General features: G+C 42.1%; 3 protein-coding genes and 2 long non-coding RNA genes across 7 annotated transcripts; 3 read left to right on the top strand and 2 right to left on the bottom strand.

The window, feature by feature from the left end:
- Positions 1-25,924: 25,924 nt before the first annotated feature.
- ZSCAN10 (zinc finger and SCAN domain containing 10) lies at positions 25,925-41,501 on the bottom strand. 2 transcript variants are annotated; one of them, XM_036739474.1, is made up of 6 exons: positions 40,088-41,501; positions 33,560-34,072; positions 31,100-31,295; positions 30,762-30,835; positions 30,094-30,151; positions 25,925-28,353 (listed from the first exon to the last, which is right to left on the bottom strand). In XM_036739474.1, exons 2-6 carry the CDS (start codon positions 33,965-33,967, stop codon positions 26,756-26,758), a joined length of 2,334 nt encoding a protein of 777 aa, XP_036595369.1. In that variant the 5' UTR covers positions 33,968-34,072; positions 40,088-41,501; the 3' UTR covers positions 25,925-26,755. The 2 variants fall into 2 exon arrangements, with proteins under 2 accessions (XP_036595369.1, XP_036595370.1); XM_036739475.1 differs by having other exon boundaries at positions 33,560-34,112.
- Positions 41,502-42,185: 684 nt separating this feature from the next.
- LOC118831108 lies at positions 42,186-44,558 on the top strand. The gene is made up of 3 exons (XR_005009124.1): positions 42,186-42,604; positions 44,153-44,329; positions 44,527-44,558. It is a non-coding gene; the product is annotated as an uncharacterized LOC118831108 (long non-coding RNA).
- A 20,054-nt stretch (positions 44,559-64,612) lies between these two features.
- Positions 64,613-82,103, top strand: LOC118831107. Its single transcript, XR_005009123.1, has 5 exons — positions 64,613-64,691; positions 71,356-71,463; positions 78,891-78,988; positions 80,418-80,596; positions 81,898-82,103. It is a non-coding gene; the product is annotated as an uncharacterized LOC118831107 (long non-coding RNA).
- On the bottom strand, positions 78,989-84,302 carry LOC118831106 (zinc finger protein 660-like). Of its 2 annotated transcripts, none has more exons than XM_036738265.1 (2): positions 83,618-84,302; positions 78,989-81,652 (listed from the first exon to the last, which is right to left on the bottom strand). In XM_036738265.1, the coding sequence occupies exons 1-2, from the start codon at positions 83,700-83,702 to the stop codon at positions 80,424-80,426; spliced, it is 1,314 nt and encodes a 437-aa protein (XP_036594160.1). In that variant the 5' UTR covers positions 83,703-84,302; the 3' UTR covers positions 78,989-80,423. The 2 variants fall into 2 exon arrangements, with proteins under 2 accessions (XP_036594160.1, XP_036594161.1); XM_036738266.1 differs by lacking the exon at positions 83,618-84,302 and adding an exon at positions 82,711-83,491 and having other exon boundaries at positions 78,989-81,697.
- Positions 84,303-98,466: 14,164 nt separating this feature from the next.
- On the top strand, positions 98,467-99,463 carry ZNF205 (zinc finger protein 205). Its single transcript, XM_036738264.1, is given in 2 exon segments — positions 98,467-99,156; positions 99,159-99,463. Coding segments are annotated over 2 exon segments (984 nt in total). The 5' UTR covers positions 98,467-98,477.
- The last annotated feature ends 35,614 nt before the right edge of the window (positions 99,464-135,077 follow it).

The following is a 135,077-nucleotide window of genomic DNA, read 5'->3' on the forward strand; positions in this document are numbered from 1 at the left end:
GGCTTTGAGGTGGGATAAACAATACTTACAAATCACATTTCCTCTCAACTAGAAGAAAATGAAAGAACTAAGGTTCAGCCCCCAAAACAGTCACTCAAGCTACTCCCTGTTCAGTCGTGTTGGTTTCTTTATGTCCCAATTTGGAGTTTTCTAGGCAAAGATAGTGGAGCGGTTTGCTGTTTCCTACCTAAGTTAATTTTACAGATGAGGAAACTGAGGCTAACAGGGTTAAGTGCTTTGCCCAGGGTCACACAGCTACTAAGTGTCTGGACCAGATTTGGGCTCAGGAAGATGAGTCTTCCTGACTCCAACCCAGCACTCTATTCACTGTGCCACCTGGCTGCCTCATCCTGTCTTTCTGCAGAAGAGGAAAACAAAGTTACAAAAGAGAAATGTCTTGTTCCAAGTCACATAGTTAGAAACGTTGGTATGTTAAAAGAAATCTTCTGTTCCTCACCCTGATCAGTGAGGCAAACTCAAGAAAATAAAGGATTTTATTTAGCACACTGAGGCAAGAGGGCAGTTGGGAGCTGCCAGTCCCCCCCTCCACCTTTCAAATTCCCATGCTGCTTTTCATAGACAAGTAAACAACTTCCACCTAAGGGAAAAAGTATTTGGATTGATAGGTCATTACGGGGAGAAGGGATTAGTGCTGTCTCAGCACCTCTGCTCCTCTCTCTTAGTGCCCATGTACACCCCCATCTCATGCAGGCTAGCGGCTTCCTGCCCAGAGTCTAAAGGTCATGAGCTGGAGAAGGGAATGGCAAACCACTCCAGTATCTTACCACGAAAACCCCAAATATTGGGGTCGTGAAGAGTCAGACACAACTGAAATGAATGAACAACAACCAGAAGAAAGACACAATGTCCCCAGGTTGATGAGCCAAGATGAATCCTATATAGCACAGCCCGGCTTGACTGAGCAAGGCCATGCAATGAATATGAGAGAGTGTCATAGCCAAGAAATAGAATGGATCTCCAATCTACTAAATATAATTCTACTACTGGAGGTTTTATCATCTACCCTTGCACGTGTTTGTATTATGGAACGTTACAGACAATGTGTTGTTCTCCACAAGAAGAAAATGCTCAGTTCTGCATCCTGTGAAAACATTTTCTCTCTTATCTCCCAGACAACTATTTGGCCACTTCTATTGGCCTCTGAACTGGGCCAAATGATAACTACAAATCACGTGCTTTCTTCTCAACAGCAGGAAAATGAAAGGATATATCAAGTTCAATTCCTCAGTCTCCCTCCTCCCCCAGCCTGGATAAGAAAGTATTTGGTGCCCTGACCAAAAGCTTAGTAAGTCCATCAGAAGAGGAAAGGAGTTTAAACTACTTTGACCCACTCTTGATTAGATTAATCAGTGTTAGTCTTCGAGATCACCAGATCCTTTCCCAGATATTCACCAATAATCATCGCATTTTAAAAGACATTCTTTAATTTTTCCATGTATCAAAGCCGGCCTCTCTGGTCAATAGTTTGTATGTCCCCACTTTTGCCTTTAAAAAAAACATTAGAAGAGCATATTTCAGTCCTGTGGTCCCTCTGCCATTCTCTGAGATCTCTCAAAGATCACTGGTAAGTTCTGAATGTATTCCTAGGTCCCCCACCACCATCGCTAAGGTCTAGAATCAGCCCGAAGTGAAAGGCTAAGGTAAGCACCCCTGAACTTCAGAGAAAGTGAAATGGGACGAAAGGTAAATTTCAGGATTTTAGAACCTCAGGGTTGAGAGTGTGGATCCAGAGCTACTCCCTTTTGAGAATCCCTCGGCTTTGTTCACTCATCTCTATCTGTGCTCTCCCATTATATGCAAGGCGAGTGACCCAAAATAGACATGCCACAGTATCCTGTTGTGCATCCTGTTCAGAGAAAGAGCTTCGCCCCACCCTTCCCATCATGTTGTACAGAAACCCCTTAACCCTAATCAGATCTGTCTCTAGACCCAGCAATAGGAAACTTGACTAATTAACTTTTGTCCTGTCCACTAACTCTGTTTCTCACTTTCTAAAACCTATACAAACATTGCGCGCTGTTCATCTTTGTCTCTTCAGTGGAGACTCCCTTGCAGGTGAACTCAGTAAACCCTAGTTGGTCCAGATTATGTTTCTTGGCCACTGTATTGTTCCCATTCCTATCACCAACAACACAGTAGAATAGAGAAAGATTGTACATGAAACTGCATGTCTCTATTATTTTTCTTTTTTATAATATACTAAGGTCAATCTGCAATTTTAAAAGTTGTCTGGCTTGTCTGGGGTTTTGTTTTTTTCTGGCCTTCCCTCTGTTCTGTTCTCTGCATGGTTGAAGATACTGAAATGACCCTCCTTTCTTTCTTTTCTTTTTGCTCTCCTATATTATTCTTCCTTACCCTTCCATCCCTCCCCTACTGGAAAAAAATATAAAGAAATATAATAGAGCTTCCCCTTTGCACAGGGGAATCAGACAATGGAGTAGCACAACAACTAACTAATCAGGAGGACTTCTGATGCCCAGGGCCACTTGACATACCAGTGATCCTTTGCAAAGTAAACTTTAGGTGAACTCAGAGATGCCTGCAATGCTGAAACCAGGCTTGACCAGCTCAGAGAAAAAAGGAAATATCTTGGTTCTTGACTTATCTAAATGGAAGCAGACATCTTGGTTCCTGACTTAAGCTAAACAGCAGCCATCTTCCTGCTTTCTGATTTATTGTACTTACAGATATCTTCTCCCTGGATCTCTACTTCCCACCTGAATTATGTATCAACTTCTCAGCCTTTCCCACTCCTCTTTGAGCACATGTGAATATTGTCTCCCTGCTCCAGCTTGCAAGCTTCTTCTCAGGCAATAAATGCAGTTATAATCTTTGTAAACTGTGATCAGACTCAGCCTCGTTCCAGGTCCCCCTTCAGGACCTGGGGTTTCTTCTGCTTTAGCACTATGCAGAGGTTTTTATTTTAACACTTATGTTGGGAGAGCTCCTTCACTCTGTATTGTCTGGCATATATTCTCCTATGTATATCTTCTCTGGTTTTTGTTTTGCTATTGATTTTGGATAAATGAGTTTTCTTGGCTATGTGTTATGTATGTTCATTGTGGTAGGAGAGGGGTCAAGCTTTGGATATGATAAAGTTTGGGGTATTGCTTCCTCCCAATAATGAACAGTGATCAGAAGTAAGCTTGAACCTAAAAATTTCATCTTTTAGACTAATAATATTTAAGGGAGCAGACTGATATAGTTCTAGTCCAGTACCTCCTCTCTCTGAGGAGAGTGGAGTGGACAAGGGGCCTCTGGCCCTACCTTTCTGCTTCCCTTTCCCGCAGAAATTAAAATCTCCTTTGGAAAAGGGTTTGAGGAGAAGAGCCTAGAGATGTCTCTTCTGCCATCCTTCAAGTCACATAAAACACTCCCATGCTACAGGTCAAGGACAGTCCTCACAATACATGGAACCTCTCTATAATGGTCTTGATCCATTAGCCAGGGGTGGTCAAGACAGAGAAAGAAACTATAGACCAATATCTTTAATAAACATTTAGCAAAAACTCTAAGTAAAATATTAACAAAGAGTCTCTAATGGAGATTATATACACTGTGGCCAGATTAGAGTTATACAAACTTATTCCATAATATGTGAGATACATTATCCTCTCCCTCCTTGTACCACACCTCAGTCTCTGAGGAAGGAAAGGGCATTAGTCTTTTGGCGGTTTTTAAGACCCTGCCTCTCCCATTATACAACCAATCAAAAGTGGTTACCCACCCCGGTGATAGGGGTGCAGAGTGCCTCCATTTTAGGAGATATGGACACGGTCAGACAAGCCCCCTTGGAAGTCCCTCCATGTTAGGTGATCTTGGTCTACTTCAAAGACAAGCCTCATTAACACCTGTATAAAAGAAGCCTTCTAGGAAAATCTAATTGAGTTGTATTCAGATATATTTGTCTGTGTCCATCTCCTCTGCTTTGCAAAGTCAAAAAAATCTGTTCACTAGAAACTCTGAGTTTTCTTTTTCAGCTGCTATAATATACCTATGACAGATCAAGAGAAATCCCTCTCCTTATCCCCCAAATCCTCCAAATTCTTCCCAAACACCCTGTGTTTTCCCTCACACATCTCAGTCCTTTATACTGAGGCCCACCATGTTGCTATTTGAAGGCAAGCCAGGGTACTCATCTAGAGTGGGAAAGGCTGAAAGTGAGGGCAGGAGGGAGGGCTCATCTTTGGAATCCCCATGGCTGTGAGAAGGGCCTGTTGTATATTCCTCACACCGTCCCTCCCTCCCCTCAAAGGATCACCAATCCCTGCCCCTGCCCTATCATTTGGGGTTCTAAGAGGAAAGTTCAGACTGAAAACCAAAGGAGAAAGGAGGTATTTCATGAATATTTATTGAATAAAATAAATATTAATCATGTTACAATTTTTAATTTGTCTTTCTCATACATAATCTGATCAAGATAGTGCCTATGAAACATGAAATCACCAGACAAGTATCAGCTTCTATTATTGTTGCAAAGAATAAAAATTATTATAACGAGAGCCACCTCTCTTCTTGAAGCATTGTAAGAGTTGCCATTTGTGGTTCTGGGTCTGGGAGAGACCATGTAGACCCTTTAGGGTGGGCCTGTTTTGGGCCATGTGTGTTCTTATCTCAAAGTGCAAGCCTCTTTGTGTGTGAGTGACACACCTGTGGATACAGGACCCACACCCCCACCCTTATTTCCATGTGTGGACCAAGAGGGCAACTTTGTGCATGCTGCTGGAGTGGGGTGGGGAGTAGTTTATGGTGGCTGGGAACGGAGGGAATGTTTATTTAATATTTTTGGTGCTGAGATGAAATCAGGTGGGTCCCAATAGCTCTAGTAATTCCTTCTTCTGCCCTCTCTACCTGCCTCAGCATCATTGTCATACCCCTTCCCTACTCTAGCCTTTCACCCACTTGCTTCCATACTATTATTCTCCCTGTGTTATTTACCCTGGCCTCTGTTGTCTCCTTGCCCTCTGAGCCCTGTTGCCTACCCCAAGGGTAGTATATAGGATGAAATCCACATGTCTGAGAGAGAGGACTTGAAGGGAAAAGTCAATGAAAGGAAGGGTAAAGAAGAAAGAAAGCCCTGGCCTAAGAATGAGAGAAGTGGTTGGATATTGGGGGACAGAGAACATTCTGTATCTGTGACCCAGCCTTGAGGCTGTTAAGCTGAGTTTTCTTTGCTTCCCCCTTGGGCCCATGGTGAGAATTCCACCTCTAGGGAGCTAGACTTGCAGTCCAAAATAAAGAACTCTAGATAGTACTCCAATTTTCTTGATTCCCAACCAAAAACTGATAGAATATTGGAAATGGCCTTGACTCCCTAACTAGGATTTACTTCTGAGAGTAAGAGATTGTGGCAAAAGCTGGTGACCTGGTGTAATGTTAATATAATAGGAAGATCTTGTCTGTCCATTAATCAGCCTATGTGACCACATGTGTCCAATCAGAGCTGGGATACATTCTGAGTCACATAGAGGCCATTGGGAGAGGAACTTACTTAAAGGGGAAGCTTGCTTATGGGGAGGATTGCTTATAGGAAGGCTTTAACACCTTTTGGTACTAAGCTATTTAGGCACTGATTTGGGAGGGTTGTGATGCCTTCTGGCTCTGAGCTTATTAGCCAAAAGTGTACATATATCCTGAGGTGAGATTTTGCTTTGGAGGTTTGCTTATGAGAAGAACCTTTTGATTCCGTGGATGGGACTCTGTGTGGCTGCTTGTTCAGAGCCCCCAGACTACTCAGATGTATCTGTGCTCCCCCAATCTGGTGGTGTATGTAGGTGGTTGTATTACATTGTTCAGACAGCTGGAGCCCTGTCTGTTGGTCTTTGTGCTAATTTCTCTGCTTATATTTTCTCCACGTTCAGGGTGCTGACCTTTCCCCTGAACTAGTGAATGTAATTAAAGCAAGATTGTTGACCCCATTAAAAAGCTATCTTTCCTTTAAAAGCAGATCAAAGAACATGTGCTAGCAGGCCATCCTGGATGTGTCAGGGTCACTTGTTACAGTTGGAAAGTCCAGGGGCATGTCAGGAATTTGGGGTCCCGAGCACCCCTAAACCTTAACATATGTGTGTATATATGTGTGTTCATAGATATGTATGTGTATGTGTGTGTGTGTATCTCCACTTAACTGTAGCCTTCTTTAGGGCAGGGGAGGAGGGGGAGGAAGGGTAAAAATAAAGTAAAAAGTGCACAGCAGAGAACAAAAGAAAACCAACAAGGAAGCAAAGAAAGGCTGGACAGTTTTGAAAACAATATGTAGTTTATGTTTTCTTGAAATGGAAATATATTGCTTTATATTGAATCTTCTCATGTTCTGCTGTTCACATGGCAATGTTTATTTTTTTCTTTTCTTGTTTTGTATTTAAGTTTAAATTAAATTTAAAAATTAAAAAAATTAATCAATAAGCATTTATTAAGTTCTTACTATGTATCAGGTACTAGGTGCTGGTGATATCAGTGCAAAGCCTGAAATAATCCTTACCCTCAAGAAACCTTCATTCCATCAGGGAAGACAGCATATACATATATAAGAACATGCAGAATAAATAAAAATAAACAAAAGATTGCTAAATAAAAGGTAGTTTGAGGAAGTCAGAAAGGGAGGAAACTAACATCTGGGGATCTCAGTTGCTGGAGGCATAGTTTTCACTGCTGAAATCTCAAATTCTTTGCACACAGTTGTTTTTGTGGTTGCTGGTAACAAAGCAGCTGTAGTAAATGAGATCCAAAGCCCACTTGCATGAGAAGTGCTATTCCTGAGAAATCTCTTGTCTCCAGATCTATTGCTGTGTTGGGTGTGCCCTGCAGTATCTCAGGATCTCCACATCCATTTCTTTGACTTCCTGGACCATTACGTTCTTCTTTGGCCTTCATTTCCATACATGTGTGGTTTCCAGAAATTTTCACTTACCCTGGCTTTCTGACAGGTTGTATTGGTTCTTCCCCTAGCCTTCTGACTGCCCCTTCTTTTTCTACCTTACAGGAATCCTCCTAAACCCTAGCTAGTGCCATTCTAAGAATCAATGGATTTGATTTTCCCCAAGTTTCAATATCTCACACAGTCTCGAACCAGACTTTCCTGTATGAATTCCAGTACTGTACCCCATAATCCCTGGTCCAGCTCTCATCAAAGGTAAACGATAGTGAAGTCTCTTGTCACTGGATATGTCCAAGCAGAGGCTGGATCACCCCTTATTAGGGATATTGAAGAAGAAGAAATTTTGGCTTCAGGCAAATGCTAAGACTAGATGACCTCTGAGCTTCTTTCCAAATCTCGGAAGCCATGATTTAACCATACTTATTTGTGATGGGATCATTATCTGCTAGCACTGCCACCCCTCATTTAGCATCCATTCCTAGTTCCCTCCCCCCTTTTCCCCCACCCCCACCCTGCCCCGCCACTGCCAAAGGCCAGGAAGCTGTCCCCAGGACCTGACTGATCAGAGGGATAAAGCTTAAATCATACTGTGGCTTGGCCATGTGGACATGACTTTCTTGTCTCCTAATGGCAAGGGGACAAGGTAGAGTTGGGAGTCTTTCAGACTGGGAGGATGTCCCAGGAGGGACTGAACTAAGCACTTTCATTTTCTTCCTGTTGAGAAGAAATCATGTGATTTATAAGTATTGCTTGACTCACTCCAGAGCCTATTACATAAGTGAGCGGCCAGGGACATAAGATAATGATTGATTACAGAGTCTACAGAACTTAGGGATATCATTGACCTTCTGTTAAGAACAACATTAGACAGAAGATGAGGATAGTGATCACATTTACATGTAGATAATAATAGTAATATTAATGAAGATGATGGACTTAGAGCCAAGACGGCAGAGTACAGGTTGCAACCCAGCTGAGTTCTCCCAACATTCCCCTCCAAACAACTTTAAAATAACCCCTCAAATCAAACTTTGGAGAGGCAGGGCCAACCAAAGGTCAGCATGAGATATTTTTCCCAGCCTAAGATAATTTAGGAAGTTGGCAGGAGAGGTCCGTGACACTGGGTTGAGAGTCAGAGCACAGAGCAGCAGCACCACCAGCTGTGGTGTTGTGGGCCTTAGAGTTGGCTACAGTAGTAGCAGCAGCAGCTTTTTGAGCTCTGGGTCCCAAGCTGGTAAAGGGATCAGACAATTGGTCAGAAAGTCTTTGCTGGAGCTGGGTGCAGCTGGCATTGATTAGTAACTCTATCGCCCATAAACAGTTCTGGGTTGTAATTCCAGGGTGGAGAAGAGTGCTTGTGGTTGGTCACAAGGGAGCAGGGTTCCTGGTCTCAGTTCCAGCACCAGGAAGAACATTAGCACTTGTAGCTGCAGGGAAGCAGGGGCCCTTCTTAAGTAAAGACCAGAGTCCAGATCAAAAGAACAGTGACCACACTTTTCACCAGATCACACCACCTTAGAAGCACTAAAATCTTGCATATGCCCAGAACTATCTCTGAAAATAGTAGCATGAGGGGGCGGAGCCAAGATGGCGGCTGGTAAGCAGGGACTAGAGTGAGCTCCGTTACCGAGTCCCTCCAAAAACCTATAAAAAATGGCTCTGAATCAATTCTAGAACGGCAGAACCCACAGAACAGCAGAGGGAAGCAGGACTCCAGCCCAGGACAGCCTGGATGGTCTCTGGGTGAGGTCTATCCCACACGGAGCTGGGAGCTGGGAACGGAGTGGAGCAGAGCCCAGTCTGAGAGGCATGGACCATCCAGACCAGAAGCCGGGCGGAGGGGGCCCTAGCACCCTGAATCAGTGAGCTGCGGCAGTTACCAGACCCCTTGACCCACAAACACCAAAGACTGCTGAGAAGGTTAGTGGGAAAAGCTGCGGGAGTGGAAGGAGTTCGCGGTTCGGCTTCCAGCCCCTGGGGCAGCGGAGGTGGGGCAGCTACAGCTGTTGTTACTTCCGGCTCCAGGCCCACCTGGTGGGAGGAATTAAGTGGCGGATCAGAGCAGGGGTGCACAGCCTGCCGAAGATCTAAGCCCAGTTCGGGTTGGGGGTTCTTGGGGAAGGAGCAGTGCAGGTCTGACAGAGCTGGCACCTCCCCCCCAAACGTGGAACATAGAACTCGTTAGTCTACAAGCAGTCATACCCCACTGAAAAACTCAAGGGTCAAGTTAGTTGGTTGGGAATATGGCCAGGCAGCGAAAACACGCCCAGATTCAGTCTCAGACTTTGGATTCTTTCTTTGGTGACAAAGAAGACCAAAACATACAGCATAAAGAAGACAACAAAGTCATAGAGCCTACAACCAAAGCCTCCAAGAAAAACATGAACTGGCCCCAGGCCATAGAAGAACTCAAAAAGGATTTGGAAAAGCAAGTTAGAGAAGTAGAGGAAAAATTGGGAAGAGAAATGAGAAGGATGCGAGAAAACCATGAAAAACAAGTCAATGACTTGCTAAAGGAGACCCAAAAAAATACTGAAAAATACACTGAAGAAAACAACACCTTAAAAAACAGACTAACTCAAATGGCAAAAGAGCTCCAAAAAGCCAATGAGGAGAAGAATGCCTTGAAAGGCAGAATTAGCCAAATGGAAAAGGAGATCCAAAAGACCACTGAAGAAAATACTACTTTAAAAATTAGATTGGAGCAAGTGGAAGCTAGTGACTTTATGAGGAATCAGGATATTATAAAACAGAACCAAAGGAATGAAAAAATGGAAGACAATGTGAAATATCTCCTTGGAAAAACCACTGACCTGGAGAATAGATCCAGGAGAGATAATTTAAAAATTATTGGACTACCTGAAAGCCATGATCAAAAAAAGAGCCTAGATACCATCTTTCAAGAAATTATCAAGGAGAACTGCCCTGATATTCTAGAGCCACAGGGCAAAATAGAAATTGAAAGAATCCATCGATCGCCTCCTCAAATAGATCCCAAAAAGAAATCTCCTAGGAATATTGTTCCCAAATTCCAGAGCTCCCAGATCAAGAAGAAAATACTGCAAGCAGCCAGAAAGAAACAATTTGAGTATTGTGGAAACCTAATCAGAATAACCCAAGACCTGGCAGCTTCTACATTAAGAGATCGAAGGGCTTGGAATGCGATATTCCGAAGGTCAATGGAGCTAGGATTAAAACCTAGAATCACCTACCCAGCAAAACTGAGTATCATGTTCCAAGGCAAAATATGGACTTTCAATAAAATAGAGGACTTTCAAGCTTTCTCAATGAAAAGACCAGAACTGAATAGAAAATTTGACTTTCAAACACAAGAATCAAGAGAAGCATGAAAAGGTAATCAAGAAACGGAAATTGCAAGGGGCTTACTAAAGTTGAACTGTTTTGTTTACATTCCTACATGGAAAGATGATGTGTGTGATTCATGAGACCTCAGTATTAGGGTAGTTGAAGGGAATATGCATATATATATATGTATATGTTTATGTATATATATAAGAGAATGTGTATGTATATATCTATGTGTATATGTATGTATGTGTATGTATGTGTATATATATGTCTGTTTATATATGTGTATATATATATATATGTAAAAGAGAGAGAGCAGACACAGGGTGAGTTGAAGATGAAGGGAAGATATCTAAAAGAAATAAAATGAAATTAAGGGATGAGAGAGCAACATACTGAGAGAGGGAGATAGGGAGAGATAGAATGGGGTGGATTATCTCACATAAAGGTGGCAAGAGGAAGCAGTTCTGTGGGAGGAAGGGAGAGGGCAGGTGAGGGGGAATGAGTGAACCTTGCTCTCATCAGATTTGGCCTGAGGGGGAATACCATACATACTCAGTTGTGTATCTTACCCCACAGGAAAGAAGAGGGAGGAAGATAAAAAATAAATAAATAAAAGGGGGGGATGATGGAGGGGAGGGCAGATGGGGGTGGAGGTAATCAAAACAAACACTTTGGAAAGGGGATAGGGTCAAGGGAGAAAATTCAATAAAGCGGGATGGGTTGAAAAGGAGCAAAATGTAGTTAGCCTTTCACAACATGAGTATTGTGGAAGGGTTATACATGATACATGTGTGGCCTAGGTTGAATTGCTCGACTTCTTAGGGAGAGTGGGTAGGAAGAGAAGAGGGGAGAGAATTTGGAACTCAAAGTTTTAAAAGCAGATGTTAAAAAAAAAAAGGTTTTGCATGCAACTAAAAAATAAGATACACAGGCAATGGGGCATAGAAATTTATCTTGCCCTACAAGAAAGGAAGGGAAAAGGGGATGAGAGGGGAGGGGGGTGATAGAGGGGAGGGCTGACTGGGGAACAGGGCAACCAGACTATAAGCCATCTTGGAGTGGGGGGGAGGGTAGAAATGGGGAGAAAATTTGTAATTCAAACTGTTGTGAAAATCAGTGCTGAAAACCAAATATGTTAAATAAATAAATTTAAATTAAAAAAAAAATAGTAGCATGAAAAAGCCAGAAGCTTGGGACATTGCTTCCCCAAGCCAGGTGAGCAAAGTCCAACTTTAACATAAAGTTCAAAGTCAAAAAAGTCTGGAAAAATGAACTAAAAAAAAAAAGAACTCTACTATAAAAATCTACCATGGTGGCAGAGAAGACCAAGACATAAACTCAGAAGAAAACAATGTGAAAAGAACTACAAGCAAAGCCTCAAAGAAAAATGCCAATTGAAACCAAGTCCAATAAGAATTCCTGCAACTGTTAAAGGAAGAGATAAGAGTGGTAGGAAAATAAATAGGGAAAAGAAATGAGAATGATGGAAGAAAATTATGAAAAGAAAATTAACAGTTTGGTACAAGAGGCACAAAAAATACTGAAGAAAGTAGCACCTTAAAAAACAGAATTGACCAAATAGAAAAAAAGGTTCAAAAGCTCATTGAAAAAAAATTCCTTAAAAATTATAATTGGGCAAGTGGAAGCTAGTGACTCTAGGAGACATAAAGAAACAATAAAACAAAGTCAAAAGAATGAAAAAAAATAGAAGAAAATGTGAAATATTTCATTGGAAAAAACTATTGCCCTGGAAAAGAGAAAATAGAGGAGAGATAATTTAAGAACTATTGGATTACCTGAAAGCTATAATCAAAAAAAGGGTATAGTGTGCCCGCAGTGGCGTAAATATATGATGAAGTAACTGACACAAAAAGACAAAGACATGGGGCTAGGAGAGTCATACAGTCCAGGCTATAGATTGATTTTAATGGAGTTACTGACAGTATTTTATATAGGTTAATTGCTGAGTCATCCAGACTTCAAAGAAGAGTACAATAAAGCATTGGTTAAGTTTTTTATCTCCTTGTTCCTGGGAGTGAGACACTATTTTTCCTCAAGGCTAACCAAATTGAAACATTTATGTTTTCTCGCATATAGATAACCAGGCTGAAACATTTCTGTCATCTCCCATGTGAGTAATCAGCTACAAAGGCGGTTTTTCTTTGCCAAGTCTTCTTATCCTAAAACTGGCCTTGCCGTGCAAAGAGCTATTCTCGATTGACCCTGCCTTGCAGAGGTCTAAGAGGCCTAAACAGGATATAGCTGGCTCCCCACAGTACAGACATCATTTTTCAAGAAATTATCATGGAAAACTGCCCTGATATTCTAGAATCAGAGGGTTAAATAGAAATAGAAGGAATGTACCAATAACCTCTGATAGATTCCCCCAATGAAAAACCCTAGGAATATAGCCAAATTCCAGACTCTCAGGTCAAGGAGAAAATAGTGTAAGCAGCCAGAAAGAACAACGTAAATATCATGGAGCCATAGTTAGGATCATGCAAGACTCAGCAGCTTTCATGTTAAAGGAACGTGATATTCCAGAAGGCAAAGGAGGATCACAACCAAGAGTAACCTACCCAGCAAAACTGAGTGTAATACTTCAGGGGGAAAATGGATATTTAATAAAATAGAGGACTTTCAAAGATTTCTGATGAAAAGACGAGAGATGAATAGAAAATGGGACATTCAAATACAAGACTCAAGAGAAGCATAAAAAGGTAAATGTGAAAGAATAATCATAAGAAACTCAATAAAGTCAAACTGTTTACACTCCTATATGCACAAATGATATATGTAACTCCTAACAACTTAGAAGTAGTTTACATAGACAGGGAATGAGTGTGAGTTGATTATACTGGAGTGATCTAAAAAAAAAACCATGGGATAAGAATAAAGGATGCACTGGTGGAAGGGGAAAGGAGAGATAGCATGAGGAAAATGTTCTCATATTAAAGAGGCATACAGAGAAGAGTTTTTATAGTGGAGGGGAAAATGGGAGTGGTGGTGGCCCAAACCTCACTCTCATCAGAATTGGTTCAAAGAGGGAAGAATATATCTACACATTCAGCTTGGTATAGAAATCTATCTTACCCAATAGGGAAACAGGAGGTAGAGGTGATAAGAGATATGGGGGAGGGGGAGGGAAGTGATCAAAATGAGGGTAGATTAAGGGTGGTAGTGGTCAGAAGTAAAACAGACTTTTGAGGAGGGATAAGATAAAAAGAGAGAGAAAAGGATAAACAGAAGAAAAAAGGATGCAGGGAAATACACAGTAATAACAATTATGAATGAGAATGAGATGAGTTCAGCCACAAAAAGGAAACAGATAACAGAATGGATTAGAAACAAGAATCTTACAACATGGTGTTTACAAGAGACACACTAGAGACAGAATGACATATACTGAGCTTAAAAAAAAAAAAGGGCTGATGCAGAATCTATCATACTTCAGCTGAAGTAAAACAAGGAAGGGGTAGCAATCATGATGTCAGATAATGAAAAGCAAAGCCACATAAAATTAAAAGAGATGACCAGGGAAACTACATTTTACTAAAAGGTACCATAGACAATGAAGTAACATAAAAATTTTTTAGAGCAAGTTTCTCTGATTAAGGCCTCATTTCTTAAATATATTGGGAACTGAGTCATATTTTAAAAAATGAGAACTATTCCCCAATTGATGGTTAAAGGATATGAATAGGCAGTTTTCAGAAAAAGGAAGGATGTTATCTATATCTATATAAAAAAATACTCTAAATCAGGGCTGTCCAAAATGTGGCCCATGGGCAGCATGCGGCCCACAGTGAGATTTTATGTGGCCCACCTATGTTTACCACAGGTGTGGAAATGGGCATAAATGCTTTAACTAAAGCATTTTTGTTGATTTCTGTGCTTGTGGTAGACACAGGCAGGCTGCATGGGGGCACACAGCCCATACCCTGCTCTAAATCATTATTAGAGAATTACAGATTGCAACAACTCTGAGGTACCACCTCACAGCTATCAGAAATGCCAAATGCTGGAGAGGCTGAGGGAAAATACATACACTAAGAAACTGTTGGTGGACTTGTGAACTTGTCCAATCATTCTGGGGAAAATTTGGAAATATGCCTAAAGGTTATAAAACTGTGCATATCCTTTGACCCAGTAATAACACTAGTGGGTCTGTAGCCCAAAGAGATAATAAGGTCGGGGGCAGAGCCAAGATGGCAGCTGGAAAACAGGGATTCACTTAAGCTCTCCCCCAAATCTCTCCAGACACCTGTAAAAAATGGCTCTAAATAAATTCTAGAGCTACAGAACTCACGAAATAACAGAGGGAAGCAGTTCTCCAGCCCAGGATGGCCTGGATGGTTGCTGGGAAGGGTCTATTGCACCAGACTGGGAGTGCAGCGCAGCCCAGCATGGGCTGTACCAGGGCAGACCACACTGGGAGTTGGGCAGAGCAGGCCTGAAGGCCATGAATCACTGAGCTATGGCAGTTACTAGACGTCTCAACCCACAAACACCAAAGACAACGGAGCAGGTCAGTGGGAAAACTTCTGGATCTGGGCGAGAGAAGTGCATGGTCCGGTCCCAGCCCTGGGGGCCACAGAGCTGGTGCGGCGGCAGCAGCAGCAGGAAGCTCTGGCAGCTGCTTTCACAGCTCCAGTGTTAGCTGCTTCCAGAGTCCCTGGCCTACATGGTGGGAGGAATCAAGAGGCGGATCAGAGCAGGAGTGCAGGGAGCGCTTTGCTGGCGCAGAGGCAGGGTTTTCTCGCTTTGCCCTGCATGCATCTGGGTCATGGTCCTGGTTGGCAGTTCTTGGGGGAGGAGGAACACTGGTGTGGCAGAGCTTGCTTGCGGTGACTGTGGAGAGGGAGTCCTTCTAGTAGCTACATGGCAGAAAGGAGTGCTTGCACTCACAGACCAGGGCACAGGCCAGGACAGGAGTATCATGCCACCTCAGAATAGATAGAAGGAGCTCTGAAAACAGCAGTTCAAGGCCCCTGAAGCTTGGGATAAAGCACTCTCTACTCTGGAAGCAGTCATACCCTGACAAAAAGCTCAAGGGTCAAGTAGTTGGCTGAGAACATGAGCAAGCAGAGTAAAAGGACTCAGACTATAGAATCTTTTTTTGGTGACAAAGAAGATCAAAACATACAGCCAGAAGAAGTCAGCAAAGCCAAAGATCCTACATCAAAAACCTCCAAGAAAAATATGAATTGGTCTCAGGCCATGGGAGAGCTCAAGAAGGATCTGGAAAAGCAAGTAACAGAAGTAGAGGAGAAATTGGGAAGAGAAATGAGAGTGATGCAAGAAAATCATGAAAAACAAGTCAACAACTTGCTAAAGGAGACCCAAAAAATACTGAAGAAAATAACTTTTTTTTTTTTTAGAAAATAACATCTTAAAAAAATAGACTAACCCAAGTGGCGAAAGAGCTCCAAAAAGCCAATGAGGAGAAGAATGACTTAAAAGGCAGAATTAACCAAATGGAAAAGGAGGTCCAAAAGATCACTGAAGAAAATACTGCCTTAAAAATTAGAATGGAGCAAGCAAGTGGAAGCTAGCAACTTCATGAGAAATCAAGATATTATAAAACAGAACCAAAAGAATGAAAAAAATGGAAGACAATGTGAAATACATCATTGGAAAAACCACTGACCTGGAGAATAGATCCAGGAGAGATAATTTAAAAATTATTGGACTACCTGAAAGCCATGATTAAAAAAAGAGCCTAGACATCATCTTTCAAGCAATTATCAAGGAAAACTGCCCTGATATTCTAGAACCAGAGGGTAAAATAGAAATTGAAAGAATCCACTGACTGCCCCTGAAAAAAAGATCCCAAAAAGAAAACTCCTAGGAATATTGAAGTGAAATTCCAGAGTTCCCAGGTCAAGGAGAAAATATTAGAAGCAGCCAGACAGAAACAATTTGAGTATTGTGGACAACAATCCAGAAGCTTCTACATTAAGGGATTGAACGGCTTGGAATATGATATTCCGGAGGTCAAAGAAGCTAGGATTCAAACCAAGAATCACCTACCCAGCAAAACCGAGTATAATACTCCAGGGAAAAAATGGACTTTCAATAAAATGGAGAACTTTCAAGCATTATTGATGAAAAAGACCAGAGCTGAATAGAAAATTTGACTTTCAAACACAATTTTCAAGAGAAGCCTGAAAATGTAAACAGGAAAGAGAAATCATAAGGGACTTACTAAAGTTGCACCGTTTTGTTTACATTCCTACAAGGAAAGATGATATTTGTAACTCATGAGACCTTTCTCAGTATTAGGGTAGTTGAAGGGAATATACATATATATATATATAGATACAGGACACAGAGTGAGTTGAATATGAAGGGATGATATCTAAAAAAATAAAATTAAGGGGTGAGAGAGGAATATATTGAGGGGAGAAAGGGAGAGATAGAATGGGGTAAATTACCTCACATAAAAGTGGCAAGAAAAAAAAAACAGTTCTATTGGAAGGGAAGAGGGGGCAGGTGAAAGGGAATGAGTGAATCTTGCTCTCTTTGGATTTGACTTAAGGAGGAAATAACATACACACTCAATTAGGGATCTTACCCTACAGGAAAGTAGAGGGGAAGGGGATAAGAGAGGGGGGAATGATAGAAGGGAGGGCAGATAGGGGGAGGAGATAATCAAAAGCAAACACTTTTGAAAAGGGACAGGGGCAAGGGAGAAAATTGAATAAAGGTGGACAGGATAGGATGGAGGGAAATATAGTTAAGTCTTTCACAACATGACTCTTATGGAAGTGTTTTGCATAATGATACATGTGCAGCCTATGTTGAATTGCTTGCCTTCTCAAGGAGGATGGGTGGGGAGGGAAGAAGGGAGAGAATTTGGAACTCAAAGTTCTAAAAACAAATGCTCAAAAAAAAAGTTGTTTTTACATACAACTGGGAAATAAGATATACAGGCAATGGGGTATAGAAATCTATCTTGCCCTACAAGAAAGTATGGGGAAAGGGGATGGGGGGTGAGTGGGGTGACAGAAGGGAAGGAGACTGGGGAAAGGGGCAATCAGAATATATGTCATCTTGGAGTGGGGAGAAAATTAGTAACACAAAATCTTGTGGAAATCAATGTTGAAAACTAAAAATATTAAATAATAAAAGAAAAGATGAAAGACAAAAAAATAGTCAATTGAGGGGATGCTCATCAATTGAGGAATGGCTGAACAAGTTGTGACATATGATCGTGATGTACTATTGTGCTATGAGAAATGATGGGGGGAAGGGCCATTTCAGGAAAATAAAAAAAAATGCCAAGAACTACATGAACTGATGCAGTGATGTGAGATTATTGTGCACAGTAATCAACTGTGAAAGACTTGGCTACTCTGATCATTACAGTGATCCAAGACAACTCCAAAGGACTCATATTGAAAAAAAAAAAACAAAACTATCCATCTCCAGAGAGAGAACTGAATGCAAACTGAAGTATAATCTTCCTACTTTTTTCTTTTTTTGGTGATATGGCTAATATGGAAATGTTTTGCATGCTTTCATATTTATAATTAATATCATTTTGCTTGCCTTCTCAGTGGGTGGTAGAGGGATAGGAGGGAAGGTGTGAAGTTAGAACACAAAATTTTAAAAACAATGTTAAGAAAGTGATTATTTTTAAAAATGATGATGATTGCTAGTATTTATATAGCATCTACTATGAGCCTGGTACATTCCAAATATTTTCTCATTTGATCCTCACAATAATCCTGGGAGGTGGATGTGATTATTATCTATATTTTACAGTTGAGGAAACTGAGGCAAAGAGAGGTAAAATGATTTGACCTACATCATACAAATGTCTGAGACTAGATTTGAAATCGTTGCTCTACCTGTCGCACCAGCTAACTGTCCAGGTAGTACAACACCTCATCGTAAGAGTCCATGTAATAAGTACACTAATGTTCTATCAGTTCAGAGCCTTATGCCTCCAGGCTTTGCTGTGTTAAACAGATATCCTCTTTGCCCAATACCTCTAGGGCATCATGTATTCATTTTAGTTCTTGAGCAGCTGATCAGAGCACTTCTGTGGGAAGCTGCAGTCACTTCTGACACTTAGGGCTCCCCATCCTGTGGAAGTAGTTATCTTTGCTACTGATCTGAGAAATAGCTCTGAGCTATGGACAACCTAGGCTGAAGGATGCTTCCTTCCCTGAGAGGTCAAGTTCTCTAGGCAGCTTTTGTTTCTTCAGTCCTTCTACATGTGACGTTTAAAAAGATTCGAGAGACTTAATTTCTGGGCAATTTAACCATTTTATTAATAAGACCAGCACATTTACTAATAAAAGTTTGGTCACCTGACCATCTCTCTTAAACCAATGATCCCCTTAAAGCCATGGGCTCACATCTTATATGCCTTTGGAAGAGGAGTGGGTGTTCCTCATGGTGGCAGTGAACACTGATTGGTTAACAATTAATGAGAAAATGAGTATTACAATGAGAAGGTCTCAGGGTATGTGGTTTGGGTCACCCAAATCTTGGTCAAAGAGATTTATCAATTTCCTTATCACCTGTCTGACAACAGGCAGGATTCACATTTTCTCAGACCTGTCAGAGCAAACACAATGAGCAGGAATGCCCTCATTAGCCTAAAATTAGAATTTCTTTTACTGTCTTTGATTAGATCTCAGCCATCCTAGTTGGGTAAATGTTTTAGAAATATTTCCAACACTGGTTGATTTCTGGATGAGGAAGTAGAAAAGGGGGAGCAATTCCCCCTCTGGCTTTAGTTCTCCCTCTCTAAGCAGGAGTGAAGTAGTAGAGAATGGCACCTTGATAGTTTCTGGTGTTCTGGGGAAAAAGGATGTCCTTTTCTGTCTCTAAAGGCCCTCAGAGGCCAGGCATCCCGTTATTTCTCACCTCTCTCAGAATTCAGGCCTCCCGTCCCATTTCTCACCTGTCCTAGAACAGGATATGGTTTCAGAAGAATTTGGAAAGATGTTGTTCTGGAGGGAAGGCAACAGTCAGAAAATGGGAGTTAGGTTTCCTAAATTCTTACGGAGTGGTAATAATCAGACATCCTAACATTCTCAAGTAAGCTTAAAGGAACAGGGCATGAAAAAGAAATTCTTAAGAGATTCCTACTCAATGAATCAATAAACACTCATTGAATTCTGCGTTACTAGCTTGTAGTAGCTATAGAGATGGAGTATGACAGTGACATTCTAACCTGTAATATCAATTAAGTTTCTTACTGTTTTAAAATGATTAATTAAGCATCTTTGAGTCTTACTAGGTGCTAAGCCTCAGGCCCAAACCCCTATTAGGTGCTAAACCTATGTGGGTGTGAATTGGTAACTAAAGTGGGGCCCAAGGTGGGGCTAAGGGAGGCCTGATTAGATCTTTGCTCCTAAGTTTGCCCCAAACCCCTAATTACTAGGTGCTAAGCCTATGTGGGTATGAAGCTCCCAGGGTACTAAGGGGAGGTGCTAACTCCAGAGCCAATCATGGGAGCCTAAGTTTTAGTCTCTCAGATGACGTTTGATAATGTCTGAAACCGTATAAAAAAGGGAAGACGGAGCCATTTGCTCAGGGCTCTCACTTTTGGTGGTGCGCTGATGTGGAGACTCCGGGCAGCTGTAGTTAAGGGCCCTCCAGCTTGCCCGGATGTCCGGACTTGGTTTTCTTGGTAAGTATGAATTGTATTTGGTCTGTTTATAATTTGTTTGTATTTGCTCTGAAGTTCAGGGTGCTGGCTTTTCCCCCTGAACTAAGTGAGTGGTATTTGTATGCTGGATTAAAATAAGCTTGTTAACCCCTTAATGTTGCTTTCCTTAGTAAAGTAGATCAAAAGAACCTGGGCTTTGACAGCATTCTTATTGTTGGGCTTGTGTTGGTCTTTCACCCCCACAACAGCTGCTAGCCGTGTTGTTGAAACGTAACCTCAGACAAATTATAATTTACTGAGACAGGTAAAACCAGTACATATGAAAAGATGACAATATGCACTAACTGTGAAGTGAGTAATAAAAGCCCTAACTGTTGCTGCAGGTGTTCAGAGATGGAGGAAACTCCTTGGACTGCAATAGCAAGGGAAAGCTTCCAGGGGGAGATAGCACATGAGCAATGCCTTAAAGGAGGGGTAAGATGTAGAAGTATTAACTTACTGTGTAAATTAATAAACAGAAATTCTACATTCCCAGTTTATGGAGAGAAGCCACATTAATGTTTGTTGCCCTGAAATTGAACTGGTTCTTTAGGCTTGATGTAGTTTTCTAGTCTTTTGGAAGAGAAGAGAAATATATGATAAAAACTGAGAGGATGAGAGCGTCAGTGGGATCAATGGGAATTGAAATGGAAAAGCTGGAGAAGCAGGAGAAAGATCCAAGAGAGAAGAGGGAGCACAGTGGTGCTAAGTTAGGAGTGGGTCTAGGATAGCAGGTATGGCAGCCCAATGAGAGTGGTAGATTTGGGGCCAAACCATGTGACAGTCAATAGACTGGAACAAGGGCCTAAATTTGCAATCTGGGCCACCAAACCAAGATGTATAAAGGTAACCCCTCACTGAAAAACATTCTGGAGCCTGGAGTCAGAGGCGGATGGTCCTTCTAGTCTCAGGGTTTCAAGAAGTCTGTAAGGAACATCAGACAGCCTGGAGACCCAGGGACCCAGGAGTGTCCAACACATAGAGCTAGGTTGCTCTTGGCCTTGTTCTTTTCTTGTCCTGCAGGCAGAAGGACAAACTGCTAGCCAATGAAGAAAATGTTCAGGGCCTGAACACAGGGTTGACTAATTCTTGCCAGATTGCTGGACTCCACAAATCAGTCAGTCAATATTTACTAAGGGCTTACTATGTGCCAAGCACTGGGAATCCAGAGAAAGGGAAAAGACAGTCTCTGATCTGAAGGAGCACACAGGAGGAGACAACATGCAAACAATTATGCACAAACAAGCTATACGCAGAATAAATCGTAAATAATCAACAGAAGGAAGGCATCAGAATTAAGAGGGATCGGGAAAGGCTTCCTGTAGAAAGTATGACTTTAATTGGGGCTTGAAGGAAGTCAGGGAAGCCAGAAGCAGAGATGAGGATGAAGCTCTTCAAATCTGCTCCTGATGGAATTCTTCATTGAAATGAGCCTGTGCCAACATTGAGAGTACAGGAATGGAGAGTGTATAACATGTCTAAGGTAGTGGATGAAATCAATTTTACTCAAAAAGGATCTAAGAACCTTATTCAGTGGATCAGAGCTGATCTTGGAGGTAAAAACTGGAACAGTTTCCCTGGCTAAAGAAGGAAAGGGACTAACTTTCCGATTTTTCAACAATGAAAGCTTTGGTGAATTAAATGAGGATTGTGCCAACAGATGACAAAGAAAATGAAAAGTTTCATTCAAGTTTTTATTAACAGATTTATAATGGAATCAAAGCTCCAGAAGAAACCAAATTGGAAATGTCAACTACCAAAGAAAACTGTATAACATCACTTATAAAGGACATAAAGAGAACCATTCATGTTTCTATGTGAAATAGTACAGGATAACCTAAGTACCAAACATCTGAAGGCATCAGGATTCCCTCAAAGAATAAATATAAAATTCATCTTGATCAAGAACCAGAAATAGAAATTCATGGAGAAGAAAACATTCCAATGAAAGTGCAAAACTGATACGTAACCTAATTGGGGGTTATTATATACTCAAAGACTTACGGACTTTCTCAAATCTGCAAGTGAGTGTTCTTCATTTAAAAAAGCAGTATTAGGAACAGGGAAACAAAGAGTTAATGGCATCACCAATGTATTATATACCAAACTCACTGAGAAAAGATCTAAAATATAGGATAACAAAATTTCAGAGGTAATAATAGAAAAAGAAATCGAAGTCAAAATAACTACAAAACTGATAAAATATTTAGGAATGAATCTACCGAAGAACACTCAATACAGAGAGCTAGATAAAATGATAACAGAATTTATTTGGAGAACAAAAAGTCTAGGACAGTGGTGTAAAACTCAAATAGAAGAAGATCCCTTTGGGCTCCACCTTGACTCAGAAAACTGCAAATGAACAATATCTACATTGTATTGCATTTGTTATTATTTTGTTAAATACTGTCCAATTAACTTTTAATCTTGTTCTGGCTTCTCTCAGGAATCACGATGTAGTAGGCCTTGGGTCTGCCACCTCTGGCCAAGGATATCAAAGGGAATAACGAAAACAAAAGGAAGGAACAAAAGGAGAACAGCCCTTCCAGACCTCAAATTATATTATAAAGCAACATTCATCAAAACCATTTGCTATTGGTTAAAAAATAGACAAGCAGTTGAATGGAACAGACTAGACAAAAAGGAATTAGGAATAACAGAACTTGTTAGACAAGGAGGAAGTGGGAATAACGAAACTCAATCCATCAAACTTCCAAATATAAATTACTTAGGAAAGAATTTCCCATTTTATTAAAAAAAACTACTTTTAGGGGCAGCTAGGTGGCGTAGTGAGTAGAGCACCGGCCCTGGAGTCAGAAGGACCTGAGTTCAAATCTGGCTTCAGTCACACGTGCTAGTTGTGTGACCTTAGGCAAGTCACTTAACCCCAACTGCCCAGCCAACCCCCCTCCCTCCAAAAAAAACATTTAGAAAAACTGGGAAGTAGTCTTGCAGAAATTAGGATTAGAACACTGTCTTATAACATATCCCACAATGAATTCAAAGTAGATACTTGACCTGAATTTTAAAAGACTGTACCATAAAAAAAATGGAAGTAGATCATAGATCTTTCACGGCTACAAGGAGATAAACAAGGAATAGAGGCAATGACAAAAGATAAAATAGGTTAATTCTGATCACATGAATTGAAAGAGAAAAGATTGGGAAAAACATCTATTTATCTGGTATCTCTGAGGAGGGTTTGGTATCCACAGCATATAGACAAGTAATAGAAATACAGATAACAGAAATATATAGGATCGAAAGCCATTCCTCAGTAGATGAATAGTCAAAGGAAATGAACAAACAGTTCTAAAAAGAATTATAAACAATTAACAAACCACACTAAAGAATATTCCAAATTGGTAAAGATGACAAAAGATGGGAATAGTCAATGTTGAAGGGGTTGTGGAAAGACAGGCACACTAACGCACTGCTTTAGGAGCTATGAATTAGTACAACCATTCTGGAAAATGATTTGGAATCATGCAAATAAACTGGCTAAAACGGCCTTATCCTTTGACCCAAAGATTCCACTTGCTTATAAACACATGTAAACTCTAAGGAGGGTCAGTGATCAAAAGAAAAAGAAAGGCTCCGCAATATTGCCAAATTCGTCATCCTTATACAAAAATCTGGCCACATAATTCTTCTGCTCCCAAACTTTCAGTGCTTTCTGTGGTAAACTAGAAAGCAAGGGATTTTTCTGAAGCCTTCTGTACCCTTTTCTGGCTAGAAACTCCTGCCTACCTCGACATCTCTCTGATTTTTCACCTTTTCTTCATTCATAGCATAACCACTTTAATTCAGGTCCTTATCATCTCTCCCCTACACTATGAAACAGACTCCCAATTGGTCTCCCTACTTTAAATCTCTTCCTTCTCTAATCCATCTCCCACACAACTGCCCAATTGATATTCCCAAAGCCCAGGCTGGACCATGGCCTAGTTCTCCTCAGCTCTAGCGGTTCCCTAATTGCTTCTAGGATCAAATACAAAACTCCTATTTAGCATGTAAAGCCCTTCCTTCTTTCCAGGCTCAGTACACATTACTCCCATTCATGTAATCGATATTCCAGACAAATTGGCCTATCTGCTGTTCCATGTATACCATATCATAAGGCTAGAATACATGCACTCAGGAACTTCCTGTCTCTTAGAATCCCTAGTTTGCTTCTAAAGTTGAGTTTAAATGCCATGTCCAAAGAGGACTTCCCTAATGCCTTAGATATGAGTCAGCAAGCATTTTTTAAGTGCCTTTTCCCAGGCACTGTGCTAAATTCTGGGAATACAAAAAGTCATGAAATTACCATGATTTACTTTGTCCATTTTATGTTTACTCCTGAAGGTGCTGTTTCTTCTGATAGAACATAAACTCCTTTAGCTGCCCTGGGTTGTTTTTGTGTCTGTATTTCCCATGCTTAGTATATAGGAGGCACTTAATAAATGTTCACTGATGGATACCTAGAACCTTTCATGCTAAAAATCCTCTTTTTAGTCTAATGACTAGGGCCTTTTTTATCCCACTTTGGAGATGTCAGTTGCTAGCCCTCCTTTTGGGAGATATTGTTGGCCTAGGTATCAGCTGCCTACCCTAATGGGGAGGTGCTGCCCTAACATCCTTCCCTTGTTGCCTCAGTCTCCTCCTCTCTGCTCTGCCCCTAATTTAGGTATGTAAAGTTAAGTAATATAGCCTCCAGGAGTTAAAATAAAATGACTATGGTTTGACACCAGGCTGATTTAATTCTTCTGCAAAATTGCCTTTAATTCCTAGGGCAGTTTCAACAATTAGAACACTCCCAATCACCTATTGAATATAAAGTTTACTGTTGCCACTCAAACTCCTTCACAATCTGGCCCTACCATGCCCATCTACTTTTCCCTGCCTTTACTTATCTTGTTCCCTATCTCTGAAATCCTCTCCTTCAGTCTCCACCTGGCTAATTCCTACCCTTTTTTCAAGAGCTATCTCAAATGCCCCTTCTATGGGAAGTCTTCCTTGATTTCTAGTTGAGTAAGACCTTCTTTAGGCCTTAAAATGCATTGTCCTATTTTGAATTATATCTGCATGGAAATCTTATTCTCTTACAAGACCTCCATCAGCACAGAAACCATCTTTCTTGCTATTTTCCCCCATCACCAAGCACAGATGTTTAATAAATGGTTGTTGAGGGAAAAAGGTCCACAGGAAGCTACAGTTGGAAATCTGGCTAGATTTAAGTCTGAGACAACATGGAAAGATAGAGGATGTATATTTGATTTTAAGGAGAAATGTGGGAAACTCCTAAGGGAAAGCATAGTGCACCCGATCAAGAGCACAAACAGTACAAAGTCAACTTTAGGGAGGTAGAACGCTGAGTAGATCTGCTTTTTAATATTCCTTTTTTTTGGGGGGGAAGGGAAGGCAGGGCAATTGGGGTTAAGTGACTTGCCCAAGGTCACACAGCTAGTGTGTCAAGTGTCTGAGGCTGAATTGAACTCAAGTTCTCCTGACTCCAGGGCCGGTGCTCTGCTCACCACACCACCCAGCTGCCCCTAATATTCCTTTTTATAAATTCCCAGGTTTTACATTTTGGGACATGGCAAATGTGTGGATTTGTTTGCTTGAATAACCTTATTTGCCACAAGGCCTGTCTTTTTTTTTTTAAATATTATTTGGGGGTAGAGAATAAGCATTTACATAACGCCTACTGTGTGCCAGGAGCTGTGCTGAGGGCTTGTTATCAGTATTATCTCATTTGTTCCTCACAGCCCCCTTGCAAGGTAGGTGCTGTTATTATCTACAGTTGAGGAAGCTAAGGCTAACAGAGATTAAGTCACCTGCCCATAACCACACTGTTACAAACGTCTGAGGCCAAATTGGAACTCAAGTTTTCCTGACTCCAAGCCCAGAGCTCTAACCACTGTTCTACCAGCTACCTCTAGGGAATAGTATTGGGGAAAAAAAAGAGGGGAGAGAGAGGTCACTGGTGACATTTTAAAAACGTGCAGAAGGAAATTCAGGGGAAAACATACGCAGATTAGCTTTAAAAGTATCATGCTGAATTTATTATATACTTTTTCAAAGTAAATTGTATGTATCAGATGTTCGGTTTCACATACACTCCTTTTTTGGTTCTACTTCGTACACAGAATTTGGGGGGCGGGGCGTTAAGTTCAGAATAAAAAACAACTTTAAGATCTGTTTTAAAAAAATTTTTTTTTTCCAAATCTTGTTTGGGTGCATAAATGCTCAGTGAGTAGGTCTCTCCAGAAAGATACATGGGAGTTTGTTGGACATACTGTCGCTAGAGTAGTTAAGCTAGGAATCTGGATGGAGTAGCCAGAACATTTAGTTACAGGAAAGTACAAGAGACTTCCTGCATCATGAAGTGTTGTGTGATGTAGAGCTTGGTCTGACTGTTTTTACGCCTTTTGCCAGCAGGGTGGTGTCCAGTTCTAGGATCTGTTAATAACCAGCTCCTAAGCAGGAGTTACTTAGGGTGCATGAGACCTCAAGAGCCCAAAGGCCAAAGTCTTTGAGTCTGCAAAAGCGGTGACACTGAAGAAACATTCAAGATTATCCTTTCCCAGTGGATATCTACTTATCCTCCTGGGTTGAAGAGGGAGTGAGAAGTATCTGTGATGGTTGTTGAAGAAGAAAATGAAAACAAGGCCAAGAAAACTTTAGAAAGGCAATTATTTTGCTTTACTCATTTTGGAGAGGAAAGGCTGGGAAAAAGCTAAGGAGGAGTATGAGAAAGATGCACAAATGGGGAATTAGATGGCCTGATGAGGCCACTTTCTCTGCCCTGTTTGAAGATTGGCAGTATGCAAAGTCCAGCAGAGATCCCTCTGGGTGGCTCAGTCTTGGCCAAATAAGAGTTTCCAAGATGCCTAATACAGAGTCTCCTTGGCATGGGTCCTCAGGTGTCTCATCAGGTGAGAATTGCGGCTAAAGCTCCGCCCACATTGGCTACAGGTATAGGGCCTGGCACCTGTGTGGATGGCTTGATGCCTAAGCAGGTTACAGACCCGGCTGAAGCTCTTTCCACACTGCTGACACTGCTGAGGAGTCTCCTTGATTGGGCCCCCCAGTTCTTTAATGTCTTTTCCTGCTTCTGGAGTATCAGTTGCTGGATGGGTCCCAAGGTGGCGCTGAAGGTGGGCGTTCCGGCGGAAGCCTCTTCCACAGGTTTTGCAGTGGTAGGGCCTCTCTCCTGTATGGGTCCGAATGTGTCGTACCAGGTTGGAGCTGTTGCGGAAGCAACGGCCACATGTGTCACATGGGTGAGGTTTTTCTCCTGTGTGTATACGCTGGTGACGAGCCAAGTGAGCACTCTGGCTGAAGCGCTCCCCACACTCACTACAGCGGCATGGCCGTTCACCAGTGTGGCTGCGCTGGTGGCGGTTCAGGTCCTGGCTCTGGCTGAAGCGTTTGTTGCACTGGCTACAGTGATGGGGCCTCTCTCCACCATGAGTCAGCATGTGGCGTGCAAGGCCAGCCCTGCGTACAAAGTGCTTCCCACACTCAGAACAGGCATAGGGCTTTTCGCCAGTGTGCACACGGCGATGACTGGCTAGCTGGGAGCTCTGGCTAAAAGCATGTCCACAGTCCTGGCAGGAGAAGGGCCGTTCTCCTGTATGTATCCGCTGGTGAGTGACCAGATGCTCATTCCTCTGGAAGGCCTTGCCACATTCACCACACACATGAGGCTTCTGCTCAATGGGGGCTTGCTGCTGCTGGTGGTTGCTGGTACCCTGAAGAAAATTTTTGTCATACTCAACACCTTGGAGGGGCTTGTCCTCAGCATGGAGTCCCAGGTGGCGTTGAAAATTGGCATGTCGCTGGAAACCCTGCCCACAGATGGAGCACAGGAAGGCTGGTTTGATATCCTGCTCTGTTTCCCTGGCATGGGCATGTAAATGTCTGAGAAGGCTGGACCGTCGTTGGAAACCCTGACCACAGTCAGCACACAAGAAGGCCATCTCTGCAGAATGAGTCTGCTGGTGTTTTCTCAGGTGACCACTCTGCCGGAAGCATTCCCCACACTCAGAACATACATATGGACGTTCATCTGTGTGTGTCCTCAGATGCAGCTTGAGGACGGAGCCACGGCCAAAGTTTTTCCCACAACATGGGCACTGGAAGGGCTTGAGGGAATCATGGGTTCTTCTGTGTGCCTGAAGGCATGACAACCGGGGAAAGCTTACTCCACACTCAGGGCACGTCTTCGATGTCTCTTCAGGCTCAGGCTTCTCTCGGACATCACAGACTTTTATTTCCCAAACTTCACTTTTACTAGGGGGAGATATTCCTTTACTCTCTGAAGCAGTAGGGCCCCATTGCCTTTCAGCTCCCCACTGAGTCTCTTGTGTATCTTCCCTGTTTGGCATCAAGGAGACAGCCTTGCCCACCTTTCCTGGAATTGTTGCAGGTTTTTCCGAACCTTCTTGCTTTATTTTTTCCCTATTCTGTGTCCCAATTCCAAGCCCTGGTGGGGGAGGGGGAAAAACAGAAACACATGTAGACAACAGGCCCAGGACAGAGAAGAATACTTAATGCCAATGACGTGGGAGAAGAGAGAAAACTGCAATGCAGAAGATGGAAAATAAAGCGCTAAGTCAACTAAATAGTGTACTTCAGGAGGGGAGGCGGGAGGATCTTGCTCCGGTGTTTCCTAGGGAGGGGAAGGGATGATACTAAGAACCAAATACCACGTGGGAGGCGGCATCAGGATATTTCATTTCCTCAGTAAGATTAATTCCCATGTATAGAAACTCCTTCCAGCAATTCAGTAACTTTAGGCTTAGAAAATTGTCTATGACAGTGAGAGGTGGTGTGACCTGCCCGATGTCACACAAAGAGGTCAGTGACAGGGATCCTACTCAAGCCCATGTCTTACGGCCCCAAATACTGCTCTTTCCTTGGTCCCAAGGAACCAAGCTGGAAAAAAGAACAGTATAAACTTCCACTTGATGGAGATTACACTTTTGTTTTGAATCACCATAGAGTTCTGGGACTACCAGAGATATTAAGGTATCACTGGACTCTTATAAACACCTTATTTTTCTGAGAAAGAAAATGAAGCCCAGGTCACGCTCTCACAACAAGCCAGCAGCACCCCAAGACCTTGAGGATTCTGGGTTTCCCCCTCCTCCTGCAGCGTTCTTTTTACTGCACTGACCTTCAGAAGGTTCACAATGCCTGGAGCCTCCTATGCTAAAGTGCTGTTTGTGGCTACTCCAATGGCAGTTTGGATTGGCTGGAGTAATAGAGCATAAATAAATGCTTCATATGAATGAATCTGGCTAGTCAGCACTTAGGGTGACCCCCTCTTCCTGTAATGTCCTTGCTCCTTTCTAGAATCTTTTGAGATAGCAGTGCCTTAGCTATAGTTGCCTTGGATCCCTTCCTAGCCCACTTTTACTCTCCTGGAAAACTCTTCTCTGAGCCACGGGAGCATTAACAAAGAGGAAACTTTCTTAGGTTAAAGGAAAAGAAACATTAAGCAAAACAGATAAAAAGTCTTGACTATGGGTCTTTGCTAATTTTTTCCCAGTCTGCAAAACTAGTTAGGTCTTTACTTCTTAAAACCATTGGCTCTTATTTGTCCCTACTCCAGTTTTGCTGAGGTTGCGAGTAGTTCTGAGCAGAAAATGTAGATAATTTATGTTAGCAGTATAGTTGGGCCTGGGTAATTGGGTCAGATCACTGATGTTTATTGTTCAGTTCCCTCATTCCAGTTTAAGGCTCCCTACTGGGGCAAGTATGGTACTGTGGATACTGCAGGGGCCAGAGAAGAGCTGTAAGCAAGCAAGAGGGAGGGGACACTGCCTTAAAGATCTGGTGTGGAGGCTGTTAGGGAGCAAGGAGAATTCAACAGAAAGCAGTCTAAAGTGTTTTCTTCGTATCATTCCTTTTTAATTAATTAATTCTTTGTATTAACGATTAATTGCATAAAAATATGCTTGGGGAATTATGTCGCCCTTTCCCTCTTGGAATGCTTATTTACATGGCGATAGGTTGTTTTGAAAGTCAAACGAGAGGGAACTGTGCTCAGGCCTCCTGCAGGTAAGGATATGGTTATGTTAGCTCCTGAGAAGGTGGGCTGCCTCTCTAGTACAAAGGCACGCACAAACTTTCTGGGATGTCAAGGGGCTTGCCGTTCCTCCATCCCACCAACATGGGGCACAGCACACATTCCCTAGTCCCAGAGATGAAGGAATCTTACCTAGAGGAGGTACAGGCCAAACTTTCTCCACCACGACATCCTCAAATGTCAGAGATTCCTTGAAATCCCAAGGAAGAGAAAGAGATAAAGATAAAAGAGACAATTGCCCCCTTTGACGTCCCCCCACCCCTTTTCTCAGTATTTGTTCCTCTGGGAACACTCACAGCAGTACTGATAGGACAGAGGGGACTGGAGGTATTATGAGCAAAATATATGTTGTAGAATTGGAGAGATTTGGGAAAAAGAAGTTGATGAGCAGAGGGTCAGAAGGAAGAGTTTGGAAAAACCCACTGGCAGTAGTCATTAAGAGTCTAGAGCAGAGACATCACTCTGCCTGAACCCAATTCAAATGTAAGTGGGAAACAGTTAACAAAAGAAATAGAAAATACAACAAAACATAGACAATACTACTATGTGGTTTTCTAAATCAATATGTACATGTAGGCATCCTTTTCTATTGGAGATTAACACAACTGGTCTAAAGAACTTATGGTTTTCCTTGGGGGAGAGGAACTGAATTCCCAAAAGTTAATTTGTTGGGGGACTGGTCTGTTCATCCCTTGTCCCATTGTCCCTGTTTTCACTGTCCTCCCTCTTCCCCCACTTGGGATCCTAATAAGATAGTCATTCTGTAATCTTAAGAGGAACATCCAAAACCCCTAGCTCACCAGCACAGTTGCCAACTCCAGGTCTCTGGATCTTTCTTCCTGGGAAGAGGAAGGGCCTTGAGGAACAGCTGAGTCTGAGGGAGGAGAATGGGACTATAAAAGCATCTATAACTTTACCTTGCAACTTCCCTGCTCACTCTTCAGGACCAGTCGGTCCCCAGGCCATATGTGAGGTAGGGGAAGACAGGGCAACACAAGCAGGTGTAAAAAAGATGCTTTCCCTGTGTGCAGCAAAAACCAACCACTACCATTTCCCACTCCCCTTCCCTGCCATGTTTGTACCCCTAATCTCACCTTGGACCACTCCCAGCCTTCCCAGGAGAAGACCAGCTCCTTACCTTTCTCTCGGGAGAGATGGAATTCCCCTTGTAGGCCAGAAATTAGCTGTTGCTTGGACCTAGCTAGAAGACGCCATTTCCCCTCCTTTGAAGGTTTGGCTGGTTCTGGTTGAGGTTTCTGGGGCTCCTCTCCGGTGATCAGGGCTGTTGGCTTCTCTGAGGGCACTATCCATGTGGTGGGTATGTGGCCAAAGACCTGGGAAATGGCCCACAAGGATGAGACCCTTGTGAAAGGTCATTCATTCCTCAGATAGTTAAAACTCTAAATCCCCTTAAAATAAGGCCATCTCTAGAAAGATGGGACTAGGTCCCTAAGGTCAGCAAGGAACACAGAGTTAGAGAGAGAAGGGAAATGGGGAGAGATTGGCATTGCATCATCAATCCCTGAAGACAAAACCAGAAGAAACTGGTTGCCATCACAGCTGGAAGGATAAAGATTAGATAAGTATGTTGGTCAGGGCTCCTTTGATGCTTAAGGAATATTCAAATATTCAAAGCCTCCATAATCTGACTCTAACCTACCTTTCTTGCCTTCTCTTGCATTATTTCCTCATGACCTGGACCCCCAGCAAGTTCCCACACTTTCCCACCTCTGCGGCCTGGAATGCTCTTGTTATACTCTTCCCCACCTTCTTTTGAAGTCCTAACCATCCTTCAAGACCCAGCTCTTACGCCACCGCCATCATAAGGCTTTCCTAGAGCCTTCCAACTGCAAATGACTTCCCTCTCACTGGATCATCTGATGACATAACACTTTCAAAAACTGTGAGATTTCCTTGGTGTGGGAAGCTCCTTGGGAGGAACCTCCTCTACCAATGCAGATAGGTACCTTCCCTGCAACTTGTGATTTTAGAGTTTTCTGAAGCACTAAGAGGTTAAATGACTCATCCAGGGAGACATAACCAGCATGTGTCAGAGACCAAACATGAACCTAGGTCTTCCCAGGCTGTCTCTCGCACTACTCTTACCATATTCTAAGCTGTGGTATATTTGCCTGTGCACCCATTTTATATAACACTCTGAGACTGTGAGCTTCTGGAGGGCAAGGATATTGCCTTATTTTTCAAGGTGGAACAAACTGCTAAGTTGATGCACTTTCAGATCATTAAATGATTAAGTCACTAGAACAAATGAAAGAAGGTCCTTTTTCCAAGATATTTCTTCCCCTACTTCCTCAATCCCAACTGGTGATTTCATTTGTATGGGTAATTTCCTCGTGAGGAAATTCCCTCTACTATTCCAGGACGGTAGCTGTGTCTGGGTCTCTGCCAAGGGTCACACACAGTAGCAGAGGACTTGAACACAATTCATCAGTACTTCGAGGCTAGCTCTCTATCCACCTTTACACTTGTGTAGCCACCTCCACCCCACTCCACAGCTTTAGCTATTTGTTCTAGCATAACCTAGTAAGGATAGCTCTCTAGAAGAGGCTACAGAACTTCCTTATCTAACAGCTACACTAACAGGACAAAAGTCCCTACCCCAATTTCTATCCCAAGGAACCTACTCCCTAATCTACCAGCCTCAGAAATCAGAGGCTAGAAGGGCCTGTTGTAAATAACAATCTAGTTAATTCTCCCTTCATTTTACAGAGAATGGAACTACAGTCTAGAGAGGGGAAGCAACTTGCTGAAGGTCACAGTGAATTAAGGGCAAAGCCTAGATTTGACTACATTAGGTGTCATCTAAGAGTCAGACAGGACTGAATATGACTGAACACCAAAAAGCCTCAAGGAGCCAGTATCTTCCATCTAGTTCCTAGTTCTACCCTCTAGGGGCCAAGTAAAAAAAGCTTAGTCCTTTTTCCACGTTTCAGCCTTTCAAATAGTAGGTCACACCTTGCTCTCACTCAGGCCCCCCGGAGTTTTCTCCTTTCTGGCAGAACCCTAGCTCATTCAAGTCATGCTCGAATGGTCCCTCCTGACCCCTGTGTACTTCCACCCAGCTGGCCATTCCTTCCACCTTGATTAAATGTCCCTACTCTATGCAGACATAAAGTTTTGATCTGGCAGGTTGTCACATGTCAATGTCATTCTAACAATTCGGCTCCCCAAACTCAACTATTTGAGATGAGACCCAACCAAAGCAGAGCACAGAGGTGCCATTGCCTTTCAGGCTCTGAACAATGCCCAAGATCACATTAGCTCTTGGGGCTTTCACTACTTTAAGTTGTTTGACTCATTCCATCCAGTCTACTAAATCTCTTGGGCCTTTTTACACGGATGTCTGTCTAGCCACATAACTCTCGTATCCTAGATTTGCACAATAGCCATTTCTGGGTCCAAATGAATGGACTCTAGATTTCCCATTAAATATCATCTTAATGGATTTGATCCATTTCTCCTAGCCTGAGGGGATCAGTTTCGGATCATCTGGGGCTCTTTCTACTACCCCATGATGCCTAATCTTAACCCTCTCCCATGAAGTCTTTATTACACCAAACTAGATTTTTCTTCTTACCGTTGGCCTTGCTTTGCTAGGCTCCGTCTGCAAATCCTCCATAAGGGACACCACTTCATCACCATTCTTGGGATGCTTCCCACGCACCCAGGCCTGAATGTCACCAGGTAGGATTAGGAGGAACTGCTCAAGCACCAGCAACTCCAGGATCTGTTTTTTGGTGTGGGCCTCTGGCCTTAGCCACTGGCAGCAAAGCTCCCGGAGTCTGCTGAGAGCCTCCTTTGGGCCAGCTGCCTCCTGGTAGCAGAAGTGTCTGAAACGCTGCCGGCAGGCTTCACGTCTAGACAGACCTCCTTCATGGACGGATTCCTGCTCCCAAGAAAACTCTTCAAGTTTCACTATTGGTAGTTCTTGATTTAGGGGAGTTTGGGATTGGAGGGCTGCCAGACTTGGTCTTGGGGACATCATTTTCTTGGATGGGAGGATGCGAAGCCTCACTTCAGTTGAGATCAATGCAACCTTTAGGAACGCAATATCCAGTCCACAGTCTAGAAGTCTCTTCTAACAGGATACCTGGCAAAAAAATATTTCTACCAGAGGGTTGGTGTGGATACTGCATCAGCAAGAAAAACAGAATTCAGATTAGGAGAAAAATCCCCCTCCACCAATAGACTTCTGGGTAATCTACTTTAAATGATTGTTTAAATATGCTAACAGAGTAATTGTTAAGAGTTAATGGGTAGAGGTTATCACAATGGTTAGCCTGGAGGGATTGGAGGTTTTATAAAAAACCGGATTCAGACTGCAAGAGAGTTGGTCAATGGATAAGTTAGATAGAAACTGGAGACCAGGACAGAATGGCCCCAGATCCCAAACCAGCAAAGCCTGTAAGGGATGTGACTAAAACTACATAAAACTGAATCACAAAACTGAAATTCAGTTCACTTCAACAAGCAATAAGGCAAGAAGCAATAAAGCAAGGGCCTGGGAGAGACCTTAGAGGTGGTTCTAGTCCAACTGCTAGATGCAGCATTAGGCACAGGACTTCAGAAAGCAGGAAGAAGCAAACTTCCCATTATTAGGTGTAAAACGGATAGAGTACTGGACCTGGAGAAATAGGAAGACCTAAATTCAAATTCTGTCTCAAATATTTACTAGCTATATGACCTTGGGTAAGTCACTTAAGCACTGTCTGCCTCAGTTTCCTCAGCTGTAAAATGGGTTAGGGTATGTGTCTCATGGTTGTTGGGAGCATCAAATGAGACTGTCTTTAAATGGTTATGCTAGTCATTGTTATTAAACTGCCCAATTGGTTTGTAGAAGGATTGGGAACAACAGAACCTAAGTCCCCAGGCTCCAAGGCCAATGACCTTCCATTGCTCCATGCTGTCTTACCTGCTTAGTATCTGATAGGAGGAAATCAGGAAAAGTCATCCTTAAGCTCGAGGACAATTGGAACTAGGAAGGGAATACACAATCCTAAGGTACTGGGTGAGGACAGTCTGGGAAGAGCGGGCAGAATTCACTTTTAAGAATCTTTCAAAGCTCTTACAAGAAGACTTTCCTGATTCTTTACCTTCCTTTAGTTTTTGAGAAGGTGAACCTAGACTAGAAGGGCAGAGGCTCTTCGTTTTTTAATCATTGTATTCCCCTCTCTATCATTCAGTTTTTTTACTTTTTTCATTTGTACAGTAAGTCAATTTTGAGATCGCTTCCAGCCCTAAAAGATTTATGATCTATATTGCCGTTAGCATCCAATTCAACCAACATTTACAAAGCACTTGCTATATGAAGCCCTCTGTGATTACGAAGATGAAAAACAACAGTCATTTGCCTTTAGGGAGTATATCCATTATAAATTCTAGGTAACTGGCAGCTTTGGTTAAGGTCTTACTAAATAGTAACAGTTCACAATGTAAAGGTTGGCCAAGCACTTTCCATGTATTATCCCAATTTCTTCTCACCAGCTATAGATGAAAGGCCCACAAAGATCAAGTGACTTCTAGTGTCTAAGGTGGGATCTGAACTTCAGGATAGCCTGATTTCAAATTCAGTTCTCTACCCAGCAATGCTGCTTCTAAAAGAAAGACTTAGTATCGTTGTGGAGGTGTGAGATTATGAATATGGAATGTTGCATTCTCGTCCAGAACTGTTTTTTGTGTTTATGTGCTGGTTTTGCCTATTTTTTTTCTTTGTTACAGGGAAAGGCTAACTGGGAAATGGGAGAAAGTGGAGAGATGCGTATATTCGAAAATGACAGTTATGTTAAAACATAAGTCATCAATACAACTTTTAAAAAATATACAGAAAAAAAAGCATCTGGAGATAGTGGAACAGTCTGGCTTTAGAAGAGAGCCCAAGCGTTGGGGTATTTTCACTTGTGTCCACATAAGATGTGTCACCTCCGGCTCAAGAGGCAATTTTCAGATTACAGGGAGGTCCGTTAGCGGTGCACCCTCTAGTGGTCAAGAGGTATCAAAACCTTCTCCATCTCCACTAACTCCAACCCCAACTTTTTTCAATGTATTGTTTGTAGCACTGTTAAGACTTCAAATCCAGAATTCTGGGTCAGTAACTAGTTATTGGATATGAGAATTCTCTTAATGTTGCTAAACCTAGTTGGAGTGAACAGAACAATGTTTTAACTGGCTGGTCCCTATGCTTGGAAGGGCTCATCTCTGCCTTCTAGTTTCCTCCCACCTTTTGCTTGAAGCCTTTCCCAGTCTTCCTTAATCTCAATGCCTTCTCTCTGGGATTATCTCTAATTTATCCTGTGTGTGGCACACACACACACACACATACATTGTTCACACAGCTGTTTGTTTGCATGTTTTCTTTTCTTTCCCATTAAATTATGAACTCCTTGATAGAAAGGACTATTTTTTGCCTTATCCCCAGCTCTTAGGACAGGCTTGGCACATAGTAGATGTTTAATAAATGGCTAGTTGACTATGACTGTAAAGAGTCTTGAATTTGGAGTCAGACACCTGGGTTTAAAATACCTATGACTAGCCACCTGCGTGGCTTTGAGCAGTCACTTAACCTCTCAGACTCCATTTCTTCACTTATAACTACCATCCTGAGATTTGTTGTAGCAATGCACAAAAAGAGTGTTGGGGGAGGGGGGTCATTGAAATAGTAGTGATATGTCCTGGTCGCCTTGTGCAGTTAATTGAGATTGGTTTTCCCTTTCCTTCTGTCTAGAGAAGAAAGAGGTTCCCTGCACTGCTATCTTTTCCTGACCACCAATGGTCATTTCGAACTTCTCAGATCACAGAATCAGGCTTCCACCAGCCAACTCCCTTCCCTCTACTTTGCCCATCTGCACTGACAGCCTAATTCCAAAGCCCCCCATTTCCCAGCCTCTTCCAAAATTCCTGACCAATGTTAGTTAGCATCATCCATTTCTGAGAAGACAAAGGGAAAGGGATTGGGAAGGGAGGTCTGTTATTTCAGTTCTAAGACATGGTTGACAGTTTACCAGGCAGAAACACAGCTCTCCTTACATTTAAGACTTTGTAAAGGATGAATGAATGCTCTGCATCTCCTAACTCTGTCCCAATGTAGTGGAAATACCACTGAATAATGTGGTCAGAAGGCACGGATTTGAATCCAGGTGATATTCCATGATTCTGCTTTTTTTAATATGTAAAATGGGGATGGATAATACTTGTGCATTCTACCTTACAGAGGTTTTGAGAGGAAATTGTTTTGCTACCTATGAAATGCTATAGGTATGTGGACTATTATTACTGGTGCCTTGGAAAGGGAATTGGAATGAGAGAACTAGATTCTAATCCTAGCTCTGCTTTCTAGCAAGCTATGTAATCATTGCTAGCTTCTTTTCTCCAGGACTTCTGCAGAATGGAGGAGGGAGGATAGATTGGCTCAGTTTTCTCAAAATTGCACTTTGGTTTTGTTTTTAGAAGCAGCAGGAGATCCAGGTTCAAACCTCTGCGCTGATACTTCCTAACTATAAGTCTAAGGGCAAATCGTCTTTCTAAGCCTGTTTCCCCAAGTATAAAATGAGCGTGATGATATTTCTATTACTCATTCCATCGTGGTTACAACAAAAACCAAATCAAACCATGTTAAGTCTGAGCTGTAACTTACAATTCTCAGCCATTGGCACGACTAGCTAATTCCTTTCTCTTCCCAAAGTCCGGTCAGTCTGATTACATGTTCATGATGGCAGACAGGTAGCAAGGCAAATGGATCTGGGGTCAGGAAGCCTTTTATTAGAATCCTTCCTATGCCACTTACTAGCTCTGAGACCCTGGGCAAGTCATTTAACCACTGTTTGCTTGTACCATAGGGACATTAATAGCACCTAACAGGGTTGTTGTAAAGATCAAATGAGATGATATGTAAAATGTTTTGCAAACCTTGGGGCATGATACAAAAGCTAGCAATTATTATTTGAACAAAGGGACACTGGTAGTGTGAGCTACCTTGGATCTGAGATGCCTTGCCTAGATTTACATACGAGGTAGTTCCCAGCTCTAAAAGTCTAAAACACTAAGGAAATATGGCACCATTGTGGCCTTCTCTAGGTCAGCCTTTCCAGAAGTTTTTTTTTTTTTAATACAGATTTTCTACATCACTAGTCTGATATACAAACCATAGTACAAATTTCTGGGGCAACTCATGAAAAATGTTTCCTGCCACCGACCGCCTGCTTCTCAAGCCTTGAATTCCAATGCATAACATCATGATGTCAGTTTCTATGGGACAGAAGGAACTACGTTCCAGGCTCTGGGGGTACGAAGACAAAATGACAACCGTGACTGGAGTTTACTTTCCACTGAACTCGAACCCCAACTTTAAATTTGTGCGACAACAAAGACTTCGTAAAAGCTTACAGTGTGCAAAGCTCTGATCGATAAGACTCCATCCCTGCTCTCTTGAAGCGCTCTGTCTAGCAAGGGAGTAAGATATGCAGAATGTACTACTAGGAGGCATTTTTGGACAAGATTGAAGCATGAGGCCTCTGTGAAAGTTATAGCTCCCTATTCAGGGAGTGGATTTCCCTACTAGCACCACATTTGGGACTGTGAAGACAGATTGCTTGGATGGGGTGTGAGCCAGTGACAGGATAGCACACTAAAGAAAACTGATTGAATCCTGGGTTATGTCGATCTGAGCCTAACCCATGGACTTGACCATGTTCATTTCAACAAATTTTTATTAAGCAAGCACTTACTAGGTGCTAAATACTACCAAAAAACGTAGAAGAATTAAAGTGGTTTTTAATGGACCCATGAGGTCTTTGCCCACACGTCCGCAGTCCATGATATGAATGTGTATGGGAATAAGTAACACAATTACGGCAATGCTGGTATGATGTGAAAATGAAATGAGAGGCACGATGTTCATAATCCACACTGAAATGTTCATAATCCACACTGAACCTAAAAGGGCTCTTGGATATCAACTGGTTTCTTATTTTCCAGAGGAGGAAACTGATATTATTAACAGGAAAAAGAAATAGCTAAAGGTTACACCATTACTTAGTAGCAAGGTCAGGGAACCCATGCTACCTGAGGTAAAAGCCTCCCTTCTACAAGATTCTCCTCCCCAGAACGAAGATTAGTTAATTTCATTAACTATTCATCGCTGAAACTTTGGGAGTCACTCATAAGGTGGGGAAAGGGAGCACAGAATCTTCTCTGGATCAGGAAATATGGGCTTTGTACAACAGACATCCAGGAGAAGGAACCCTAAAAATATGCTTCACAATCTTGTCTAAAACATACCCTGTTCAGACTAATCAGAACTAGAAGGGCTCTTAAAGAGCATCTTGGTCCAATTCTCTCATTTTACAGGTGTAAACAGTGAGACCAAGAGGAGAACACTTATCCAAGGTCATACAGGGAGAAAGAAAGAAAATGGGGAATAGAACTCAGGTCTTCAGTCCTCATTCTTAAGCCCAGAATATTTGCCACCTTACCATTCAATGCTTCTCATAGAAATAAGAGACTCAGGTCTGTCAAAGAGAACAGTTGGGTCAGGACTTCAGAGGTATGTATGATAGGTTTTCCTTCTCAGGAGTTCCAAAGGGTCCCTCAGAGCAGGGCTGAGGTATGCATGTGCTGAATGAGGAGGAGGCGGTGGCAGAGAGGAGAAAGAAGGAATGTGAAGAGCAGTGTGTGAGATGAAAAAGGAGAAAATTACTTGGTGTATATGCCTATATTCTACCATCTCTAGGTGACAGAGGCACAAAGCCTTATAAAGCTTGGCAGGGGATAGTTTCATAGTGCCTTACAAACGCTGTGGAAGATAAAAACCTATTTAGTATTAATCAAGAAACCCAGAAACTACAAGTCCATTTCACAGAAGTTTCGGCTGCTCGCTTTTTCCATACTGTCCATATTGCAGGCTTGCAAAAGGGAAAGTGTTGGGTCGCTGGGCTACTATGGCATATGGATGCCCTCAAATCCAAGCTCCTTTTCTTTTGGAGCCATTTACAATCTTGTTTGACACAAACTCTTCTCATTCCTACCCTTCCTCCCCCCATCCTATTCCCTTCTCTCCGACCACTGTGGTACATCTCAGGTCAAGCCCACACCTTCAGTCCCTCAGACTCACCTTTCTTAGTTGGGGCTGGGGGGAGGCAGAGGTGAGGTTTTCCTCCCTTGTAGAATTTCTCTTCCTTGGGGTTCCAAGGACCAAGACACTGCCACTTCCACCCAGGGGCTGTTCTGAGATGTGAAAACACATGGGAACTGGAACAGGAAGTTCCCTTCTCTAGTCCCATCCAGGTACTCAGAGGGTCTTCAGAGCTTTAACCCTTAATGTTCCAGTTATCAGGTAAGAGCCAGTAGTGAAGAAGAGGGATTTCTACAGTACCATACGGAGCAGACTGATTTTCAAGTTTCAGACATGCATGAGTTTTTCATGGCTGTGCATGTGAACAATGCCACCTGTCACCCTCTATTCTTGACACCGGTTTATACCACTCATTTACTAATTGATCATATGCCACCTGTGACATCTATTCGAACTATCTCCTTGATCAATTATCTATTGTCACTGCACCCACTTCTCTCGCTGTTTAGTTCTAGTTTCACCAACCAAATGTTAAGCTAATTGAAGGCAAGGTGTCTCCTTCTACCGGACGACTGGCCCCTGGTAAGAGATCTAGGGCGAAGGAAGTTTACCTTTAATGATCCCTTCAAACCCTAAGCAGGTTAAGAAAAGGAAAACTGAGCTGGGGCTTAGGTTAATGAGGAGAGAAAAGTCCTTTTGCATGGAAGAGTAAAGGTAGCCATAATACTCTTGATCTCAGTCCTTTGGTGTTTTGCTGTGTCACTAAATCCCAAGCCTCTCTACGGCAGCCCTGGCCCGTCCCGCTTTCCCAGGATCTCCAGGTTTAATCACAGGGGCGCTTAAAGATGTTGACTTTCCAAAGGTCGCGGTCTAGTGCCCCTCCCCCTCCCTCTTAGGAAGTACGAGACAGTAGAAAGGTGTGGACTGATAACACTTGAACTTAAATTTCCACTTTGCGTGGCTCTGCCACCCCGATCCGTGGGACTTTAGGCAAGTGGCTCAACTTCTCCAGGTCTCCATTTCCTCATCTGTAAATACACCACTAGGTGACCGCGTAAGGTCCCTTCCATCCTCAAATCTACGATGATAGGAAACCGCATGAGACTTATAGCTACGGTCCCCTTGGAAAATCACTTTCAAGTAACGCTGAGCCTCAGTTTCCCCTTCTGTAGCAGGGGGGCCGGCACTCCACTTCCGGGGGGCAATCTACAGAAGATTCAAACGCGAGCTCTCACCCCCGCTGGGAGGGGCTGCCCGGCGGCGCTCGGGGTGGGCCAGGCCCAACCCGAACTCCTCCCTCTCAGCACGATCCTCTTCGGCCTCGCCTCGCCTCGCCGCCCCGCCCCGCCCCCTCGCATCCGCGCTGGGAGCAGCTCCCGCCGAGGTGGGGGAGGGGGCGGAGTCCAGAGGGCTCCAGGGCGGCCCCGCCCCCGCTCGCCGCGGCGGAGCCCGGGGCCTGCGAGGCGGGGCGTGGGTGGCCCCTTCTCAGAGAAGGAAGTGCCCGCCCGCGGCCAGCTGCGCCGGCCGGCCGGCCACAGCCGCTACCCCCGTGTCCGGACCCCGAGCGGGGAGAGCGGGCCCGAGGATCCCGGCACTTCGGGCCTCACCTGAGCGGAGCTCGCGGGCCGCGAAGCAGCTGCGCCGGGGAGGAGGGGGCGAGGATAGGACGCGCAGGGACCGGATGTTTAGACGGAAGGGGGCGGGGCGGAGGGGGCGGAGTTTGGAGGGAGCGGGGAGGAGAAGGCTGGGGCTGGTGGAAGGAGAGAAAGGGTGAGAAGGGGGGAGGGGAAATGGGGGAAAGCGATGGGAGGAGGAGAAGGCACAGGAAGTGGGGGGAGAGAAAGAATGGGAAATGGGTTGGGGGAAAAGTATTGAGAAGGTGGGGGCGAGAAGGGATAAGACGGGGGGGAAAGATGGGAAGTGAGGTGGGGGGGGAAGATGGGGAGGGAGATGTGGGGAGAAGAGGGCTAGGACATGGAGGGGGGAGGAGGAGAGAGGCGAAGGAGAAGGGGTGGGAGTGGGCATCGCGGAGACCCAGGGGTTGGGAAGGACGGGATAAGACTGGAGGGAGTCATGGGTGGACAACTCTGGGGGGGTAGAACTGGATCCATGAGAACAATCGCTCCAGGTGTGTCCCTGGTCTCTGGGCTTGCTTTGAACAGGATTTCCTAACCTGCTTTTCTAACTAGTTTAAATGTAATTCGTTTCCTGTAATCCTATTGCTTTTATGCGTTTAAACCATTATTCTGAGAAGGGGTCCATAGGCGTCATCTCACTGCCAGAGGCATCCGTGACACAGAGAAGGTGAAGAACCTCTCACTCCGAAGTATAAGCTTGACGCTCAGATTGCCCATGTTGAGCCAGCTTCCCTGTTCCCCTTCTCTCCCCTTCCTGCCTCCTTTCTCCAAGCCAGGAACGAGGCCTGTGGCAGTGGTTTTGGAGGATGTGGCCCTGTATCTTACCCAAGAAGGGGAATGGGGGCAGCCGCACTTCGGGCAAAGAGCCCTCCCCTCTACAGGGATGTTGTGCGGAACTGCAGGCACCCACTGTCGCTGGGTAAGGACCATAGGGATGGGCCGTTTGTGAGACCTACATCCTAGGATAGGTTTCTGTGGAAGAAAATATCTTGCAAGAATGGGGATTTTTTTTAATGTGTTCTGTTTTTAAGATACAGCTGGTAGAGTTAGCAATTAAGGGCCCAGTGGCTAGGACATTAGGTGTTAGAGAAAAAAATAGACAGGAATTGCAGTAAAGATTGAGTTCAGATATCAAAGTTATGTTAGGCATGTGAGGCACAGGACAAACTGCTTTCCTTGGAGAGGAACCATCTGTGGAAAGAAGCATCTATGATCCAGGCATCCAGGCTTGTGCAGTGGAAGGATGATGGTTGTGGATTGGGGAATAGATTTTTCCTAGGAGAGGCCATTATTAACACTCTCCTGACTTTCTTTTCAGAGGCAACTACTGAAATTCCTAGGCTTAGCATTTCTGACACCACTTGCACAACCTCTGTTCAGAAATAGTCACCAATAATCTCGTCTAAATCTATTTAATCCGTCGTTTTTCACCTTAGTGTGTTTTTTGTTGTGTGGTATGACCTCGTTAATCTTCACAGCTCGCAGTCAAGTTTGGGTTTCCATCCTAGCCAGTCCCTATAATATTTTAAAACACGGATTTATTTTGAGGGTTTTTCTCCCCAAATAGTAATAACTCATATTTCTATATTACTTTAAGGTTCACAAAATGCTTTTCTCATCACAGCCTTGTAAGGCAACATAGTACTAAGTAAGGCAGCTATTAGTACAGTCTTGAGTTTAAATCTGGCCTCATCCACTTACTAGCTACGCGGCCCCGGGCAAGTTCCTTAACTTCTAATTGCCTCGGTTTCTCCAACTGTAGAAGGAGAATAATGATAATGGCACCCCCCTCCCGGGGTCCTTGTGAGGCTCAGATGCCACAGTATTTATTTGTTTGTTGTTTGTTTTTTAAAAGCACTTCGCACAGTGCCTGGCCCACAGTAGATGCTGTGTGCTTATTCTCTTCCCTTCCCCTCAGATGTTAGACTTCCCATCATAAAGCTGAGAAAATTGGAGCTCGGAGATGTTGAGTCGTATGGCCAGGACTCAAACCCAGGTTCCTCTACGTCTGTTGTTCCTGTCATCTTTTTATACACGCACAGGTACATATGTGTAGGTGTGTATGAATATATACACACCTATACATACACATACATATATACACACATCTACACACACGCATATAAACCAGGGAGGTCAGCATAGGCATACCTTTTTTATTGAACTTTGTGGATGTTGTGGTTTGTTGTTTTTTTTTTTAAACAAATGGTTTGTATAACCCTGCTCAGAGCAAGTTGATTGGTACCATTTTTTTTCCAATTCACATTTTGGTAAAATACACAATATTCGGAGTTTTTCATTATTGTTTTATCTGTGATGGTGATCTGTGATCTTTGATGTTACTTTAGAATTGTTTTGGGGTGCCACTAACCATGTTCATATAAGATGGTTAACGTAATCATAAATGTTGTGTGTGTTCTGACTGTTCCACGCATGGGTCCTTCCCTGACTCTCTTCTTCTCCTCAGGCCTGCTGTGTCCCTGAGACAAAAGAGTATTGACATTAAGCCAGTTATTAACCCTACAAATGGCCTCTAAGTGTTCAAAGGGAAGGAAGAGTCAGATTGATGTTTACCTTCAGTAAACAACCACCCTGATCGGTCAGCAGCTATCAATATGGAGGCAAGATCTTCACTAGCAAGAAGGTTACTATTATTCACTGAAGGCTCAGATGATGGTTACATTTTTTTCGCCATGAAGTATTTTTTAAGATACAATTTTTAAGACATAGTCCTATTGCACGCTTAATAGACTACAGTATAGTATAAACATAACTTTTATATGCTCTGGGAAACCAAAAAATTCCTGTGACTCATTTATTACAATATTTACTTTATTGCAGTGGCCTGGATCTGAACCTGCCATATCTTCAAGGTATGCCTATAGTCAGAGTGGAGGAAGGAGAGCATTCCAGGCTTGGGGGATAGCCTGAGAAAATGCCCAAAGCTAAGAGATCTTGACTCTAGTGCAGATCTTCGACTTCTGTTGTACCTCTTGAGGGGTGGAAAAGGGATGGAAAAGTAGGGAGGGGCCTAGATTATGACAGGGCTTTGAAAGTCAAACAGCATTTTGTATTTGATCCTGGAGGCAATACAGAGCCACTGGAATTTATTGAGTAGGGATGTGTGTGTGTTTGTGACATGATTCGACCTGTGTTTTAGGAAAATCACTTCAGTGGCCGAGTTTAGGGTGGATTGGAGTGGGGAGAGATTTGAGGTGGGCAGATCCACCAGCAGGCTGTTGCAGTAATCAAGGCTTGAGGTGATGAGGGCCTGTACCAGACTGGTGTCAGTGTCAGAGGAGAGAAGGGGCTTATTCCAGTGATGTTGCAAAGGTGAAATCAGCAGGCCTGTTGCCAAGGCCTGACGATTTCACCTCTACAGATTGGGGTGGGGGAGTGCAGGGATGAGAGATGGTGAGGAATCCAGACTGACTCCTAGGTGGAGACCCTAAGGGACAGGGAGGTTGGTGTTACCCTCTACAGTAATGAAGGTTTAAGGGGAAAGAAAATGAATTATGTTTTTGATATAGTGAGTTCAAGATGTCTACTGGGCATACAGTTTGAAATGTCTGAAAGGCATTTGGAGATGGGAGATAGACTGGGGCAAGAAAGTAGATTTGACAATCATCAGCATAAAGATGGTAATTATATCCATAGGAGCCAGTAAGTTCACCAAATGAATAGTATAGAGGAAGAAGAGAAGGGGGCCCTGAGGGACCCCTGTGGTCAGAGGGCATGATCTGGAGGAAGATCTAGCAAAGGAGACAGAAGGAGTGGTCAGATTAGGAGGAGAACCAGGAGACAGTGGTGTCCTGAAAACCTCTGAATCTGCTCCCTCACTGGCAAAACACGGATCGCGTATGTGTAACATTATCCCAAAGGGTTATTAAAATGAGAAAAATTACTTTTAAGCAGTAGAACGCTATAGAAATGTGGACTATATTTCCCAAAGGAGGAAAACAGTGAGAACTCCCTATATCCAATCTGTTGCCAAGGCCTCTTGATTTCACCTTAGCATCATGTCCCAACAGGCACTTTTCTCCTCCAGTGTAGTCCTGTATCTCTTCAGCCCTTTGTAGCTAAATTCCTCAAAAAAGCCTTCTACAATAGATGCCTCCACCTTTCTCTCTTCCCAGTCTCTTCTTAACTCTTTATAATTTCGCTTCCACCCTCATCATTCCACCTAAACTGCTCTCCAAAGTTGCTAATGACCTCTAAGTTGCCAAATCCCAGGCCTTTTCACAATCCTCATTTCCTACTTGGTCATAAACTAAAAAAAAAAAGGCTAAGCTTTCCTGTTCTTTTCAGTTTTAAAAATATTTCTGAAATTTTAGAAAAAGCTTCTCTTAAGGAGTGAACTAGCTCTACTTTTTTTTGGTAAATTTTTAGTTTATAGCACTCAGTTCCACAGGCTTTTGGGTTCCAAATTTTCTGTCCCTCCCTCTCCTCCACCCTCCTCCCCAAGACGGCATGTAATTCAATGTAGGTTCTACATATCCCTTCACGTTGAAGTTATTTACATAATAGTCCAGTTGTAAAGAAGAATTATAACCAATGGAATGAATCATGAGAAAGGAGAAACAAAACCAATAAAGAAGGAGAAAAAAAGAGAGCATGATCTCTTTCGGAGATAGCCCTAGGAGTGGTATTGCTGGGTCAAAGGGTATGCACATTTTTATAGCCCTTTGGGCATAGTTCCCAAATTGCTCTCCAGAATGGCTGGATCAGTTCACAACTCCACAAACAATGTAACAATGTTCCAATTTTCCTACATCCTCTCCAGCATTTATCATTTTTCTGTTTTATCATACAGTAACTTTAAATGGAATTTCTCTTTTTATCTCTTGCTGTTGGGCTTTGTTAGTAATATATAGGAATGCCAAGGATTTGTGTGGGTATATCCTGAAACTTTGCCAAAGTTTTTTTTATTATTTCAAGTAGTTTTTTACTTGATTCTCCAGGATTCTCTAAGTAAATCATCATATCATCTGCAAAGAGTGATAACTTAGTTTCTTCTTTGCCTATTCTAATTCCTTCAATTTCTTTTTCTTCTCTTAGTGCTAAAGCTAACATTTCTAGTACCAAATTGAATAATAGGGGTGATATGGACATCCTTGTTTCACACCCCCTCCCCCCATCTTATTGGGAATGCATCTAGCTTATCTCCATTACATATAATGCTTGCTGATGGTTTTAGGTAGATGCTACTTATGATTTTAAGGAAGAATCCATTTATTCCTATACTTTCTAGTGTTTTTAATAGGAATGGGTGTTGTATTTTGTCAAAAGCTTTTTCTCCATCTATTGAGATAATCTATCATATGGTTTATACTAGTTTTGTTGTTGATGTGATCAATTATGCTGACAGTTTTCCTAATATTGAACCAGCCTTGCATTCCTGGAATAACTCCTACCTGGTCATAGTGTATTATTCTCGTGATAAGTTGCTGCAATCTTCTTGGTAATATTTTATTTAAAATTTTTGCATCAATATTCATTAGAGAAATTGGTCTATAATTTTCTTTTTCTGTTTTGACTCTTCCTGGTTTAGGTATTAGTACCATATTTGTGTCATATAAAGAATTTGGTAGGACTCCTTCTCTTCCTATTTTTCCAAATAGTTGATACAGTATGGGAATTAATTGTTCTTTAAATGTTTGATAGAATTCGCATGTAAAACCATCTGGTCCTGGAGATTTTTTCCTAGGGAGTTCATTGATGACTTGCCCAGTTTCTTTTTCTGAGATGGGGTTATTTAGGTATTTTACTTCCTCTTCTGTTAACCTGGGCAATTTATATTTTTGTAAATATTCATCCATTTCCCTCAGGTTGTCATATTTATGGGCATACAATTGGGCAAAATAATTCCTAATTATTGTTTTAATTTCCTCTTCATTGGAGGTGAATTCACCCTTTTCATTTTTGATACTGATAATTTGATTTTCTTTTTTTTAATGAAATTGACCAAAGGTTTATCATAAAACCAGCTCTTCAGTAATTTTCTTGATTTCAATTTTATTGATCTCTTCTTTGGTTTTTGGTATTTCTAATTTGGTATTTAATTGAGGATTTTCAATTTGTTCTTTTTCTAGCTTTTTCAGTTGCATGCCCAATTCATTGATCTCCTTTTTTCTCTATTTTTTTCATGTAAGCATTTAGAGATATAAAACTTCCCCAAGAACTGCTTTTTCTGCATCCCATAAGTTTTGGTATGTTGTCTCATTATTGTCATTCTCTTGAATGAAATTATTGTTTCTATGATTTGTTCTTTGACCCACTCATTCTTTAGAGTTAGATTATTTAGTTTCCAATTAATTTTTAGTTTATCTTTCCATGGTCCTTTATTACAAATAATTTTTATTGCATCATGATCAGAAAAGGACGTATTGACTATTTCTGCCTTTCTGCACTGCATTGTGAGGTTTGTATGTCCTAGTACATGGTCAGTTTTTGAGTATGTGCCATGTACCATTGAGAAAAAGATATATTCCTTTTTATCCCCATTCAGTTTTCTCCAGAGGTCTATCATATCTACCTTTTCTAAAATTCTGTTCACCTCCTTAACTTCTTTCTTGTTTATTTCGAAGTTAGATTTATCTAGTTCAGAGAGGGCAAGGTTGAGGTCCCCCACCAGTATAGTTTTGCTGTCTATTTCTTCTTGTAACTCCCTTAACTTCTCTAAGAATTTGTATGCTATACCACTTGGTGCATATATGTTAAGTAATGATACCACTTCATACTCTATGGTGCCTTTTAGTAGGATATAGTGTCCTTCCTTATCTCTTTTAATTAGATCTGTCTTTGCTTTTGCTTTGTCTGAGATTAGGATTGCTACCCCTGCTTTTTTTACTTTAGCTGAAGCATAATATATTCTTCTCCAGCCTTTTACCTTTACCCTGCGTGTATCCCCGTTTCAGATGTGTTTCTTGTAAACAGCATATTGTAGGATAATGGTTTTTAATCCATTCTGCTATCCACCTCCATTTTATGGGAGAGTTCATCCCATTCACATTCACAATTATGATTACTATCTATGTCTTTTTCTCCATCGTATTCCACCCCCCCCCCAGTTTATGCTTTTATTTCTCCCTTCTTCCCCTAAAAAGAGTTTTGCTTTTGACCACCACCTTCTTCAATTTTTCCTCCCTATTGACACCCCTCCCTTATTTTACCCTTTTCCCCTTGCTACTTCTTCCCTCTCTTCTGACCCACCCCCTTTTCTTTCCCCTTTCCCGTCCTACTGCCTGTAGGACAGAACTATCTCTACTTTGCCTGATTCATCTACTTGTGATTTTCCGACATCAGTAAACGTTTTTGACTGGTTGTTCATTAATTAGGTTAAAGAGACGATTGCTGCATGCTTTTGTCTGGAAAGGGCCTTAGAGATTACCCAGCCTAACCCCCAACTTTACTGGTGAAGTGACTTACCCCTGGTCTCACTGTTGCTGGAGAGAGCTATCGTAGTGTGGATCAAGATTGAAGAGTCATTTTAGTGTGCAGTGGTTTTTAGGGACGAGTTTGTCAGACACTAATTTTTTTATGTATCCTAGGTTCAATTTCTGGACTCTGTTGTGTTCCACTGATTTTTTCCCCCTCAGTACCAAAGAGTTTTTAAAAAATTACTGCGTTATGCTACATTTTTAAATCTGTGGGTACATGTCTCAGTTTTTATGCTTTTTTGTCATTATTGTAAAAGGTTTTTCTTTATCTCTTTTCCTTGATACTTGTAGGTGTATAAGAATCAGATGATTTTAGCTATCTTATATGTTAATAACTTATAAAGTCATTTATTATTGCCATTCCTTTTTGAGTACTTTGTCACCAGCAAGTAGAGATTAACTTCTTCATTGCAAAGTGATGCAATATTGCTTATTCCTTTCTTTTTCAGGCCTCATTGGCCACTGCTTAGATTTCATTTTTTTTCCCTGCCAAGTATTTTCTTTCCCTTCTACCCCACCCCCAACTACTTAGATTTGAAAAAGTATTTGAATAGGAGTGGTAAAAGTGGACATCCCTAGTTCATGACCCACTTTTTTTCTTTCAGCAAGTAGGCTGCTGATACAAGGAGCTGGGAATACAGACATAAAAAACAGGGGACAACATATAAATAAGTGCAAACTCTATACAAGGTAATTGTGGGGAGGGAAGGGCACTGATGGAGCAAGAAAGGTCTCCTGTAGGGTAGGAGATCCCACTTGAACTGAGCTTTGGAGGAAGCTAGGAATTCTGAGAGGCAACAGAGAGGTGGTAAGAGGGCATTGTAAGCCTGGGGGCCCGAGTCTGAGAGATGAGATGTCCCAGCAGGAAAATAGCAAACAGCTGGGAGGCCGCTTTGGCCAGAACAGCCTGTGTGTGAAGGAGAGGAATGTGTAGTAAGCCTGGAAATGTGAGCGGGGGGGGGGGGGGGGGGGGGGGGGGGGGGGGGGGGGGGGCCCAGATTTTGCCGAGTTTCAAATGCCAAACAGTCTTTTGATATGAATAAATGTATTTTAACAAAGCCTTTCTTTGTGTCTATTGTTATATGCTCACGTATAACCTTTATTTTTCATGGCAGTAGGTTATATTGTTATTAAACCATTCTTGCATTACTCATAAATCCTATTTGTGTTTTTTGGCTATATTTCTGTATTGTAATTTAATATTTTTGCATCAATTTCCATTAACAATATTATTCTGTCATTTTCCTTTTCAGCTTTGTCTCTTTTTAGTTTAGGAATCAAACTCATTTTTCTCATAGAAAGTATTCAGTATTTACCATCGTTTACTGTTTTTAAACAAAACCTCTCACCATAGTTTAGGAGTTAACCTGAACTTTAAATTTGTTGTGGCTCCACCTAGGCTGTTCCTTGGCTTTGCCCACTATTTCTTGAATGGGCTTCCTCATCCTCACAGTGGAGGGCATTCAGAAAGAAACTATACTGGGATGAAGAGTTGAGAAAATGGGGGGTGGGGTTAGCATGGAGAACAGATATCTTAGGGGGCCATGTTCTTCAGATCCTTGTCACATAGAAGAGGGAGCAGACAGAGCCTGGCATTTAAAGCTCTTCAGAGTCTGACTTTTATATAATCTTAGATTTTATTTCAGTTTTATTTCATGCCACTTTCCTTACCATTCTCTCCATTCTAATTAAAATGGTCCCTTCCCTTTGACTCCCTTCCCCCCTACAACATTGCATTTTCTGCCCCCTTGTATTTGTATGTAGACTGTGGCTGGAAGGCCCTCCCATCTCACCTGCATCATAGAATCCCCAGCTTCCTGCAGGTGAAATCAGCTCTGTACATGCACCTCCGGGAAGAGGTCCATCTGGATGTTCTCTGGTAGCATTCCCTCTTGAAATTACTTTGTCCGTCTGTTATAATTACTTATTTATGTAAGTCTTCCCTGAATAGAATGTAAGTTCCTTAAGGACAGAAATGCCTGGTTCAGTGCTTTGTACATGATGGGTGCTTAAATATTTGCATTGAGTTGGCCCTCCTTTTGAGGTGTGGTGACTCTAGTTAGGTTTTCTGTTCTGATTTTGTTATTTTTGTAGATAACTATTTTCATTTTTCAATTTAGCATAAAACTGCACAATTCAGTATTATTGTGAATACTTAACTTTTTGTTCGGGAGGCTTTGCATGTAGTGCAGAGATTTCTTTGAAGTGCATGTCTCTGGGAGGACTTTTCAAAGTCTAAATGCTTCTCAAAGGTCTGTCTCTGGACTTTAAAATGAATATTGGTTTTTCAGGGTAGACACTTAGCGAGTGTCTTAATTTTGAATATGCTGTATTCCAAGTTTCCTTATGTCCCTCGTTTTTTTTCTTGAAGTGGGGGGCTATAATCTTGATATATACATATACATATAATTTTTGTATGTGAAATCTTTTCACTATAAATGTTATAGTTGTGTCTGTCCCTGTCCCGGGCCCTTCCTAGTCTGAGTCCTGCACATTCTTTCTATTTGTATTGCTAATTCTGGAATGTTTTTTTAAAGATTTCCTGGAACATATCATTCAGTGCCTTTTGTTTTTCTAAATTTTCTGGGGTGGCAGCTATCCTGAGATTGCTAGGAGCTATTTTTCTGGGCTGTCTCTTGAGTCTGCATACTTTCTTTTTGGAATTCAATGAGTTAACAGCATTTATTAAGTTTCTAAACAGTCCCAGCTCTGGAGTATCTTGGGGAAAAATTCATTGGTTCTCTTCCCTCAACTTAGCAAGCAATTCTTTTTTTCCTATATAGTAAGACATGTTTCTTTCTCAGGCTTTTTTGAAGTTTTCTCCATATTGTTCATTTTGGGGTTTTTTCCATCCATTTTTTTCTTTTAGCAGCTTTTAAAATTTTCTCCAATTTTTTAAAAATTTCACAATTTTATGTGGTCTTATAATTTACTTGATAATCATAGTTCTTGCCTAATTTTCACAAATATGTTGTTTATTTGAAGATGTCTTTCCAATATTGTTGCTTCTGTTATCAATTCATTTGTATAGTAATTAGTTTTTTTTCAATTTTTTTTGAGAGATTGGAATAATATTGATTGTACCTCTGAAAATTAGGAATAGCTACTATGACTTCAGGAAAACATCAAAACAAAAATATAAAGCATTAACAGTCTGTTAATAAATATTGATCTAATATCGCTTAGAATAATAGTAAATACATTGTGAATTGATATCGTAGAAACCAAGAAGTTACAGGATAGTTAATTGAAATGTAATAAAACTAGAGTGAGGCGGTAATGGTAAGAAATTTCAACTTTTCTCTATCAGAACTTGATAAGTATAACATTATGCAAAACAATTAAAATATTTAACAGGATACTGAAGGAAAACTAGGGTGGCTATAACTATGGAGAGATGTTCATTCAGATATTAAAAGTTTAGTTTAATGATTTTTTGAAACTGAATTTTATTTTTTTCTTTCTTTTTTTTCCTTTCTCCCTTCCTCTCCTTACCCCAACTTAATTTTCAGCTTATAATTGTTCTAAGGGCAGTTAGGTGATGCAGTGAATGGATAGAAGTCTGGCTGTGGGATCAGGAGAACCTGAGTTCAAATATGGCCTCAGGTACTTACTAGCTGTGTGACCTTGGGCAAATCGCATAGAGATTGTCTTCCCCCTCAAAATTTTTTTTAAAAGTCATAATAGTTTTTACTTTTTTAGGTTCATTTTCTATTTTGGTATTCTTATATAATTTTATCTTTGGTATTTCTGGGTTTTTTAAGTAGTTGAGAAGCTTGGATCCCTTAAAGTTTTTACACCATCATCTTGGCTGAAAAGTCTGATTAAGAAATGTCTGAAAAAACCTTTTCTTGAAATACTTTTTGTTAAAGACAAGATATTGTGAGCCAAGTACAGGAGACGGTGATTTGTGTAGTTTAGCAGAAGCCTAGAGTACATGGTGGGGAGCAGTGGAAGGTAAGGCCTGGAAAGGTAGTTTGTAGATTGGTAAGTTGGTGTAGGGCCTTGAATGTCAGGCTAAAATAAGTGTTTTAACAGCTCAAATCTCTTAAAATTCAAACTAATGATAACTTACACATAGTACAATCCTGTGAAGAAGGGAGTTCTAAGTATTAAGCCCATTTTGCAGCTAGGAAACTGAGTTTAAGGATTCCCAGGTGTCTTTTCAGAGAAAGCACCTGCCTTATCATTTTTAATGTGAATGTATTATTTCTTTGCCTTCTGCTGACACTCTTAGTTTTGTTAAATTTTTTTCTCTTCTTTTTATGTGCTCTAGTCAGTGAGGCTCAGTGCCAAAGCAAATCACACCCAGGTGATGTGTGTATGTACTGGATATGGTGGCATTAAAGAATTTGACCAGTGGGCCAGAGTTTTTCCTTAGAGTCTGTGTCTGGGAACATAGGGCAGACTCAGAGCTGTGTGTGTTAGGCATACAGGTATTCTTTTAATCCAGAAAGATGGTGGGAAATAGCAGGAAAGACATAGAAAGATGGGAAAAGAATGTTTTATTTATTTTGGTTTCTCCCTCACTGCCTAGTTCAGAAGTGTTTATCCAAGTAAATGACTGGCTTTTACAAGTTTCACCCAGTCATATTAAAACAGGAAAGGGACTAACCCTAAGGAATTTCCTTGACTCTGGGGGACACAAACGGGTATACAAAGAGACAATCTGCAGTGTTCTTCCCTAGTGTGACCACCAGTTGGTGAGAATGCAGGGCCACAACTAGTGACAAAGACAGAGGAAAGTGGATGGAAGAGCTCTGAGAGTTGGTGGGGGCAGTGATCCAGGGGAAGACTGGCAGCGAGTGGCAGAAATGATTGGTGGGAGGGGAGGAAGAGCCACAAAAAGAACCTATAGGTTTGGGGAATGGAAAACTGGGAATTGTTTCCTCTTTGAAAACTGCCCGGTTGGAAGCTAGAAGAAAAGATAAAAGAAATTGCTTTCTGGACCTTAGGCAGTTAGACTAAGATGACCAGAAGAAGCTATGAGGATGTGTGAGTAGTGGGGTATAAGCAAGGGCAATTACCTATTTATTTCATATAGACTTGAATGTGTTTTTTCTTTTTAAAAATTTTGTTTTGTCCTATGGCTTATGTCTTAGCAATGTAGTGATTTGAAAACACAAATGGCATCGAGCTTTAAATCCTAGGCACCTGACTTTTCTTCCAACAGATATTCTCCCTTCATTCTCAATAACAGTAGTGTTAATAGTATCACCCCATTAAGGCAGTGGATTGAAATACTTTCTTATGTAGCAAGGTGATCAAGTATATTTTCATCATTCTGTTGTGAGTTGGTGCTTGAATTTTAATTCAGAGCAACACCACTCCATGGCAGTAAGTTATATTGAAATAAATGCGGCATAGCATAAATATCTTTAGTACATTTTGCATATTTTCTTCTTTCGTTTCTTTGTTGCATATATAGGCCTAGTAGAGATACAACTGGGTCAAAGGGTGTGCGCAGTTTAGTAACTTTTGTGGCGTAGTACACATTGATGTCCAGAATGGCTGGACCACTTCACAGTTCCACCAACTATATACTTATTTGCCGCTTTTCCTCAGTTCCCCCGACATTTATAATTTTCTTCTGTTACCTTTGCCAGCCTAATGGCTGTGAGGTAGTACCTCAGAGTTGTTTTAATTTACATTTTTTTTGAGAGGGGAAGGCAGGGCAATTGGGGTTAAGTGACTCACCCAAGGTCACACAGCTAGTAAGTGTGTCAAGTGTCTGAGGCCGGATTTGACCTCAGGTCCTCCTGACTCCAGGGCTGGTGCTCTACTCACTGTGCCCCCTAGATGCCCCTTTAATTTATATTCCTAAAATTATTAGTGATTTAGACCATTTTTTTTCACGTGGTTGTTGGTAGCTTCAATTTCTTCCTTTAAAGTTGCTTGTTCATATCCTTTGACCATTTATTTATTGGAGAATGGTTCTTAGTCATAGGAATTTGAGTCAATTCCTTATATATTTTGGATTTTAGGCCTTCCTCATAAACTTGCTGAAAAGATTCCCATGCCCACCCCTTACCTGGTTCCCTTCTGATTTTCATTATATTAGATTTGTTTGTGCAAAAACTTTTAAATTGTACATAATTAAAGTTGGACATTTTTATACTGTCTAATCTCATCACTTTTCTATACATGAACTCTTTTCCCTTTCCATAGATCTGAAAGATAATTTTTTTTCCTTTTCTTCCACTTTGTTTGTGATGTGCCCTTTTATATCGAGGTCATAAACTTGTGTTTCCAAGATAGGCTGTAAACTCTTCGAGGGAAGAGACAGTTAACTTTTGTCTTTGTAGTCACAGTGTCTAGGACATAATAAGAGCTTAATAAATGCTTGTTGATTGATTGTACTGCCCACCTTTTAACACTTCCATTTCACACATCCATTTAATTGGTCAATCTCATAATTTCTTTTTATATACCATCTTTCCAATTTTCTCTGCTCTTCTAGCTACCACCCTAATGCAGGCGGTCATCACTTCTCACCAAAGCACATGTCCCACTTGTCACCTTTTACCCCAGTAAACTTCAGTGCCCCTCTACTACCTCTGGGTTCACATAGAAGGTCCTCTGCTTAGCATTTAAAGCTCTTTACCACCTGGCCCCTTCCTCCCTTTCTAGTTTTCCTACCTAGGTTCTCCATGAATTCCCAATCTAGCAGTACTGGCTGACTTAGCGTTCCTCAAGCATGCCTTTGTACTGTATGTTTCCTGAGCACCGAATGTTCTCCCTCTTTACCTCTGCCTTTTAGAACTCCTGACATTCTTCAGGGGTCACCTCAAACCCCACTGTGTGCAGGTCGCCTATCTCTGTGTCTTCTCACCCCCAGCTTTCCCCTCTGAGGTGGTTACCTTTTACCTATATCTGTCTTGGGTATGCACGTTGTCTCCACCGTTGGGACAGAAGCTCCTCGGGGGCGGAGACTCCTTTGGCTCTTTTTTCTATCCCCTGGCACTTACTAGGCACTTAATGAATGCTTGCTGATTGTTTGATTATGATGAAAGTGCTTTATATACTTCAGTGGACCCATAGGTATTCTCTCATTATATATGACAGCCTTTTCGTGCCTTCTCAGCCTTTTCCTGTCCATGTTTTCCCATAGGTCCTCCTTAGAGGATCCAATCTACCCAGTATACCAAAGAACTTAGCCTAGGCCTTAGTGGAACATTTCACGGGTAGCAGTGCAGTACTGCAGGTTTTCTACCTGTTATCCTACTCTCTTACCACTTTGCTTGAAGAGCCTTTGAAGTCCTTTCCAGCTGTAAATCTATGATTCTATGTTTATACATTTCCTCCATGGTATCTTTCACACTGGTTCTGGGTAATATGCTGAGACCTATTTATGACTACTATAATTTGTGCAGGAATCACTTGCAGATTTCAATCTTTGAAGATTGTGGTGTTCTTATAAAAAAAAAAGGAAGGGTTTTTTCCTTTTTTTTTTTTTTTTTAAATTAGGGGAGAGAATCAGTTTTTGCAGGTGCTTGAGGGCCTGGGGGAGGAACCATGAATGAGGATGGTAGGAAGAAATGGGTGCTTGTGGAATATTGTATGGAGAAGATCTGGCAGTTGAACCCCTGAGGAAAAAGCTTTGTTTAATGGGAAGGAACATAACAAGAGAAGGCTGGAGAAAATGCAGACAATTAAGAAGCCCTTTGTGGGCAGAAATCTCATGTCTGGAGGAGACCAGATCCTCTTTAGGTGGCAAGAACCTAAGACTTATAAAAGACAGAGGAGAATTGCAGAGTCAAAGGCTAGAACCTGAAAAGACGATTGTATTTGTGCAAAAATATGAGCAGAAATGCTGCAGAAGCCAGAGCCATTCATTTAAGTGGTAGAGGAGAGAGATGCAAGTTATGAGACCTTAGAAGTATGGAATTGTGGTACAAGACACTAGACCTAGCACTTGGGGAGACAGCTTTTGTATTGTGGAAAATATTATACTATTTTATATCATTTTTGTAATTTCAATAAGACTCAGGGCCTGAACTACTTAACCAGAAGAAAAGCCTGATCCTAACAGTCTCTTTGTTCTCTTGTATCAACAAATCCAGATGGAGCATTTCTTGCTCTGTCCATGGCCATTAAGGGTGAAAACCTTGAGCCCAGACACTATCTTGAATTATGTGACTTTTCCTTATCTTAATATTTTATGGGCATATACTATGTTGTGGAATGTTAATGGCTAATTAAACACAGAGATCCTGGGGCTACAAATCCAACTGACACTTTGACAACTATCTAATTTGTTGTATTTACAATCTATTTCATTAAGGAAAATCCTCTTCTTGTATCATGGTTAAACATACATGGGGGTCATAAAAATGAGGTCATACAGGCTTGCTAGCTCTGCTAAAATAACGTATATAAGTTTTCTCATTGCTTTGTTCAGGCAGCCAGAGTTATACTCTGACTCCTTGTACGTACAAGTAAGCTAGCTCCGCTATGCTTTAAGGGAAAATAATAAACAACATGGATTTTTCTATCACCTAGCTCTGTTGTTTCCTTCAACCAAATTTTCAGGTTTAACAGTTATGGTGCCGTGACTTTCGGATGGAAATGATGGAAACAGGACAACGCAGCCCAACCTTGCCAACGCTTTTGGGCGCCATAGGATTAATTTTTCCTGGAATTTTGGCCTTGACAAGGTGGGGTAAGTTGTCTCTCTTCCCAGCTTCCAAAAAGAACTCCCACAAAATTGGTTGAAGTCTGGAAATTCCCTTTAAGCTAGCTCTGGGGGCAGGGATCAAATCTGTGGTAAAACACAGATCTGCGGTCAAACGCACATAGATCCCCTGGAAACACTGATTGATCTAGAAAATTAACTACGGATCAGTCAAAAACTAGAATTAGAAGTCCAACTGTTCCTCCACTCCCTCTCTTCCTTCGCTTGGAGGCTCTGGTCCTGGGGAGAAAAACTGCACTTTGCTTTTTCCCTCCCCTTCTGCCTCCCAGGAAGGGCTCTGATCCTGAGAGAGGTAACTCTGTTCTGCTACCGTTACTCTCTTCCCTCCCCACTCCCTTTCCCCCTTTCCCTTAAGGGCTCTGTTTTTGCCTTCTGCCCTATTCCTGCTTCCTTCCCTTGAAGGCTCTGATTATGGGGAGGATAAATGCATTTTATCCTTACTCCTCGCCTTCCTTTACCTGTCCTAGTCCTCCTCCATCTTCCCTTTCCCCATTCCTAAGGGATAGGAGAGTCAGAAAAATCAGGAACGCCAAGGCTTCCCCAAAGACTATAGGGATGCTAATAGCTAACTCATGAAAGCTTCTAATTCTCTGTTGTTTGAACTCTGAGCTCAGTCTGTATTTGTTCTGTATTTGTTTTGTTAATTGTCTGTTAACTGTCTGTGTGAGAGCGTGTGCTGTGAAATGTCTATACCGTGTAAAATCTGAAACGCAGGTAGCCAGAGAATTCCAAGGCTGCAGTTAGGGAAACAGAGACTCTATTTCCTTTCTCAATGTTTGGCCTGGCCAGCCGAACTTGAAGAAAAAAATAGAGCTGAAACATTTTAGCATATTCTGGGATTGATTATTCATTAAAAGTTTGGAAATTGGTTAGTTGGAATTTTGGGACAGAACTCCTGAGACTGTAAAATCCCTCCAGGAGCTCACTCTTGCTGATCACTTGGGTGAAGTTACTTGAGTTACAATCATTGAGATCTTTCACCATTGTCCTGTCTCTGACCGAGCCAGAGCTGCAGTAAAAGTTAGAGCAGCTAAACAAACTCCTTTCCTCCCAAATCAGATTAGGAGAAGAGAATGCAGGAGAACTGTAGGGAAAACTTAAATCACCTTTCCCCATCTGGCAAAAAGAGGAGAAGGACAGAAATTCACAGACTGACAGTATTCTGACAGTCCTGTGCCCCTGGGTACCTTTGTAGCCCATCCTTGTTGGCAAAGTTTGGAATTGTCACCAGGTCCTATGCATTCTGCCCACTCTGTCCCCAGCAGCTGCAAACCGCCCTAGGCTCAGTAACTTCTGCAGTTGTGGGGGAAGGGTGAGGTAGATGGATTTGGACTTTCTGCCTCCCAGAATTGTCACCACTGGGATACTAGCTTCTGCTCTAGGTAACTTCTCTAGGTAACTTCACACTTCTTGTTCCAACTGCAAAACTGTATTTTAATCTGTTTGACCTGTTTCCTGAGTTTTAAAGGGAAAGTAATAATGATGGTTGTTACGGGATCAAAATGATAATGATTGTAAAATGCGTAACATAAAGTCTGGTATATGTTAGATACAACATTATTATTATCTCTCTCTGATTTAATGTAATTGTTAACTTTTGAAGTAGGTTTTAAATACCAAAAATAATAAGCTGAATAATTTCTATATGTGGAAATCTGGAAATGCAATAGATGTCATTTGAAAATTATTGTTTCTGTATTTCTAAACTTGCATTGTGTTCCCAAAAATTCTCTTAGATTGTGGAATATGAGAAGACCATTGTGTGGTAAGAAATGATATTATAGCAATTTTAATCTGATTTTGATATATGTGAATTGGGTTTCCAAAGGGAGGTGATAAAATCTGGAACTGTTATATGTGGTTATAACAAGTAAATAATTAATAATACTGATATTTAACCATGAGAACAGACCTTCTGTGTGAAAAAGTTTTCTATTATGAGAATATATCTGGTGATTTAAAGTTATACTTTCAAATGATGAGATGAAAGATTCTCTGTGCAAGGAGATTTAGGAATATGTTCACCTAACTGATAAATGGGTTGTTTCAAGTTTTAAAATGCATAATTATGTTTAGGGCGCTGTTACATTTCTAAATTGTGTAATTTGACAAACAGATGTATCAGCAATATTGAAAATGTGGTAATCTTTTACAATGCTAAGAGTATTGGGCCTTAGAAATTAAAATGTTACCACCAGTGGTTAGGAATCAGATTTGATTTGCTTATCCAACTCAGTTATGATCACTAGATTGGTAATTAATTGGAATCTGTTTCAAGTCTTAGATACATGATAATTGCTTGTGGTATACTTATCTCTAAGTTAGTTATTATATACAAATTGGTTAACATCGCATTACCTGTGCTGTTAGAGAATAATTTCTCTTATAATCTGGATGTTGTTAGATTAAGAATCGTAATTAATTAAGAAATTGAGGTTTTTAACTGAAACAAGAACTTTTGAAACCATCTAGTCATGAATTCTTATCAACCTTGTGTGGTTTTCTGTGTAGAGGAATTCCTATGGACAAAGTTTTTAAAGGTCCTGGTAAACTTTGGAATTGTAATAAAAGGTAAATTTAATTGGGTATGTAATTTATAGAAACTAAGTGTCCTCACATTATAACACTTTTTGACTAAGGAATTTGTAATATCTAGGAATTCTGGGCAATATTTGAGAATGAGGACATTTGGTACCAACTTAGTTAATGAATTCCAGCATTTAAGGATTAATTTGCTTTAAGGAAAGTACTTTTGGAAAATGTTCTGTAAAATCTTTTTGTATAATTTTAGAAGGCCTGCTGAATTTCCACCTGTAAGCCAATTGGTTGCAGTTCAAACCTATTGTGAGTTCTCGGAGTTTCTGGGTGAGAACCTAATTAGAATTATTAGAATTAATGCTTATCTATAGAAGCGCCCATTCAATGTCTTATTCAAGGTTCTTTTTTGAGTAAGGAGGTTGGAAAAGACAGTCTGAATTCCTTACTCCTCCCCGCCCTTAGTTTAGATAAGAAGATTCACCTTAGCCCGCCTGTCAGAAGGGAAGGAAAGGGGAGGGGCAACAATTACTGGGATTTGAGTTTTTACTGAAAGAAAGAACAGTAGGGGTCTCAAACCTGGCTTTTTAAAGTCAGCAAAGGTGATGTTTTCAGGATAAGATTAGGTTTCGAGGAGGATGTGGGTCTTAAGGATACAGTTCTTATTAGTGAAGCTTGCCATCGGATGGGAAAGAACCCACCCTCAGGGGGAGATGATGTGGCAGATCTCTTTAATCAGAAATAAGCAGGTAGTGACAAAAGGGAAGTTATCTGCCAGAATCTGTTACCATTGTGAAAGAAGTTGTTTTTTTTGAAAAAATGGGAAATTGGATAAATGCAAATATGTAAAATCTTGTTGTTTTAATCAAATGACTGGTTATATTGGTACTCTTGTATAGTCAAATGAAAGATAATATGGTTTCTAAAGTGTTAATGAGAATAATTAGAAAGGGAAGAGAAGTTTTATGATGTAGGGTTGAATCATTATCCCGTGGACTAAGACTGGGATTTTAAAGTTGTTTTGTATTTATGTGAAATAGAGTTCTTAGGTGTTGTGAAGTGATATAAGAGCAATTAGGTATTGACACAAATAGTGTAATTAATTACTGCGACTAAATCAGAGACATCTTCAGTTTAGGTAAACAATTCTAGAAGTATTTTGGAAAATGTTTTTGTGATTTTAAGCGAGAGTTAGAGCTTAACAATGTGTATAAGACTCAATTCCTGAAGTGTTCTTTTTTTTTCCCTCCAGAAGGAATTAACAGGGACAGTATCCATTGACTTGTGAGGTCAGTCATTAACCTCTTTTGTTTGTTTAAGCAAACTGGAATGGGATTCCAGTATACACAGTTATGTCAGTAAAAGGTACTAACTTATGAGTTGTTTTGTGTTATGGTTGAAACGTAAAGGGACACTGAGTAATAGGTTGGAAAGGTAAATAAAAACTTGAGGGGATACGAAAGGCAGATGAGAAAGTTAGGGGACAAATGGGAGTTAGCTAAGCCTCCCCTGTCCTGAGAATGATAGTTTCAGATGGTTTTAGCAAGTTGGGAAAGAGTGTGAGGAAGTATTTAGAAGCTGGAAATGTTATGTAGCTTGATTTGTTAATTACTAGCTCAATGAAATTTGAGACAGTCCTATCTGAAGGATATTTATTTGCTATTTAAGATTTTATGGGACTACAATTTAATATTGTTTTAAGCTCTGATTACAGGTATAGGTCACGTGAAGCCAGTAGTGGAATGGCAGGCATTACAGACTGAGAATTCTTAAAGGTGGATGTCTATGCCTGGGAAAAAGTCTTGAAGACGACCTTGGACACAACCTAGGTAGGATCTTCCTGACTCTATTTCCCAATTCTGCTATTTCCTTTCTGAAAAGGAAAATCCCCACCTGATTACTCCTAAGCCCTGCTTTCAGCATCTAATGGCTATATGATTGGCTAACAGATATGACTCATGCCTGGAATCAAACGGAGCTAAGGAAGTTCTTTCCTTCTGTTAAGATATATGACATAGTCTCCCGTTTCTTTCATAGCAAATTTATATTATCAGGAAGTTTTGTAAGCACAATGCTAAATCTATTAGGCAATAGATGGATATTGAAATATCTCTGAGTTATTATAATAGGATACAGGAATGAATAGCTTACAATTTTAACCTATGTTCATGACCAAATAAAGATCAGAAGGATATAGAGATAACATCCTCCAAAAGGAGGAAATGATTAGACACAGTAATAAGACAAAGATGTAATGTGATAAATGTCTAATTAAATAGGATAGCAAATTTTGAGAGGAAAAGGCAATAGGACCAAATTGATTCCTCTAAGAATTATATACAGATGTGTATGATTGGCTCCAAAATTCATCAGTCATGGAAATTCAAGCTAGTAAGTGTGTTTAAGTAGTAAGATCTTAAATGTGGATTTTTGTACAAGAAAATTGTATGAGATAGTACAAGTGAAATTATATCTCCTTTATTAAGGTCTCTGTCTGATGATTTTAAAAGGAAGATGAGTTCAATTTATGGTTGGACCTTTATATTTTAAAGGACTCTTATACCAGGTACAAAATTTAGGTAAGGTTAGAAACAGTAGATGATATATGAACTGCAATACTCTGAAGTTAAAAGAAGGAGAGCCAAATTTAAGTGATTAAGTTATATTAAGTTAGAATTGTCTGAGGATTTCTAGATCTGAACCAGAGAAGCAGAACTCTCTTTTACTATCTAGGAACCAGATAACCACAATCAAGCATCTGAAAAAAAAAATTTTTTTTTGCTTTAAATGGACATTGGAAATATGTAACTGGGATTTAAAGCTACTTTGTATTTGTACTGTTTGAACTTAGCCCTGAGTGGCTGGGACCTATGGTGTGCTGTTTTTCTCTCAATTATCAAATTACTTGTGTTCTGAGAGCTCCTGTCAGATCTGACTACTTCTATAGCTGCCAACTTGTGGATATGGACTCCTTGATCCTTCTATCATATCTGATGATTGCCCGTGCTCCTGAGTGGACATCTGAGCCCATAGGACACCTTGCCCTCCGGTTTCAAAGAGCCTGAAGGGGACAGCATCAGACGCAGGCAACCTTCCCAAGAGACTCTGGACCAGAACCTGTACGAAGGACAACTCTCTTCCTGAGTCCGTTACGTTCCCAAGACTGTTTACTTGTACCTTTGGTATCTTTAGCTTATTTTACTTAGGTGTTCCAGTTTCCCCATTATGCTCCCTACTGATACCCTTTGCAACTTGCTCCCCCTGCTTGTTTACAAGTAGTTTATAATTACTGTGCATCTCTGGGGAAGTCCAAACACAGAAAGAGAAAAAAAAAACCTGAATCCACCTAGATAAGGATTTTTTTTTTTTTTTTTTTTACAACTTTACCCCTGAGGAAGATAGAGGTTTTTCCATAACTTAATTGGTCTTCAGGTGAAGCTTTCAGCTTACCTTTGACCAAAAGGAGGAAATGTGGAAAATATTATACTATTTTATATCATTTTTGTAATTTCAATAAGACTCAGGGCCTGAACTACTTAACCAGAAGAAAAGCCTGATCCTAACAGTCTCTTTGTTCTCTTGTATCAACAAATCCAGATGGAGCATTTCTTGCTCTGTCCATGGCCATTAAGGGTGAAAACCTTGAGCCCAGACACTATCTTGAATTATGTGACTTTTCCTTATCTTAATATTTTATGGGCATATACTATGTTGTGGAATGTTAATGGCCAATTAAACACAGAGATCCTGGGGCTACAAATCCAACTGACACTTTGACAACTATCTAATTTGTTGTATTTACAATCTATTTCATTAAGGAAAATCCTCTTCTTGTATCATGGTTAAACATACATGGGGGTCATAAAAATGAGGTCATACAGGCTTGCTAGCTCTGCTAAAATAACGTATATAAGTTTTCTCATTGCTTTGTTCAGGCAGCCAGAGTTATACTCTGACTCCTTGTACGTACAAGTAAGCTAGCTCCGCTATGCTTTAAGGGAAAATAATAAACAACATGGATTTTTCTATCACCTAGCTCTGTTGTTTCCTTCAACCAAATTTTCAGGTTTAACAGTATTTAAAAGGCTCGAGTTTGGGGCTACTCCTTTTAGTCTGTAAGGGAAGATAAACATCTGGAAGTGGGGTATGACAATGTTACAATAGGTTATATTCATATAATGCTTTAAAGCTTGAAAATTACTTTTTTGAACTTGTCTGAGTCTCCCAACAGGTATTAACAGGTGTTAATATCCCTACTTTACAGATGAGGCACCTGAGGCACAGAGAAGCTGTGTCTTGCCTACGGCCAAACAATTACTACTTAGTAGTAATCAGAGGTAAGATTTGAATCCAAGTCTTTCTGACTCCAGGTCCAACACACCATGCGCTATGGCATAGTATTATTCCAATGTAGGATGTGCATGTATGTGGCACTTTAATTGTTTATAAAGCACTTTTCTCACAATAATCCAATGAGAGAATGTAGTATTCTCATCTCACAAACTGTGATAGTACTAATAACAGCTGAAGGATCATGATACAGAATTAGTCCACAAGCATTTACTAAGTGATGGTCATATGCCAGGCACTGGGGATACAAAGGAAGACAGAAACACAGTAACTCTCAGAAAGCTCCCCTTCTATGGAGATGCAAATGAATAGATGAAAGGCAACCTCCCAGCAAAGGAGCAAGTGGGGAGGAAGACTCAGAAAGGCCTCTTCTAGAAGAGGAGGTCTGAGCTGAGTCCTCCTCCCACCATGAGGAAGGAGAGCATTCCCAGCGGGAGGCACAGTCAGTAAATACCTATGGGGTAGGGAGATCGAGAGTCACAGTTGAACAACAAAAAGGCCAGTGTCACTGGTTCAGAGAGTATGTGGAGGGGTGTAAGATATGAGGAGACTGAAAGATAGGAAGGAGGTCAGATTGTGAAAGGCTTCAAAATCAAAACAGGAATTTATATTTGATTTTGGAGGTAATAGGGAGACACTGGAGTTTATTGAGTGAGGGGTGACATGGTCAGACCTGTGTTTTAGGAGAATCACTTTGGCAACTAAATGGACAATGGACTGCAGTGGGGAAGACTTGAGGTACGGAGGCCAACTGGGAGGCTACTGAAATAGTCCCAGCGTAGGTGCCGAGGACCTGCTGTGGCAGTGCAGAGAAGAGGATGTGAATGAGAGCTTTTGTGAAGGTAGAAATCACAGGAATTGGCAACAGACTGGGATATTTGGAGTGGGTATAAGTGAGGCGTCAAAGATAACACCTAGGTTGGGAGTATGAGTGACTGGGAGGATGGCGGTGCATAGGAGAGTAAGCGGGAAGTTGGGAAGAAGGGAAAGTTTGGGGGTAAAGATGACAAATTCTGTTTCAGGTATGTTGAATTGGAGGTGTTTATAGAACATCCAGTTTAAAGTTTCTAGCAAGTAGTCAGAGATAGAAAACGGAAGGTCTGGAGAGAAGGTACAGCCGATAAATAGATCTAAAAATCATCTACATAGAAGTATTAATTAAACCCATGACAATTTATGAGATCACTAATTAAGAGAGCGTAGAAGGGGAAGAGAAAAGAGTGCAGAACAAACAAGCCTTTGAGGACATCTGCAGTTAGTGGTCATGACTTGGATGAAGAGGAGTGGTCAGGGAGGTAGGAGAAGAACCAGCAGACAGCGGTGTCACAAAAAGCCGGAGAGGTGGAAAGGGTGATTACGGAGTTCACGGAAGATGAGAATTCTTAAAAGGCCATCATCAGGTCTGGTAGTTAAGAAATCATTGGTAACTTGGAAAGGAGGCATTTCAGTTGAGTCATGAGATTGGGAGCCAGACTGCAAAGCATTTAGAAGAGAGTAAAAGGGGACAGCTAGGGGGTGCCATAGTGCACAGAGCGCTGGGCCTGGAGTCTGGAAGACTCATCTTCCTGAGTTCAAATCCAGCCTCAGACACTTACTAGCTGTGTGACCCTGGGCAAGTCACCCAACCCTGTTTGCCTCAGTTTCCTCATCTGTAAAATGACCTGGAGAAGGAAAGGGCAAACGCCTCCAGTATCTCTGCCAAGAAAACCCCAGATGAGTCACGAAGAGTCAGACATGATTGAACAACCACAAAATGAGTGGAGGCACCAATTGTAGATAGCTTTCCCAAAGACTTTAGCCGTGGAAGGGAGGGGAGACACCGCATGATGGCAGGGATAGTTTAAAGTGAGGAAACATGTACATGTTGTTTGTATCTTCCAGATAGACATGCTTGTCAGTAGCAATAAGTGTGTTGAAAGGAGATAGAATGGTCTTAATGGTCTTTGCAGATCTATATAAAGTGTCAAGCTCTTTACTTCTCTCTAAAATAAGCTTTACAAAGGCTAAGTCAACAGAGCAACGGCTATCAGCATGGGGTGGTGGTATATGAGGTACCCAAAAAGTTACTTTAAATTACTGTAAGCATTTGCAAAAGTCCTGAGAAAAAAAGACTGATAAGTAACTACAGCAGAAAGCTAGAAGGTGTGCTTCAGGATCATACTGAATCCTGCAGTGTGGTGGTAGATTGTTTCCCAGATTGCTCAGAAGAAAGACAGCAGGAATTAAAAAGTCGTATTGCAGAAAATGCAAAGGAATAATGTTTGTGAGTACAAGAGTAAGCATTTGGAATTCAGTTTTATGGACGTGGATACCAGAGCAGTGGGAAGACTTGGTGTTGTTTTCAATTCGATACTTTGCATTGGCTGCCACTAAAACCAAAAGCAACATGGACCACCAAGAGTAGCATCATTTGAGTTTATATTTTAAAATTTTAATTTATCAGGTGGCATTTAATGACAATTAGAATAACTGTTATATAGAGGGGAGGGTCTTGCAGAAGAAAAGTTAGGGTGTTATTTCTGATTGTAACAGGCCAGGATTGTTGTGGCAAAACTATAACGCACATTTGGAAATGTATTTACTAGAACAAAGAATTTTAGTGTGATCTTTTAAGTAGTATGGCTCCAGTCCTAAAGCGTGGTGTGGGTAGTGTTACAAACCAGAAACGTACATAAAGAAGAGCGTGAATCTTCATATACCTGTTTTACAAAAAAGAGAATGTGAAAAATTCTTCAGTTAGAAGGTTGTGGTGTAAATAATCACGAGAGAAATTTAAGGAGATAAAGACAGGAGAAACAAAACAAATCATTGGAGCTGAATGTTCTCAGAAATATATTTCTGAGCACAAGCTTTGAATTTAACAAGCATTTATTAAGCATTTATGATCCAAAGTTCCTCTTTGGCACTATGAGTGTTAGGTAGAGAGTAAAGCCCATCCTTTCCTCAAAGGGTCTAGTAGGACAGAAGAAATAAGAAATGTACATAAAAACCGTAATGCAGAATAGCATATGTCGATCACTCAATCATTAAACATTTATTAAGCTCCTACTGTGTGCTAAATACTGTGCTAAGTAAGCAGTGGCAGTACAGAAGGAGGCAAAAGACAGTCCCTGCCCTCAAAGAGCTTACAATCTAATGGAGGAGACAACATGCAAACAAATAAAAAGTAAGCTATATACGAGATAAATAGGAAATAATTAACAGAGGGAAGGCACTGGAATTGAGGGCTTCCTGTGGAAGGTGGGATTTTAGTTGGAACTTAAAGGAAGCCAGGAGGTCAGTTGTCTGAGTGAAGGAGGGAAGAGTGTTCCAGGCATGGGGGACAGATAGACTACCTGGAGATGAGAGATGGGGTGTCCGTGGATAGGAGAATATGTGTCAGGGAGTAAGGTGTGAGAAGACTGGAAAGACAGGAAGGGACTAGAGCGTGAAGAAGGGCTTTGAATGCCAAACAGTGTTTTGTATTTGCTTCTAGAGGCAATAGGAAGCCCCTGAAGTTTACCGAGGAGGGGCTTGACATGGTTGGACCTGAGGTTTAGAAAGATCACTTTAGTGGATGAATGGATTGGAATGGGAAGAGACTTGAGGCAGGCAGACCCACCATCAGGCTATTGCAGTAATTCAGGCCTGTGCTAGAGTGGTGCTGGTGTCAGAGGAGAGAGGGGGACGAATTTGAGACATGTTGCAGAGGTGATATAGATGGGCCTTGGGACCCCTTGGATATGGGGTGGTGAGTATAGTGAAGAATCTAAGATGACCTCTAGGTTGTGAGCCTGAGGGACTGGGGGGATTGTATTGCCCTCTACAGTAATAGGGAAGGTGTAGGGGGAAAGATAATGAGTTCTATTTTAGATATGTTGAGCTTAAGATGTCTTCTGGACATGCATTTTGAGATGTCTGAAAGGCAGTTGGAGATCAGAGAGACTGGGACAGGGTAGGTAGATTTGAGAATCATCAGTATAGAGATGGTAATTAAATCCGTGGGAGCCAACGAGATCACCAAGTGAAGAGGGAGAATAGAAGAGGGTCTAGGACAGAACCCTCAGGGACACCCGTGGTTAGAGGGCTAAGGGAAGTCTAGGGAAAGAGAGATCATTTGTGACTGGAGGAAGATGAAGATGAGGGAAGACTTTTTGGAGCTGGTGACATTTGGACTGGGTTCCATAAGATGGTTGGTATAGCTTCCATTTATTTGAGATTGATCTAGCGAAGGAATGATGTAATGGAAGAGAAAACTACCATGGTTATAAGAGACTCTATTTGAGGCTGTTTTAAAGGGGTCCCTCTACCTATGGATTAAGAAGCCAAGACAGAATGCAAATCTTGTAACAAAAAAAAAATGTAGGGCAGGCTCCCATAGTAAAGCATCGTCCCAAGAAGTGGTGCCTTCTCAAGAGAAAGCTGCTGGAAGGTGCCTGGACACCCAAGGTTTTCAGGGTAGTAAATCTTACTTCCTAAGAATATGGGCCTCAAATTCATGAGGCAAATAATTATCACCATTTGGTGATTAAATGTAATACTGCAAAGCTAGAGTTTAACCTCCGTTGTGTACATTTTCACAAAAAAAAGACTAGAAAAGCATTTGTTACATTAAAAAAATACTCCTTTTTGTGCCTTATTTTGTTTTCATGTATCTTACATTTCAAAATTATTATTATGGCTATTGGACTTCCAAAGCTGGAAACTGTCTATTTATCTCTGTGTACCTAGGTCTTTGCCTGTCACTTCCAGCTAGAATTTTTAGTAGATTTCTACACTAGCCGACTTTTCAAAAATGAAAAAAAAATTATGGTACCATCTTTCACTATGGTCTTATGAATCCAATGACTCATAGTAAGGAGATGAATCTGGGTTCTGGAAAGTTGTGTCAGTGGACAAGTACAAGTTGTAGTAGGCCCTACCAAGTTCTAAAGATTTTATTTTGGCCCAAGAGTATTGATCATCTGGGTACAGGTGCCAAGCACAGAGTAGATGTTTGATAAATATTTGTTTAGTTGAGTTGAATTATCAGAAGGTTGTGTATCAGGTAGTGGTTTTTTTTTTTGTTTTGTTTTTTGGTCATAACAACTCAGGAAAATCATCTACCTTTTTACGGTGTTGAGGTGTTGGACATTGCCCAGGCCCCTTTTAGAGCTATTTGCATCCAGCCTAACTGCTGGGGCTCCTCTGCTCCCTCCTCTGTAACCACTTGGATGCATCTCCTACTGGCCTACAACCTACATCCTCAGATTGACTCCTTTATGAGCAGTACTTGGAGGTAGGAAGGTCTTGGTAGGACTGTTTTTTCTTTTTTTTTTTAATATAAATTTATTTATTTTCAGTTTTCAATGGAACTGTTTCTTTTGAACTTTTCTTGGGAGCCTAGGGATCTGAATCCTTCCAACCTTTGCTCTTCCTCAGGGAGTTCTCCGAGAAGAAAACACATAAGAACTAGAACAAGAAGTTCCCCTTTGTACTATTCAATTGCTTAGAAAGATCTTTGGAAAGTTAAAATTGAAAATGATGGTGGAAGGGTGGAGATAGGACTAGGCAGAAAAAGACGTGTAAACTTCCCTCCTATCTTCCCCAGTGACCACCTGGGGTTTTACATTTGGAATAGTAGGATTGGATCACCTAATATTATTTCCCTCCAGCACAGTGACTGGTCACATTAAAGGGATTCAGTTTTTCCCCACGGCGCCTGAGCTATATGAGCCCTTCCCAAAAGGCCAACAAGGTTAGAAATGAAAGGCACTGCATACAGGGGTTCCTATTTTCTCTTCCTTTGCCCTTAGGAGAGACTTTCCATCAGCTCTTCATACTTCCCACGTTGCTGAGGCAAAGAAGCAGAGTGGGAGAAGAGGGCCTAGGGAAGGTGGCCATTGTAGGTGGCTGCTGCTGCTGCCACCAGTGAGCCCCTGCCAGCTTAGGTGGGAGCAGTAAAGATGGAGTGAGGACAGATGCTGGAGAATTGTGGCAGCAGTAGTAAAAGGTGATCAGCTAGAGAGACAGAGGGAGCCTGTACTTGCAGCTGCCATGAAACCTCAGCAGCTGGTGAAATAGGGTTGGGAGACCAATTCCATCCCCCGGTTTTTTCCCACTATTTTGGTGGTTGGAGGAGGAAAAAATTAGGTAAAACATTCTACAAGAGGACAAGACTGCACAGTTGATTGGCAGTCTTTCTTCTCTGATTTGGTAAATCATGTGGCCAGTGCTGATTGCCAGTGTAATATAAAATTAGAGAGTCAGTGAGATTTAATAAAGTTTACCAAATGTGGAGGGTTGGTGGTGGTGAGGGCCCAGTCCTAGAAGCATGAGTAGGAAACCTCTATAGCTGTTTGCTGGGTCTGTTTCTGGAGGTTCAAGATGACATTTCAGAGCATGTAGCAGATACTCTGCAACTGTTCTCCGGCTGCTTGCTGCACTGATGAAGAAAAGGCTTCTTGGCTGGCTGCTGAATCAGAATGGAACATGAATAAAAAGACATTATCTGGCCAAGGTGGCCTCTTTCCTGGTGGTGACTGAAAGTTAGGAATACTGTAACCCTCTGGGTGAGGAGTGAGAGGTGAACCAGCTACTCCTCTCTTGCTCCTATCCAGGCAGACACATGGCCCTGAGCATGATGCAGGCTGGTCTTCTGTCTCTGTCATATCTATTCTTTCCTATCCTTAGGTGAAGAAGTACTGGAGACAGCTGCGACGTTATGAGCTTTTAAAGCCTGGAAGAGCAAGCCCAAAGTTTGTTGACAGCAAGCCTGGCACACCAGTGAAACTCTAAGGAGTAAGGTTTTTTTTTTGGACTCACAACCATAGATGAACACAGTAGTTTGGATGCTTTGTCCTGGAACAAGAGAGAAGCTTGTCCAACCTTGCCCAATTTATATGTTGTATTCAGACGTGAACTTGGTGGGGTGAATGTTTGATAGTGACCACATTAGAAACACTTCCCTCACCCAGCCCCTCAGAGGTACCCCTGGAACCCTGAGGGGGAGATATACCTTTTGGAGACCTGATCTGCTAGTGCTAGTGGAAGTTGGGAGTAAGGATTCCCAGAGTCTTGCTACATGGAGAGGGGCACGAATGGGGTATCAGTACCATTGACTAGTATCCACTCTCAGTTTAATTAATATCAATTAACTTTTACAAAAGGAAATTTACTGAATAGTTATAACAAATTATAAAGGGAGGTGATGGCTGTGTAATTTGAAACATTTTTTGATATGGCATTTTGTTTTGCTTAACCACATATATTTTCTCCTTTGTGACTTCCTCTGTAAAGGAACTCCCATGGCTAACCCCACCTTGATACCCTAAATTGAGTAAGAAGAGCCCCAGGGGCTAAAGGGCTGTTTTCCTCCAGACAGGAAAAAATATTAAAGATCAGTTGGAGACCAGGTGGCTGGTGGGCAGTTTGGAAATGAAAGGCTTCCTACATACACTGCCTTCCTCTGTGGCGTCCCCTACCTAGCAGCTAGATTCGGCCTATGTTGTGAAAGTTTATGCTGAAAATGCAAAGTGAGGCCTCCAGTTCTTGGTTCCATTTGTCCCTTGTCCTTCACTAACTAGCCAAATATTTGTCAGGACCTAGTTACAAAGGTAGCAGAGTTGGATATATAGATGTGGACTCCCTAGAAGTGTCTATCCCAGGTGAAAGATAAGAAAGTTGTAAGGGGAATTAAAAAAAAAGCAGAAGTGGAGGGGATTGAGAAGATAAAGCATTTATCAAGCTCTTACTGTGTACTAGGCATAGGCTAAATGCTGGGACTACACATGAAGGCAAGCAAAGCAGTCCTTTTCCTCCAGGAGTTTAATTTCTAATGGAGGAAGATAGCACGTGGAAGGGAGCTAGAAAGGTATGTGTGTGGAGGCACAGTCAGTGTGAATAGGTATGGAGGTAGTCAGTGTGAATAGTTTGGAGGTAGCCAGGAAGAGGCTGGGCAAGATAAGATGAAAACTCACTTATCGGAAGTTAAAAGGGAGGGTAAGACTTGATTTTCTGGTTTGACTCAGTAGGTCTCATTTGGACTTAAGGCATTTTCTATTTCCAGTTCTCCACCCCATGACTTAGCTACAAAATTTATTTTAGAGAAATTATAGAAGGCATCTTTTTTGTTTTAGTAAGTGTAGATCAGTGTCCCTATTTGACATGTGAGTTTACAGTATCCAAGACATACAGTTCCCTCTTGTGATTTCTCAAATCATGGCAGACTTTGAATCTGGCGTACCTTGGTGGTAGCTCAAAAGTGAGGAAGATCTAAGAAGATCCTACTTCTCAAGCTCCAACTTCTAATGAGACAATGACTATTTTCTGCTGTTTCCTTCATTTCCAGAAGATGTGAAATATTGTAGTGATTAAACAGTGTAGCACCTGAGACATCCCTTCTAGAAGAATATGAAGTGTTGAATTGGCCCTCAGGATGGGCCGGTATTGATCTTGATTTGATCTTGGCGGGGCTTGCTTAGAATCAGTCTCTTGTTCATCTGTTCCTCAGTCTGGCTACCTTTTTGTTTCTGCTTCCTCCTTGAGGTTGTTTCCTCTTGTGCTTCTTTTTCCACAAGTTTAAGATGAGAATAATGGGGAGTGGCTTGCAGATGAAACACCACAAAAGGCTCTTTCTCTCTGAATCGAGGGAGAGGCTCCCTCTGAACAAGGTGAAGCCAGTGGAGATGAGTCTAGAAGATATTATGGAAAAACAGTCTCAACCAGGGCTCCTGAAGACGTTAATCAAGTGATAAGGTGGAATAATTCTCCACAAAAGAAAAGGAGGCTTGGGGAAATACCAGATGGAACTGTGTAATTGTGCAAAAAGCTTTAAAAAGAGTTCATTTTTTTATAACCATTTGAGAATCTACACAAGTGAGAAACTTGGGATCGATGGAGTGCGTTCCTCCTTTACAGAGATTCCACATGTAGGAGGAACGTGGCTAAACTCCTCGAGAAGGCTGGCCACAATTTGATGCTTCTCTCACCATCTTCTTAACACTCTGCAGTCTGGCTTCCAACCTCACTGTTCAACCGAAGCTCTTCTCACCAGTTACTGGTGATCTCTTAATTGTCCAATCTCATGGCCTTTTCTCAATCCTCAGCCTTCTTGACTGCTCTGCAGCCTTTGACACTGTCAGAAACCTTGACTTCTTGGTATTCTCTAGGCTTTTATGGCCCTGCTCACTCCTTGTCTTCTTGTCTGACCACTCTTGCTTTAGTTTCTTTTGCTGTATCTACATCCAGATTGTGCCTGCTAACTCTGGATGTTCTCCAAGGCTCTACCCTGGCTCCCTCTTCTCTTCTCCAGCCATGCTGTTTTGCTTGGTGATCTGGACTCAATTAGACTTTTAATGCAGATGATCTCAACTGTATTTATCCAGATTTAACTTCTCTCCCAACTTCCATTCTCACACCTCTTAATTGTCCACTGGACTGAATGTCCACTCCAACTTGCCTCTGCTGCCCTGCCTTTCGGCTCCACCAAATAAGGTGCCCCTGTGCTGGGTACCCCTGATGTCCTATCCCTCCCTCCTTTTTTGTATGCTGTCTCCCGTTTTAAACTATAAACTCATTGAAGGCAGGGACTGTCTTTCTTTTTATTATATTCCCAGCATTTAGCACAGTGCCTGACAGGTTGTAGGCACTTAATAAATTTGGATTAGATTGGATATCCTGTAGCCATCAAAAATGCCAAATGTTCAAAGCTGAAGTCATTATCTTTCCCCAACTTCCCTCTTCCTAACTTCCTTCTTATTGTCAAGGGTAACACCATCCTTCCAGTCACCCAGGCTCCTAGCCCAGGTGTCATCCTTGGTTTCTCTGTACCTCTTAATACCCCTATATAGTCTTTTGTCAAATCCAAATCCTGTCAGTTCTGCCTTCATTCCGTCTCTCACATATGCCCTTTGCTTTCCTCTGACTCTGCCACAACCCTATTACACCCCTTCATTGCCTCCCACCTAGACTACTACTATAGCCTTCTAGTTGGTCTCCCTGCTTCTAGTACTCCCTCCAGTCTGTCCTCTATTCAGCTGTCATCCTGATCTTCCTAACGTGTAGGTCTGACTATGTGACTATTCAATATACTCCAGTGATATATACCCATTAACTCTTGGATCAAATATAAAATTCTCTGTTTGGCTTTTAAAGCCCTTCATAACCCAGCTCCTTCCTGCACTTCCAGTTTTCTTCCACCTTGCTCACCTCCGTGTACTCTGTGATCCAGTCAGTCAGTAAACATTCATTAAGCACTTACATGCCAAGCACTGTGTTAAATGCTGGGGACACAAGGCAAAAGACAGACCTACCCTTCACAATCTAACGAGGGAAACGACATGCAAATAACGGTACGATCAGGCTATGTCTAAGTAAAATTGGAAATAATAGAAGGAAATAGTAAACCAGTGTCTTCGCCAAGAAAACCCCAAATGAGGTCATGAAGTCTCGCGACTGAAGACTGAACAACAAGAAGAGGGGAAACACCAGAATTAAGAGGTATTAGGAGAGGTTTTCTGTAGAATATGGGATGCTAACTGGCACTTGAAGGAAGGCAGGGAAGCTAGGGGGCAGAGATGAGGAGGAAGAACATTCCACTCAAGTAAGACAGGAGTGAAAACATCCAGAGTTGAGAGATGGAGTGGTGAGTGTAAGACCCTTGCAAGATAGACGAAGCAAATTAGGAAGGGTTTTGATCGCCAAGCAGAGGATTTTATACTTGATCTTGGTGGCGATAGGGAGCCGCTGGAATTTGAGTATGGTAGTGCCATAGTCAGACATGTGCTTTGGAAGATTGCTTTGACAACTGAGAGTGGAGACATTTGTAGCAGGCAGACCAATCAGCAGGCCATTGCAGTTGTCCAGGCATGAGATGATGAGGGACTGAACTAGGGTGTTGGAACATTTGGGAGAGATATTATGAAAGTAAAATCAACTGACCTTGACGACAAATTGGCTATAGGGAATAAGGGATCGCAATGCTGGGTTGCTGAAAGGACAACGGTGCCCATGAAAGGTAATCAGAAAGTTTGGAGAGGTGAAAGGTTTGGGGGAAACGATAGCAAATTAGGTTTCCTTCCCACCTACAGTCACCAACCTAGGTACAATCCTGCTTACTCTCTCCATAGTCTTCTCTTGTTTGTATTTTCAGAGATTTGCTGTCTCCTTTCAGTAGTGATAAATGGAATAATAATCAATTCGTGTCATGAATAAGATATGTCTTATAGTTTGTTTGCCATAGTTCTTCTTTTCTTCCTGCTTCTAATATTTGTATACCACTTACCCTGTACTAGGTGCTACCTCATTGCCTCCCTTTCCTCTTCAAGAATCCATATCATAGTAGGGATACAGATTTAGGGTGTTTGTGAAATAGGGGTTTGGGTCTGCCTCAAAAACTTGGCAACATTTGGCTGATTAGAGTATTATAGGCTCTTTCCAATAAAGCCTTTTTATCACTGAGCGTCATTAAAATGGGTAAACCACATCTTCTCTGGCCCTCGGTTTCCTTGTCTGTAAAATGAGAGGGCTAGACTAATAAATAAGGTTCCTTCCAGCTCTGTGGACTCTATGATCCTGTTTCAGTTGTATTTAAGAGTACACCATCAGCACCCTCATTAAATCCATGATATCAAAGCCAAGGTATAGGTGTTCTGTTCAAAAATTTGAATATCCTGAATACTAGAATGTGACAGAAGGACCTAGATTAATCCTGGGAAGACTTGGGGACAGTGTCTCCCCAGAGGCACAATAGACTTGACCTAGGCATTGTGTCATAAATTGGTGTGTGGGGGGGAGAATGTAGTGTTGGATTAGATCATGAGGGTGTTTTCATGGGAAAAGAGAATTGAGCCCTAGGACCAGGGTGTTAAAGGGCTTAAGAGAAGCTGTGGTGCCTGCTGGAAGATGGACAGGAACTGAATTCAGTATTATCTAATTTGCATGTTATCTAAATAATAGGAGGTAACACACCTCCAAGAATCCTAAAGAAGAAATCTAACTTTTTATGTGCCTGAAAAACATACTTGATACAGGCACTTTTTGTTTGAGGAGTGGTGTGGGCGGGGGTATGAGTGGATGAAAATCTTGGAAGGTTCTTTCTCTGATTTCACGGTCATCTTTTCTTTTTTTCCTGCCCACCCTTTTTAGAAAATTGTTCTTATTTGACTAGACATAAGTGTAATTACCACTTGAATGTTGGTAGAGCCGTCGCCTCTTTTGCAGGAGGCTACTACACATTTTGTGGTCACCTATACACATCATATAAGTATATCATCTGCACATCCACAGGAAGACCCATCTAATTGACTGTGGTGACACTGTCACTACCAGCTCAGTCCTCATTATCCACTGTGATGTCCCTTACATCTGCCCTCTCCTAATTAACATTGCCACCAACTGGGAGTATTGCAATCGCCTCCTACGTAGTATCCTCCCTCTCCCACTGTCTGCCTGATTTTCCTGCTGTACTACTGTGATATCACTCATGCTCAAAATCTCTAATGCCTCCCTCGGTGCCTGATGAAAAAGACCCAACATGGCGTTCGATCATACTTTCCAGTCATCTCTCATTACTCCTCCTAACAGATTTTATGCTCTACTTTCCCTTGATTTCCTCTCTTGAAACACTTTTTCCTTCTTCACATGGTACCCTATACCTGGAATGCCCTTCTCTCCCATCCGTCTGTTGACTTCTAACCCATTCTTCAAGGCCCAGATCCTCCATAAAGCTTTACCAGATCTCTCCCACTAGAAGTGATTTATTCTCTCCTCTGATTTCATTCAATGCACTGTTACTATATCTGAGTGTGTATCAAATCTACTCTCCTATGTTATAAAGTACTTGAAGATAGTTGGAAAGAGTACTTGGGATACTTAATCCCGTATACCCCAATACACTGCACATTTTAAGCACTTAATAGATTTTTGACTACAGTGGGCTTTTCCCCTTGGATCCATTTTGACATTTAAAGTTATGCTACAGGTATGAGGAAAGGTGATGCAAAAATCTAAGAGGCCAATTGTCAAGCTCCAGATGATGTTTTTGTGTCTAAAAAACCACAAAATTTATCTCTAGAAGACAGGACCATGAAAAGGCCAGCTGCCTTGGAAAAAGAACTGAGATAAAATTCAAGGTGCTCTCTGCTTAAGTCCTGAATTAAACCGAAAGCCTTAAGTTTCTGGTCTGCTTTCCTGCTGGCCACCTCCCAATTAGTTTAGTTGTCTAGGAGACAGCGAGACAGCTCTGTAGTGGGGTCAGGATAGCATTTGAGGAGCAGCTGTTCATAGGGTTATCTCACTAAGCACGGTCTACAATCTGGTCTTCAAAACCGTAAGTTCCCTGAGAAGTGAGGGATAATACCCTCCCCTTTCCTTAGTGCTATACACATAGTAGGCACTTAACATTTGATAAACTGAATAAAGCTTCCAATTTCATATCCTGAAGTGCCCAAGGTCCTTTTTTTTGGGGGGGGGGGAGGGTGGAAGGCAGTTCAATTGGTGTTAAGTGACTTGCCCAAGGCAGCTAGTAAATGCATGAAGTGTCTGACGCTGCGAACTCAGGTCCTCTTGACTCTAGGGCTGGTGTTCTACTCACTGCGCCACTTAGCTGCCCCCGAGGTTCATTTTCTAATGGGAGTCTAGGTAGTTTTGGTTTCAAGGGCCAGTAACATGAGAAAAGCACTGTTTTAAAATGTCCCCACTTAGAATCCACCAGGTACTAGTTTATAGACCTGTTCATTTAAGTCTCATTCTTTACCTGTTCAGTGGCTATAAAGTATTTGGGGAATTGTACTACTTATCCTGTTAACTAGAACCAATAATCCAATCTCCCTCACAGGGAATTGTGCTGATTCAGAAAAGATAATGCTTTAGTGAATCTTCAGGTCACTTCTGGGCCCAACTTAGGGGTTCTCAATGATTTTAAGGAGACCAAGATCCTAAAACCTATTTTGGAATTGAGTTGTATTTGTAGGGAGTTGGTCTTAGAACCTGCCTGGTTTCCTGAAAGAAATGAGTGAGGCCAGACTTATTAAGGCCCCTCCAACTTGGTGGTAGGAAAAAGGTACTTTTTACACCATTATATAATACCCTTAGGGGGCATTTTAGGCAGGGTCAGAAGCTAGAGTACCTATGTGTGGTTCTGCTTCCACACCTGAGTACAACATACTATGATATCCAATCTTGGTCAATAAATCATTTTTTTTAAATCCATTTTTTTCCCCCAACAGAGCTCCTTGTCCTTTGGGACTAGGCAAGCCTAGAATTTGGTCTGATCCAGGAAGACAGAACAGTCTGGAAACAGACAGGATCAAGCTTTCCTTTCCTGGTAGGTATTTTGGCCCTCTCCTTGCCAAACCTGGCACTCCATTTTAGGCCTTTAACAACAGTCCCTGTTCTCCCCTCTATGTTGCTGAAGCCAACTTTTCATGGCTCTTTAATTCCAGTCTTCACGTTGTAAAGAGCTTTCATGCTTCCTAATCTGAAGGGTTGGTGTTTGGTCTCCCTGTCTCCCCGTCTCCCATGCTATCCCCTGACTCTGCCTCTTCCTCCTCAAGCATGCTAGCCATTTGCTCTTGAATAGTTCCCTGAATATTCACCCAGAAATGGTAACTACTATCCCCTCATCTCTGGTAATCATTTTGGAAGAGGAGGAGGGAACAGGTGAAGAGTGGGAGGGGACTACAATGGAAGGCCCAAAGGAAAGTGGAGAGAAAGCACTAGATGGGAACTGTGGCAGCAGGATGGATAAAATATATATAACCACTGATGCTGTTTCCTGACTACACTTTGCCAGCCTGGTATGGCCCAACTTGGCTGTTTTGAAGCCCCACAGATTTCCCTCCCTATCTAACGCCTCCACATTTAATACTTTGTTCCGATATTTGTTATTTTCATTTCCTAATCTTTCATTTTCTAATCTTTTAGCACTAAACTGCTATTATAGTACTCTGACATCTTGGGGTTTTAATGCTAAGTCATCAGGAAAGATTCTGCTTTTTTTAGAGATGAGGTAATAAACCCTACTATAAGAAGTAGGGACTACTAGAGCCTAGGAGTTAAGAGTCACGATTGATTGTCTCAGATGAAGGGTAAATGCCCTAAGAACAAGTGGAAGTTCTTTGGTTCAGTTCACACTCCAGCTTGCTGCTAAGGCCTGGGTGATGCCTTCTCCTGTAGGAAGATTAAGAAGAGCCCTTCTGCCTCTTTTCAGAAGCAGCTTCCCCCAGGTCAGATGTGGTCAGTGCATATAACTACCTCTTCTGGAAGCTAAAAGGTCTATGTTGCCGCCTTTCATCTCAAGCCTGTGATGTGTTGGTTAACTGGGCAATAATCCAGCCTCCTTGAGCGAGGCTTTTTGTTCTCAAGGAAGCAGCTCCATTACCACCCAGTCCCTATGGCTCCCTACAGTACTCCTTCTGCTGATACAAGCAAAGTGGCAGCACTGCTCTTTGTCCTCTAATTTCATTTTCACACAAAGGAGACTGCCAAGGTCTTCTCGATAAGAGAATGGAAATAAAATAGAGGGGAGAAAAGAATGTGGAAACAGGGCATTATTTTATATCTTCTGCCCAAAACTTCTGGAAGTTCCTGTAAGCTAAAGATTTAGGTTCTCCCAAGTTCTCAGGCCTATCTTCCTTCCTTCATTAATGGTTCTCCCACTTTCATTGCTGGTTCATTTAAATACAATATAGATTTTTCTTTGGCAGCACAAACATTTCACTCAACACCCCTCCCCCTTGCCCATTTCTTTCTAGGTCTTTTTAGGATTTTCCTCCCATGTGGGTTTCATGATGCTGAATCAAGTTGGAACCAGACCGAAAGCCTTTCCCACACTGCAGGCATTTATACGGTTTTTCCTCTATGTGGGTACCCTGGTGGATGATGAGGTTGGAGCTTCGGCTGAAGACCTTCTCACAGGATGGGCATTTATAAGGTCTGTAGGGACTGTGGGTCTGTTGGTGCTGGAGGAGGTTAGAAGCCCGGTTGAAACTCCTTCCACAGTCTGGGCATTTGTACGGTTTCTCTAGTGTATGACTCCTTTGATGAGTCAGGAGGTTAGAGCTCTGGCTGAAATTGTCGCCACATTCAGGACATCTATAAGGTTTTTCCCCGGTATGAGTTTTCTGGTGGCGACTCAGGCTGGTGCTGTGCTGGAAGCTCTTTCCACATTCTAGACAAGAGAAAACCCGCTCAGAAGCATGGGTGTGCTGGTGATGGACCAGATTAGAGGGCCTGGCAAAGCTCTGGCCACAGTCCCCACAGGTGTAAGGCTTCTCACCAGTGTGAATACGATGGTGTTCCACAAGATCTGAGCTCTGCCGGAACCCTTTGCCACACTCAGGACATGTATAAGGTTTTTCACCAGTGTGGGTTCTCTGGTGCCGGATAAGTCCAGAGCTCTGACTAAAGCTTTTCCCACATGCAGGGCACTGATAGGGCTTCTCCCCTGTGTGAACCCTAAGGTGAGTGTTGAGATTGGTAGCATCGCTGAAGTATTTCCCACACTCTAGACAGGTGTGGGACCTTTCCCCACTGTGATCCTTCTGATGGGTGGACAGGCTGGTGTAGTCCCCAAAGCTGTCCCCACACTGAGGACACTGATATAGTCTCCTTCTAGTGTGGGTTTGTTGGTGGGTCAGAAGGTTAGACTTCAGACAAAAACTTTTCCCACAGTCAGTACAATGATAAGGAGTCCCCTGGGGAATGGATGCTTGTGGAAAGGGGCTCAGAGGGAAAGATTTCAACTGTTTTTCCCAAGGAGAGGTTTGGTGCCATCTCCTCTCTAAAATAACTCCACCAGTCTGATCTAAGGGAACCCCTTGAGGTTCCTCATTCTCAGGACTTTGGGAGCAGACTTTGGCTAACCCAGTTGAAGGCAACATGTAAGATTCCTCATTCCCAGGATGGGCCCCAGAGAATATCCAATCTGTTCCCTTTTCTGGAAGTCCTTCTCCCATTGGAATTTCTTCTTCTTTCTTGTCTTTAGCTCCTGTAGAAAGAGACGAAACAATATGGGCCTATTCCCTCCTCGGACCTAATGGGAAGTAGACAGAACCACATTTATATAAAATGAGATAATATTTGTAAAGTGCTTAGCAGGGTACCTGGCACATAGTAATCCTTGTTAATAAATCCTTTTTCTCGTCTCCCTCCCCCATATATGAAAAATAGCCAGCAATTCATAAGCTAGTCAACTTTCTTCCACCATTCCCTAATATTAGTCCTCTGTTTCAGACTGTGGTCTGTGCACTGGCGTGGAATACACCCTGCTCAAGCCATGAAAGTGGAATTCTGCTCTGGCTTTGCTACTTGCTGGACTTGGTGCTTTATCCAGACCTCCATTTCCTTCTCGGTAAAATGAGACACTTGGACTAGATCTCCAAGGTTTTTTAAAGTGCTAACATTCCACAATACACTTTGCTAGTTGTTCTTTCTGTTCAGAATCCTTGCCTCTCTTCACCCTATTCATCTTTCACGACCCAACTCATGACTTTAAAGCTAGACTTCAGAGGTCATCCAGTCCAGTTCCCTCATGTTGTAGGTGAGGAATGTGAGGCCAAGAAGGGTTAACTGATTTGACCAACATGGCACTAGTAGTAAATAGGAGAGGTCAGATTTACAGTGAGTTTATCTGACTCCTAATCAAGGGTTCTTTCCATTGTAGCACATTGAGAATCAAGTTTCAATTCTTCCACAAAGGCCTTCCCACTCGAGACTAGAGTGAACTCTCACTCCTCTGCAGCACAGTACTTGCTGCCCAAATTTCTTTTTAAGGATTTAATATTTTACTGTTTTGTTAAGCTCCTTAATGGCAGTGATTATGGGTGACACGGCTGCTAGAATGTTGCACTCGGAGTTAGGAAGACCAGGGTTCAGGTTCCATTTCTGACTTAGCTGTGTGACCCTGGGCAAATTACTTAAGTGTTCTCAGTCTCAGTTACCTCATATGTAAAATGGGAATGATAAAACCTACCTCAGATTATGTGAGGCTCAAATGAGATTATATGTCTAATTAACCCATTAATATACATTTCATTATATGCTTACCACAGGGTCTAACAGGTCTACATACAGAGTATTTGTTCAATAATTATTTGCTGAAGGAATAAAAGGCAGAATATTGAGTTTCAATTATCTGGCTGAAGCAAATGAAGACTGGTTATAGGTGAGATGTGAAGTTAAAGGTCATCAGAGCTAAGGAATCTCTGAGGAGGCAGAGTATGTGGCACAGGATGAGGGTTAGGAGCACCCAAGGGGAATATGATGCAGGCCCTCAGAGCCTCACCCGAGGGCAAACTCCTGTCCCCATCCCTCTTTTCAGGATTCTATGGTTTTGCTCCCTGTTCTAGTCAGAAAATCAGGTCCAGTCTGGTCCTTGGAAACCTGTGGGAAGAAAAGAGGTAACTTCTGGAGTCCAAATCTCTTGGGGGGGCGGGGGTCTCCTTGCCCCACCCCTTTTCTCTGTTTCTCTGACTGCTGCTCCTATGCTCTTTGTCCATTCGCATATGTGAATTTCGAGACCTCTCTCCTAGTTACTGTTCATAGTGGAAGCAGAAATGAGCTTGGGGAAGGGGAAGGCAGAATAGAAAGTGGGGGTGTCAGAGTACTTTGTATTCTTCATTGCTCCTGTACGGACTGGAGGGCGCCCGGAGGGAGGACCTGGAACTGCTTTGACGGGGCCCACAGCTAGCCCTCTTTTTCTTCCAGTCCATCAGAGGAACACAGAACTGGCGGAGAGCCTGCCTCTTACACGATCCAGGCTTCTCGCAGGCTCGCCCTGTCTTTAGCACAAGGGGAGAAACTGATCCGAGCTAGGTCTCGGTCCCACGGGTCCTAGAGGCGCTTAACCAAAGAGTGCGCTGGTCTCGCACCTTATCGTGACTCTTCCATTTTCGGATGTCGGACGGGTGGGTTTTGTTTCAGGTGGGGGGAAAGTGTGCGGGGTGACACTTACCTCCCCGCAGCCGCCCCCATTCTGCTCCGGGTTTCCCGTTCCATCCGCGGTGGAAGGAGCGCTTGTCGTAACAGCGAGGGCACATGTAGACGGCGCCTTCCTCCGCGACCCTGGGAGGGGGGCAGTGCCCACTCACGTCGGGATCTGAGGCTCAGAAAACGCGGTATTTGATCCTCACCGGAAGCCGGGGAGGTGGGGGCGGGGAAGCGTGGGGAAGGTAAGCGGGAAGGCAAGATCCCAAGCCCGGGGCTATGGCCTCCCACAGAGGCCAGCCAATCACCACGTGACCTCTCGGGGCCCCAGTTTCCCCAAAAGTTAAATAGGAAGAAGGGGCTGGAGACTGATCTCTGGGATAGGAGCGATCGTCTGAAAGGTGCTCTTTTAATGCCCAGCTACAGACGTGCTCAGTATTACTCACGGGCAGAGGAACAAAGACAACGTCGCGCCTTTTCCCAGCTGCGCATGCGCAGGCCCGGGGCCAGGCAGTGCACCGACACACACATCCCGTAGGGCAACCAGCCCCCTCGGAACTCTAAGCGCTCCTTTCCTAACCAGGCCTTGCAGTTAGCGTGTTCCCTGCAGAACCCCTGGCCTCGGCTTCGGCCTCCGCGACGTGGAGATTTCCCTTCCTCTTCCCTGGCAGCAGGTGTCAGCACCGAAGCCGGGGCGAGCTGCCTGCAATGGTCAGAACGAATAACCGGAAGCCACCTGCATGATCGTTCCGCCACGTGGAAGCATTTCCTGCCACTCTAGGGTGTGGGAGGTTGCCTTCGCTCTATGGTATCCTGCCTTGTTCTGTCTTTCCCGTGACAGGTGAAGCTGCAGGAATGGATGGTTCTGGGCTATTTCTGAAAGATCCGGACGGGAGGAGATTCTGGAGATGGTTGAAGGCAGAGGAATCCGTATAAAGGCACTTAACATTTCTTTTTGGAGGGGAAAGAGATTGTATCAACCTACGTCACCCAGGCTGGAAGCGCAGGGGCCACTCGTGGGCCCTTTCTCACCTGGGCTTCTTCGACCCTCCGCTCAGAACCCCCCGGGCTCGAGCAATCCAAGAGCCTCAGCCTAACTAGTAATACGGAATACAGGCATGCACCACCGTGACCTTCCTTCCTTCCTTCTTCCTTCCTGAACCCCCCCCTTCCTTCCCGCTTTCCTTCCCCCCTTCCTCTCCGCTTTCCTCTCCCTCCCTCCTTCAGTGAATCCTCCAAGAGATGAGATTCCATATGCAAGGTTGGGACCAGATCTGTAGATTTCCCACTTTTAATATTTCTGAGTAGTAATTCATATCATCCTCTGATTTAAATTCAAAATATAATCAGTGCAGCGGCCACCTGGGGCTGTATGGTCTTGGCAAGAGGGAAGTGGTATAAGCATTTTCAAGCAGTGCCCTCTGGCGGCAAATGCAAGTAACTCAGCTTTTTAGGGGCCTGTACCATAACGTAGTCCATATAACATAAATCCTTAAAAATCAAGTTTTAAAACAGATGTTCAAAAACAAAAAAAAAAAAAGTCTTTGCATGCAACTAGAAAATAAGATACACAGGCAGTGGGGCGTAGAAATTTATTTTGCCCTACAAGAAAGGAAGGCAAAAGGGGATGGGAGGGGAGTGGGGTGACAGAAGGGAGGGCTGACTGGGGAACAGGGCAACCAGAATATACGCCATCTTGGAGTGGGGGGGAGGGTAGAAATGGGGAGAAATTTTGTAATTCAAACTCTTGTGAAAATCAATGCTGAAAACTAAATATATTAAATAAAAATATCAAAAAAAATCAATAATGTTTCTACATAATAAGAACAAAACAAAAGAAACAGCATCTATACAAATCTTTTGTGTATTGTTGGGGTTAGTCCCCAGATATTCTGTGCATTTTGTAGTTATTGAGAATGGGATTTCCCTTCTAGCTAGTCGCTAAAGGAGAGCGCCCCCTGGTGGATAGCTCAGATATTACACTCCGTTGGGTAGTTAGTATTACACAGCGCTTTTTCTGTAAGTTGAATGATGGCCCGCTGTTTGGCACCGTCGTCATTGCTGCAGTTCCCACCAATTGGCGCACACACTACATACATGCGGGAAACTGCAGTTTTATATGTATCCACGTATGCATCTATATCGATGTCTTAAAACTGCTTTGGGGATCCGCTTATTAATTTTGATATCATAAATCTCTGTGATTGTATCAATTGGGAGATTCCAACAATGAAGATAGTGGCTAATATATGACTGCCCATCCTGTATGACTCTTGTCCATCTCCTCCCACAAATTCGCCCCAGGAAGGAATTCTATTCAATGTGCTAGAGGCCTTCCTTAATGTCTCCTGACGTCAAGAGGATGCCAATGGAGAATTCATATTACATACCTGCCGGCCCATCTTTCTTTAGGTCGCTAGGTGTCATAGTGGATGGAATGCAGAGTTAGAAAGGCCCAATTTTAAATCCTCCTCCAGACACTTAGTAGTTGTATAGCCCCGGGCAAGTCATCTAACCTCTCTCAGCCTCAGTTTCCTTCTCAGTAAAACGGGGATAATAATAGCACCCACCTTACAGGGCTGTTGCGAAGATCAGATTGTATATCTATCTACACGCGTAGGTACGTACCTATATATGGAATGTTTTATGTAAGGCATTATGTATTATATATACATGCATGTAAAGCACTTCGGAAATCTTGAAGTACTTTATAAATGTTATTTGTTATTATTTTTGTCCTATTATTAACTTTCATGGTAACGTCTTTTTACTCCTATAAAGTTTCACACTGGTTCCATGCTGCATGCATCACATCTACATTTATGTCTCCATTGCATTCTTTTTAAAATAAGTTTCTATTGATATTTTCTGTTTCTTATTACTACCGTAGTATCCTATTTATCCCTCCCCCTCACCTGAGAGCCATCGCATATGACAGATAGGTTTTTTAGAGAGGAAAAAAAAGTCAGCACAACTGATTGATACAGTAAAATGTATCGATATACTCAGTGTATCAATACGTTATAGTTATCACTGTGTATTTTTTGGCTGTGCTTGCTTCTGTCTTCATCAATTCATGTAAAGCTTTCCACGCTTCTCTGTATTCATCACACACATTTCTTACAGCAGAGGAGTGTTCCATTCTATTAATATACCACAACTTTTTGGCCATTCCCCAATTGATGGGCAGCTACTTTGTTTCTGATTCTTAACTATCACAAAAAGTCCTGCTATACATAATTTGGAGTAGAGGGAGCCTTTTTCTTATTGATGGTTTCCATGGGGTATGTCTCTGGTTCAAAGGGTGTGGATATTTTAGTTACTTTATTTACATAATTCCAAAATTGTTGTAACACTTCACAGCTACACCAACAATGTGTTAGTATGCCTATCTTCCTACAACCCCTCCAACGTTGACTGTTGCCATTTTCTGTTATTTTTCCAGTTTGCAGGGTGTGAGGTGAAACCTCCGGATTTTGATTTGTGTTTCTATTATTATTAGTGATCTGGAACATTTGTTTATGTGGTTGTGAATACTTCTGAGAACTGTTTTTTTTTCCATATCCTTTGACTATTTGTCTACTGGAGAATGGCTGTTAGGTGTGTGTGTGCGCGTGCGCGCGCGCGTGTGTGTGTGTGTGTGTGTGTGTGTGTGTGTGTGCGCGTGTGTGTGTGTGTGTGTGTATTACCTGTTTATACATCTTGGATTTTTGTAATGACAGTTTAGATTTGAAGATCTTTCCCACCCATCATTAGGCCGTATGGCCTGCATACTTCACAGGTAGCCTAAGTCACGAGTGGTGGGAGAAGCTTGCTGAAAGGAAAAGGAAATTGTTTCACAGGAAATGCTGAGAGAGCAGTGAGGGCAAGAGAGCAGCCACGTAAGAGCTGCGCTGTAAGTTTGCTTGCTGGTGGCAAGGCCCCAGCAGGGGGTGGAAGATTGTGGGATGGCATGGCTCTCTGCTGTGGTGTCATGGACTTATTGGTTGCGGGATCTGGTTATTTGGTGTCTGCATAAATGGTTCACTTCTTCTACCTTCTACGTGGAGAGCCTCATAGATTTTGCGATACAGAACCACGTAGGCATTTTGACAATTATCGTCTGTATCGTGATTGTTGCCTTGTTGATACAATACCAAACCCTCGTTAGAGAAATTTGATACAAAGATTTTTTTCTATTCAACTACTTTCCTTCTTATCCTAAATGAATTAATGTTGTCTGTGCAGAAACTTTTCACTTTGAAGTAAAGAAAATTGTCTATTTTATCTTTTGCAGTTGCTTCAATCTCTTATTTGGTTAAGAATAGATCTCTTGCCCACAGTTTAGAAAGGTATATGATCTGTTTCTCTTCTAATTTTTTTGAATGATCTTTAACATTAAGGTCTTCTATCCATTTAGAATGTATTGTGGTGTGTAGTGTACTTGGTCTGAGCCTAATTTCTGCCAGATTGTTTTCTAGTTTTCTCAGCAGTTTTTTTTAACTGAATAAGGAGTTTTCCCCTAGGTAACTAATGTTTTCTACTTTATCAAAAACTGGGGATATTGAATTCTATTATTTCTGAATCTTCCTTGTCTAGTCTGTTCCATCGATCTGTCTTTGCTATTCTTTAGGCAATACCAGATGGTTTTGATGACTGCTGAGCTATAATATAATTTTAGGTCTGGAAATGCCCTTCCTTCTTTGTCCTTACTTCCTTTCATCATTTCTCTTGATAGTCTAGATGTTTTGTTTTTCCAAATGAATTTTCTTATTTTATCAAGCTCTGTTAAATATCATTTTGTAATTTGATTGTTATTTTTAATACTATTATTAAAAGTGTAAATTAATTTTGTTAGTATTGTCATTTTTATTACATTGACACAACCTAGCCATGAGCATTGAATATTCCTCCAAATATTTAGGCTGTTCTTTTTTTTTTTCTTAAGGAATGCTTTGTAATTGAATCTATACAAGTCTTGTGTACTTTGGGAGGTTAGTCCCCAGGTATTTTATGCATTTTGTAATTATTTAGAATGAGATTTCTTTTCCTATTGTTGCTTCTTGTGTTTTGTTCTTATTATATAAAAATGTTATTGATTTCTGAGGATTTATTTTGTAGCTTGCAACTTTGCTGAAGCTGTAATTGTCTCAGTATCTTTGCTGATTCTCTTAGTTTCCACAGCTTTCTTCAAGACTCAGCTCAAATCCCGCCTTTTCTGGCTTGTGTAGAAAAGGCTTGCTTCTTGCTTCACAGAGCTGGTGTCTGATGCCAGGAGTCTTTGGGAGGTGACCATGGTACCATGATACAGTCATCAACTGGGTAACACACGTATTCCTCTCTCACTTCAGGAAAGCAAGGGACTGGCAAATGTACCTAAAGGTTTAGGGCTAGGAAAATGTGTTTGTTCCATGTCTTCTGCAGAGAGTCCGCAGAAGCTATTTCCCCCCAACCATCAGTAGAATTCAGAGGCTTAGCCAGGAGAGGTGTGTGTGTGTGTGTGTGTGTGTGTGTACGTGTCTTTGTATGTGTGTGCTCAAAGGAAGCTGACGAACAGTCTGAGAAACTCTCCTGGGATTCTGGGGGAGCTGAAGAAGGGTCGGGGTAGAAGCTAGCTAATGCTCCGTATCCTGAAACATGGACTATCCTCTAGCTCCAGGGTCAGGTCAAGGGAGTGGGGGTAGGAGGACCCTCTAAAATTCAGCTGTGCTTCTCACAGATCTCAGAACCCTCTAATCCCTGGAAGCCTGTAAGGCTGCAGCTGCGCAGGGGCACAGGATCTGGGAGGCAACTTCCTGTTGTATCCACTATCCCAGCCCCCATCACTGGCTTCCAGCAACCAGTGCAAGCTGCAGAGTCTGCCTGCTTTCCCTAGCGCTAGAGGGAATCACTACCTACTCCATCCCTGTCTTCCTGCAGGCATCCCCTCCCCCACTGCCCTCACATATGTGAGTCCTAGGGGGCTGGTGGGAGAAGGTGGCCTGGGACCTGGGACAGGTGAGGGCTGGGCTAGATAGCATGCCAGACTGTGGCAACTTGAGTGAGGTCAAAGTCAGGAGCTGGGAGGGCCAACACCTGGGTTTGGAAGGGGGCCACTGGAGGAGAGAAAGGATGAACTGGATGCCTCAGTTTTGGGAAGAGCTAGAGTGAAGCAGGCACTATACTGGTGTTCTTGGAGGTGGGTAATCATAGAATGCTAGGGCTGGAAGGGGTCCCCTGCAGGACATCTAGTCCAATCTCATTTTACAGGTTAGGAAACTGAAAGCCAGAGAGGCCAAGGCACCTACTCATGGTGACACACTTAATAAACAGAAAAGGTAGGATTTAAACTCAGATTCCTTGACCCTAAATCCTCTGATCTTTCTACTCATCCCCCCACATTGCTGCTAGTGAGAGGACAGGATGTTGAACCTGGATCAAAAGGCTGTAGTTCTTTCTTTTTTCATTTTTTTTTGAAGGACGAGGAGGAAAGAAGATGTCCAAACATACTAAGTTTAAATATACAAACACTTCAGTGCCTACTAAGGTTAATGTGCTGGTCCAGGTGCTGGTGAGCTCTGACGATCTTCATTTTCCATCTTTCCTCCTTTGCACCTCCCCCCATGGGCAATATTTGGGGTTCTTATTTCAGCTTCAGCCTTCTGTAATTAAAGCCCACCTACTTAGGCCGGTCGGGGATTTGTATGTCTTAATTTAGTGATAGTATAGGAGAACAATTCTATAATATTCTTATCATCAGTAATGATGTGTATTTCCACAGTGCTTCATAATTTATGAAGCCCTTTCCCCCAACGTCCTTTGGCAGTGTAGGTGTCATTGTCTCTACTTTGTAGTTCAGGTTAGTCAGACCAAGAGAAGTTAAATTATTTACTTACAGTCACTCAGCTAATTAGGTGGAGCAGTGAATACAGCACCAGCCCTGGAGTGAGGAGGACCTGAGTTCAAATCCAACCTCAGATGCTTGACACTTACTAGCTGTGTGACCTTGGGCAAGTCACTTAATCCTGTTACCTTGCCTCTGCCCTCCAAAAAAAAAAAATACTGGTGAAATAAGTGCCCTGGAGGAGCCTTGAACACACACCTTTAGCCCAAGTAGGATGCTCTGGCTACTATCCCACACTGCTTCTTGAAGGGAAGACACATTCAGAAAACTGTGTGTGGGAAGACAGAAAAAAGTGAGAAATAGCCCTTTCTGACTAGGAACATGTTCGAGTATCTAAAAGGGATTCCTTTTGCTTGCAGTAAACTGGGGAATTAGACAAGCAGGTCCCTGCTGATCACCTCTGCTTCCTGCCTCTTTCCCAAGGATCCAGGTCAGAAGTTGGAACGGCTGGGACCACAAGACTGAAAAAGGACACAACGGTTAATGGGAGTAAAGCCACCCTCAGACTTGGAAGATGGCTGCAAAGCGTGGAGAATTCCTGGTTCCCTGGGACAAGGAGAGAATTCCCCAGGTAAGAAATAATGACAGGACCGAGACAAGTAGACTTCCAGTCTAGATTCCTTGGACTGATAGAAGCAGTAGAACAATGTTACAGCTAGAAGGGAACAGTCATCTGATCCAACCCCCTCTTGTCGTAGGGGAGGAAGCTGAAGCCTAGGCACATTAAGTGACTTACCCCAAGATCACAAAGGTAGTAAGTAGCAGAGTCCTTTGACCATCATCTAATATTATTTCTATTGTCCCACAATAAAACTGATATTTTCAGGGGGAGGGGAGAGCTATATTTAGTGACAGGATGAGGAAAAAAAGCCATTAAATCAACACCCAATTCCAACAAAAGCCTTTGCTTTTGCTTGGTGAGTTCCCAGTCAGAGAACGGAAGCCTAGAAAAACTAGGTATATCTGGTTCCCTTAGAGCAGGATGCTTGCTCTCTTCCGTGTAGCACCAAGAGAGTTTAGTAAAAACAGCATTTTTCTCTCCTGCCTTTTTCTCTCTGACTCTATACCCCAACTTGGAGTATGACCCTTCTAAGAACAGGTACCATGTCGGTGTTTTCTTTCTGTATCCCAGGGCCTGTATTAGGGTCTGCATGTTGTGGCAAATTGGCACATGATTAAAAATAAGTGAGAGCCATTAGGAAGAAAGGAATGACAAATCTGAACCTTAATGACCAATAGAGCCAATGGTTCTCTGCTAAAGTCCTGTTCTGATGCTGCATCACAGCTCATAGTCTATGTTATGCTATGTCCTTGAAGGCTATATTATTTATCTGAGTGTAAGTTCCTATAAAGTTAGAAAAAATTTTGAGTAGGGACATAGTGATGGTCTGTGTGTGTTTCTCATCTAAGAATCAGCCCAGCTAAGTTCCAAGACTAATCTCTAAAAGATTGGCCATTGGGTAATGATTTTTTTTTGCCTCTACTCATAAATCTGTTGTTCATTTGTTTTTTGTCATGTCTGACTCTTCATGACCCCATTTAGGGTTTTCATGGCAAAGATCCTCAAGTGGTTTGCCATTTCCTTCTCTAGCTCATTTTACAGATGAGGAAACTGAGGCAAACTGGGTTTTGTGATTTGCCCAGGGTCACACAGCTAGGAAGTAAGTATCTGAGGCCAAGTTTGAACAACCCAACCCATTCTAATGAGATTGAAAAAATAGATTGGGGCAAGTGCTTTAAAACCTAGAGGAATTTCTATTTTATCTTAGAGGCCATAGGAAGTTGCTAGAGTTGGTTGAATATGGGAGTCGCTTAAGGAAAATTACTTTGGCATCAGTGTGTAAGATGGACTAGGGTGATGAGAAATTCATTGGGAGGCTGCTGCAATAATCCAGAGGTGAGGTTAGAAGAGTTTCTGCCTGGTCTTGTGGTGACTGGAGTTTTTTCTAGGTTCCAGGCCCTGTGCAAAGACAAGAAGTACTTTCAGGGAAGGCGATACCCTTGGGAGCCACACAAAAGTCATCAGGCTTCAAGTCAGAGTCAAAAGAATGCCAGCCTGAAGTGTTATGCCAGGAGGAAGGGATGCCTGTCACCAAGACAGGAGATACTGAATTGCCATCTTAAGTCCATGCCAGACAGAGGTATAACACAGAACCAAAGGGAGAGGAATTGGGGATAGATTATGGCCTTGGGATAGAGAGAAGAGAGGTGAATGGGGTGGGGGGGAAAGAGCTGGAATTCTAGAGGTTCAGCTCCTTACCTGCTTCATATAGGAAGTCCTCATGTGGAGTCAGATGCCTGATGATTATTTTTAAAGCTCGGATAAACAGTAGGCAATTGTCTTATGTTTAGAATGACAGTTGATAGATCCTACTCCTACTAATGGCGAATAAGGAAGTAGTAAGACAGGGCTGGTCTCCCTAAGGACTCCTTTCTTCTCCCTCAGCTATTCCCACTCCACAGATTCCTATTTTGCCCCGAGAGGGGAGCACCAGAGATCAGGAAATGGCAGCTGTACTTCTCACTGCTTGGTCCCAGGTGGGTACATTTGCTGTCTCTCTGTCTTTGTCTTCCTCCCTACATCCTTCTTCCTTCATCTTCCTCAGTTGCAGAGGCCAGTGGCCCACTGTAGCTCCTCGTGCTCATATGCACGTGCTGGTACACTTACCTGCTGACCTCCCTCTGCAGGGTCCCTAGGTCCATACTCGGGCAGTTGTTCTAGCTGGGCCAGAAGCCAAGGAACCTGAAGAGAGAGCTCTGGATGTCAGCTTCTGTTCAGCCCTAGGTTCAGTGAGGCTTCCTAGCCAGAGAGGTCTTTGTCTGGGGCCAGATCCCCTGAAAAGGAATCAGAATTCAAAAGCATTTTTCACAATTCCCAGTCAGTATGAGAACCTGAAACTGGACTTTCTACCACTAGTGTTAGGATCTTGAGAGGAGTGTGAGTACCATCTTTTAGCGCCAGAGTGGAAGGAAGTAGCACAGTTCTCTCTGTCTCACCTTCTCTCCCTTATACACCTCCTTTGCCCTCGACATGTCCAGCCATTGATATCATTATTTCTAATCTAAGCCGCAATACTAAGGCTTGGGGCTTGCATCGTAGGAATGAATTATAAGTTGGGACGTTCTCCCAGGACCGAAAGGCTTTGGAGGTCATCTTGAGGTAGGAACCTATCTGCTCTGGCTCAGTCGTATATGGCCTAACAGGGAACCTTGGCTTAGTTGAACTCAAGTAAAGGAAGCATTGAGGTTCAAGGAGATAGGAGTGTGGGAACCCAAAGTAGAGTGAGTAAATGGAGGTAGCAAGGGTCAGATACAACCAGAGCAGTAACTGTGCCTTGTGCATGATGGTCTTTGGGCCATAGGAGGAGGAGGAAGGGAGTTCAATATTAGCCTGCCTTGGCACTCCCAATTTCAGCTCTCCAGGCACTTCTAATTGGTATGGGAGAAGGCTGGGGTTTTGTATCATCTATTAGAGCAGCATGATGGCCTGCCCACACGGAGCTGGGAACTGATATCTTCAAGAGTCAAGCAGTGGACTAACATGACACCCATACTGAGACAGCACATTCAGTAGGGAAACCCAGGGGAGCCCAACTAGTGGAGCAGTCTTGAGATAGGCCAGAATTTGCATTTATAGGGATGGATGGAGTCTTTTCAATTCTGATATCAGAGGTAGAACCAATTATCAAGGTGCTTTGGGGGCATGGAAGTTGTTAACATGGACAACTCCAGGCATAGAAAAGGAATGGGGCACCAAGTTGGAGGAAGACACAGATCCAAAGGCCTGAAAAAGCAAAGAGTTTTGTGTTTTTTTTAAACAACCACAAGCCTACCAGGAAAGCTTATATGTTCTTGACTTGCCCTTGCTGGAGGCGAAACATAGTTGTTCACTTCTTTGTCTCTGATATATAATTGGTAACTACTTTCTATTATTAGCATCTTGAGATGAATGTTTTAAAGTCATCCCTTAGCCTCCTCTTCCTTAGATTACCCTAGTCATCCTAGCTCTTGTCATTTGTATTCCAGCTCTGCTTTCTATCTCTTCCAAATCACTTTTGTTGTAGAATTATAAGCCTCATGTCTTATGGGTCCCTGACTTCTGCTTGTGGGAGACTCGGAGCTGGACTGTTATATCTTTGCAGATGCCAGTGACTTTTGAGGATGTGGCGATATACCTTTCAAGGGAGGAGTGGAGGCAGCTGGACCCTGCTCAGAGGGACCTCTGCAGAGATATCATGCAGGAGAACAATGGCCTGGCCTTTGGTGAGGATTCAGTTACTTCTGGTTTCTATGCTTCAAGTGGTCTCTAAAGTGCCCTGTGTCCCTGAAGTTTGGGAGTTTAAACTCTGATCCATATAACTCATGCCTTTGCCCCTCCATCCTTCTCCTCCAATTGACATTTCCTTCTATTGAAACTTATATCTTATACCCTGAGTCTGAAACCACCAATTGATGCCCATGTGGGAGGTTCCTTGGGTTTTTCCTTCCTGCTTACTCTGTCACTGGATTCTTCTTACAAATGTCAGAGAGAGAACCAGAAAGCCAGTATCTTCCAAAGCAGTCACTTTTGGACAGCTCTAATTTCTAGGACATTTTTCCTTACATCAAAGTTAAGTCTGCCACTTTGCGCCTTCCACTTTTAGCTCCTAGTTCTGCCTTCTAATAATAACAGGTCACGTTTTCTATAGTGCTTAACAATTTGTGAAATTCTTTCCTCTCAACAACCCTGTGAAGTGGGGAGTGCAAATTACATCTGCTTTTACTGGCGAGAGGCCAAAAGAGGTTGAGTAAATTGTTCAAAGTTATGTAGCCTGATGAATAGCAGAGACAAGACTCAAACCCAGGTTTTCTGGCTTTAAGCTTAGTACTCTTTCAACTTACCATGTTTGAGGGAACTAGACACCTAGTCAGAATGCAAGCAATGGTGGCCAATGATAGTGGAGAGAACAAAGCAAACTCCAAGGAATCCCTGACCAGTCTTTCCTAGAAGGAGAGAGGCTTGCTTCCATTTATACGATTTAGATTCTCATATCTTTGCTACCTCATGCTTCTGCACCTTGAATTCTCCAGCTCTTTTTCTCTTGCCAATTCGATTCAATCAGACATATGTTCATTAAGTGCCTTCTATGTACAATGTATTGTTCTGGGGCCTGGGATTCCAGGAGAAAATGACTATTTTCAGAGAACCTACATCATCCAGGGTCTAATTTTTTAAATAGCTGTTGTATATAAACCTCAGGGTTTACATACAGATAGCAGAATTTCATGGTGGGGGGGGGCGAGGAGGAATCACTTCTAGTTGGGAGCATCAGTGAGGGTGTAGTGAAAGAGGCAGCATCTGAGCTAGGCCTGCATAAGCAGGCAGAGATTCAACTTCATGGACGATTCTGAAGCACCAGCTGGCTACAGAGCTTTGTGTTAATGATGAAGGAGAAGCATAGTTTAGGTAAACGGCTGGTTCTTACCCTTACCGCAGCGTCATTGACCTTGTATTCTAGCAGGGAAAATGACACATAAATAATGGTAATACAAAATATTACCGGCTCAGTACATAACAGAGGAACGGGGGTTGGTCGCTGTCCTTTGTCCTTAAAGAGAACCAGAATGACATCACTAGGTAAGGATCAAGGTATGGTGTGTCATCTATGGCTGATCAGACCAACAGGAGCTTGGAAGGCTCTATCACAGGTTGGCCACAAATAGTCTAAATGAACATTTGGAGTGGAGATGTCTCTAAATTTATGCCTCTCCCGTTCCTCTTGACCTACTGCAATTCTGCTTTGCTCATAGAACACAGTGCCTTTTTTGATGTGGGCACTCCATGCTAGGTGGTCCTGTGCCAGTGTCTCCCGTGTCTCACAATAGATTACAATGTTATTCAGAGAGACCTTGAGAGTGTCTTTGTATTGCTTCTTCTGACCTCCATGTGAGGGCTTGCCTTGTGTGAGTTTTCCAGAAAAATCAGAGGAGCAGCTAATGTGTTATTGGAAGTCTGAGGGAGCAAAGGTCTTTTCCAAATGGGTGATGAAGGAAAGTATTTCTGGAGGATTTGACATTTGAGTTAGGTCTTAAAGGATCAGGAGGCATTTAGCTGTGAAAGTTATGAGGAGCAGTTCAGACAGAAGAGGATGATAGGCAGAGGGAACAGTATAATTAACCCATGGGCTTTTTTTGGCCATCCTCCTCCCCCACTGGGCCCGCAGAAATGTCTCTTGGTTGACTGCCTTATATGTTGGATTAAGTGTGTCTGTGCATTTTGACTCTAACCCACATGACCAAAGGGACCTTCATGGCAGACGTTGATGTTGAATGTTCCCAGTGGCTGTTTGGGGGTTATAGAAATAGAGAGCCTCTGCCCTATGAGTGCTAGGATGCCAGCCTGAGCACCATGCCACCATTGCTATGGGTTTTTTTGCTTGTCCAAATCAACAGAAGACAATGCACTTTGAGAAATAATAATTAAGAGTCTACTGTCTACACTCTCAATTCTCAGGCCCAGAAGTGTAGCTGGCAACAAATAGGGATGAGTGGTTTTGAAATGATTTTCGATGACAGTAATTTTGAATTCCCAGCTTCCTTGGCTCCCCAAATCTTGACTCTTCACATACCCTGACATCCTACAGAGTGTGGCGCATCAGTTCTGGGTACCACACTTTAGGAAAGTACACTGACAAGTTGGAGCATGTCCAGAGGAAGGTAACCTGGATGATGAGGGAACTAGATACCACAGAACTTGAAAATTAATTGCAGGAGTTTGGGGAACCTGAAGAAGAAAACAATGAGAAGACATGGTAGGTATCTTTAAAAATCTGAAACACATGAAAGAGGGATTAGCCCAGAAGACAGAAGTAGGAGTAAAAGCTACCATGAGGTTGATTTCTGCTCAGTGTGAGAAAAACAGCCTATTAAAGTTGTCCCCAAGTCAAATGGGCTGCCTTAGGCAGAGCGAGATCCCCTGATTGGAGGTTTTCAGTAGAGATCCATGGAGGACATCAAAGGTGGACTGGATTAGGTAACTTTCTGAAGTCCTGTCTAACTCTATCGCTACAGTTCCTAAAATGCTCCCCTTGCAGTTGGCGATGTTTGGTGCTGGGCGTATTCAACCTTGGTTACAATGATGACCGAGTCATTGTCTCTTTCTGTGGTTTCCTGTCAGCAGAGCTTCCCTGGCACCTCATTTAGAGGGGAAGGAGGAGTCACCCAGCTCTTGTCACCGATGAGCAAGAGAACCAAGATGGGATAAGAGAACCAAGTCCAGGTCCCAACTCTGTCATTTGCTGTTTGTATAGCCACGGGCAAGCCATTTCCATAGTTTGGACTAGGTGACAATCAGGGTTAAGTGACTTGCCCAAGGTCACACAACTAGGAACCGTCAAGTGTCTGAGGTCGTATATGAGGTCCTCTAGGTCCTCAAGTGCTTTGACTGTAAAGTTTGAATTCAGTCAAAGGATGGCACTTGAGGACCTAGAGGGCCACATGTAGCCTTGAAGCTGCAGGTTCTCCACCCAGTCAACATAGCTCCTCCCATTCATTATAAAGAGAGATAAGGAATAGTGGAACCAATATTCCCAAATTTTATTTGTTTCGTGCTGGCCTTTCTTTCATTTTCATTCCCTACTCCATTTCCTGAGGGTTGAGCTGTGTTGGAGCCCTTCTCTTCTGCAGATTCGGTTCCTGGTTCTCTGGAGTAGCTCTTATATTTTTCCCTTTCCCCGTATGACTCTAGACAACTTCCTTTTCCGTCCTAGGCTTCTTTTTTCTCTATGAATGAAGTTGAACTAGATACCTCTCAAAGTCCTTTCCTCCCTTTCAGATCCTTCCTCACCTTCTTAGAACAAAAGTGTCCACAATTTAGAACTTAGAATATTCCCCCAGTTTGCTTTCTAAAATCTTTATCTGATTCTCTCTTTATCCAGAAGCTGTAAAGATTGGAAAAGTAGGGTTTATTCCTCCATTGGAAGCTGCTGGTGATGCAAAGGTGCTTGGGACTGGATTGGGAAGAGCCCCTGGGGGTGTCCCACAAGCCATGGAGCAAGAAGGCAGCAGGGAGAGTTCGAGGGAAAGTCAGCAGCTTAGGCTCTTGGAGAAGAGCCACAAGAAACTGGTCCTACCTGAAAAAGACCGTAGAAAAACCCTGGACATTCTTGTTTTGAAGAAACCCTGCATCCCTGGGAAATGCTACCGAGACAGCAGTGGGGAAGGCCCAGCCTCAGGAGGGGACAAACTTAGACCAGAAGCAGAACTCCTGGCCCCCCAGCTTACCCTTCCCACCAAAAAAACTTACACATGTGAGGAGTGTGGCAAGGGCTTCAGCTGGCAGTCTCACTTGGTGACCCACCAACGTATACACACAGGGGAGAAGCCCTATACATGTACAGACTGTGGCAAGTGCTTCAGTCGAAGCTCCCACCTCATTCAGCACCAGATCATCCACACTGGGGAGAAGCCTTACACCTGCCCTGTCTGCTGGAAAAGCTTCAGCCATCACTCCACACTGATACAACACCAGCGCATCCACACTGGAGAGAAGCCTTATGTGTGTGACCGGTGTGCCAAGCGCTTCACCCGGGGCTCTGACTTGGTGACCCACCAGGGGACCCATACAGGTGCCAAGCCTCATAGATGCCCAGAATGCAACAAAGGCTTCAGCCAGAGCTCAGCCCTGGTCACCCACCGGCGGACCCACACGGTTGTCAAGCCCTACCCCTGAAGTGCGGCAAGCACTTCAGCCAGCGCTCCAACCTCACTGCCCACCAGCGCACCCACACAGGGGAAAAGCCCTACTCTTGTAGCGACTGTGGCAAGAGCTTCAGCCACAGCTCCCACCTCACTGCCCACCAACGAACTCACCGTGGTGTCCGGCCCTACCCCTGTCCCCTGTGTGGCAAGAGCTTCAGCCGTCGTTCTAACCTTCTTCGGCATCAGAAGATTCACACTGGCCCCAAGGCCTTGGCTGTGCTGATGCTGGGGGCAGCAGGGACTCTCACCAACCCTCGCCCTGCTCCTCCCTAAAAGGCCAGGGGATAAATGGTATGAGGATAGGGAATCCAGGGCAAGTGCGGATGAGCCTAGCCACAGGATAGGCCTAATCAAGGACCAGAGGCCAGGAGATAGGGAAGACAGGTGAAAAAGAGGACATGGATGTAGCATCAGAAAGGGAGAGGGGTGGGCTATAATGGGGATAAGGGTGGGAACTGACAGGGATGGGGTTGGGAGCAGGAATATGAGAGGAGCTAAGGGCTACAAAGAGCAGGCACTTCTAATTAAAGGCCTTTGAAACCAGTCGATGACTCCAACCAATGTGGCTCCAACCCACTGTCAAGCCTAGAATATAAGCCTGCTTTGTGCTTACCTTACACCAGACTGACCTGAAACCTCGCCCTCAGCATCCACCCTCTCTCAAAGCCACAGGCACTTTCTTCTCTGTTCAGATGTGGGCTCTTTCCTTTTTAGCCAAAGGCACGTCTTAGTTAAGGCCTAGTAAGGTCATCTTGTGTCTGGTGTTAAGTAAGACAAGACAGTCCTGCAAAAACAGAGCGTTGTAGTCTTTGGGATGAGAGATAGAAACCTTCATCACCTGGGAAGAACCTCCCCTTCTTCCCCCCAGCTCTTCCCCACCCTGTCACCTACTTGGGCGTCTCTTTCCTTTCCCACACGGCATGGGCATCAACATTTCCACATCTCAGGAAGCTCCCTTCCCTGGGCCTCAGTGGTCATGCATCCCATCTCCCCCACCGACTACAGCAACACCCAAAGACAAGGAGATAACGGCTCACATTTCTAGGTGGCTTTCAGGTTTATGAGTCGCTTTTCTCACAGCCAGGTGATACAGGTGTTACACTCCTTGTAAGACAGATGAAGAAAATTCAGGACTTATTTACCCCCAGTCAAATAGCTAGTATTGCATCCCGGACTCCCAGGGAATTCTGACTACCTCGTCTGTACTGTCCACTGCCTCATGCAGAGATCGCACGTGTAGTCACCTACCCATTCCCAGTCGTCCCTTGCTGTTGCTTTTCTTCCCCTCGGTGTGTCTTGCCCTCTGGTGTCCAAATAGAGAATTGCGTTCAGGGTGAAATTCTGAGAAAAGTCTGTACCTTGGACGGCAGCATCTATTCTATAGGGTCTAGGCCTCAGAAAAGCGGATCACCCTCAGGATATAGGGCTTCTTCCCATCTTGCTTCCCATTTGCAGTTGGCTTTCCCTGCTTCTGGAGAACCCCATCCTTTCAAACGTGGAAAAAACCCAATGTTTTTAGTAGGGGTGGAAATACAGTGTGGGGGAAAGAGCATGGAAGTTGGTGCTCAAACTGTGCCTGGCTCCTTTATCTACTAGCAGCCGGACCTTGGGTAAGACATTTCATATTTTTATGTGGCCCCATATGTAAAATGGAGATAACACCTGTCCTACCTAGCACACAGGTATGCTATTGGGAAAACAATATGTACATATTTGTGTGTGTATCTAGGCACACGTATGTGTCATATATGACTACATATACACGTGTGCACATATATGTATGCACATGTCTATGTATTGTCTAGCCCTTTAGTTTCATCAGTGTAAGGTACTCTCAGAAAGGAGACTTCCTTTACTAATGCAGATAGACAACTCTTCTGTAATTTACAGTCTTAGAAAGTTGCCAAAAGCACTGACAGGTTAAATACTTACTCAGGGTCACACAGCCTTTCACCATTCCAGAGGTAAAATTTAAACTTAAACCCCATCCTCATTTATGGGCCTAAAGTTAAATTGAGTTACACTGAGTTGTTTGGAGACTCAGATTCCTGACCATTTTTTTGATCTTAATCAGAGACCATTTTTTTGATCTTAATCAGAGACCACCATGCAAAATGGCTTGAATACATGTTAGAATCTGCCAGGAAGAGAGAGAACAGGAGAGCCACAAAAATGGAAGAGGAAATTTTAAAATAATAGCCACAATATAAATAGCTAACATTTATATAGTGCCTACTATGTGCTAGGCACTGTGCTAATGACTTAGAGACCATCAAAAAAGAATGAGCCCAAGCTGGTCAGTTTCCACTCCTCTGTGCTGGTGTTGCTAAGCTAACTGCAGCTGTACCCCAGAGATAGATTTATGTACCCCGCGGGGTCTTGGTTCAAAGGGTGAAGTACTGATAGTCCTGAGGGGGTCAAGGCATTGCCAGCTACGCAGCCTCGGGCAAGCATGTATTATCTCTGGACTTCAGCTTCCTTCTCTGTAAAAGATGAAGCTGGACCATGTGATCTCTGAGGTCCTTTCCAGTCCTAACATTGTACGTGTAGATGACATTTATGCCTATTGTTTTCTTGATGTCTTTTGGCATTCGTTTCTTAGTATTTCTCCCAGACTGCCAAGTCAACAAGCATTTATTAAGCTCCTATGATGCAGGCACTGTGCCAAGCACTGGGAATGAAGAGAAAGTAAAAAAAAAAGGAGTTCACAATATAATTGGGAAGACAACATGCAAACGGCTAAGTACAAACAAGATACAAGATAAATTGGAGATAGTCAGCAGTAGGAAGGCGCTAGCATTGAGGAGGATGAGAAAGGTTTCCTGTAGAAGGTAGGATTTTAGCTGGGAGGAGAAGGCTCAGGACAGATAGGCTGTCCCTTGTTACAAAGAAAAAAGTTAAGTAAAGCCAAGCAGCAAAGCAGTAGTGTCTGATTCCAAAGTTTGTCTCTGTAGTGCCACTGCCTGTCTGTTGAGAAAGTAAGGTGCCCTAACATCTTGTATTCTGAGGTCCTATACAAATCTGACCTTTTAAATTTTAATGTCGCTTTTCTCTATGGTCTCTTCCAGCTCTAGCTTCACATACAACTCCAATAGATATATAATCTATTGGAGTGCTAGAGACTTAAAGGGAGGCAATCTTGCTCCAAAACTCCATGAATGGGAGACTGGCCCACTGGTCGTGTATATAGCTGCCTACAAGATATCACTGCTATCTAGTCTGCTATCTAATCTGTTTTACTGATTAATGCAGGATATCTTGTCATCTGGAGGAGTTGGGGGTGGGGAGGGGGATCATCTTTCTTGAAAAGAATAGGACCACAGGTTTTAGTAGGCTGTTAACATTATTGGGTATGGCAAAAATCATTCTCACCCTATCCTCTTTACCTTGTGAGACTGAGTTCCTCCACTCCACCCACAGATCACATAAAAGCTTCCTACTCTTCTTCTCACCTCCACCCCCCAAAACCAATCTGTTGTGTGGTTTTGGGGTGGGGTTTGGATGCCAGATACATCCCTCCTATTCTATTCTTATCTCTCAGGCAACTAGGTGTTGCAATGGATAGAATCAAGATGACCTAAGTTCAAATCTGATCTCAGACACTAGTTGTGTGACTCTGGGTAAGTCATTTAACCTCTGTCTGCCTCAGTTTCCCTAAGTGTAACATGGGGATAATAATATCACCTACCTCATAAGGTTATAATGAGGATCAAATGAGATAATATTTGTAAAATGACAGCTGGACTAGAAGCCCTTTGAAGTCAATGCTAGTGCTGGATCTATGGTCCTATGAACATGGCAGGCTCTCTTTCTACAAGGTAATTATGAAGCTCAAAGAAAAACAAGTGTATGAAGTGCTTTGCAAATCTTAACCTGCTATATAAGTTCTACCTATAATAAGAATCATTCTAATCATCTCACTCTGGTCAATTCCCCACCGTGGACCTGAATCTCCTCTCCCTTGGGATTTCTAATTTCTAATATTTCTAATAAGAAGAAATAGAGACATTTCTAAATGTTGCCTTTCAACTCCTCCTCTTCCTCAGACTCACCTCTCTAGGCTCCAGCCTATTTATCCAAGGTCACCTGGTGTAATCAGATTTCAAGCTCAGCTGCCTTCACAGGACGTAGCATAATGGATAAGGCGCTTGGACTTGGAGTCAGGTGATAGGATGTAGGGTCTGGAGTTGCAAGGAATCTTAGAAATCATTTCATCCAACAACTTCATTTTACAGATGAAGAAACTGAGGCCCAGAGGGGTTGAACAATATGCTCAATATCTCTTGCCACAGACAGTAAGGAGCAGTCAGACTGGAAACCGAGGTGTTTCACCTCCAAAGCCAGTTTTACTAAGCCACGCAGCTCCTCCAGTCCTGTCTCCACCGCCCAGGATCATGGCCTTGGGCAGACCTGAGGGAGGCAGGAGGTGCGGTTCAGATTGGTGGGACTGGGAGAGAATGGTTGGGATAGCTAGGTAGTGCAGTGGACAAACTAGCCGGGTGACCTTGGGTGAGTCAGTGCCTCTTCCTTCAGCTTCCTCATCTGTAAAACAGCCATAAAAATGGCACCTACTTGCCAGGCTTGTTGTGAATATCAAATGAAATAACAATTGTTAGGTGCTTAGCACAATGCTTGGCACACAGTAAGCACTGTATGAATGTTAGTTACTATTAATTAATTCCAGGAAATAGGTAGAACTTAAGAAGGAAGTGGAATTTCCATAATTTATCTGCCTAGAACCCCAAGTGTTTAATAATAATAACTCACATTTCTATGGCAGTTTATAAAATGCTTTCTTCACAATAACCCCATGGGGGCAGGTAATGAATGTGTTATTATCCCCATCTTATGAATAAGAAAACTGAGGCTTAGAGTCGGAAAATGACTCGCCCACAATTACAGAGCTTGGACAAGTGGACTTCAGATTGGAGCCCAGGTCTTCTGACTCCTAGTACCTCCCACTACCTCTGGTCACCTTGCAGGTGAGCTGTGTCTCAGAGCATTCACTACCTGGCTTCTCTGCTTGTTCGCTGCTGGCCCAAGTCATCTTGGTCTCATGTCACCACCATCTTGTCCACCTGCAGGAAGCAGGGAAGGATGGATGGCCATAGTTCCATACATAGATGTCTAGCAAATATTCTGCTCTGCAGCTGGACACTTTCCAATGCATCCAGTGAGTTTCCAAGCACATTAAAGCCCTGAAACCACTCCCTTTTTCATTGCACTTACACACCAAAAATTCGTTTCCTTCCATTCTGCTGTATTGCTTGCCAAATTGAAGTTCTTTTAAATTACTGCAACATCACCATCATAACAACACGTGTACGGGCTGCCTTACAGTTTACAAAATGGATATGTCTTTTCCAGATAGACAGCAGAGTTATTAGTGTCAGACACTTCAAGCAAGTGTATGTCATCCTTCCCTTCCTATTCCCTTTCCCCAGTTAGTAGGGCAAAGTAGAAAGAGAAACAGAGGTTTGGGGTCCAGCTTTTTTTTTTTTGGTATCTTTTGACTTTGGGCAAACTCCTAAACAGTTATGCCCTTGGTTTTGCCCATTTTTAATTTAAATTTATTTATTTGACATATTTAGTTTTCAGCATTGATTTTCACAATAGTTTGAATTACAAATTTTCTCCCCATTTCTACCCTCCCCCCCGCTCCAAGATGGCATATATTCTGGTTGCCCTGTTCCCCAGTCAGCACTCCCCTCTATCACCCCCCTCCCCTCTCATCCCCTTTTCCCTTCCTTTCTTGTAGGGCAAGATAAATTTCTACGCCCCATTGCCTGTGTATCTTATTTTTTAATTGCATGCAAAAACTTTTTTTTTGTTGTTTTTGAACATCTGATTTTAAACCTTTGAGTTCCAAATTCTCTCCCCTCTTCCCTTCCCACCCACCCTCCCTAAGAAGTCGAGCAATTCAACCTAGGCCACATGTGTATCATTATGTATAACCCTTCCACAATACTCATGTTGTGAAAGACTAACTACATTTTGTTCCTTCCCAACCCATCCCGCTTTATTGAATTTTCTCCCTTGACCCTGTCCCCTTTCCAAAATGTTTATTTTTGACTACCTTCACCCCATCTGCCCTCCCCTCCATCATCCACCGCCTTTTATTTTTTTTTATCTTCCTCCCTCTTCTTTCCTGTGGGGTAAGATACACAACTGAGTATGTATGGTATTCCCTCCTCAGGCCAAATATGATGAGTGCAAGGTTCACTCATTCCCCCCTCACCTGCCCTCTCCCCTCCTCCCACAGAACTGCTTCCTCTTGCCACCTTTATGTGAGATAATCCACCCCATTCTATCTCTCCCTATCTCCCTCTCTCAGTATGATGCTCTCTCATCCCTTAATTTCATTTTATTTCTTTTAGATATCTTCCCTTCATCTTCAACTCACCCTGTGTCACATATATATATACACATAGATATATACATACATACACATTCACTTATATACATAATAAACATATATATATATATGCATATTCCCTTCAGCTACCCTAATACTGAGGTCTCATGAATCATCCATGTCCTCTTTCCATGTAGGAATGTAAACAAAACAGTTCAACTTTAGTAAGTCCCTTGCAATTTCTGTTTCTTGATTACCTTTTCATGCTTCTCTTGATTCTTGTGTTTGAAAGTCAAATTTTCTATTCAGTTCTGGTCTTCTCACTGAGAAAGCTTGAAAGTCCTCTGTTTTATTGAAAATCCATATTTTGCCTTGGAGCATGATACTCAGTTTTGCTGGGTAGGTGATTCGAGGTTTTAATCCTAGCTCCATTGACCTCCGGAATATCGCATTCCAAGCCCTTCGATCTCTTAATGTAGAAGCTGCCAGATCCTGGGTTATTCTGATTGGGTTTCCACAATACTCAAATTGTTTCTTTCTGGCTGCTTGCAGTATTTTCTCCTTGATCTGGGAGCTCTGGAATTTGGCGACAATATTCCTAGGAGATTTCTTTTTGGGATCTATTTGAGGAGGCGATCGATGGATTCTTTCAATTTCTATTTTGCCCCGTGGCTCTAGAATATCAGGGCAGTTCTCCTTCATAATTTCTTGAAAGATGATATCTAGGCTCTTTTTTTGATCATGGCTTTCAGGTAGTCCAGTTATTTTTAAATTATCTCTCCTGGATCTATTTTCCAGGTCAGTGGTTTTTCCAAGGAGATATTTCACATTGTCTTCCATTTTTTCATTCCTTTGGTTCTGTTTTATAATATCCTGATTTCTCATCAAGTCACTAGCTTCCACTTGCTCCAATCTAATTTTTAAAGTAGTATTTTCTTCAGTGGTGTTTTGGACCTCCTTTTCCATTTGGCTAATTCTGCCTTTCAAGGCATTCTTCTCCTCATTGGCTTTTTGGAGCTCTTTTGCCATTTGAGTTAATCTATTTTTTAAGGTGTTGTTTTCTTCAGTGTATTTTTCAGTATTTTTTTGGGTCTCCTTTAGCAAGTCATTGACTTGTTTTTCATGGTTTTCTTGCATCCTTCTCATTTCTCTTCCCAATTTTTCCTCTACTTCTCTAACTTGCTTTTCCAAATCCTTTTTGAGCTCTTCCATAGTCTGGGACCAGTTCATGTTTTTCTTGGAGGTTTCTGTTGTAGGCTCTTTGACTTTATTAATTTCTTCTGTCTGTATGTTTTGGTCTTCTTTGTCAGCGAAGAAAGAATGCAGAGTCTGAGACTGAATCTCGGTGCGTTTTTGCTGCCTGGCCATAATCCCAGCCAACTAACTTGGCCTTTGAGTTTTTCAGTGGGGTATGACTGCTTGTAGACTACAGAGTTCTATGTTCCACGTTTGGGGGGGAGGTGCCAGCTCTGCCGCACCAGCACTGCTCCTTCCCCAAGGACCCCCAACCCGAACTGGGCTCAGATCTTCGGCAGGCTGTGCACCCCTGCTCTGATCCGCCACTTAATTCCTCCCACCAGGTGGGCCTGGAGCCGGAAGTAACAACAGCTGTAGCTGCCCCACCTCCGCTGCCCCCGGGGCTGGAAGCCGAACCGCGAACTCCTTCCACTCCCGCAGCTTTTCCCACTAACCTTCTCAGCAGTCTTTGGTGTTTGTGGGTTGAGAAGTCTCGTAACTGCCGCAGCTCACTGAATCAGGGCGCTAGGGCATGCTCTGCCCGGTTGCTGGTCTTGTTGGTCCACGCCACTCAGGCTGGGCTCTGCTCCACTCCGTTCCCAGCTCCCAGCTCCGTGTGGTATAGACCTCACCCAGAGACCATCCAGGCTGTCCTGGGCTGGAGCCCTGCTTCCCTCTGCTGTTCTGTGGGTTCTGCCGTTCTAGAATTGGTTCAGAGCCATTTTTTATAGGTTTTTGGAGAGGCTCGGCAGGGAGCTCAGGCTGGTCCCTGCTTTCCAGCCGCCATCTTGGCTCTGCCCCCGGTTTTGCCCATTTTTAAAACAAGGGAGTTGGATTAAATAATCTTCAGGTTTCCTTCTGGCTCATGATCCTTATTCTCTGATGTCCATTTAATATTTGCATATGCAAAGCTCAAAGACTAATACAAAAAATTAGACATAGTCCCTGACCTCTTGGATCTTGCAATCTAATTTTTTTTTTGTGTTACTAGTCTATGCTATATGATGCAAGGAGGCAACTGATTGTCCTGTCAGTTAAGGCACAGGAACAATCTGAGAGAATTACAGTACTTCCCATGTTGCCAGAGGCTCACACTCCATGAAGTTAAGCAAGAATTTTTGTGGTTGGTTTTGAAGCTCTCCCTACTCTGGGACCTACAGAGCTACCAGTTGTAATGGCAACCACACTGGCATAGCCAGGATGGCTCCTAGTGCAGGTTCTTTTATCTGCTTTACTAGGAAAGACCGCTGTTTTAGGGGTCAACAATCTTCTTTAATTAAACAGAAAAAATACAGAGAAGAGAAAGACCAATAGACAGGGCCCTACTGCCTGAATCAAAGCAAAACTGATATATATATATACATATATATATATGTGTGTGTGTGTATGTATATGTATACATATATACATACATACATACATACATACATACATACATACATACACACACACAAATATACTTTACATTCAGCACTGGATCAAGAGAGCCTTTACCCCTAAGCAGTCAGGGAACTCTGAACATATGGCCACTCAAAGTCTCAACTAGGGAATCACAAAATCCTTCTTGTAAGCAAGCCCCCAAAGCAAAAACTCACCTGTCAGAAAATATATTCTTTCAGCTAATAGGCTCAGATCCAGAACCCTCTGGACTCAGTGCCTAATTAGAAATTAACAAAAGGTGTGTAAGCCTTCCTACAAGCAAGCTAGCTTTCCTTAATGCGCTCCACACGAGGCCTATTGATGGGCAGGGAAGATCTTATTCCCCATTAACCTTACACCAATCCAGCCAGGAAAGAGGCAGCTTTGCCTGAGGCAGTGGATAGAGTGCTGGGCCTGGCTGGGCTGAGTTAAATGCCAGCCTCAGACACTTCCTAGCTGTGCGAACCTCGGCAAGTCATTTCATTTTCATCAGCCTCAGTTTCCTCAGCTGTAAAAAAATAGCAGCCATCTCCCAGGGTTGTTGGGAGGAGCAAAAGGGATAATAAATGTTGCGAAGCGCCTGGCTTTACATAGTAGATACTATCCACATGCTCACTATTATTGTGGTTGTTGTTATTTTATTATTACTATATTTATTATTACTGTTATCAAGGCTGGAAGGCACCTCAGAAGTCACTTGAGAGGAGTGTGGGGTGGTATCTAGAGGTCGGGACTTGAAATTTCAGATATATACTTACCATAAGCCTTACTAACTTGTCTCTATTTTCTCAAGGAGAATGGGAACTCCTCGAGTTCAGAGGCTCTTTGGTTTTTATCTTTGTATTCCCACTATCTAACACAGTACGTGGCGTGGAGTAGATGCTTAACAAATGCGTGTTAAATAGGATTTAACCCCTACTATCTGAGCAGGAAGGAATCCCTTCAACAACATTCTCTCTTTGAGGATCTCCAGTGGTAGGGAACTCCAACACCTCTTTAAATAGCCTATTCTGATTATGCTTGATAGCTCTAATTGTTAGAAAAATATTCCTTATATTGAGTCAAAATGTACCCTAGGTTCCTAGCGTTATACAACTGAAAGCTAGAAACAATCTTCAAAAGTATTTAATCCAAAGCCTTCTCCTCTTCCCTTCGGTATCTAGAGCAATCCCTGAGAGTCAGCAGGTAAGCAGACTTCCTAGTGGTGGCTACTGGGATGAGTGCGGGAGTGAGGTGCATGACTGGTGCTTAGATAGGCTATGGGCAAGGGTATGTTGGTAAATGTTTAACAACCAGCTCTCCAAAAATCTTTAAGTCTAGACAATTAAGAAAATAATAAATCAAGCTCTGATTTGTAGAATTTGCTTACTTCCAAGGTATAAATGCTCACACTGAAAATTTAGGAATGTTTTGAAAGCCTGTATGAGCTGGCTCTAGAACACCACTAGCTACAGGGTCCCAGGGTCCTGGGGTCCCTGTCAGCAAGTGCATGTAACGGCTCAATATTGCTGAGGAGGGAATCTCTGCAGGGGGGTGGTGGTGGTGGTGGTGGTAGTGTGTCAGGGTGTGTGGATGGGGCTCCAGGCTGCAGCTGTGGAGCCCAAGTCCACCTCACCCAGGTGGGAGGTGATACTTGTGGTTGCTGTGTGGTGTCTGGTCCCGAGATCAAGTGGGTAGGCATCCCAGCTAGGCGGATGGGATCTCTGTGTCAATGTTAGCAGAGACTTGGAGGACCCCAGTCTGGGTGCTTCTACTAGATATCAGTCTCAGATCCCATGTGATCTGTTGGGAGGGGCTCTGACCTCCTGAGGACTGGGGTCTTGGGATTCTTTTCAGTGGCACAGCAGAGAGATGTCTCTGCTTCGAATGTATTCTGGGGTTGTTAGTGACTGGCCTCAGTAGCTGTTGGCAAGTGCCTTGTGAGTCTCAGCTAGATAGGCTTGTCTCCCAGGCTCCATAGAGGGATCTTGGGGTCAGGGGCTGAGATGGAGTAAGCAAATGCCCTAGTCATGGCAAGCAGTCCTGGAGTTCAGGTCAGAGGCTGCGTACCTGGTCAGCAGGGTGTGCAACGTGCGATCTGCAATTGTGTACAAGTGATCAGTAACTTGAAGAGATTAGCAAGTGTCCAAAGGACTCATGATGGAGGGAGAAAGAATTACAGAGTCTGAAGGCAGGCTGAGGCAGACTATTTGCTCTCTCTCTTTTTTTTTTTTTTTTGGTTTTGTTTCTTCTTTCTCATGATTCATTCCATTGGTTATAATTCTTCTTTACAACTTGACTACTGTGAAAATAAGTTTAATGTGAAGGTATATGTAGAAGATATATCGAATTCCATATCATCTTGGAGAGGAGGCTGGAAGGAGTGGGAAGAAAATTTGGAACTCAAAATCATGCAGAACTGAATGTTGTAAACTAAAAATTAAAAATCTTAATTTAAAAAAAAAACCATTGTAAATCCAAAAAAGAGAGTGATTAGCTTGTGGGTGGTGCTGAGCCCTTGCACTGGGAAAAAGTCCTATGTGTCTTAGCAGGATGAACAGCCCCCACAAGGGGCTACCAGGAGTGCGCTGGAAACAGCTCTCGAGTCCATTTAAATTTTCCTTTTTGAAGATGGCGGCTGGAAAGCAGGGACTTGCGTGAGCTCCCCGTCAGGTCCCTCCAAAAACCTATAAAAAATGTCTCTGAACCGATTCTAGAACTGCAGAACCCACAAAATAGCAGAGGGAAGCAGGGCTCCAGCCCAGGATGGCTTGGATGGTCTCTGGGAAAGGTCTATCACAGGGAGTTGGGAGCGGAGCGGAGCAGCATGGGCTGCACCAGGACCAACCGGACCAGGAGCCAGGTGGAGCGGGCCCTAGCACCCTGAATCACTGAGCTGCAGCAGTTACCAGACTTCTCAATCCACAAACACCAAAGACAACAGAGAAGGTTAGTGGGAAAAGCTGCAGGGACAGAGTGAAAAGAGTTCGCAGTTCGGCCACTGCCCCAGGGCAGCAGAGATGGTGCAGCTACAGAACTACAGCTGCAGTTGCTTCTGGCCACAGGCCCACCTGGTGGGAGGAATTAAGTGGCAGATCAGAGCAGGAGTGCAGAGTCTGCTGAAGATCTGAGTCAGGTCCAGGCTGGTGGTTCTTGAGGAAGGAGGAGTGCTGGTGTGGCAGAGCTGGCTGTATAGAAATAGCTCTGAAATCAACGGCGCATCCCCTCAAGCTTGGAACAAAGTACCCTTCACAAGCAGTCACACCCCGCTGAAAAACTCAAGGGTCAAGTAAGTTGGCTGGGAACATGGCCAGGCAGCGAAAACGCACTCAGATTCAGTCTCAGACTTTGGAATCTTTCTTTGGTGACAAAGAAGACCAAAACATACAGCCAGAAGAAGTCAACAAAGTCAAAGAGCCTATATCAAAAGCCTCCAAGAAAAACATGAACTGGTCTCAGGCCATGAAAGAGCTCAAAAAGGATTTACAAAAGCAAGTTAGAGAAGTAGAGGAAAAATTGGGAAGAAAAATGAGAGTGATGAGAGAAAACCATGAAAAACAAGTCAATGACTTGCTAAAGGAGACCCAAAAAAATACTGAAAAAAATATTGAAGAAAACAACACCTTAAAAAATAGACTAACTCAAATGGCAAAAGAGCTCCAAAAAGCCAATGAGGAGAAGAATGCCTTGAAAGGCAGAATTAGCCAATTGGAAAAGGAGGTCCAAAAGACCATTGAAGAATATACTACCTTAAAAATGAGATTGGAGCAAGTGGAAGCTAGTGACCTTATGAGAAATCAAGATATTATAAAACAGAGCCAAAGGAATGAAAAAGTGGAAGACAATGTTAAATATCTCCTTGGAAAAACCACTGACCTGGAAAATAGATCCAGGAGAGATAATTTAAAAATTATTGGACTACCTGAAAGCTATGATCAAAAAAAAAAAGCCTAGATGTCATCTTTCAAGAAATTATCAAGAACCGCCCTGATATTCTAGAGCCAGAGGGTAAAATAGAAATTGAAAGAATCCATCAATCGTCTCCTCAAAAAGATTCCAAAAAGAAAACTCCTAGGAACATTGTTGCCAAATTCCAGAACTCCCAGGTCAAGGAGAAAATATTGCAAGCAGCTAGAAAGAAACAATTTGAGTATCGTGGAAACACAATCAGGATAACACAGGATCTAGCAGCTTCCACATTAAGGGACCAAAGGGCTTGGAATACAATATTCCAGAGGTCAATGGAGCAGGATCAAAACCTCGAATCACCTACCCAGCAAAACTGAGTATCATGCTCCAAGGCAAAATATTTACTTTCAATAAAATAAAGGACTTTCAAGCTTTCTCAGTGAAAAGACCAGAGCTGAATAGAAAATTTGACTTTCAAACACAAGGATCAAGAGAAGCATGAAAAGGTAATCATGAAAGAGAAATCAAAAGGGACTTACTAGAGTTGAACCATTTTGTTTACATTCCTACATGGAAAGATGGTGTGTATAATTCATGAGACCTCAGTGTCAGGGTAGGTGAAGGGAATATACATATTATATATAGACGGAGGGCACAGGGTGAGTTGAGTATAAAGGGATGATATCTAAAAAAAATCAAATTAAGGGATGAGAGAGGAATATATTGAGAGAGGGAGAAAGGGAGAGATAGAATGGGGTAAATTATCTCGCATAAAAGTGGCAAGAAAAAGCAGTTCTGTTGGGACAGAAGAGGGGGCAGGTGAGGGGGAATGAGTGAATCTTGCTGTCATTGGATTTGATCTGAGGAGGGAATACCATACACACTCAATTGGGTATCTTACCCCACAGGTAAAAAGGAGGAAGAAGATAAAAAAGGGGGGATGATAGAAGGGAGGGCAGACAGGGGGAGGAGGTAATCAAAAACAAATACTTTCGAAAAGGGACAGGGTCAAAGGAGAAAATTCAATAAAGGGGGATAGGTTAGGAAGGAGTAAAACATAGTCTTTCACAACATCAGTATTGTGGAAGGGTTTTACATAACGATATGCATGTGGCCAATGTAGAATTGCTTGCCTTCTTAGGGAGGGTGGGCGGGGAGGGAAGAGGGGAGAGAACTTGGAACTCAAAGTTTTAAAAACAGATGTTCAAAAACAAACAAAAAAAAGTTTTTGCATGCAACTAGGAAATAAGGTACATAGGCAATGGGGCATAGAAATTTATCTTGCCGTACAAGAGAAGAAGGGAAAGGGGGATGGGAGGGGAGTGGGGTGACAGAAGGGAGGGCTGACTGGGGAACGGGGCAATCAGAATATATGCCATCTTGGAAGGGGCGGGAGGGTAGAAATGGGGAGAAAATTCGTAATTCAAACTCTTGTGAAAATCAATGCTGAAAACTAAGTATATTAAATAAATTAAATTTAAAAAATCATAAAAAATTCCTTTTTCCCCTTTTTCTTTTTAAAGAATTTTAAATTTTAATTAATTAATTAATTTACATTTTTTTAAAAAATTATATTTTAAGTTCCAAACTTTCCTCCTCACCTTGCATTGGAGAAGGCCACCATTTGAAACAGATTTGTAAATTTATATAAAACTAAGTTATGCACACTTCTATTTATCAGTTCTTTCCCTGCAGGTGGCTAGCATCTTCCTTGATAGGTCCTTTATAGTTGATTTGAGTATTTATAGTACTCAGAATAACTTGGTTGTTCACAATTATTCTTCAAACAACATCGCTATTACTATATACAACATTCTCTTGTTCACTCCACTTATCATTATTTCATGCACACTTTTCCATCTTTTTCAAACATTAACCAACTCGTCATTTCTTACAGCACAGTAGTATTCCATCACAATTATGTATCACAACTTGTTTAGGCCTTCCCCAACTGATGGGCATCCTCTCAATTTCCAGTTCTTTGCTAACACAAACAGAGCTGATATAAATATTTTAGAACATAGAGGTTCTTTTCCTTTTCCCTGATCACCTTGGGAAACAGACTTAATAGTTGTATTGCTGGGTCAAAGGGAATACACAGTTTTATAATTCTTTGGGCATAATTCCACATTGCTCTCCAAAATGGTTGGCTCAGTTTACAGTTCCATCAACAGTGATTAGTGTCCCAATTTTTATACATTCCCCCTGACATTTATCGTTTTCCCCTTTTATTATTTTAGCCAATCTGATAGGTGTGAGATAATATCTCAAAGTTGTTTTAATTTGCATTTCTCTAATCAATAATGATCTAGAGCATTTTTATATGACTATGGTTTTGATTTCTTCATCAAAATCTGCCTATTTATATCCTTCGACCATTTATCATTTGGGGAACGACTCTTTTCTTATAAATTTGACAAAGTTCTCTACACATTTGAGATATGAGATCTTTATTCAAGAAACTACATATAACAATTTCCCCTAGTTTTCTGCTTTCTTCTAGTCTTGGCTATATTGATTCTATTTGTACAACCCCTTTTTAATTTAATGTAATCAAAATTATCCATTGCAATCTTACAGTGCTCTCTATCTCTTGTTCATTCACACAGTCTTCTGTCCGTAAGTCTGATGGATAATGCTAGTTTTCTTATGATATATCTCCCTTTATATGTAGGTCATATGTCCATTTTGACCTTATCTTGGTAGACTGTGTAAGATATTGATCTATACCCAATTTCTGCCAGTCTGCTTTCCAGTTTTCCTAGTAATTTTTTTTTTTTTTTTACCAAATAGGGAATTCTTATACACATTGGTCAAGTATGTCTACTCTGTTCTACTGATCCACCACTCTATTTCTTAGACAGTACCAGATCATTTTGATAATTACTGCCCTATAATACAGTTTAAGATCTGATACTGTTAAACTTCCTTCTTTTATATTTTTTATTAATTTCTTTCATATTCTTGACCTTTTGTTCTTCCAAATGAATTTTATTATTATTTTTCTAGCTCAATAAAATTTTTTATTTATTTAAAATGCCACTGGGATGGCATTGAATAGATTAGTTTAGGTAGAACTGCCATTTTTACTATATTGTCTCTATCCACACGAACAATTACCATTTCTCCAACTATTTAAATCTGACTTTATTTGTATAAAATGTTTTGTAATTATGTTTATGTAGTTCCTGGGTTTGCTTGGCAGGTTTACTCCTAGGAATTTTATACAGCTTACAATTATTTTAAATGGGGTATCTCTTACTATCTCTTCTTGTAGGGTTTGTTGGTGATATATAGAAATGCTGATACCTTATGTGGATTGATTTTATATCTTGCTACTTTGCTAAAAATTATTGTGTCAACTAACTTTTTGGTTGAATGTCTAGGATTTTCCAAGTATATCATCATATCCTCTGCGAAGATAGGCTTATTACTTCATCGCCCATTCTAATTCCTCCAATTTCTCTTTCTTCTCTTATTGCTATGACTAGCGTTTGTAATACAATATTGAATAGTATTGGGGATAATGGGCATACTTGTTTCCCTCCTGATCTTATTGGGAAACTTCTAATTGTTAAATTTTCAGTGTGAGCATTTACACCTATGCAAACTCTACAAATCAGGGATTGGCTTATTGTTTTGTTGAATATCTAGATTTAAGAAAGTGGTGGAGAAAATGTTAACAATGCGAATTAAACTTTCGTCTTTCAAGCTCGTCGTGGGCACATATTTTTCTTGGAGAGCCGATTGTCTGGTTGTTAAACATTCACCAGCACACAGCTCGTTTGGCTGCTGTGCAGTCTCAGGTGGGAGGGACTCTGGATCCATGAGGAGGCGTCCAGGGTCCGAGAAGGTAGTGACAGGAGGCGGGGCTCCAAGGGGCTCGTGTGGGGTTCCGGGTCTGCACCAGAGCTGGGCAGTGCCCTCTGTGGCTTCAAGGTCTGGTCGGGGGTCTCAGTGGATGGAGTGAGCGGGTCTCGGAGTTGCTCAGAATGGGGAGGGGGTCCTGGGGTCCATTTAAGCAGAGGTGAAGGCGAGACTGTGGGCTGCTCCGAGGAGATCCCGGATGGCCTTCAGTGGGTGGACGGGACTCAGAGTTGGGCAAGAGGGGTGCCGGGGCCTCTGTGAGCAGGTGGACAGCGGTCGGAGCAGTTGCTGGGAGGTGCCTGTTACACCCCAGGCTGGCGGGTTTGGCTCCCAGTGACTTGCAAAGTGATCCTGGACACTTGCAGCTAGACATCGAGAAAGGGGACGCGACGGGGCTGCTGTGTCTCCTTCTGCGTCCGCCCCGGGCACAGTTGGAGGAGAGTTCGACCGTGAGCTGTGTGGCGATGCTTTCTGACTCCACGCTTGTTCACCTTGTGCCTTTCCCAGGCAGGGTCTGAGTGTGGGGTGTGTGTGTGTGTGTGTGTGTGTGCGTGTGTGTCTGTCTGTCTGTGTGTGTGTGTCTGTGTGTGTGTGTGTCTGTGTGTCTATGTGTGTGTCTGTGTCTGTGTGTGTGTGTCTGTCTGTCTGTGTGTCTGTGTGTGTCTGTGTCTGTGTGTGTCTGTCTGTGTGTGTGTGTCTGTGTGTCTGTGTCTGTGTGTGTGTCTGTCTGTGTGTCTGTGTGTGTCTGTGTGTCTGTGTGTGTGTGTGTGTGTGTGTGTGTGTGTGTCTGTCTGTCTGTGTGTGTGTGTTCGCGCGCTTGGGGGTACCCAGGAGGAATGAAGGAATGGTTGTCAAGGGCAACTGAGTTAAAGACCTTGTCAAAACTATTGTCAGCCAATCGTAGGGAGGACTAGCGGGCACTGCTCCTCAGGGTCCGGGGTCGGCCAATCACGGAAGTCGCTGTCCTACGGCTGATCTGGCCTAAGCCAACCAAGCCTGTCCCTGCTGCACTAAATCTTATTTACATTTTGGTCGCCATGACACCCACATGGGCGGGGGTGGGGGATGGGGCCCGGTAGGACCGAGGTCTCAAGATGGATTGATCGGGGATACGGGGATGATACAAAGGCGCGACTCCCAGGGTTACACGGGAAGCGCCGCGCAAACCTCAGAGCGCTGTATGAACGCTGGGCATCGTTCTTGGGAAATTGCTAAATGGGAAGAGGACGTACGTTGTGAGGCTCTGCGGGACCCCTGACTCACCTTTCCCATCCGGTAGTCTGCCCCCCGCTTCTATGAACGCCGGCGTCATTCGTGATGGGCGGAGTGCAGCGCCCTCAGCCGGCTCCAAGGCCGTAGGAATCCCTCTGTGCTCGGCTCAGAGACACACGTGCCCTCGGAGAGCTCCATCTGGGGAAGGCGGAGAAAGAGCGGGCCGAGGCCCTATCCTCAGGCAGCCGAGCCAGATGCACAGACACAGAGCAGACGTGACTGTTCAGGAGAGGTTCGCACTCGGCGCTGCGGGAGTTCAGGTGAAGAGAGATTGTTTCTAGCCGGCAGGATCAGAAAAGAGTGATGGGAGCAGATAGAATCTGACCTAGTTCCTACAAAGGTGGATGGCCTTTTGTTAAGTGGACACGGGAGGGGGGAAAGCACGCATGACGTGGGAAGTATGGGGTTTTCCCCTGGAATTGCCTCTTCTTTGTTCTTGGGAGGAGTTAACAGGTTTCATGGCCCCAGCAGAGTTTTCCTCGACCTACTGATCTCCACTTCCTAGCTCCTTACCCTTTGCTGTCAACTTTATATCTCAGGAGCTCTGATTATTAGAATCCTCTTTATTTCTAATAAATAATATTCTAACGTAATAATTTTAATCTTCTGTACTTTCCTCCTGGATTTGCCCTGCCAGGCCAAATAACAAATCTGATTCTTATTTCTTGGAGCGTGGTGTATTCTGGAAGCCTTACCATTTTTTTTTTTGTTTGTTTTTAAGGGGAAAAAAAGTCAGCTGGGACAATCCAAATGCAAAATGATGTTTGAGGAGAAACTTTCTTTTTCCGTTTTTGTGTTTTTTTTGGGGGGGGGGGGAGCAGGGCAATTGGGGTTAAGTGACTTGCCAAAGCTCACACATGTGTCAAGTGTCTGAGTTCGGATTTGAGCTCAGTTCCTCCTGACTCCAGGACCGGTGCTCTACTCACTGCGCCACCTAGCTGCCCTGACAAGGAACTTTTTTTAAAGTAGCTAGAAAGGAGCACTTATATGAGTCCTGTGTTATGTAAAGGTTTGCATGAATTCTGTGGCCTATGAAAGTTCTGTGGATGAGTTATGGTGTACACAGACACATATGACAACCATGTGTCTTAGATTTTCAAGAACAGGTTTGATATCAAGAAAAAAACCAAATTTTAAAAAATTCAATGCTTAAAGATGAAAATATGCCTTCTCTTTCTCCCTTCGTTGAGAATGCAATTAAAACAAAACCCCTTATAGCATGAAAAAAAAAAAACAAACCCCAAACCAAAACCCATCTTACAAACATGTATAGTTAAGCAAAACCAATTCTCAAATTGTCCAGATAAAAAAAATTCTCAATGTGCACTGAGTACTTCATCTCTGTATCAGGAGGTGGGTAGCATGCTTCATCATGAGCTTTCTGTAACTGTGGTTGGTCACGGAATTAAGCATTATTCTTAAGTCTTTAAAAGTCACTTGACTTTACAATATTGTTGTTATTGTATAAATTGTCCTTCCGGGTCTGCTCCCTTCATCAGTTCGTACATCCAAGTCTTCCCAGGTTTTTCTGACACCAACCCTTCATAATTCATCATAACTGCAGGAAGTTACTGATTATTAGACGTTAAGTTCTAGACTAAATCAGTGACACAAGTCATCATCTAAGAACTTCTCTAGGGCTTGGGGATTGCTGCAGGCAGTTACTGATTATCAGAGAGGAAGCTCTAGGTTAAATCAGTGACACAAGTCATCATCTAAGAACTTCTCTAGGGCTTGGGAATTGCTGCAGGCAGTTACTGATTATCAGAGAGGAAGCTCTAGGCTAAATCAATGACACAAGTTATCATCATAAGATCCCTTTCCCAGTGTCAGTGTAGCATAGGAACCAACCATGGAGTTATACACAGATCCCAAGGGAGCAAAGACATACACTATGAGCTATGGAATCAGTAGCTAGTGCCACACAGTTGTCCACAGAAATCCTGGGTTTGGCTGGCTTGAGATGTTGGGTCCCAAATCTCTTTATCTTGAGATTGCCAAAATATGTCAGGTTTAGGTATAGAAAGTCCTGTTGACAGAGAGGAATCCAGAAGATGTCAAAGTTAGGGTTGGCTCAGGGCTAAATAATGAATTTCATTACCATTTATGCTTAATTACTGCACTTCAGAACTTTGTAAGACCTGATTTTATTAGTGTGGGCTGTCTTCCACTTGTTAGGAATTGGAACCTTAGCAGTTCAGCTTTGTGAGAGAAGTCAGGAAAAGAGGGTTTCCCTAAATTTTGTGTGTGAGGGATGGGGGCAGCTTTCAGAGTCGGTCCAGGTGACAGCAGCAATGGCTCCAGCTCTTAATGTCTCATGGTCTTCAGTTATATATTTTAAAGCAGTGTGGATTTTTGGCAGTTCCATTCTTCCCCTCACAGGGCAGGAATAACTGTGGGAAGACCATGTGTAAGTGAGGGGGTAGCAAGGTATAGTAGAAAGGGTACTGAGTTTGAGTCACAGCTCAATCATTTAGTGGTTATAGGACTGTGGACAATTTACTTAGCCTCTCTGAGCCTCAGTTTCCTTTTCTTTAAAATGGAGATAAAACAAACCACCTCGCATTGGTAATAGCATCTACCTATTTTTGTGTGGATCAAATGAGATAATGTACGTAAAACACTTTGCAAACTATGAAGCGCTTTATAAATGTCACTTATTATCGTGTGATTCAACAGAAGTCTTTTGTTAAAATTAAAAATTCAGGTTGTGTTCAGTGAGATCGAGGAAGAAAGCCAAGAGCCATAGAAGGGAATTATGGGAGCTTGATTGGCCGGCGGCGATGGGACGTTACATTGTTTCCCTATTTCTTTTTTTTTCTCTAATTTTTAGTTTACAACACTCGGTTCTACACAATTTTGAGTTCCAGATTTTCTCCCCTCCCCCCCCCCTCCCCAAGGCGGCATGGAATCCCATATAGCTTCCACATATAACTTCGCATTGAATTAATTTACACACCAGTCAAGTTATGGAGAAGAACTGTGATCAATGAAATGAATCATGCGAAAGAAGAAACAGGATCAAAACAAACAAACAAACAAAAAACAACCCAAAAACAAAAGAGAGAAAAAGGGGAAAAAAAAGGCGAGCATGAAGTGTGCCTCAATCTGCATTCAAACTTCATAGTTCTTTCTCTGGATGTAGATAGTATTCTCTATCGTGAGTCCTTTGGAGTTGTCTTTGTACTTTGTGTTGCTGAGAAGAGCAAAGTCTGTCAGGGTTGGTCCTCACGGGATCCATATATCTCTGGTTGTGTATAATGTTCTCCTGGCTCTGCTCCGCTCACTCAGCATTATATCGTGTAGGGTTTTCCAGGTTGTTATGAACTCTGTATCATCCCCATTTCTTATAGCACAATAGTTTTACATTACCTTCATATACACAGCTTGTTCAGCCATTCCCCAATTGATGGGCATCCCTTTGATTTCCAATTCTTAGCTACTACAAAAAGAGCCGCTATAAATATTTTTGTACATATGGGTCCTTTTCCCGTTTGTGTGATCTCTTTGGGGTACAACCCTAGAAGTAGTATTGCTGGGTCAAAGTGTATGAACATTTTTATAGCCCTTTGGGCATAGTTCCAAATTGCTCTCCAAAATGGCTGGATCAGTTCACAACTCCACCAACAATGTAACAATGTTCCAATTTTCCCACATTTTCTCCAGCATTTATCATTTTCTTGTTTTGTTATTTTAGCCAATCTGACAGGAGAGATGTGGTATCTAAGAGTTGTTTTGATTTGCATTTCCCTAATCAGTAGTGATTTAGAGCATTTTTTCATATGCCTATACATATCTTTAATTTCTTCCTCTGAAAACTGCCTGTTCATATCCTTTGAACATTTCTCATGTGGGGAATGACTTGTATTCCTATATATTTGGCTCAGTTCCCTGTATATTTTAGAAATGAGGCCTTTATCAGAGACACTAGTTGTAAAGATTTTCTCCCAATTTTCTGCTTCCCTCCTAATTTTTGTTGCATTGGCTTTTTTTGGTACAAAAACATTTCAATTTAACATAATCAAAATTATCCATTTTGCATTTTGTAATGCTCTCTGTCTCTTGTTGTGGCATGAATTCTTTTCTTTTCCATAAATTTGATAAGTAAACTATTCCTTGCTCTCCCAAATTACTTATAGTATCAGCCTTTACTCCTAAATCATATACCCATTTTGACTTTATTTTGGTATATGGTGTAAGATATTGGTCTATGCCCAGTTTCTGCCCTACCATTTTCCAATTTTCCCAACAGTTTTTGTGAAATAGTGAATTATTAGCCCAGAAGCTGGCCTCTTTGGGTTTATCAAAGAGTAGATTGCTATAGTTGTTGACTTCTCCATCTTGTATTCCTATCCTATTCCACTGATCCACACCTCTGTTTCTTAGCCAGTACCAGGTAGTTTTGATGACTGCTGCTCTATAGTACAGTTTAATATCTGGTATGGCTAGGCCACCTTCTCTAGCATTTCTTTTCATTAATACCTTAGATATTCTAGAACTCTTGTTCTTCCAGATGAATTTTGTTATTATTTTATCCAGCTCTGTAAAATAATTTTTTGGAAGTTCAATTGGTATGGCACTGAATAGATAGATTAATTTAGGTAAAATTGTCATTTTTATTATATTAGCTCAGCCTAACCATGAGCCACTGATATTTTTCCGTTTATTTGGATCTGACTTTATTCACGTGAAAAGTGTTTCATAATTATGTTCATATAGGCCCTGAGTTTGTCTTGGCAGATAGACTCCCAAATATTTTATAGTGTCTACAGTAACTTTGAATGGAATCTCTCTTTCTCTCTGTTGCTGTTGGGCTTTGTTAGTAATGTATAGGAATGCTGAGGATTTATGTGGGTTTATTTTATATCCTGCAACTTTGCTAATATTTCAAGTAGTTTTTTACTTGATTCTCTAGGATTCTCTAAGTAAATCATCATATCATCTGCAAAAAGTGATAATTTAGTTTCTTCTTTGCCTATTCTAATTCCTTCAATTTCTTTTTCTTCTCTTATTGCTACAGCTAACGTTTTTAGTACCAAATTGAATAGTAGGGGTGATAATGGACATCCTTGTTTCACCCCTGATCTTACTGGGAATGTATCTAGCTTATCCCCATTACAAATAATGCTTGTTGATAGTTTTAGGTAGATGCTATTTATAATTTTAAGGAAGGCTCCATTTATTCCTATGCTTTCTAGTGTTTTTAATAAGAACGGGTGTTGTATTTTGTCAAAGGCTTTTTCTGCGTCTATTGAGATGATCGTATGGTTTCTTCTAGTTTTGTTGTTGATATGGTCAATTATGCTAATCGTTTTCCTAATATTGAACCAGCCTTGCATTCCTGGAATAAATCCTACCTAGTCATAGTATATTATTCTCGTGATAAGTTGCTGCAATCTTTTTGCTAATATTTTATTTAAAATTTTTGCATCAATATTCATTAGGGAAATTGGTCTATAGTTTTCTTTCTCTGTTTTGACTCTACCTGGTTTGGGTATTAGTACCATATTTGTGTCATAAAAAGAATTTGGTAGGACTCCTTCACCTATTTTCCCAAATAGTCTACAAAGTATAGGAATTAGTTGTTCTTTAAATGTTTGATAGAATTCACATGTAAAACCTTCTGGCCCTGGAGATTTTTTTCCTAGGGAGTTCATTGATGGCTTGCTCAATTTCTTTTTCTGAGATGGGGTTATTTAGAAATTTTACTTCCTTTTCTGTTAACCTGGGCAATTTATGTTTTTGTAGATATTCATCCATATCTCTAAGGTTGTCAAATTTATGGGCATACAGTTGGGCAAAATAATTCCTAATTATTGTTTTGATTTCCTCTTCATTAGAGGTGAACTCACCCTTTTCATTTTTGATACTGGTAATTTGATTTTCTTCTTTCTTTTTTTTAATCAAATTGACCAAAGGTTTATCAATTTTATTGGTTTTTTCATAAAACCAGCTCTTTGTTTTATTTATTAATTCAATAGTTTTCTTGGTTTCAATTTTATTAATCTCTCCTTTGATTTTCAGTATTTCTAATTTGGTATTTAATTGGGGATTTTCAATTTGCTCTTTTTCTAGCTTTTTCAGCTGTATGCCCAGATCATTGATCTCCTTTTCCCCTATTCTATTCATGTAAGCATTTAGGGATATAAAACTTCCCCGAAGAACTGCTTTTGCTGCATCCCATAAGTTTTGGCATGTTGTTTCATTATTGTCATTCTCTTGAATGAAGTTATTGTTTCTCTGATTTGTTCTTTGGCCCACTTGTTTCCCTATTTCTTGAAAAGTACTCGAAATGAAAAAGCATCTGTTGTTGCCTGGCATAGTAAGGCATTTAAAAATTATTAGCATGGCTGCCATCGCTCTTGCAAGCAGTGATACTATCCCTGGGGCAGCAGGTACTGAGTAGGGTCTCCTGGTGTTCCAGATGCTAGTCATGCTTGAGGACATGTCTGTCTACCTCTCTCAGGAAGAGTCAGGGTGGCTGGACTCTGCTTAGAGAGAACTCTACAGGAATATCATGCAGAAACACTATGGTAATGTTATCACATTAGCTAAGAACTCATTATCTCCATAGAAAAGGTTTTTTTAAAAAAAGTTTTGAAATAGTTATATCTTTGAGATGTTTGGATAAGTGAAGAAATTAAGCCCTTAAGCCCTTTAATATAAATGCTTGTTGGATTGAACCCGTGTGAGATTTTCATTTTACCATTCCAAATCCTCTGTTGGCCCCCATAAGATTCATTCTCCTTTTAAGTTTAAAATATTTTCATCCAATATACTCTATACGTACCTCCTTCAACTCTCCTATTTCATAAAATCAAACACATTTGCTTTTTACTTTGTTTATCTCTTCCTCACATTGCAGATTCTCTGCCTTTTTCCCTGCTGTGCCATATGCATGGAATAGTCTGTTGCCACCTTCCTCTTATTTAGACTTTTTCTCTTATAGGAAGCCAAAATCCTCCTCTCCCAAACATTTTAGTCTATTATCCATTCCATTCTATTTTGTTCATAGCAAATACAATGAGTAATAAAAATTTTAAATATAGAATATTTGGGCCATACCTAAGGGATCTTCAGGTCCTTATGCACTTTAACTTATGCTGAAAATATGAGAGACAATACACAAATGATACTTAAAAGTAACTTTATTGTACATATTTATACACGCACTCTTATTATATTCTTTAATAAACTACTGGCTCTTAGAATAAGTATTGCTGGGACAGCTAACGCTGGTGACAAGAAGATAACTTTAAATTCATTTCCATTATCTTTCCTATGAAAGCACTTAGCAAAGAGCAGTAGTCTTACCTAATTGTCTTCACATCCAGAAGGCTTTCCTCCTGGCCTTATAGGAAGCCTGGTCCTATGCGGTCTTGCTGGGCAATATTGCTACCCTAGAATGAAGTGGATTAGAAGTTCCCCTTCATTGATCTGTAATAACCAGCAAGGTTATTAAGGCATTGTTTTATAAAAGAACCATGATGTCTCTCTTTTAACTGTATAATTTCACAAAGTCTCTCTAGACATTCTCTCATTTGTCCCTTTAACTCTTAACCAAGAAAGAGCCTAAGGGAGGAAGCACTCTGTAGCCAACACTACTTGTGGATTATTCTTTGTTAGCAGGATGCTCTATATCTAAAGTTGATGTGATATCCCAGCAATTGCAAGGGGAAGATCCTTGGATCCCTGGGTCTCAGGGTTCTGAGAAGAAATCAACTCTGAAGGATACCCGCAGAGGTAAGAAGCAAGTAAAGGGCTGTAAGACAGTATGAGATGCCATCCTTAGTTGAGGTGAAATCTGACAAGGAGATTTTTAGCATCCACTAGTTTCTTCATTCCCAACTCAATTAACTTTTCTAGCCTAGACAGATTAATTCCACGTACAACTCTGCCCTTCACTTTCTGACCCTAAAACCTCCCACTATTGTATTCTCTCATTTTTTCACTATATCTCTCCTAGTTATTAATCGTTTTCTTTAGAATACAATATTTTCCTGAGATGCAAATCAGATCATTACTATCTGAGCTAGAACTTGAGATACAACTACATTTACTCCAATATACAATAGTCTCCTGTATGTTATTCTTCTTTATGGCCCATTTATAATATTGTTCCTATACATCTAACTGCTTGTTGGTAACACTGTTTTGGTTCACATGTTATATCATGTTTCCCATATCATATCATGATTCTGCGAATAATTTCAGCTGGGATATGCTTGGGATCTGTGCTTTCTCCCATGGCTTCTTCATGGCACAGGAAATGAGTTAACCGTATACAGACAATTTCATTTTATTTTTGCAGCTCTTGTGATCACGAGCCAGAATGAAGAGAATTTAAAGGAGAAAATTTCTGAGAAGTGGAAACACATGTAAACATATCACAGAAGCCTAATGAAGATGTTCAGAATTTGGGAGGAGGAGGAACTTGTGAGAATGAGAATATACTAGAAACTTCTCTACCAGAGAAAAAGGGAAAAATAAATCTCCAGAAAAGAGGCTTCAAGGATCTTGCAGACATGATTTTCCACCAAAAAATTTCAGCAGAAGAGAACAACTTTACATGTGCTGAATATGGGAAAAGCTTCAACCAGAGTTCTGAGCTTACACAGCATAGGTCAACACATCCAGGGGAGAAACACTTACATAAATGTCATGACTGTGGGAAAACGTTCACCTGGAGTTCATACTTTATTCAACACTTATGAGTGCAGTGAGGGTGGAAAAACTTTCAATTGGAGTTCCAATCTTATTCAATACCAGAGGAATCATATAGGTGAGAAACCCCACAAATGTAATGAACGTGGGAAGAGTTTCAGTCAGAACTCTGACCTTCGAAAGCATCATTGAACTCATACAGGAGATAAACCCTATAAATGCAATGAATGTGGAAAGAGCTTTCATGAGAATATAGAGCTCACTCAACACCAGAGAATTCACTTGTGGGAGAAAGTCTGTGAATGTAACTAACGAGTGTGGAAAAACATTCAGTTGGAGTTCACATCTGATTCAACACCAAAGAATACACACTGGTGAAAAACTCTATGAATGTAATGTGTGTGGAAAAATGTTGAGCTGGAGTTCCAACCTTATCCAGTATCAGAGAAACCATACAGGTGAGAAACCCCATAAATGTAGTGATTGTGGGAAAGGCGTCAGTCAGAGCTCTGACCTGAGGAAACACTGGCCAACCCATACTTGAGAGAAACCTCATGAATGCACTGAATGTGGAAAATGTTTCAGCCAAAGCTCAAGTCTCATCATACATCAGAGAACCCATATGGGGGAGAAACCTTATGAATATAACTATTGTGGGAAAAGCTTCAGTAGGAGCTCAAACCTCATTCAGTATCAGAGAATTCATGTAGCACAGTCACCATGTGCTAGTCTCAAGTATGATGCCTCCGGTCCTGATTTCCCCACTGCCTCACCTACTAGACAGGAAAAAGTGGTAGAGTGAGACTGGGAGACTATTTGGACTGTGAAATGGAATGTACTTGGGAAGCAGCAAGGAAAGGAAAATTCTGGGAGCCTTGATGAGAAATCACATATTCTCTGGGTGGAAGTATACAGAATTGTAGAATTCTAAAGCAAGTGTCTTCTATTCTTGGCTAAAACATTCCAGGAAAAGTCACAGTGCAACATTGTAGCCCATTATATATGCCCACCTAGAGCTCCCAGAACAAGAACATGTTGAACATCTGGTGTCCTCATCCAGATAAAGCTTCAAGGGCAGATAATTCTCTAGGCTTTCCTAGCAAAGTAATTCTCCTTCTCCCCACTGTGCAATCTGTGTTGTTCACAAAAACTTTTGGGTTAGCAAGCTGTTTCTTGCCAGAGAAGGAATTTAGCTTTTGATAAGGTTTCTTAAGTATCCAAACCTTCACATAAAGGACGCCACACTGTTACTTCAGCGCTTTCCAATCATCTCAGAACTTCCAGAATTTCTCTTGCCTTTGCAGAGAACCAGCCCACCTAATTTTAACTTCTTAATTAGACAACCTAACACAGGATGTGGAATGCTTTTTAAAAATTGATATCAAAGCACAGATCCTCATGTAGCACACTGGTTCTGTGTGTGTGTCTACACATGTACACACACGGAATTATAAATGCAGATATTTATATAGAAGAAGTGTAGGATGGCATAATGGATAGAGAGCTGGCCAAATTGGAAACATAATGGCTTTGACAACAGGTCACACCCCTTCAGCGCTTCAGACAACTAAGACCATAAGTTGCATGGAAGTTGCTGGTCTGTATTAGTGGAGAGAGTTTCCACACCAGGAGTTCTATGTGCCAATGAATGCATTCACAAGTCTGGATCAACAATAACAACAAAACCCAAAACACCGTATATAGGTATATACAGATATAGTAAACAAAACTTTAAAATGGGCCTCATTCCAATGCAGCACCTTTTCACTGCATCAGTGACAATGGTGGAAAAAGGAGCATAAGATGCTAAGAATCAATTTTTAGATTGTCTAGAAATATTAACTTCAGGTACTAGAAATGTGACCTCTTTCTTTGGTGACCAGCAAATTGACATAATGTTGGAAAAACTGTTGGATATGTTGAAAAAATTATAAGAAAAAATAATATTTCTATCCTTACAATGAATAAAACAGCAAAACAAAGGGAAGTTTCAGTTAAATGGAAGAATGGCTCATATGTTTTGCTTTGGGGAGGCAAAGAAAGTGGTGAAGTTGAATTCTTTGTACCCTACGACAACACGAAGTATTTCATAGAGCACATGGTTGTGTTATCTTGTGGTGTTCATTGTGAGCAGATCACATCTGTAGACTGTGCATCATCATAGGTTGCAGAGCATGCAGAGGTGGAGAAATTCTGCCAAGGAGTTGACATGATTCTGCAAAACAACTCAACATTCACACTGATGTTTGGTGATTTCAATGGAAAGAAATACAGAAGGATAATGGCAAATATGGCTCCAATTTGAGAAACGGAAGAGGCCAAAGGCTTTTAGACTTCAAATGCCTTATTGTTATCTATCATGGATTCTCTCTTTGAGAAGAGAGTCAGAAGATTCAGGAAATGATGAGCACTACACATCACAAAAAATGAAATAGACTGTGTGACCAAAGAGGAAATTATTGGTTATTTATGTGGGAATAATATCTGAATTAGACTAAAGTAAAAATCATCATTATATTAGAAATGAAAAGATAAGACATTGCAAAGAAGTATGATAGCTTCAGATGAGCTATGAATAAAAATCAGAAATGGGAAACAGCAAAGACATTGACCTTGAATGTCACGAATTCCTGCAAGAGCTTAACCAATGTAAAATAGTCATCACAATGAGAAGGCCAAAAGGGCCCAGAAACTGCCTTATCCAGCAATCTCCTTGCCAGTCACGGAGAGATGGAAGCCAGAAGCAACACAATTTAGAATCCAAACTTATCTGTAAAACATTACAAAGGAAGATGGCTCAGAGTTACAATTAGTATTGCCTCATAAAACATTTAAAAATGGTAGAAATAAAAATCTGTTATGTGACCCATCGTCCCAAGGCCGTTCATAAATGAAAGTGTCAAGAGCACAAAAAATGGGAAGTGGAACACAGTTTTTCAACAGTTATGTTAACCTAATTTCATCATCAGTGATAGTAGAATATAAGCTCGTTGAGGGTGGGGAATAATTTTTTCATTTTTGCCTTCCTATCCCTAGCACCTAGCAGAGCACCTTGCACTTTATAGGGACCACCATGTTTGTATGCTCTATGAGGAATGTGAAATGGCATTTTAGAAGATGAAGTCAGGAAGTGTGACTGGACCAGATCAAGGACACACCAAGGAAATACATGCCACATGCAGCATAGCATTGAAACATTTAAGGATTGTTTTACAGTCTTAGAGAGGGGTATGGAAAAAAAAATCACAGGCAATATGGATGCCCTCCAAAAGTATTAAAGAGAACATCAATACCAACCCACTGCTCTACTTACTCCACTCACAGAAATCCAGTCTTTACGAGAATGATCTACACATGCAGTGAGATTATTGATGAAGACAACTGAATAAAAAGGCAAGCTTTCTTGAGTTCTGGAGGGATGCTTCCAAGTCTGCAGCAGATCACATCTTTCCGGTTGTGAGGTTAAAAGGTGCAGGGCTGCACTCACGGTCTTTAGAGAGGCCAGTATAATAAACTGGAAAATGCACTAGATCTGGATTCATGATAGCTGGATCTAAGTTTTGCTTTCTTTGGCAAGTCATTTAACCTCCGGGGCCCATTTCCTCAACTAGTATAATGAGGTGTAGACTGTCTCTAAAGTCCCTTCCACCTCTAACGGTCTGTGAGAACATTAACTTTTCTTGTTATCAGGAAGCTGTATTTAAGCTGCATATCACTACATTGTAATCTATTTCTATATCCAATGGAAGTGAATTTGCAGGAATTTTTCATTGTCAACAGTCAACTGTGGATTGAATTTCAGTATTAAAGAATGTAGTTACAGGAATAATGAACTGGACCCAGACCAGAGTAGAAGAATATGGCTGGACTTCAGTACTTTCAGTTATACTCAGCTTGCTTCAGCACAAGCCTATATCCTTAACCCCATTCTTCCCGTGAAGCTAGACAGGTGTGAATTATGTACCAGTGAAGCCAGACAGGTGTGAATTACATACCAGTGAAGCCAGACCGCTGTGAATTATGTACCGTCACAGTCTCAGAAAGGGCAATGGATGAAGAGTAAGCAGTGAGGCTGAGTGCAAGAAGTAGTGTAAAAGATAATATCAGCACATACATGACCCGAAAAGAAAATGAACTGATCGGACAGCCACAATGTGAGGCAATTAAGTGGATGGCCCCTGTACTACACTGGTAGCCCCAGATGAAATTTCAAAAATCAAGACAAAGGCATTGAGTGGACCCTCTATACAGTAAATATGGAAAGATAGGAAAAGAATTGCACAAGATGAGAAGGCAGAAGTTGTCTCTGCTGTGAGCACTGGCACTGTAGTTGGTTTTTAATCACTTTTTCTTAATCCAGATCAAATACTCTAATGGCTTATTTTTTTCTTCCTCCTACTGTAGATATTTGTCCTAGATTCTCTTCTTATACTATTTTCCTCTAGAAACAGAACACAGAACTGATGAAGAGCCTAATATGTCAAGTATAGCAGAAGGAGTTTCATAAAATTCTAGGTGTTTGTGATAAAAACCTATATTTATAATATAGGCTTTACAAGTTACAAAGAACTTTCTTGCACTACTGTGAAATAGTACAAGTCTCTGTTCTAGTTAGACAAGGTCTGGGGGAATGTGTTCATTTGAGGGCACCACATCTTAGGATGATACAAGTTGATGTGAGGAGTGAGTGACAAAAATGAAGAAATTGAGAGCATGGTATATGGAACTGGTTGAAGGAGTTGGGGATGTGTAGCTTGGAAAATAGCAGGCTTAGAAACATAATAATGGTCCTCTGGTATTTTAAGGATTGTCATAGGTAAAAGGGATCAGACTTGTTTACTTGTCCTCAGAACTAAAAAGCAGTGGCTGGAAGTGACAAAGAAGCAAATTTTGGCCTGATGTAAAGAAAACCTCACTAACGTGCCCAAAAGTGCATTGAAAGCAGTAGGTCCCCTATCACTGAAAATCTGGTTGTTGTGGAAAGCATGCTTCCCCAATAAGCTATAAGTCTATTCATAGTGGCGACCTTGGGTAGGTCACTTAACCTCTCTTAGTTTCCTTGTCTGTAAGGCAAGGGGTCTGGGCTAGATTGTTGCTAAGGTCCTTTCCAGTTCTAAATCTGTGACCTTAAGAATATCAGAAGAATGAGAGAAGGGGCATGAGCGTAATCCTGATTTCATTAGTGAAGGAATTCTGAGTGTGAAAACTGATTTTGAAAGTGAGTTGCTGCTTTGGGAAAACTTGCAGCTCCAGAAGTCTGACCACCCCTTGACGCCTGCCAATAGCTACACTTAGCTTGGTTTTTATGGATAGAGAACTCCAAAAACATGTGCCACACAGGGTCATAAGGACCCAAGGAGAGACTGCTGGACCGCATGCGTTAGACCTTGAAGGAATGTAGCCTGTCTGGGACCCCACTTGAAAGAGTGACCTGGAAAATAAAATAGAGTCCATTAGGATATCCGGGGGAAAATGTGAGTCCTCCAGGCCCAGAGTCCAATAAGACAGCAATTCTTAGACCGTGGGAAGGCTTACTCTGACTGCTCAGGATACTCTATACCCACTGTTTTCCCCAAAACTAGACTGAGCAGGCTGAACTCTGGAATTTCTTAAGAGCTGATTTCTGACTCTTTGGTCCTCTTATGGGCTACCATTTGGGCTTGGTCAATGTGGCCTCATCTGGCCTAGTCAACACTGTCATAAGTGTAGTAGGGTATATCAATGCCCTCATGAAGAGAAGCCTCTTTCGGGTTCATCAGGGTCATCAGAATGTGGCCATATGAGGAAGGGTTCCGGCAACTGTGGGGAGGGACAATATGTTGGATTCCTTCTCAGGTGAAAGAAAGCATTCTGACTAGTCTCAGTCTTAGTAATAGAGAAAGCACTGGTGAGATTAATAATTTCATACTACTCACACTGGGCCTGGACTGCCTAGTCTATGACATTGATCAGTTCTGAACAACTAGTGATGGAGGTGACAACTTTATGCAGCTCCCTGTAATATAAGCTGCTAGGTGCCATCGACCTTCATAGGCCACACAGGATTATTCTAAGAACTGGTATAACAGTGTACTCCTGTTTCACCCCTTCCCTATCCTCCTCCCCCAGCAACCTGGCATTATTTGGTGTTAACTATACAGGATGGTTCCAGCAACTCCAGCGGTTTCCGTTTGTCCCTATAACCGCTCCCCTCCCCACTCAATTCTGCTATTCATAGATCATAAATTTAGACCTGGATGGAACCTTAGAGGCAACTGGAGACAGCTCTTGCTATTTTATTGTATAGATATGGACCTGACCTCATGACATTCACAGAGTGTGAAACTTTCTTATCTGTTTAGTCCCACAGCAGAGGGTTACAAAGAGCAACAAAGTAAAGAGTAAGGATGAAATGAAGTTTGTCTATGACCTGAATTTATTTAACTTTTAACTCTTCTACCCAGAATCTAAAGAATGCTGTGTAGGTGCAGTAAACAGGTTCACTTCACTGGAAGCTTCTCTTTAGTACTGTAAACTACATTGGGGTGTCTCCTTATCTATGAGATGGGTCAGCAGCCAAGTACAAAGGGATTGCAAAATGCTTCCATTTCGAGTGTCATCTGTTTAACTTGAGAAGAGGGATTGTGTTTTACATAACTCTGTATCTCCCTAGTGTCTATGAGAATGTTTAATGAATGCTTGTATATTGTATTCTAAGGGACCTTCAGCAAATCACCTAACTTTCTGGGTTTATCTTTTTAAAAGGCATAATAATTATGCCACCTATAATAACACAGGGCTACTGTACAGATCAAATGAGATTAATGTAAAGCACTATATAAATGGCAGTTATTTCTCCACCTAAAAGGAGTCATTAATAGTCTGAGATCCACTTAGAAGAAGGTCTCTGGTAGGCTGCCTCAAAGAACTGCTTCCTCTGCTTTTTACATTTTTTATATCAATATCTTAGATAAAGGCATATGAAGGCATGCTTATCTAATCTGCAGACGACTCAAAGTTGGCAGGGAGAGTAAGGATTCGAACAGATTTTTGACAGGTTAAAACTGTGCTGAATTTGAAAGGATGAACACAATCTTAAACTTGTACTTCAACAAACAGTACAAGATGGGGGAGGAGTGGCAGGAAGCCAAATTCATCTGAAAATGATTTTAGTGAACCGCAAGATCATTATGAATCAGTGTATGATTTAGCAACTGAAAAAACAAAACAAAACTAATGCAGCCTTCGGGCTGCATTAAGTGATGTGTAGTGTTCTGGAAGTCAGAATCCCAGTGTACTTTGTGCGAATTAGGCAACATCTGGAGTCTCCTGTTCTGAGAACCACAATTCATTTTAGTTTAAAAAAAAAATAACTCTCTCTCTATCTGTTTCTCCACCCCCCAGCCCCTCTTTTCTACTTCTTTGACATCTCCCCATCTCAGTTTAGAGAAATCTCTGTCCTAAGGTCCTCAGTGCTTACCACAGTCCTTCACATAGTAAGTGAATAGGCTGTTACCTCACTCAAAGTGAGAACCTAAAAAGACCTTAGCCTGAAAGAGCCAGGGTCTTCCAATGCATCCTGGGCCCTCTCCGGTCATCCTGGTGAACATCAGGCCACAGGACCCAGATGGCTCTGGAGGAGAAAGTGAGGCTGGTGACCTTGCACAGCCCTCCCTCACTCAAATCCAAGTCAACTGCAAGTCATGTCATCATTTCCCTGATGTCAGGTCCTCTTTGAGAACGAAGGACAAACACACAACAACATAGTAAGTGCTTAATCCAGGTTCTCTGGTGTTCTTGACCCTCCCCCATCTCTCTTTCTCTCTCTGTTTTTACATTATTTACATTTCCCAATGTATCCTTCCCAGAGAGCAATTCAGAATATTGTTATTAATAGTAGCTAACATTTACATAGCACTTACTGTCTCCCAGGCAGTATGCTAAGTGCTTCATAAAGATCTCATTTGATCCTAGTAACAAACCTGGCAGGTAGGTGCTGTTATTATCCCTCTTTTACTCCCACCCTGAAACCCCTTTTCCCCTGGTCCTACTCATACCCTATCAGATATTCAATCTTCTATGTCTCCTTCCTCTCCTCCCCCAGCCATTTATTTTCTGTGCTTCTACACCACTAATTAAACTTAGAATTGAGATAAGGTCCACTAAAATTCATATTATCTAATCTCAACTGGGCTCTCACTCTGGCAAAGGAATCCTTTTATTCTACTTTAATATTACTCTGAGACTATTCCAAACCCTCTTGTCTCTACAGTTCCCTTATGCCTCCCCTAGTATTCTCTTTCTCAGTAAATAACCTCACCTGCTACTTTACTGAGAAATTGAAATGGCCATCCATCATTAGCTTTTTTATCTCTCTACCCCATACTTCAAAATCTATGTACATCTTCGGCCATTTGACCTACCTTTGCTACAGTGCCCAAGAAAGAAATGGCTTTTATCCTTGTCAGTATCAAGTCAGCTACCTGTACCCTTGACCCCATCACCTCCTTTCCTCGCCCCCCACCAGAAGTTTGTCCTACTCCCAGTGACCACTGCCTCCCTCTCACTCATCTGCCTCTGTATCTTGCTGCTCCAACAGCCGCGCACTCCCTCCTCACCTCTGCCGATTAGGATTCCTAATTTCCTTTAAAGCTGAGCTCAAGCACTCATGCATACATAATTGTTGCTTATCTTTCCACTGCTAGTGAGCGCCTCTCCCCTGAACTTACCTTGCATTTATCTTTTACATATTTATACATGTTACACTTTGAAGGTTAAGATTGTTTCAGTTTTTTTATCTTTGTATTCCCACACCCAGCAGTGCCTGGCATACAGAAGGCACTTAATAGGTGCTTGGTTTTGACTGACTAATCGATAAGCTCAGAGAGGTAGGCTGGGGTAGGTTTGCAGAGGGATTTGGAGAGGGCAGTTCCCTTCTTCAAGAGGGCAGCTTCAGTTGGGGGATTATGGGAAAATGAAAGCAACTCACAGTTCCATTTTTGCAGACGGGAATCCCTCAGACTGGCAAGTAGTATGAACATATTTTTTAATGGGACTTTGGAGCAATCAATGAGAAATGAGATGATGGAGATAAGAGATAATAGGGTTTGAAAAGAAAGGGATGTCTGTGCTTCATCGGTCTAGCCCGAATCTTCCCCGTCCTCATGGACGCCTTACTTGGCCACAGCGTCAAGAGTCAACGCGTCA

Source organism: Trichosurus vulpecula, chromosome 9 (assembly GCF_011100635.1).
Source record: "Trichosurus vulpecula isolate mTriVul1 chromosome 9, mTriVul1.pri, whole genome shotgun sequence".
NCBI lineage: Eukaryota > Metazoa > Chordata > Mammalia > Diprotodontia > Phalangeridae > Trichosurus > Trichosurus vulpecula.

What these genes read in the sequence shown, in the direction of transcription:
- LOC118831106 (XM_036738265.1), bottom strand. Translation starts at nt 83,702, where the DNA reads ATGTGCCCTCGCTGTTACGACAAGCGCTCCTTCCACCGCGGATGGAAC. An exon ending in ATGGGGGCGGCTGCGGGGAG is followed by an intron (nt 81,653 to 83,617) that starts GTAAGTGTCACC and finishes CTCTTTCTACAG; the next exon opens with GAGCTAAAGACAAGAAAGAA.
- ZSCAN10 (XM_036739474.1), bottom strand. Translation starts at nt 33,967, where the DNA reads ATGATGTCCCCAAGACCAAGTCTGGCAGCCCTCCAATCCCAAACTCCC. An exon ending in TGGAGTTGGCAACTGTGCTG is followed by an intron (nt 30,152 to 30,761) that starts GTGAGCTAGGGG and finishes TGGGATTTCAAG; the next exon opens with GAATCTCTGACATTTGAGGA. An exon ending in TTGGCCTGTACCTCCTCTAG is followed by an intron (nt 28,354 to 30,093) that starts GTAAGATTCCTT and finishes CTCCCCCACCAG; the next exon opens with GGCTTGGAATTGGGACACAG.